Source organism: Nannobrachium achirus (genome assembly GCF_963921795.1).
Source record: "Nannobrachium achirus genome assembly, chromosome: 9".
Lineage (NCBI taxonomy): Eukaryota > Metazoa > Chordata > Actinopteri > Myctophiformes > Myctophidae > Nannobrachium > Nannobrachium achirus.
The window spans coordinates 21,278,506-21,409,886 of NC_137818.1; the positions used below are offsets into that span (position 1 = coordinate 21,278,506).

At 42.7% G+C, this 131,381-nt stretch overlaps 5 protein-coding genes across 7 annotated transcripts; 1 reads left to right on the forward strand and 4 right to left on the reverse strand.

Annotated features, from left to right (window-relative positions):
• Positions 1 to 5,070: 5,070 nt before the first annotated feature.
• On the reverse strand, positions 5,071 to 16,205 carry usp21 (ubiquitin specific peptidase 21; the record flags this gene model as incomplete). Its single annotated transcript, XM_080732617.1, has 11 exons — positions 5,071 to 5,167; positions 5,865 to 5,979; positions 6,756 to 6,863; positions 7,578 to 7,656; positions 8,398 to 8,585; positions 9,034 to 9,098; positions 9,224 to 9,343; positions 11,853 to 11,967; positions 12,616 to 12,733; positions 12,852 to 12,908; positions 16,044 to 16,205. The coding sequence occupies 11 exons, from the start codon at positions 16,203 to 16,205 to the stop codon at positions 5,071 to 5,073; spliced, it is 1,224 nt and encodes a 407-aa protein (XP_080588743.1).
• A 2,843-nt stretch (positions 16,206 to 19,048) lies between these two features.
• Positions 19,049 to 41,008, reverse strand: arhgef3l (Rho guanine nucleotide exchange factor (GEF) 3, like). 2 transcript variants are annotated; one of them, XM_080733276.1, is made up of 13 exons: positions 40,901 to 41,008; positions 40,576 to 40,618; positions 40,374 to 40,424; positions 39,061 to 39,114; positions 37,126 to 37,233; positions 36,301 to 36,468; positions 31,147 to 31,209; positions 30,466 to 30,562; positions 29,414 to 29,490; positions 28,093 to 28,350; positions 26,819 to 26,989; positions 24,949 to 25,141; positions 19,049 to 19,437 (listed from the first exon to the last, which is right to left on the reverse strand). In XM_080733276.1, the coding sequence occupies exons 1-13, from the start codon at positions 40,960 to 40,962 to the stop codon at positions 19,196 to 19,198; spliced, it is 1,587 nt and encodes a 528-aa protein (XP_080589402.1). In that variant the 5' UTR covers positions 40,963 to 41,008; the 3' UTR covers positions 19,049 to 19,195. The 2 variants fall into 2 exon arrangements, with proteins under 2 accessions (XP_080589402.1, XP_080589403.1); XM_080733277.1 differs by lacking the exon at positions 40,374 to 40,424.
• On the forward strand, positions 22,401 to 23,846 carry LOC308291754 (F-box/WD repeat-containing protein 12-like; the record flags this gene model as incomplete). Its single annotated transcript, XM_080733882.1, has 1 exon — positions 22,401 to 23,846. One exon carries the CDS (start codon positions 22,401 to 22,403, stop codon positions 23,844 to 23,846), a length of 1,446 nt encoding a protein of 481 aa, XP_080590008.1.
• Positions 41,009 to 43,043: 2,035 nt separating the features above from the next.
• Positions 43,044 to 74,830, reverse strand: uba1 (ubiquitin-like modifier activating enzyme 1). Of its 2 annotated transcripts, none has more exons than XM_080733675.1 (26): positions 74,569 to 74,830; positions 67,464 to 67,580; positions 66,933 to 66,991; positions 66,309 to 66,477; positions 63,437 to 63,571; positions 63,237 to 63,343; positions 59,275 to 59,365; positions 59,020 to 59,152; positions 58,836 to 58,933; positions 58,570 to 58,716; positions 58,210 to 58,386; positions 56,915 to 57,019; positions 56,737 to 56,817; positions 56,191 to 56,343; positions 53,898 to 54,063; positions 52,218 to 52,414; positions 51,772 to 51,836; positions 50,648 to 50,843; positions 50,374 to 50,448; positions 50,071 to 50,260; positions 47,850 to 47,938; positions 45,804 to 45,896; positions 45,522 to 45,713; positions 44,270 to 44,371; positions 43,864 to 43,964; positions 43,044 to 43,224 (listed from the first exon to the last, which is right to left on the reverse strand). In XM_080733675.1, exons 2-26 carry the CDS (start codon positions 67,578 to 67,580, stop codon positions 43,089 to 43,091), a joined length of 3,174 nt encoding a protein of 1,057 aa, XP_080589801.1. In that variant the 5' UTR covers positions 74,569 to 74,830; the 3' UTR covers positions 43,044 to 43,088. The 2 variants fall into 2 exon arrangements, with proteins under 2 accessions (XP_080589801.1, XP_080589800.1); XM_080733674.1 differs by lacking the exon at positions 74,569 to 74,830 and adding an exon at positions 69,220 to 69,428.
• Positions 74,831 to 78,306: 3,476 nt separating this feature from the next.
• Positions 78,307 to 103,746, reverse strand: camkvl (CaM kinase-like vesicle-associated, like; the record flags this gene model as incomplete). The annotated part of the gene is made up of 11 exons (XM_080732618.1): positions 103,643 to 103,746; positions 95,097 to 95,228; positions 93,759 to 93,833; positions 90,044 to 90,182; positions 87,400 to 87,520; positions 85,823 to 85,898; positions 84,218 to 84,354; positions 83,652 to 83,730; positions 82,966 to 83,053; positions 79,725 to 79,836; positions 78,307 to 79,331 (listed from the first exon to the last, which is right to left on the reverse strand). The coding sequence occupies exons 1-11, from the start codon at positions 103,735 to 103,737 to the stop codon at positions 78,307 to 78,309; spliced, it is 2,079 nt and encodes a 692-aa protein (XP_080588744.1). The 5' UTR covers positions 103,738 to 103,746.
• Positions 103,747 to 131,381: the final 27,635 nt, after the last annotated feature.

Genomic DNA, 131,381 nt, shown 5'->3' on the forward strand with positions numbered 1-131,381 from the left:
AGATAATTTTCCGTTCCATTGTCAGGGGGAAAAATGTACCTTATTGTCAGTAACACACACAAAGTGCTGTAGCTTTTGGCGCCCTCTACTGTCTACTGTTGGCAATGGTCTCTAGTCTGGATTCAGCAAATGTTTCACTGTCTCACTGTAATAATAATAGCATTTTTAAGGAGCTGGTTGACAAAGTATGGCCCATTTCCACTGGGCCAGATAAACAGATAAAACATAGTTGTCTCCATTCAAGTTGATGGTAAGATACAGATACAAATATCTGTCACAGTGCCAGATATTTTTTATCTGGCCCCGGAATGGGCCTTTGGTCTTGCTGGAAGACAGAAACAAACACTTGCTGGTCCTCCTGGCCCTTGCCTACTATCCCTGTCTAGGCAAATGTTATTTTTATGGTTTTATTTGTATACATTGGTATGGCCTGCATGCTGGCCAACAGTGTGTGTGTGTGTGTGTGTGTGTGTGTGTGTGTGTGTGTGTGTGTGTGTGTGTGTGTGTGTGTGTGTGTGTGTGTGTGTGTGTGTGTGTGTGCGTGTGTGCGTGCGTGCGTGCGTGCGTGCGTGTGTATATGCTTCATATCAGTAGACTCAATCTCCTACTATTACAGTTGTTGTATCATATGAGTACAGGAGGCTATTCTGTAAGCAGGTGTCACATTCTGAAAATAGCTGATCTACAAGGTCACAGTTATTTTAGGCATGCAGCTAAGTATAAATCAGGCATTACGACGTGTGCTCAAACATTTTAGTAGAATAAAAGAACTATAGATTTAGTCACCTAAAATCTTATTAGGCTATATTTACTCGACTAGTCAAAACATTTCAGATGACTAAAATGTGACTTAAAAGTCCTTAAATTGTTAATTTAGAAAAATGCAGATACCCCCTATACACTTAAACTTTACGTTGGTTTGTTTACTGTTGAGTGAGAAAACAATGTTAATCATCTGGGGACCTCCCCAAAATAATTTGGGCCCCCCTCCCGGGGGTCCCGACCCACAGGTTGAGAACCACTGGTCTCTAGACTACCCACAGTGTACATTGTGTACAGTCCCGCAAGCAGACAGAGGTCACTGTCATCATCCTCACACAGTGTACATTCTATCTGCCTCGCTAAGCAGCAGTACTGCACACATAGTGAAACTGAGAAACATGACCACAGATTTTATGTCCCATCTCTCTCTTGGGAGAGGATTGGCCAGTACATTGTTTAAGCAGGTGTACGGCTGTATGCTTGTTGATGAGAGATCCTAAATGCTAGACCGTTTTTAGCTATACGACAACAGCTAAAATATCCATTCTACAGGCCAGCTATTTGAGCTCTTGTGGAAGACTTTTGAAATCATCCATTATATAATTCTGACTAGGAATATTTAATGATTTATATTGCCTCTGTCGGGTGGAAACCTCAAACTGTACTTTATGTCCAAAACATACTTTTCAGGATTCAAATTCAAAAGTGTCAAAAGTAACAGATCTACTTGTGGATGTGCTACTTTTGATGCTTTTGTGTGATGCGTTAAGTAGGCCGGTAATTTACAGGGGGAAAAAAACACAAAAAGTTGGAATATGGAGATAAGAGGTTTCTGTCCAAAAGCAACCATTATCTGAAATGTAATTCTGATGAGTGAAAATGACTGAGGATCAGTTAATTATGACTTATGAATCTTTATGATTATTTTCTAGTAAAGAAAAAAAAAAGATCATTATTGAATGTGGAAATTACAACATGTACAGCAAATTCATTCCTAACCATTCATGAATAATTAACTATCCTTCATGATAGTGGGCCTAGTGGTCCAGGCACATACCACATACAGGTATATAGGCTAATGCCAGTGGCAGGTTCGAACCCCGATACCGATGACCTTTGCTGCCAGTCACTCCCCATCTCTCTTTCTCCCTGTTTCCGGTCCCATCTTCAATGTAATACTATCAATAAAAGGCAGAAAAGCTAAAAGAATATCTTTTTAAAAAAAAACAAGAAAAAGATTGTCTTCATTGACCATTTCATATACACTATAGGCTCACAATACTGTATTCACAAATTGTATTTATTTGCATATACACAAATTATTATGATGTTTTTTTTGTGCAACACCATTCACTAAGATTATCAAAATATAAATATGAAAATAAAACATCTTGTAGATAATTACCAAATAATACAGGAAAAGACAAATTAGCAAAACGTATTTCCACAATTTCAATTACCGTATAGTCTTATTAAATAATTTGACATTTACGATCAGATAACCCAAACAAAATACGCTTCTACTTGAAGCATCAGGGTAGAGTTCGTCTTTCTGTATGAATGCCATGTGAAATTTCAGGTTTACTGTGTCTAATATGGTGAGCAATTAACCAAACATAAATTAATGAATTCATATTAGAAGGATATCAAAACCAATATTTAGAACCGACTTAACCTTTCTCACGTGGGTTAGTCGAATAATTGAATAAGCAGGATTGTTTTCCTTTTTCGTGTATACCGACAAATCGATTATGATTGATTATTTAGTTTTCATGATCGACTACATACATTCGTCAAATTAAACCCCTTAAGCCCTGTGTTATACTTCGATGTATAATGGTGGCGTGCAAAAATAGCCAAAGCAGATCACAACGTATCGCGATGCGTTGCGAGCTTCTTCTAGATAATCGTAATCGCGGCAAAAGTTAGAAATAATCCTGATATTGATCTGACGTCATGTCACCCAGCCTTAGTGCCTAATGATATTTGTCTATTGTTATCAAGTAGGGGTGTAACAATACATTTTAATAGCGATTCGATACATATCACGATACATGGTTACGATACGATACATGGACGATATTGGTTCATTCATGGCGATACGATACGATTCGATTCAATGATTTAAAATCGATTTAGTAACTATTTAGAAAGATATTAAATCTGTGTGAAAGATGTGGATAGTGCAGGTTTTTAAGGGAAACATGTTTTATTATGGATATAAATCAGTAAACACAGTGATTATCAGCCAAATACATGGACATTGTATATTGACAAATCTGCACCTTGACATGAACCCAGAGATTACATTTATCGATTTATCACATTTATCGATAGACCAGTGTAGCTATATGGAAAGGAAAAGTAATTAAACCGCTCCTTTTCATTTGTTCTTCTTAAAAATGCTAAATACAATGCAAGTAGATAGTATCGATACAATCGATTCTTTGCACTGCCGATTCGATACGATACAAAATCAAACGATACGATTCGATTTTAGCTGTTTTCATTTCGATCTACTTCGATTTTTTAGGTTAAAAACGATATTTCGATGCAGTTACTATATCGTTACACCCCTATTATCAAGCATGCAATGCACTTTGAATTACCTTGTTGAAATGTGTTATACAGTACAAATATACTTGCCTTGCTTTGATTTTCAAATTCAGTGCCCTGCATATACAGTATCACCAGTGGTGGAAAGTTACTAAGTAAGTACAGTACTTACTGTACAGTTTTGAGGTATTTTGAATTTACTGGAGTTCTTTCAAATTTTCAGTACTTTTACTTCTACTCCACTACATCTCAGAGGCAAATAATATACTTTTACCCCACTACAACTTACCAATACTTTGTAGATTTTTATTATTAATACAAAACACACTAACCACTAAAGACGTATATATTTCGGCCATTTGAAAATACCTGATCTACAAGCTCACAATGCGTTGTGAAGAAGCGCATTGTGAGCTTGTAGATCGGCTATTATCAAAATAATTTTCATACATTTTGAACTTGTGAAACAGGATATTCTGCACAATGAACTTAAAGTACTTAAAGTATATTTTGACTCCAATACTTTTATACTTTTACTCAGTAGTATTTCTACATTGCAGTATTGCTACTTTTCCACCACTGTATATTACCACGACAAAGGATTGGGCCACAAGCTCTTTTCAGGGCTTTGTCTTCTTTATCAGTGTCAAAATGTTCCCTTTTTTCTTTTTTCCTACATTTTTATCCCACGATTTTGTAACCCATATTTCACCCAGTGCCAATTGCCTAAGCTGTAATCCTGGGCACTACCTTCCCTCTGCCAACCTGGGGAGGGCCCCGAACTGAGCTCATGTGTCCTTCAGTGCATGAGGAGTGATCACGCCACTTCTCATCATCTGACAGGGGGGAGCTTCCCCGGTAGGACGTAGCATGTGGAAGGAACACGTTATTCCAACCAGTTCCTTTCCCCTCCATCAGGCGCCCCGGCTGGCCAGGGGAAGGCAGTATAGAGACCAGGATTACTGCATATTTTTTTGTGAGGGTACCTACTGTAACCTAGGAGACACAGGGAGAACATGCAAACTCCACGCAGAAAGGCCCTTTCGCCAATCCCACCTAGGGTAGGGGCACTGATGACACGGAGGAGAGAACACGCGCCCACAGCGTCCCCAGTGGGAATCGAACCCAGGACCTTGTAGCTGTGAGGCGACAAGCGCCACCATGCCCCCTACTGTATATTTTCCCTTTTTTTTTGTTCTTGTTTGTTCAGTTGGTTTCCTTGCCTATTTCGGCATTTTAATCTATGTATTTATTGATGCTGTACTGTACACAGGGAAGCACAAATTATGACGATGCTGTCTTTGATGGGAATGTTATTTTCATCCAACATAGCCTTTCCGTTTAGTGCTGCTCAGAGTCGGGACTGTTTTGGTATTTGTTTTTGTATGTCAGAAAAGTTCATAAAAATACTGTACTGTGTGTACACAAAAAAACTGTGTCTACATTTTCTCCTTTCTTTCACTCCAAAAGGCAGAGGCAACTTGGTGCCCTCATCAAAAAAGATGTCCACGCGTCCCCATCATTTCCGCTCAGAGTTGCCCTTCACTTCATTGCTCTCTTAAAAGCCGGACAGAGCTTCAGAACGCTTAAAGCCACTCAGTGAGTCACAGCTGTGTACGAGAGGATCAGAGAGACGCCATACAGCTACAGCATAAACTGTTGCCTATTGGATTTATAGACTGGTAAAGGTAAAGCTGTTGGGGATTGGCTGCTTGTTGGAGGTGATGTCACATTGTAGTCCAGTGTGAGGTTTTATTTCCTGGTGCTGGTGGTGGTGCTGTTGCTGCGCTGGTAGAAGAGCACGTAGGCCTGGTTGGTGTGGAGTTGGTTCTCTGAGACCGCAGTCACACTGTGGAGGGACCAGGAGGGGAGGATGGGAGGGAGAGTGCAGGGAGAGGGGGGTACTTAGTTAAAATTTATTGTTTATTGAATGGATCCCCATTAGCTGACACCGGGGCGACAGCTAGTCTTCCTGGGGTCCATATAAGATGCATACAAATATAAAAACATGAAAATTAATTACAAAATATTATACTAAAATGATTAAATACAAAGTAACATTGTAAACTATACAACATAAGATCAAGATTCCTGTTATGTGATCAGCTGCGACAACTGTGCCTTCAAAACTATCTTGAGTGATATTTATTTTGTGTGAAATCTGAATCAATAGTTCTCAAACATTTTCATGCCAATGACCCCTAAATAGTCTTGCGTAGCCAGACTATTCCACACAATCTCCGATTCCTATAAAGAGGAACTACACCTCCCGAAATCCGAGAGAGGAGGCGAACATGTGCCAACCTGTTCGTCCATTACTGAAAATACATTTAATTACTTAATTACATTTAGTTTATTGGGAGCGCTTGTAACGCGTTTCGGCCTCAGCCTTCCTCAGAGCAGATGTCTAGCTGAGCACCCATTGCCTAAACACAACAGGCGTCCAGTGGAAGCACACCTGCTTTTTTCCCTTATCTTGCTTGATCATTTTCAGAGCGTCCAGAGCGTGGGAGGCAACACGCGAGACCAGAGAGCAAAACCCTCACCTGGAGTCATTGTAGAAGCACCAGCCATCGTCCTCCAGACAGAACGCTGTGTAGTGGCCCTGGTTCACCGTCCCAGAATGGTTGCATATGGCGTACAGGTCGTACAGGATGGGGCCTGGGACGACAAATGGAACAACATTTCTTTGCTTAAAGGGATATTTCACTTTGGGTCATTTCATCATATACTCAGGCTTTTTGGATCACCCCAGGTTTTAAGTTGCTTGATTCAGTATTTAGATATTTGATATTCATTTTAGAAGACACACCCCCTTCCTATATAAACCCATTGTAACTTAAAGGAGTAGTTCACCCCCAAAATGACTTTATTTCTATTTATTAGTCACGCCATGGAGACTAGAGTTCAATAATATTTATTAGTTTTTTGTCGCATTCCTAAGACAAAAATGTGATAACAATAAATGTACCCCCATTCGTTCCGGATGGGGACCCATTTCGAAACGGGTCCCCATATGGGGGTACATTTATTTACTCGAATCAAATTTTTGTCTTAGGAATGTGACAAAAAACAAAAAATATTATTGAACTCTATTCTCCATGGCATGAGTAATTAATTGAAAAAAGTCATTTTGGGGGTGAACTACTCCTTTAACTCCATTTTAACCATGATAAATATCCAACCATCCTTGGTTCCGGTGACTCATACGTAGTGCCCTCCTAATCAGTGATAGCATAGGGCTGCGTTTTTTAGATCTACCATTTTCTTTTTCTTTTCTAGGTCAGTCATTTTCAAATACCCTGTTATAGGTTTAAAATGCCAATTAGTCGCTTCTTTTGGGCTTGGTTTGCATAGACCTGGTTGCTTATTTCTCTGGCAAAATCTGGTTACGCTGTTGGAGTATGGAGAAAAAGACTAGAGTTGTGTAAACTTACCACAGTCCACTGGTCCGTACGGGCCCAGGTCCAGGCTGGTGAGAGGGAAGGAAACACACACCGTGCTTTTACTGATGGACCACCGAGACATGGAGAAGCGGTTCAGATCTGACCCCACTGTTAAGGCTTCATCTGTACCAGTGATCATTTCAATTCAAAGGAGCTTTATTGGCACGAGATTCATTTAATCGAAAACTATGACCAAACATGTTTGTCCACTACCGTTTTTCACTGACGAGAACTAATAGAAAACTAAATCAAATCTAAGCTATGATGACTAAAACTATGACCAAATATACTGGAGAAGAGAGCCAGTAGAAGTAAAAGATAAGTCATTTTATGTTTGGTTGCGCTCGGGTGATGCCCTCTGAAAACAGCAGGCTTTCAGAGGGCATCACAGGCTCACAACGGCCGCAGTGCGCCGTGTTGTGAGCCTGTAGACCGGCTATTTTCAGTATGTAACCAAGTTTAAAATCAGCCATCAAGGCCTGCCAAAACACATTTTTAGTCGACTAAATCAACTGCAGATTTAATCGACTAGAACCTTACCATATTTAGTCGATTGAAACTAGACTAAAACAAAAACTTTTCAGATGACTAAAATATGACCAAAACTAAATAAAATGTCATTCAAAAGTCTAAGACAAAAACTAAATCAAGTCTTGTTGTCAAAATCAACACTGATCTCTGTATGTCATCATGGTGTTCAAGATCACCATCATCATCCGTCATCATTAACATCACTGAGACAGCGTCTGTCAAGATGCCATGGATCAGTGCTTGTCAATCAGGTGAACTGTTAAGCGTTGCTGAGAAGGATACGAATGACGATGACCTGAGGAAACCTCTGGATGGACAGTCTCTTGGTGCACTGTGTTTTCCTCCTACACCTCTCACACATCTGGAGCACGCACACACACGCACGCACGCACACACACACACACACACACACACACACACACACACACACACACACACACACACACACACACACACACACACACACACACACACACACACACACACACACACACACACACACACACACACACACACACACACACACACACACACACACACAAAACGTACACGGTAAAATCTGGTTAAAAAGTGGCCAAGTTGTACTGCCTGAAGCTCATACTGTAAGTGCATTGTGTAAAACACTCTCAGTGTGTCGAATGGATACATTAACACCAATGATGCAGTATTATATTGTGTGTTGGAGGAGAATGTCAGGCAGGAGACATCATACACTCTCTGGTATAGATGTTTGAGATTAACGAGAATATCACTTTAACATGATGTATGGACCCGTAAGGCTACATTTGTTAGAGTTAAGGAGTTCCTCGCAAATAAAACATTTGAGAACTAGTACATACATATTCTGAAGAAAACCTGGAGTAATTGGGTCTTATGATCAAAATAAGAACGAACGTTATAGTGGTGTGTAAAACAGAAAATCTAAAATTTGCCACGGACAAGACCAAGTCTTGTCCTTCCCACACATGTGTCCGCGTACAGACATATTGGTTGTGCGTCAACCTCCCTTGTTACAGTCTTGCCGCACAAACATTTGGCCGCTTGTACCTGAGTGTGAGTGTGTGATGACCACCTCCCTCTCTCTGCGCGCCCCGATACTCACGGGCGAGTTCTCCTTGTCCAGCTTCTCTTCCTGAGAGAAAAGGTCCAGGCAGTCCCTGAGCGTGACCCCCGACCCAGAGCCCCTCTTGGGGAGGGGCAGCGACAGGTCGCAGAACACGTCGAACGTGGTGGAGTAGTGCGAACACACCGAACAGTGCAGCGAGCTGCGCAGCTGCCCCGAGAACAGGTCTGATGGGGAGAGGAGGAGGAGAAAGGGATTGATAGCAAGAATTACATCGTTACTGAAACCTTGTATGTCCATGTTCCAAATGTGTATGTTTTTAGTAGAGCCCCGCTTCATCATACAAGACTGTCGCACAAGACAAGCACAAGACAAGCACACAACGCCTCGCGGTGCGAGGCGTTGAAATCATTTTTAGAATGACAAACACAAAATGAAAGGTTTTGGACATACAGGGTTTCCACCCGACAACGACGGAATACAAAATAAAATGACGTGTCGTCTCATGTCGGGTGGAAACCTCATATGTCCCAAAACTGTTACTCTTCAGGATTCAAATAAAAACATTTCAAAATTAACAGATCTACAAGCATGTGGATCTGCTACTTTTGATGCACTGTAGTTACGATCAAGTTTATTTCCCCCAACAGCAAAGGTGTTTTTGTCTCTCCTCACCGACTATTCTGCTGTCGTCCCTCTCGAGGTGCCTCTTCCACATCGCAGAGGCCTCTTCTGCAATCCTGAGAGTCACAGAGAGATAGAAATTAATAATTCATACGCTTTGGAACGCAACAAAAATGTTCGCTGTGTGTGAATACATGCACGTCTCATGAATAAATAAATGAATAGCATGTGAAACGCGAACCTGATTTTGGCGTATTTCTGTTCTTTCTCTATGGCGGGCCGTCTGGTGTACGCTCGTCGGTTGATTTCGGTGTGCAGCCTGTCCAGCAGGAACCTGAGGAACTCCTGAGCATCCTGCTGACTGGGAGACACACAGCTGACAATGTACCTCTAATGCAGTGGTTCTCAACCTGTGGGTCGGGGCTAAGGCCGGGCGATATTAGGAAAACCTTCAATATTCGATAACGTTGGTGAATACCTCGATATCGATATTACTCACGATATAGTAAAAACAATTGCATTATATCGTTTTTAATGTTTTTCCGCTTTAGGTCCACTGCCTGCCTAACCCAGATAATAAATAGCATATCCATGCATGCACATTGCACAGAACGCATAGAATAAAGAAATGAAATGCCTTATTTCCATTTTCCAACAATGGTTTTATTCAAATAACCACACCTGGTTACAGATGGACAGCTGTTTTGCATGTGCTACGTGCATGCACAGTGTGTCTGTTAATTAATTTGAACAAAAAGAGGCAATGTCCGCACACGTTAAAATGCTCACCCGTCTTTTCTCAAGTTCAAGTTCGAACTTGAACTTGAGAAAGCCCTGTTGGGCGAAACGTTGTTTGGTTATTAATAAAGAAAAGACGGGTGAGCATTTTAACGTGTGCGGACATTGCCTCTTTTTGTTCATTATAGTTTACTTTTGGATCCGGCACCGTAAAAACGTCTGGGGATGTGCATATCCTTCACCTTTTGCCTGTTAATTAATTTGACACATACACCAATACCTCATTTCAAGCAATGTTGACACCTCGATGAAGGTACATTTTCGATATTTGCCCGTCCTTATAATGGGGCCCATTTGTGGGTCGCGACTCGAGTAAAATTCCATGAATAAAAAAATAAATAATTAGGAATTTGCGCGGCATGAACTGACGCGCTATGACCTTGTTGTCGATCTGCTATTTTTGAATAGCCAAAGTATAAAATATGGTTACAATGATTGTGACGCTATTCGCTATATTAACTACAGTAATTTCGCTGGGGACCCACTTGTGAATTGTCTTGTTTGCTAAAATGTGCTATACTGTATAAATACACTTTGCTTGTGTGTGTAACTTAATTTGTTGCAATTAATTGAAACTTTGTTACAGTGAAGATTTTGTTGTGATCTCTTAAATTTTTAGTTTCATGTGTTATCATTATCTGTGCATGTTTGATGCCTGCGATGCAGCTATAAATAGGCCATATTTTGTAAAGGCATCTGGAAACCACTGAACTAGGACATTCATCACTGTCAGTTATACACATCTTATGTCTTAATTCTAACGTATTGTGTTTTTTCATCAATCAACGCCCTACTTGATCACACTACAGTGTCACACAAAAGCATAAAAAATTGCAGATCCACAAGCTCGAAACACGGCGCAAAGACCTATGATTACGAGCCAAAGAACCACTTTTAGTGCTATTTAGCACCATTTGTTTTTAGAGTGTACTAATATTTGAGTACGGACCAAATGCCAAATAGACAGTATTTGGGCAACCAAAGACTAATCTAATCTGCTTGATAAAAAATCACACCCGTGTGAAGTGGAGCTGTGTGTGTGTGTGTGTGTGTGTGTGTGTGTGTGTGTGTGTGTGTAGATCATGTGTACCGATTTTTGTGACATTTGAAGAAAATATGTAGGAAAAGGAGCAAAAAGTGTGTTTTGGAGAAAATTCAAGATGGCGGAAAATCTATCCTGGCGCAAATGGGCGTGGCCTATATGGGGAGATGCGTCTTGACCCAAGGAATCCAGGGAAAAAAGAATTTTAATTTTCCGATCTACGGTTCAAGAGTTACGGGGCAAAACGTAAAGTGGGCCGTTATAGCGCCACCATGAGGCCGAGTGATGTAATTATTTTTCGATTCATTCTTAAAATCATTATGAATCTCCTCTCCGAGGTTTGAAACTGTAGCTCCTATGGTTTACGAGAGAAAAATACTTGAAAGTGATTTCTTGCATTGTCCCATTATAAGTCAATGGGGACAATTAAGCGTCGTTTTTTGCCGATTACGTCGGCATGGTAAGGCGGATCGGAACGAAAGGTAATAGAACACCATTCCCGGCCGAGCCGCACATTTTGATGTATATATTGCGCGAGTGGCGTAAATGGTGCGGCACTAGTTACGCGCCGAAGTCAGGCTACATACAGACACACAGACAGACACACACACACACAGACACACAGACCCACACAGCCACCTATAGGGAGCTGCACACAGCTCCAAAAGAATTACCGGTATACAATATGTTCAACTGAATACAATAAACTTGATTACACAAACATTGTCGTTGCACAGCTATACAGACCTGCTGTCATCAGTTAATGCCCACAGCCCTACCCAGTGGTCTAGCATGCATATCGTCACTGTCAGGCAGAAACCTTGTATCTCCAAGTTCCAAATTTGTATGTTTTTTTCGTAAAGTAGAGCCTGTCGCACGAGACTAGTGAAAACAGCAGATCTACAAGCATGTGTGCTTGTAGATCGGCTAGTTTCACTAGTTTAAATCATTTTTAGAATGATAAACACAAAAGGAACGGTTTTGGATATACAAGGTTTCCACCCGACAATGACAAAATCTTCCATCCCACCTGTAGCCACTGAAACAAGGCACTGCTTCTTTGAAGGTAGTGTAGAAATGTCGAGGGTTGACCACCGTGTCTTCACCGTTCACGTCCCAAAGGCCTGCCAGCACCTTAGAGAAGGCTGCACACAGGGACACAAGGACACTGTTATTAAGTCTGGTCTGGAGGAGAAAAGGTTACTGACACAGCAACGGAGGGGAGGAGAGGAGAGCATTGTGAGTTGTGACGCATTATGAGCTTGTAGGTGAGCTATCTTTTCATTGACGTGAAAGGACGCATTGTGAGCTTGTATATCAGCTATGTTTGATTTTTTTTTAATCCTTTAATCAAATCCCCTTTTTTATTATTTAGAATTGAGGTATTTGACACCTTTTGACAAAATATCAGAACTTGGTGGGTTTAGGAGTTAAGACAGTGGTTCTCAAAGCTGTCTCAAAGGATGTTCCAGAGGGGGGTTCCCAGCAAAAGTAGTTAATATAGCGTAACAGTCCTTTCAACCACTGTATCTGTTTTTATTTGGGATATTCACAAATAGCACATCTACAAGCTCAGAGCTTGTACACCTGCTGTTTTTGAAAGTTTTTGAAAAATATGTTCCTTTCTAGGGGCTCCCTGACACGAAAACATTTTCAGATGGGGGGTCTGCGGCCAAACACATATGAATTCATGTGTCCTTGACTTGGTTTGAGAACCACTGGGGAAGGACTCTCCGAAATCGTGATTGAACCCCACATAACCGGCATGGCTCGGGGCTCTAGAGGTCACGTACCTTCCATGAGCTTTGCGTCCTCTTTGGAGTATTTCTCCTGTCTGTAGGACTTGAGGAGGCAGTAGTCTCGTAAGCCTTGCGTGTGAGACAAACACTGGACAACTGCATTCAGGAAACACTGAGACAGGCACATGGAAAAGAGCTGTGTAAATGCATGTAATAAAGTGCTATTTTGCCGCTATTTTGTGAACAACCCAGAGGATTGGCTTGTTGAGCCACCCCCCCAAAACACTTACTGTGTTTCCAATGTTTCTAAGGCCAACTCTTCCATTTCCTAAGTTGAGTTGCTCTTTCTGTAAGGTAGAAAAGACACGGAAGCTACTGAATACATGTATTTCACCCTTTAACCTTTAAAAGGGGGGGGGGGGGGGGGGGCTACAGGGGGGCCGCCAAATGTTTGTGTTATAGGCACTTTTTCCCCCCTTTTTATTACGTTAACCACTTGAACCCTAGCATCCCTTTTCTGAGGGGAACGTTCCCCCGAAAATAGCTACAGCTCACAAGGCATCGTTGTGAGCTTGTAGAATGGCTATTTTGGCAAAAAGATTTGGTGTAGAGGGGGAAAAAGACCAAGTACAGAGCCAAAGATCAAGATGTTTAGTAAGGGTTGAGGGTAGTTTAAAGGGCCAGTTCACCTCTGGGACAACCAGATCTTATTACAATACTGTTATTGTTGTTTGGGACATGATCAATACAATCCTAAGTAATTCTTTGTGTTCGGTCTGTGTTTTGGGATATTTTAGTATTTCAGAATGAATGATGATGCATTTTGCATCATATGATGCAGCATGATGAGTCATATGATGCAAAATGCATCATCATTCATTCTGAAATACTAAAATATCTCAAAACACAGACCGAACACAAAAAATAACTCAGGATTGTGTTGATCTTGTCCCACACTACAATAAAATAAGATCTGGTTGTCCCAGAGGTGAATTGGCCCTTTAAGTGGTTAAATATCTCACACACACACACACACACACACACACACACACACACACACACACACACACACACACACACACACACACACACACACACACACACACACACACACACACTAAAATAAGAAATTAATTTACACAACGCTGATGATAGTGCTGTCTATGAAACTATCTATGAAATCAATGGAAAAAAAGTTGAATATGAATATATTTCATATAGTTATGTAGTGCAGCTCCATCGCTCTCTCTCTCTCTCTTGGCCTGACGTTGAAGACCCTCCTGCTCTAAAAGCAGTCAGTTCACTCGCCGTGTTTGACTTCTGTTCCTGCTTTGCTGCTCTTGATAAGAGTACAGCCTGCATCGTGGCTTTTTGACCCTTTTATCTGAACCCTGTTCCTGTACAATGTAATTCTGCCTGTCCTTGATCACCACACACCATGCCTTTGTGTGCGCGCGTGCACGTGTGTGTGTGTGTGTGTGTGTGTGTGTGTGTGTGTGTGTGTGTGTGTGTGTGTACACGCGCAGAGATGCTAGGACAGATTTAGCCTACTTATCTCGTTAGAATAGTCGCGGATGCTAAAAGGAGGCCAGCCTCAATCAGTCATCCTATTAGCAGTGCTGACAAGGGCCTGAACACGTGTGTGTTGATTGAAGTGTGTATAGCATGTGTACTGAGAGGTAATTACTTTACACAAATCAGAGAAAGTGCGAACGGGCACACGCGTGCATGTGTGTCTGTGTGTGTGTGTTGCTGCATTTAAGCCTCATACAGTCATACAGCTGCACAACAACCATTGACTGTGTATTGTATTGAACTCTGTGATTCTCTGGTTTAGTGGTTCTCAATCTGTGGCGGGGGGGGGGGGGGTGTCCCCAAATGATTTTGAGGGGTCCCCAGATGACTTGCTTAATGTGCAACATAGTTTGCACATTAAGGGCGAGGGTCCCTAGTTCAAATGTGATTATTTATTTATTTATTCATGAGGTTTCAAACATTTTTTTGTGTGATGTATTTATATTATTTATAGTGTCTGACATCTTGTACATAAGTATTATTTGTATGTTTTCTCTTACCTGTTTTTATGTTGGCGACTACGGATGAAAAGTTGCATATTTTACTAAATCCTATGTATTTAACAATAAACAAATACATTAAATCAATAAATATAAATGTAATAAATCAAATGTGTATTAATGTCTTGCAAATGATTTGGGGGCCCAATACCATTACAGGGAATTGCTGGTTTCCGACATTTTGCTGGGGACCCCCTTGAGGACCCCTGAGGGGGGACCCCAGAACCCCATTTTGAGAACCACTGCTCTAGTTGCAAAAACATTTGAGGAGTGATTCCTATTTTTCCATATTGTCCTTTGACATTGCATTATTGCGACCGTAGGTTGCAGATTAGTATGTGAACGGTCCCAGCTTGTCCGTATGTATGTATGTATGTATCTCTGTCACGCCTGACACTGTGGTTCTATGGGGTTGTCGCTCTGACATCATGTTCTGACGTCACTGTGATGTCAGAGGAACCACTCTAACAGAATGGGTTTGCAGCTCTGACATCATGCTCTGGCTTCACTGTGATGTCACACTAACAGAATACCTTTTATGCCCATACATGGAGTTCCCTGATGTCATCAATATTAAGCCCATATCTAACAGGACTTCATATGGGAATGCCCATATATGGAGGCCACATCGGGCACATACCACACTAACAGAATCCATATATGTCCAAGACAGATGGCCAAGACAGTGTGTGGCTGGTTCTACAGACAGGGATCTCCATGTATGAGCATAAAAGGGTATGATGTCAGATGTCATAGCGACTCAGACCTATCTACCCGACTCCCTTCCCAGTCAAAGTTCAGAATTTCAATGAATGTAGAATTGTGTGCAGGATGTAATTTGTTGCAAATTAGATGACTTCATTTAATTGACTTTAAAATAAAAATCCTCCCTCTCACGTGCCAGTGATCACCCTCCCTGTACCAATGTTGGCACCCATGCCTAAGGTTGCCTACCCCTGGTCTAAAGCTTTTGAAAATAGCCGGCTATTTTCAAAAAGCCAAAGTTTAAATAGGGCTGAAGTGGTTAAAGTATATTTTGAAATAATAATCAAAATATAGAAAAGTAACTTCTAACGATTTCAAATAATTGTAGTAGAGTAAAATTACTATCTGTCTCTGAGATGTAGTGGAGTATACGTAAAAGTATTGAAAATTGGAAATACTCCGGTGAAAAAAAAAAAACTCAAAATGTATCCTAAGTACAGTACTTGAGTAAATGTACTTAGTTACTTTACACCACCGCTTCTAAGAAACAAAAACATGCACACGTGCATAAACGGTCACCTAACCCCCATCCCCGCCCACACTCACACACACACACACACGCGCACGCACGCACGCACGCACGCACGCACGTGCGCGGACACACACACACACACACACACGCACACACACACACACACACACCTCCTTGTCAGCGACCAGCAGCAAGCCCATGAGGGAGGTGTAGAGGACGGACTGGGAGATGTCGGCCGTCTCCCTTTGGAGGCCGTTCTGGGAGACCAGCGTTCGACACAGGGCCTGACAGGAGCCCTGGTCCACGCTCACGTCGCTGGTGGCTCCGGGCATGGTTCTCTTAAACAGTCTGGACCCTATAGTCAGCTTAGTACAAGTGGTAGGACTGACGCACACAGCCACAAGCAGCAGCCTCGCTTCTGGGGTTGAGATGCTGCTGCTGCTGCTGCTGCTGCGTCCTCCTCCTTTTAGTGCTGGGACCTGCAGGGTTGAAGTGCAGCAGACCAAGCAGGACTATTGTCTTAAAATAGAGAGTCACCTTTTGAATGATGTTGCTGTCTGGGTAGAAACCAGCTATTGAGTGCATCTCTCCACTCCGACATGTCTCCTTTCCGACATGTCTCCATTCCGACACTATCCCTATCTCTAACCCTAACCCTAAACTTAACCTCTATGGAAGTGTCGCCACTCCGACAATAAGAAGTAAATTTCGGAGTGGCGACATGTCGGAATGGAGAGCGACACCCCCAGCTATTATATGTTTTGACTTTTTGTGTTTGCTTTTTATCCTGTATACCCGGCCTACTTGATCTTACTACTGAGTGCCACACAAAAGCATCAAATGTCAAAAGTAGTCAGATCCGCAAGCCTGAAATGTGGTGCGAAGCGGTGCGTTTTGAGCTTGTCGATCTGCTTTTGCTACTTTTGAATTTGAACTCTGAAAAGTAACAGTTTTGGACATAAGAGGTTTCCACCAGACAGAGACGATGATCGATAAACAGTTGGAAACCCTCCCTATGTTCTTTATTTTAAGACTTTTCTATTTCCTGTCAAGCACATTGAACTGAACTTGTCCGAATTGTGCTGTATGTATAAAGCTTGATTGATGTCTTTTCGTACCAGTAGGATAATTCATGGTCAACTAAATAGTTAAAAGTGTAGCCCTCTAATCTGTGACTATTAATTAGTGTCTTCAATGGACATTCTTAGTTTAATTTGATGCATCCCGGCAGTCACTTCTCTCATGTGAATATTATAATCATAAAAGTAATAATAATAATGTCAATTTCCATTATTGAGATATATCGGCCTATTCGTCATTGTCATTAAAGTCTGATGCCTTAAACACCTCACAATCACACAAAACCTATATCAAAATGATATTAATTTTCACAATTTTAGGTCTTAATGTTCCAAAGGCTAACAACATCCATATCTACAAGCACACAAGCAAGGCAGATCTACAAGCTCAAGTGAGGCGCGGTGAGCTTTGTAGATCTGTTGTTATCGTGTGCGACGCTGTCATATTGCCTCTGTCAAAAGTATCAGATCTACAAGTTCAAAACGCATCGCTTCGCTCCACATTTCAAGCTTATGGATCTGCTACTTCTGATGCTTTTGCGTGGCGGTGTAGTGTGATTCTGCCTGACGCTCAGTGACGATAAATAAGGCATAAACATTGACAAAGGAGCCACATGTCAACAAAAGGCTGTCATGTTCCTTTAAGAGCACTTCTTTCAGAAGACATTTCTGCCAGACCTTACTTACACTAAGCCTTGTAAATGAGAATGAGTACAACTGACCTGAAATACCCTGGCCAGGGTCACTTATGTTACGCAACATGACAATGTCAAAAACACGCCAAAGATACACACAATTCAACAACCAGACACTTGCTCATTGCCATGTCATTGATCTAGCTACTCTTCCCCTTTCTAAGCGTCATATCGGTAAACAATCCACAATCCTTCAAACTAGTTAGATGTGTATGTACTGTAATGCTGCATAAAGCATAATATACATAGCAGTATTAGCTCACAGTGACACACACAGAGGGAGAGAGACAGAGCTTCGCACTCACCTGATCAGCTGGTCACTTTATCTGTGGACAAAGTGTCCCACCAAACTGTTCCCATCACCTGCTGAGCTGTTAAAAATGCATAAGGGGACGGCTACTGTTTCACTTGATGTCTGTAGGCTACCTCTGTAAGTCTACCTCGCTCTCCCTGCCCTCTCCCTGGTGTCAGCGAGAGGGAGGGAGGGGGAGAGAGAGAGAGAGAGAGAGAGAGAGAGAGAGAGAGAGAGAGAGAGAGGGAGGGAGAGAGAGAGAGAGTGAGGTGGGGAAGGAGGGAGAGAGATAGAGGGAGGGAGAGAGCTAATCTGCTAATCTTTTGTGTCTAGATTGCGCTGCCTATTCTTAGCCATATATTTCCCTTCCTTTGCAAAGAGAGTGTCATTTGACTTGAAAGTGTCAGTTTATTTAAAAAAACAAACAATAGAAAATAACAATAACAGGCTACTGCATACACTTTATGAGGTACATGATTCACATTCAGCTAATACTGTTTCCAATCTGTGCAGTATCCAATGCCACAGATTGTGTGTGACGGTCTATACAAAAAAAAAGAAAGAAAAAGAGATAGACAATTAATTTAGTCTTTCTGGGCAAATGTACTTGTCCACTTCACAGTCTTTCTGTGTAAACCAGGGGTTCTCAAAAAGTAGGGGTCCAGCAGGGGGTTCCTTGAGGGGGTTCCAAACGGACCCTTTCACATGTCTGTAACTCTTATAGAGTGTGCGCCAAAAAAAGAAACAAAACCAAAACGGAACCGCACTCTCTCAGAGCCAAGGGGGGTCCTTGAAATGAAAAGTTTTCGAGAATCAACAATAGGCTATGCACAGCAGCCATATTGGAAATAAATCGGGCCTCTTCCTTAATTCCTTCACAGGTCTTAACTATTATACTAATGAAGGCTCGGTTCCATTCTGCTCAAACTGAATGACATTGTGCATGTTGGCTCACTGGAACTATACGCCAGTGGGTCTCAAAGTGTCCTTGAGGCGGTTCCAAATAGCCCTGTATGGGTCTGTAACTCTGAGAGTGTACAAATGGAACCAAATGGACCAGTACGGGTCCATTTGGTTCCATTTGTACACTCTCAGAGTAATGGCGGTGCATGAAATCGAAATGTGTGAGAACCACTCTGCTACACCAAATGGAACAGGCACTTCATTTGAATACACCTGTGAAGGACGTACGGAAGTAAGGCCCAATTTCTTCCCAACATGGCCGCTGTGCATACATAGAAGCCTATCGGGTAGAGTCAGCGATTGGTGTGCTCTGTCATTTCTGTGTCCGAGCAGCCGAGGCTGAGGTGGGCTATGTGGATGAGGTCAGAGTTCTGCTGCTGCTGCTGGCCGGTCTGAGCGCCCTTGTCCCGGGACTGCACGATGGCCTGGCGCACACACGTGACCCACTGCTGCTTGTTGAAGGAGTCGTTGGCCTGCAAGCTGTGCGACTGGGCTTTGGAGCGCCCTCTGCTGCTCACGCGGAAACAGTTCCTGACTGCATGCACAGGGGTTACCACCGGGATGGGAGAGGTGGAGGCAGAAGGAGAGAGAGAGAGAGAAGTGGGAAAATTAAGTAGAAGGACAAAAAACCACAGGACAAAAATCCACTCGTCCTAGACAATTCGCCCTCCTGGCCCCCAAACAGTGGAATAAACTCCCTGTTGCACTAGAGACTCACTCCCTAGCTTCTGCCGTGGCCTGAAGACTAACCCCTTCAGAGTACTCCACCATAGTCCATAGCACTTACCATAGCACCCGCCTACTCCCAATGACCATACATGAAAGCATTCTTAGGTTTTATAACGTTTTTTACTGATTAGGTGCTTGGTCTACCTACGTTATTTTTTCTAGAATGATATTTCTATGCAATTGATTTATTGATGTTGATGTATTGTTGTATTACCGTGCTTCTTGTATTGATGTATGTATAACCTTCGCTCTGGATTAAGAGCGTCATCAATATTATGCTCTGGATAAACTGTAAACTGTTAACTGTAAGGATGATGTTCAGCTCCTGATTACAAAGTCCTAGTAGGCATGTAACGATTTATCTTAAATCAATTAAAATTGATTCAAACTGGTGACAGTTTAAATCAAACTACCGGTAATAACAAATGTATCGCGAGACAAACAGCAGAGGGCACAATTGAGAAAAGACAAAAAAATTAATACTGGATCTTTGTAAGAGGATTGAGAAAACCATGAGGCATTTGCTACCGTATTGAAAAGTGGTTAGCGAAAACACAGTATTGTAAAAAGTAAAAGAGAAGAAAATAATGGATTTGTGTAAGAGAAATAATAATAAAGAAAAATATGTAATTTGTCGGGAAAATGAATTTGTGTTTAAAAAAATCCTATCATGAATCTAGTATTGTGATTCAAATCGTATTGTGACTGTGAGATGAGTGAATCGTTACATGCCTATAAAGTCCCGAATGAGTTATAGCGCCAATGTTTTATTTTTTGCTTTAGTAAGATCAGTGGTTCTCAAAGGTTTTCATGTCAATTTAATGACCCCCAAATTGACCCCCATCTGAAACAACAGAGGTCTAACAACTGCAATTGAACCGGAGAACGTTGCAGTAATAAGCCCCCCCCCCCCCCCCCCCCCCCCCCCCACACACACACATACTAGCCGGTCAGTACACGCCAAGCAGCAAAAATATCAATGTACTACTACTGTATGTCATGAGCCATACAGATCTCTCCCCAGCAATCAGTGACGACTCGATTCATGGGTTGCATTTGTAGTCCTAAACGGCCATGTTGAGGACCAACACAGGTTTTTCAAAATGTGTCTGATTGGCATAGAACTTATGCCAATCAGAACACCTGTGTTGGTCCTCAACATGGCTGGTGTAGGACTACAAATGCAACCCATGGGACCAGATAAAGTCAAACCATGACTAGTCGGATCTGGCCTAGAATATCACCTGATTTCAACCAGCATAAATCCTGCCCACAAAAACGGACATCCTGGATTAATCAGAGAGGGTCCGATTGAGGCCAGATAAATAACTATAACTAATCAGATATGTCCCAGAATATAACCTTACATTCTCATATTTCAACTAACATTACAAACAATAACAATAATCCTATAGTCCATATGACGTCCTGGTAAGGACGTCAAGATCATCCCCGTATGGGCTGTGATCTGGCCTAGTTTTGAACGTCACCGGAGGACGGTATCATAACGTCATCATGACGTCATTTGGCTTGCAGGGCCAGGTCATCTGGGTTCTAGGGCTGTCACGATATGACATTTTACATGACGATTAATTGTCACTCAAATAATTGCGATTAACGATTTAATTGTGTTTTTGTCGTTGATAATTACATTTCTGTTTGGCTTTTAGGCTTTGAAGTTGCACGTGGCAGATAAGACACATGACCTAAATATACAAAGAAATAATGGACATATTTGACAACTTTCTACTTAAAAAACTAGACCAGGTCAACCTGGTTGTGCCAGACCCCCTGTCTGTCATCATCATTTATGACATCATGCCTTTTGTAGGCATGTCATCATCATGTCATCATCATATATACCCTTTATATAGAAAACCCGGACCGACATTTGCTTATGTAGGCCTACCCATTTCATGGGTCTGGCAATAACATTGATAGTGGAAATAGCCGATCTACAAGCTCACAACGCGTTGCGATGCGACGCGTTGTGAGCTTGTAGATCAGCTATTTCCACTATTTCTGACATTTTTCAACATTCACGATTATGACGATATGACAAAATAATTGCCATAATGTCTAATAATCACGATTAGACGATTATGTAATAATTGTGACAGCCCTAACGGTATCATAACGTCATCATGGCGTCATTTGGCTTGCAAGGTCAGGTCATCTGGGTTCAGGTCTGCTTTCTGTCCCCAGAATTTGAGCTAGGCGTAGCAGCGTTCAGTTTTCATGCACCGTGTATCTGGAAGTCTTAGTTATTTTCAGTGGTGGTGTAAAGTAACTTAAGTGCATGTGCTCAAGTAGCACTTTGCCCTAGCCTCGACGACCTTGCAGGCTTATGCAAAGGCTAAAATGTCATCAGATAGCATGTTATGTAGACTGATGCCAGGTCATTGTTAACCTGGAATCCTATAGTGAGTATAACGTAGTTTCAATGTACTGATTCGATATTTTTGGTTATTGCAAAAAAGGTTTCGTAGGTCGCATTTAGTATGAAAACCTGCAGATCATGTGCCTGCGTGCGAGTAGCCTCGTAAACCAGACTGGGAGGAGTCAGTTTACTAGGCGTGCGTGCGTGCGTGCGTACGTGCGTGCGTGCGTGCGTGCGTCGTGTGCGTGCGTGCGTCACGCCTCATGTCGCGCTCCATATATGGCCAAGATCCCTGATGTCATCAATATAAGTACCAAACATGCTGGTTGGTTAGTTATTATCCTCCACGCCCTGCTTGTGTCGGTTGTATTAATTACTGACTTTGCAATATGGACTGTGAGGTTCCATATTTAAGCAATGATTGCCTCATCCACATTTTCACGTTCTTAAACGTGGAGGATTTGATCAACGCCTCACGTGTCTGTAAGGATTGGCATGAAGCTGCACAGACCCCTTGGCTATGGAGGAGGATGGGCCTCCAGTGCTGGGGCTTCTGCAACGTGGCCGTGGTGGACAGCAAACACAGCAGGGACGCGTGGAAGAGGTACTACCTGCGGCGCTCCCACCTGGAGAGCAAGATGACGCAGGGCAGGGCCGGCTGCGACTACACCTGCAAAGGCCTGAGGGGTCACACGGGCAGAGTGGTCGGCTTAGTGTACCTGGAGAAGAACACGCCCACCGCTACAGAACCCTGGAGCTTCCAGAGCACTGTCTGCAGTGCCTCTACGGACGGGACCGTGAGAGCTTGGGATGTGAAGAACGGGGTGGAGTTGTGGCGCAGTGCCCCGCAGAGTCCTCTGACAAGTATCGTCGGTGACAGGGAGCATGGACTAGTGATTACATCCGACTCCTCAGGGCTCATCAAGAGCTGGCAGGCTCAGACAGGAGTGGAAGTGGCGTCCTACCCCACCGGCACCGAGTCTCCACACTGCACATTGCTACCATACACTATCAAAGACAGACGCTTTCTCTTCGTAGGCACCGCGCAAGGATCACTACTCACTCTGACTGGTCCCGAGTGGTCCAAAACGTCCAGTCTAGTGGTGTGCGACTCTTTCTGGGTCAACGTCCTGCTCGTATCTCCCGACAAGAAATGGATCTTGGCAGGAACCAAAGACAATCACAATCTGAGTCCAAAGGTGATCTCTGTTGCCAGTTTGATCGATCCGTCTGCGGAGGAAGATCCTCTGAGCCAGAGTCTGCCGGTCGCAGGGTTCTGCTCAGCCGTCTTTATGCCCTCCCAGCCTGCTAGACTGGCCGTCATCCACCAGGAGGCACGCTCGGGTCCCGGAGCCCTCACAGTGCTGGACGTCACCATGATGACGTCCAGAAACAAGTCAGAGATCAAGGTGGTGCAGGACGGGCCTTCCTCCTGCCTGATGTCCAACAAATCTGCACACAACGTCCTTCTGGAGGCCAAGGACGGCGACACGCTGGTGATGGCGGATCACCAAGAAGTCTGGATCCGTTTTCTGAAGCACGACGCCAGCGTGAAATTCCTGGCTGCCAAAGTTTCGTCCATATCTGTGGATGGCTTCCGTGTGGTGGCTGCGTGTCGGGACCTTTCTTTGAGAGTGTACACATGGACAAAAGACCAGCACCGAGAGGATGGGCGTCACTCCCTCACCCTGAAGAGCCGATATCACTTACTGGGAGGTTCTCACACCATGTCCAGGGGCTTCAGTCACGTGGCCTGTGACTACTCCAGCATCGTGGCCGTAGCAGAAGGCCACGACGGGAAAGATGTCCTGAAAGCTTACTCTTTCACCTCCTAAAGGCACATTGTGAAACACAATGGCACTACTGACATTACTTGCGCCAGCAGAGCGTGCAAGTACTGCGTTTGGCAGTGTATGTATGTACGTAGGTAGCTGTGCGTGTTTTATGCCCATTTATGGAGATCCCTGATGTCATCAATATTAAGCAAATCAGGGACCAGCATTTCTGGCAACATCATTAACAGCCAATGAGGCTACATTCCTGGTCATGCCAGCGGTGATGTCAGCAGAGTTTGCTATATAAGAGCATTTCTGGTAATGTCCTGTAAAGGCCAGCAGAGCGCACCTCATGGCGTGCGCTGCTGGTGCACAAGTAGTACTTGTGCACAAGGCACAAGTTGGCACCGGGACAGAGTGAAGTTCTAGTTTGCACTGCATTTGTTTTTTTATTCAAGCAGACCTTTGCCTATTTGTAAAGTATAGAGTAAAGTTCTATTGTTGGTGAAAATAATCTGACCTAACTCACAGTTTACACAAACATGCGTTCTGTGCTGAGGGCTCGCTTTCTATGCGCCGTTAAATCTTGTATCTTATGTATCTGATATTCACGCGTCCTCCTCACAAAGGATTGTTCATGTTTTATTTTCCAATTATTATTATTATTATTATTATTAAAATAATCTTTCATGAATTAAAAATAAATCGATTGATTTTTCAAAGCAGTTTTACATGAATAAATCCAAGAAAACCCCCCCCCCCAAAAATAAGCACAGGTTGAGAACCGCAGAGAACCAATTCGCCCTTTGTCAGCCTTCTGATTGGTCCCTGACTGACCAACCAGCAGGCTCTTTCTGCCTTGTCCCGCCCTGGTTCCGCCTTTTTTATGTCGAATTTGCTAAAACATAATTTTTGGAGAAATAAAAACATTTTAAAACATGACGAGTCACTATACTGCACCTGAGAGGCTCCTTTTTTACTGACACCAAGTTTAAAATTAGAATTGAATACACAAAATAACAATAAGAAGCAACTGAATTTCAATGGTAGTGGATGGAGAGAAAGGACTTTTGTCCAACCAAGACACAGCAACCAATGGGTGCGAAGAGGGGCAGGACAACAGGCGGGACTTGACAAAGGGTCAATTCTAACTGTGCCTCACCTTTATCGTTGCCCCCGGTGAAGGCCCCCCTGAAGGAGCCTCCGCCGCTGGCCTCTCCGTCAGGGATGTCCTCCAGGTGCAGCAGGGCGTTGGGCAGAGGCTGCCGGTACACCTGGTACACCTGGCCGCCCTCCTTGTCCTCTCCCGGCCTGGTCAGCACCAGAGCCAGCTCGAACAGGAACACATGCAGCCGCTAGGCAGGCAGGGAGGGACACGCCGTGCACACAGAGGGAGAAAAAAGGAAAGAAGGAAAGAAAAAGAAGAAGCTATATTTAGAATTGTGCATTTCACCCCTGCAAGCCAAATGACGTCATGATGACGTTATGATAACGGCCTCCGGTGACTCCGGTGATGTTCAGAACTAGGCTTGGGGATGATCTTGACGTAATTACCAGAACGTCATATGGACTATAGGATTATTGTTATTGTTTGTAATGTTAGTTGAAATATGAGCATAAGGTTATATTCTGGGACATATCTGATTAGTTATAGTTATTTATCTGGCCTCAATCGGACCCGCTCTGATTAATCCAGGATGTCCGTTTTCGTGGGCAGGATTTATGTTGGTTGAAACCAGGTGATATTCTAGGCCAGATCCGACTAGTTATGCTTTGACTTGATCTGGCCCCAATCGAGACGTCACTGATGCCTGATTATGGATCCCACTGGGAAAGATGGATGGAAACGGCATAGAGCGCTCGTTTTCAGTTATTGTCCACGACATTGCAAGCGGCGCGAAGGCCAGCAGACCTTGGTCCTGCTCTTCGCGCCCGAGCGCCGCAGTTACGAAGCCGTGGTGAATGCAATCGTTCTATTTACGGCACGATAAACGCAATGATAATTGGGTTTTGGTGCACCTCGCGCGGTCCAAGTGACTACAACGGAGCGCTCCCTACGTCCGGTTCAGCCAATCACAAGCTTAAAAAATGAGTCCGGGGTGTGGTTATCCATCTTTCCCAGTGGGATCCATAATCACGCGTCACTGATTGGTCCAGGTCCTGACCATGCTTGCTGGGACTGTATTCCACTGTTTCCCAAACACTGGGTCAGGGAACCATTTGGTAGGGTCTCTGACACATTTTTATGGGTCCCTTTATTTTTGTTTCCTATGTTTTGTTTCTTATTATTATTTCAAAACCTTTTAAAAAAGCATTCCCAAAAAAGCATGAGATTTTCATGAATAAACAACAAATTCAAATGATTTTCAACAAAAAAATAAAAATTGAAGAAATTCCATAAATTAGAAAAGAAATGTTTAATCCCAGTGAATCCTTGTACCCAGGGCCCAGAATTTGGTGCAACACCCCTGGGTGTATGTATTTCAGGAGAGAGAGGCGACTGCGGTTTTCCCGGTGAACCTGAGCGCAAGGTGGGGGCTCAGAGTGTGGGGAACACACACCACTGACTATTGCCGATGATGGAGAGTTTATATAGCCCTATGTATTGAGAGGAACTCTTGCCGATTTCGTAAGATTCTCGTCGCCAATTGAAAGATAAGTTATTTGGGGCCATGATGATATTCCTCTTCTTCCCACTACTAGACTACCGGTAATAAGAATTTATATTGTCTGTGTTATTGTTTATAACCACAATTAGTCACGTGTGGCAAGATCGCGGTTCTACTAGTTTTATAGTAGGTTAGTGTAGGCTTAGATTAGAAGCATTTTCAGAAGATAATTGAATGTTTTCCATTTAATGATTTCCTTTATCGTCATCTTGCGCTTATGCACGCAACTGTTTTCGCCAGGTTTTAAGGTCTTATTTTAGTTTCTCATAAGCTCGCGACCCTCCTTGCCCATCGGCCCCCACCGTTGCACTTAGGTTCACCGGGAAAACCGTGGTCGCGCGAGAGAGAGAGAAGTGCAGCTACCTGTCCCTTGCTGTTCTTCAGTTCTCCATGGCAGTAGATGAAGCGAGACGTCTGGATCTCAGGCAGCCTCTGGCTCTCCTCCAGGTAGGACAGACCCTGCCTGTAGAACTGACACTCCGCCTCGCCCGTCTTCCTGTCCACCTCTGACACAATTTCATGGATCAGATCCAACTGCAACCACACAACACAACACACAATGTAGTTCTTCTCAAACTTTTACATTTCAAGGTCTCCCCTTAACTGTGACAGTGTACGGGTCTATTTGGTTCCAATTGTATGCTGTTAGAGTTACAGACTTGTATGGGTCAATTTAGACCTCCATAAAGGAACCCACAAAGTCCCGGGAATCCACTTTAGAACCACTGATGTAGTGGGTGCAAAGATTGATGACCTAACAGGCTTATGCAAAGGCAAATCTTTAATTTAGATAGCATTTTGTATATAGACCGATGCCAAGCCACTTTCGACCGGTAACCTATCGTACATTGAGCTATAGTGTGTATAGCTTTGATGTACAGATTATTGGTGTTTTGATTTTATAGTTTTTATTGAATAGTTTCTTGGTCTACCTACGTTTTTAGTTTACTACTTCTATGTATTTGATGTGTTACCTTGTGCTGTCCTTGCTTATTGTAAGTCGCTCTGGATAAAGAGTGTCTGCTAAATGCCTTGTAAATTGCAAATCGACGTTAATCTCTCTCAAATAATCAATTTGAATAAAATAATCGATTTCGAGGGTTTCGTGTCACACAAATCTAACAGATCTACGAGCTCACAATGCATCATATGAGCGCAATGCGTTGTGAGCAAGTACATTTTGTCAGGAGATATTTTCTAATGTGGCTCCCCTGCCGTAACCCCTGCTAGGGTTACAGCATGGACAGGGATGTGGTGGCCATTGGGAAAAGCGGGAGAACTCCTGAACGGCCGGTTCATTCCCGGCCGTTCCAGGCGTTGTGTGCTTTGTTTTCACTAGTTTAAATCATTTTTAAAATGATAAATACAAAACAAACGGTTTTGGACATACAAGGTTTCCACCTGACAACGACGAAATATAACTCATGTAATTGGCCCACTGGCTTGTCACTTGTCAAATGGCAAATCTTTGAGTAGCAGCAGTGCTATAGAGAGAGATCTCTCTCTATAGCACGCAATGAGGGCCTCTACAACTCTTTTTCCCGGGCTGAATCAGGGGCCCAGCATGTCCCTGAGCATGGGTGTGTGTGTGAGAGAGAGAGGAAGAGAGAGAGAGAGAGATATAGTTCATAACTGACAGCGTCGGGCAGGGTGTCCTCATCGGGGTGGTCCGGCGGGGTGCACTTCTGGATCTCTTTGAGCAGCAGGGGGTATTTGACCAGGCGGCTCCGCGGGAGGTCCAGGAAGTTCCACAGGTCCAGCTTCCTGCTGAAGGACGACTCCTGGCACAGGCGCAGGAAGTGCTCCACCCGCTTGTCGTGCTTCTTCTGGTCCAGCAGCGCCTTGGCCCCCACCTGATTGCAGCAGTAGGTGACGTAGGCCTCCAGGCACGGGAACTGGAGCGGAATGGAGAGCACGATGATGGATGGAGAGAGAGAGAAAGCCAAGGATGTCTTTTAGATCAATGGTCCCCAAAATAATCATATTTTAACTGGGGACCCCCCCCCCCACCCTGACAAGCACTAAGAGTTGAAGCATTACATATTGTATGACATGGTTCTATTGTGAAAATAGCAGATCTACATGCTCACAACGCCTCGCATTGCGAGGCGTTCTGAGCATGTACTGTAGATCGGCTATTTCCACAATGTTTGCCTCTAATATTTGACAGCCATTGATCTAAAAGACAAAAGGTTTTCACTGTCCCAGTGGACTACTTACTGTATGTGCCATAGTGTCATCAGTGTTATACATTATCAGAGGAAAACCAATTACTTAATTACATTCAGTAATTGCGTATTATGATAAAAATAAGAACATTATAATGTTATGTAAAAACAAAATAAAAAAATTGTCCGTGTATGGACATATTCATGACCCCTGCATACTGTAGTGCCGGGGTTATTGCGACACCTGTGCAAGTGCACTGACCATGGTGTTCAGGTTTGGGTATCAAGCATTGGCTGGGTGAAACAGGCGCTCTCCCTCCCCTCAGTGTTCATTTAACTCTGAGACTGTACAAAACGGAACTCACTTCAAGGAAAAGGTTCGCTCTACCCGTTGCCGGATTGTTGAGGTTCTTGGGTGCGAAATTCGAGTAATAATACGTATGAAGAGAAGTAGAAACCGCACTCACTTGAGTCAATAAGTCTTTTTTAATAAAGAAGCCGCAGCAGCAGTAGTCAACAACTGTACAAAATGGAACACACACACACACACACACACACACACACACACACACACACACACACACACACACACACACACACACACACACACACACACACACACACACACACACACACACACACACACACACACACACACACACACACAGGAAATGGAAAGAGGTTCGGTCGTCTACTTCCTCTCCCGCGTGTCACCCAGTTCACATAAAACACACCACAGGCACAGACACACAGGAAGTGGAAAGAGGTTCACTTGTGTACTTCCTCTCACCCAGTTTATCAGCGTGTTCCCCACCTCTCCCACCGTCTTCTCCGATCCTCTCAGCTTCTCAAGGCGAGCCAGGAGGTCTGTGCACGAACGGGGAAGCAAATTAATGCACAGTACAAAAGATAATAATCCATCTCTCAAAAAAAAAGAGCTAACCTAACCCTGAATGACCATAATAGCTCAATTTGGAACCAGAGTGTTCCAAATTGACCTGAGAGTGTAAAAACCTAAGGGTGTATGTACACTCTCGGTCTGTAACTCTGAGAGTGTACAGAGTTAAAGACCATTGCAAATGGGGTCCTTGCGAATAAAAACATTTGAGAACCACCAGTGCTATTTGGACTCCTGATGTGCCATAGTGTCATCATAGTACTGTAAATCAGTGTCATACATATTCTGCAGAAAACCTGGAGACTGATATTCAGCAATTGGCTCTCATGATCAAAATAAGAACATTGTAATCGTGTGTAAAGAAAATAAAAAATAAAACATGTGCAAGGGACAAGACCAAGTCTTTGCCACGGACACATTGTCTGTGTACGGACATGTTGATGAACCCTGACAGACACATCCTCCATGCTGCTGAATTACAGCTCTCAATTATTACACGAGTGAATCATTGTAGGCTTAGTCATTCCACAGAATGATGAGTCATTTTAACAAGAGTTTCATTTATTAGATTAGGGTCCGGGAAGTTGCTTGCTTCCACATTGCGGTGTGTTTTTCTACCCTTTTTGGCCACTGTATTGTTCTCATTGTGATTAGGCGTTTCAAATAAGGATGTTGCTTACAATGAATGCACAATTCTTATGAAATTAGTTTTTACTTGCATGTAGTTATGTTTCTTGTTGGTGATTTAAAAATGTTCTTGCAACCTGGCGTTCCAATTTTGATACTGTAAAAAATAGCACAAATACCAGATCTACAAGCTCACAACACGTTGCAATGCCATTGTGTTGTGTGCTTGTATTTTCACAATTAGTCCGAAAAAACCTAACTGGCAACACTGATACGGAGCGAGTTGGAATAGTGTCCTGCAGAGAGTTGTACAGTACCTTCGTGGAGGGGTATGAGACTGTCCAGAGTTCCAAAGATATGACCCAGCTCACTTTCTGTCAGGATGTCCAGCTTTAACATGGGCTCATAGTACACCTGGACAGCACGCACACGCGCGCACACACACACACACACACACACACACACACACACACACACACACACACACACACACACACACACACACACACACACACACACACACACACACACACACACACACACACACACACACACACACACACACACACACACACACACACACACACACAGAGAGTAGAAGAACATTTCAGTTTGCTTCATGCTTTTATGTTTTTATTTAGTAACCAGTTTATAGTTGCCGGTTTGTTATTTTAACGTTTTGTTGTGTTGTATCGTCTCTGTCGGGTGGAAACCTCATATGTTCAAAACTGTTACTCTTTAGGTTTTGAATAAAAAATGAAAATAAGCGGATCTACAAGCGTTTTGAGCTTGTGGATCTGCTACTTTTGATGTTTTGATGTAATTTGTATAAGCCCTTTTTTGGGATTCTTCGTCTTTTGTGTTGTATTTTAATTGTGACAAATAAATCAAATCAAAGTAGACGAGGCACCGAGCAGATGAGAGAAACTGCATAAGCAGGGTTTGTTCCTTGACAGAAGTAAAATAGAGCAAATGAATCTGTGAATGAATGCAAGTACCTTCTTTACCAGGCTGAGGTCTTCAATCAGTTGCCTCTCTCCCTGAGTTAGCTCATAGATGATCTGCAGGGAAGCAGACACATTGTAACACTTAACTTCCCACATTCACAATTCCCACTCACAACAAACCGCACGCATGCACAGATACACAAAAGTCACTTCTCTGGATAAAAATGTGACATTTCAAATTTTCAACTTTTTTGAGGTACTTTTACTTAACAGAAGTATTTCTAATTTTCAAATACTTGTACTTCTACTCCACTACATCTCAGAGGCAAATATTGTACCTATATTATAAATATTGTCCCTTTTGTACGATTATTTGACTTCAGTAACTAACTTTAGTTACTACTGTAGTTATTTTGTATACTTGAATTATTATTACAGAACATACATTAAATAGATGGAATAAATAGATGTTTCAAAGACTGACCTCCAGTGACATTCCTAGGGTGGGGTTTTTGGGCTATTTGTCGCTGTGAGCACTTTCACTTCTCACGCTTTTGCACTGACTGACACTTTTTTGATTGGCATTGCACTGATAATTATTATTTGTTTCATGGCAGGATATGGTGACAGCACTGACTGTATTGGACACTTTATTTACTAGTAAGACGCCTCAGGGCCATGTCTTGGCCATCTGGCCAGTGATGTATATCGGACCAGTTACCTATACAGTATATGGAGACCCTGGTACCCATATATGGAGATCCATGTACTGTATATGGAGATATGCTGTGAGACCCCAAACATGCTTACTCAGTTATTCGAAATCCTATGACGTATATCACATCTGACATCATACATACAATCCCTTTTATGCCCATGCATGGAGATCCCTCTGAACCAGCCACACAGGTATGGGCTGTCTTCCTCCATATATGGGCATTCCCACATAAAGTGTTAGATATGGGCTTAATATTGATGACATCAGGGATCTCCATATATGGGCATAAAAGGAATTCTGTTAGAGTGGTTCCCATGACATCATAACATCCATCCATCCATCTTCAACCGCTTATCCGGAATTGGGTTGCAGGGGTAACAGTTCCAACTGAGACTTCCAGATTTCCTTATCCCGAGCAACTTCCTCCACTCCCTCAGGGAGTATACCGAGGTGTTCCCAAGCCAGTTTGGAGATATAATCCTTTCATCTGGTCTTTGGTCTGCCAGGGGGTCTCCTCCCAGTGGGACGTGCATCGAGGGCCTTCCTAGGAAGGTGCTCTGTGGCATCCGTACTAGATGCCCGAACCACCTAAGCTGACTCCTTTCCAAGTGTAGGAGTAGCGGTTCAATCCCTTTTATGCCCATACTTGGAGATCCCTGTCTGAACTAGCCCCATATAGAACCTCACCCGTCGCTGCATACTGTTGTGCTCCGAGACGAGGTCCTATAAAGGTATCCCCGTGGGGGGGGCGAACGCCTCCAACGTTGAGGTAGAAAACACTCTTCCCGAAATTGTATCCACAAAGTAAAGGTAGTTCCGAGCTCCCAGACTGTGATAACCTAAACAGGGTCAATAAAACATGAACCAGGGCACGAAACAACCCCTTAAAATCGCTAGTTTTGTCAGCCGGTAATGTTTACAAGCCTGGAAGTTGCCGCCGGAATGGTAGCATTAGCGGCCCCTCTGGTCGAATGTCTGTTCGAATGCAGCGACGGTTGGGGCTACGTTCGACCAGAGGGGCCGCTAATGCTACCATTCCGGCTGCAACTTCCAGGCTTGTAAACATTACCGGCTGACAAAACTAGCGATTTTAAGGGGTTGTTTCGTGCCCTGGTTCATGTTTTATTGACCCTGGTTAGGTTATCACAGTCTGGGAGCTCGGAACTACCGTTACTTTGTGGATACAATTTCGGGAAGAGTGTTTTCTACCTCAACGTTGGAGGCGTTCGCCCCCCCCCCCCCCCCCCCCACGGGGAAACCTTTATAGGACCTCGTCTCGGAGCACAACAGTATGCAGCGACGGGTGAGGTTCTATATGGGGCTATGTCTGAACCAGCCACACAGATATGGGCTGTCTTCCTCCATATATGGGCATTCCCAATTTTCCCATTTGAAGTCCTGTTAGATTATGGGCTTAAAGGAGTAGTTCACCACTTTTCAACCTGTCTTCATTTAATAGGTCCTCACTAATGTTCATAATAAAATAGCACAATTTTTTTCTATTCAGTCTGGGTCTCATAGGAGAGCTGTCAAATCCTTCTACCGGTGACATCATCGTTTGAAAATAATAATAAAAAAAAAAAGATTTTTATTATCACGAGAACAATGGCTTCCACTTTAACATTGCAACTTTTTCAGGAATAGAAAGCCTGCAGTTTCTATTAGCTTGCATTTCCCATTGATGATGTCACCGGTAGAAGGATTTGACCCACCCACAGCTCTCCTATGAGACCCAAACTGAGTAGAAAAAATCAAACCTCGGTTCGAAGTTAAGCGGTGAACTTTTATTCTATGTGTTCTAGAGTTATGAACTCTGTGATCTATACATGATCTATACAGTTATGGACTCTGTGATCTATTCATTCTTTATATATTCTGAATTCTACATTCTTTATATATTCTGAATGAATATATATAAAGAATGGAGGGCCGAATTATCATGTGAAGCTTGACCAATCCTCAAAGTATCCAATCATCAGACCGGGAGGGACACTACACACATATTCTGGACGTACAGGACAGATAAAACCTGTTCATTCTGAACTGAAATGGCCATATATGGACATGGGACACACATTTTGCTTTTTGAAAAAGCCTATTCATTCTGGACTGATATTTTGAACGTACGGGACAGATAAAACCTGTTCATTCTGGACTGAAATGACCATATATGGACATGAGGTGACATACATTTTGTTTTTGAAAAAGCCTGTTCATTCTGGACTGAAATGACTGAAATTGTGATATCTTATCATGAACATTAGTGAGGACCTATTATATGAAGATAGATTGAAAAGTGGTGGAGTGCCCCTTTAATGTTGATTGCAGGGATAGGTTGAAAAGTGGTGGAGTGCCCCTTTAATGTTGATTACAGGGATCAGGGATCTCCATATATATCCATCTATCTATCCATCTATCCATCTATCTATTTTATACATATGATACCTTGTGGGTCATTTTTTTTGTATATTTGAATCCCAATACTTTTGTACGTTAACTCAAGTTAATTTTGATTACCGAACCTTTTCTTTTAACAGTACCTTTACTCAAGTACAGAACTCGAGTACTTTTTCCACACGTACTGCCCACACACATGCTCTCTTTAACAGTGAGTTTTCTCAGCTGATTGCTTCAAACAGGAAGAGAGGCTTCTAGTGCCAGCTCACATCCTCTTTCACAACCTCCTGCAGAGAGTTGCTTCAGAGAAGTGAAGACAACAGGAGGCATTGCTGCTGGCCACACCCACCAAGCACCCACCAAGCACCCATATCTAGTTCAGTGGGTTAAGTCAGCAACCTTAAAACCAACGCTGTGACTGCTTTACTTTGTATACAAACCCAATAACCCATACATGAGCTCTCACAGTTAATCAAACTATTGGATTTAATCAATAAAAAAAGGAATGGGTAGAATCTTTTTTTTTTTTAATACTTCAAGGGATAGGAGTCAACGTATGAGAAAAGCAAAAAAGAATCTTGCATACTATCTTCACTTACAGTAAAACAAAGTTTAATGCAGATACTGTACATTTCGGTTATCAGCTTCATAAGTTGTACCTGATAAAGGTCAGAGCGACCGAAATGTTGTATCTCTTTTAATTATTATTATTTTTTTTCAAATGTGGGTCCATGACCAAATACATATCAATTTGGGGATCCTTGATATGAAACTGTTTCAGAAACACTGTTCTAGTGGTTCTCAACATTTTTAGCTCAAGACCCAAAAGGTGCGCATGGGTTGGCGCAGTGGTTAAGCCCCTACCCACCACCACAGATTGTATTCATGAAATACTTTTGAAAATATTTGAATTGTTTATAATTGATGAAAGGTTGTGACTACTTTGTGACAACTTTTTTAAATCTTACTTACTAAAAAAGAGATATTTACTTGCGAAAAATTGGTCCGATACCTGACCCACTGTTTTGGAAACAGTGTTCTAGATGTGGTGGACAAGTACTTTAACCTGTGCACCGACGGAGCGCAATGGTGGAAAAATAACTCACATTTTATACTTAAAGGCCCGCTGACACGTCCCAAAATTATAATAGTATGATAAAGTAGGTCATGTGGTCTCTCTGAAAACGGTCTGAAATAGTCTGAAACTCATGTCAAAGTATAATCTGCCCCTTGACCCCAACAACAGCTGACCAGTACAGTACGTAGTCTAAGTACAGTCAATTCATTTGATTATTAGCTTATAATTGCGCATTCCCACAATGACATCATAAAAATATTAACTCATATTTTAAGATGACTTTTTAAAGTGACAGTACCCCTTTAAGTAAAAGTAACAAAAGTATAGGCATCAAAATATACTTAAAGTACCAAAAGTAAAAGTACTCATCATTATGCATAAGGTCCCTTTTAACAAGTGGAATGGAATTTCACAAGTATACAATGTATAGAAATTGCTTGAAAAGAGCCGATCTACAAGATTGTAGATGTGCCATTTTCAAATTGTCAAATAATAATAATAATAACCAAAATTTACAAAGTAACTAGCAACTACGTTTTCCAATAATTATAGTGGCGTAGAAGTAAAATTATTGAAAATATGAAGTACTCCTGTATAGTAAAAATACCTCAAAATTCTACTTAAAGGGGAATACCACTCATTTTCAACATTGAACTGTGTCATTTATATTTTTAATATACCTTAAACAGTTGTGTGGAAATAAGAAAAAAGTCCCCCCTTCAGTATTACCGTACCTAGAACTGGAGGATTGATTGTGGGGTCATGTGATCAGTGACATCATGAAGATGTACTCTTTGGCTTCAAAATATACTTAATGATGTCACTGATGACCCGATGAACCCACAATCAATCCTCCAGTTCTAGGCAACACTCAAGGGATACCTTCTTCTTATTTCCACACAACTCTAAGGTATATTAAAGACATAGTTCAAAGTTGAAAATGAGTGGTATTCCACTTTAAGAACAGTTACTTTACACCACTGCGTGAAGGCTGTGAATGTGTGTGCTGTACCTCCTGGCGTTTGATCTCCTTGGCGGTGAAGTCGTGACTCCCCACCGTGTCGCTCCAGCACTGGCTCATCTGGTTGTTGCGTCGCCGTGGAAACGACGAGGCCTTCCCGCGAGAGCGCAACGGAGCTGGGGGCAAAGGTCGTGCTTCCGTACGAAAGCTGATGGAGCGCTGCAATGGTGGAGGAAAGACGCACACACACACAGGGAATTAATTTATGTTATGCTGTACAGTGCGGTATGATTGATGCCTGATTTACACTGTAGTTAGTTGTGTGCTGAACATAGCGATCTACAAGCTCGCAGCCAGTGTTGACGCATTGTGAGCTTGTAGAGCAGCAAGTCAAGTGGTCCTCGACCTGTGGGTCGGGATCCAACATGAGTTCGGGGGGTCCCCAGATGACAGTAAAGTGCCAAATTGAGGACTTTGATGGCCTTTTTAATACTTAAAGTAAAAAAAAAAGAAGAAAAAAATACCATTACTGCATCATAATTAATCAACAAACTATACTATAAAAATTGTCAAACATTGGCCAAATTGTCAAATAATATAAGAAAGAAGCATTGCACTGCAAGGCATTGTGAGCTTGTATTGTAGATGTCCCATTTTCACCAATAATTATTTGTGGAAGCGAGTCAAACTAAATGTAATGCCTCAAATTCCAAGTGCTTGTCAGATAAAACGTGTTTATTTTGGGGAGGTCACGGTCTGAAAACGACTGTTACAAGTCAAGTGTGTGCATGTGCGTGTGTGCGCGCGCGTGCGTGCGTGTGTGTGTGTGTGTGTGTGTGTGTGCGTGTGCGCGCGTGTGCATGCATGTGTTTTTACCGAGATGGACTGTCCAAAGCGTTTCAGGACTGGGGTCTTGGGCTGGGTTATGAGCCCCGTCATGCTGTTGGACTTCACCACTGGCTTAACCCTTTTGTTGCTGGGCTCCTAGAAAGACACCAAACATTCAACAACAGTCAGTCTGCTGACTGACAAGCTGACTGCTCCTAGCTAAACTAAAATAAAACAAATTTTAGGTCTGGTGAGGGTGCACATCGTTAGCCTCTTGCATAATTGCCTATACCAGGGGTTCCCAAACTTTTTGGGCTCAGGGCACCCCTATACATATTTTTTTCATCCGAGGCACCCCTAAATTATATGCACAATGTTCACTCCCAGCACCTTATATTTATGGCATATTTTAGCGATTATGTTGCGAGGAAAATGTTGAGATAATAGCCATTTTGGTTAGAACTGAATGAAAATAACTTTGTACTTTGTTTAAAATTATACTAAATATATTTTTTAAGTGTCCAAATAAATTCCAAATATTATCAAATTATCTCGAGGCACCCCTGGACTGCCATGACAGCACACCACCAGGGTGCCCCGTCACCCAAATTTGAAAACCCCTGGCCTATACAATACTAATAGGTTTTTAGGAAAGAAGAAACAAAAAAGCACTATCTGCCTGAGTCATCTAGGTCACTTTTTCCCCAAACAATGGGTCTAGGTGACATAGGCAATCATGACTGAAAGACTCATTTGTCTTTATATACGCCTAACGCTACTCTCCTAACACTGCTGATTCATCCTGCCTTGTTGCCTATGTCCTAGCCTATCAGAATGCTTGTTACATTCAAAACTAATTCCTGTCAAAAGGTTGACTTGAAATCTCTCAAGTCATTTTGGAATGTAACAATCATTCTGATGAGGCTGATGACATAGGCAATAAGGCACAATGAAGCAGCAGTGTTAGGAGAGTAGAGTTTTAGGCAGACATGTCAATTTGGCCAGTTTTGCTACTGTATGAGGCTAACAATGTGTTCTCTATGGGCCTGGTCTTTGTAACAAATGGCCTATGACCTGAGATCTGTGGAAACTGTGTGTGTGGTGTTGCATTATGTGGTAATAATATGGTATCATTTGTTTGTTTGTATAGGGGGAGGGGGGTCACTTAAACTCATTTAACCTCTTAAACCCAATGCGCCGCGTTGTGTGCTCATAGATCAGCCATTTTCTACAAACGTACGTTTATCCATTTTTACCCATTATAACATGCCCAGGAACAGGGATGCTAGGTGTCATGTGGTTAATGCTGTAACCATGTGCATGATGTGGATGAGAGGGTATTTAGAGAAACATACTTCCCAAAGATTACACACACCCAAAGTGAGTTTGAAAACATGACCAACGACAAAAAACTCCTACTCATCATACCTGCTCCCTCCTACTCATATACTGGGAGAAATACAACAATGTGCGAACACAGCAGCAAGATTTGTGATCTGTTGCGATAAAAGAAGGCCAGAGAATGGAATACAACCACCCTACCCTAGGACTACAGACCAATAATTTACATCTAGACCTGCCGCACATACAGTATAAACAGACTTGCTACCTTTAATATATATAACGACACAATGTGACATACTGTAGCTGAGCTCTGTTTACACAATGCTCCAACTGTATATGCTGTATGTTCCCCATTTTCAAGTTTTCATTATATTTTGACACTTGCTTTGGCAATGTAAACATGTTTTCTCATGCCAATTAAGCTCCTATGAATTGAATTGTATTTTTTGCCACACTAGCATATTATGCTACTAATGTTGTATTTTAGTTAATGTGAAGCAAATGGGGGTACATCAGATACATATTCACATATGATATTGTGTATACCACCTAAAATGTTAATACAAGAGTTTTAGAAACCCAAACAAAGGTATGTATAATATACATCTTCAAAAATGCTATTAGATGCGAGTATCTCACCTCTGAGTCCTTCATCATGATCATGTCTTCATCATCTTGGTCCTCCTCTTCATCCTGATAACAACATAAACAGTCACTAACAATAATGACTTCACACACATACTGTACACACACACACACACGCACACACGCACACAGCTGTTCTATAAACCCTCCACTGTGTGTGTGCGTGCATGGGAGCAATTAAATGCCTTGGTTGGACTAGAAAGTGTCTGAATGCTTTTAAATCAATAAACTGTGTTGTTGACTAAAGACTGTGTGTGTAATTTCCTATATGGAAAGCAAGGCATGATGTTTGTGAATGATGGCAGATGATCAGGAAAGAGGACAGAAAGATGTCAAAGAAGGAGAGGAAGTGCTGCAGGGTGCAGAGCTCTCAGTTCCTGTGTGAGCCCTTCAAAGAGCCAGAGGAGGTGGGGTGTGAAGCGTGTGTCTGTGTATTACAATACAAGATGTCTGCCCCATTGCCACACTAACCACATCAGCAGCCCAAGTGTCCCTTTACCAAGGGGACACTTCACCATAACAACAGAAATAGATCTGTGATGCAATAGTTGAAACAGTTGTAAATCCACCATCCAAGGAAGTAGTAGAAATCTTCACTTTCGATGTGGAATGTTGGAAACATGTGCAAAACAAATTATACAGGGAGACTGAAGAATGAAGAATACTGCAAAAGTTGTATGAAGAAGCATTAGCCTTGACCCACGACTGTCAGATTTTTTTTTTTTTAATTCTAACTTTGACTTTTGTGAGTCTTTGTCAAAGACTTGTCAGAGAAAATGTCAGAATCGTTCAAATCCATCTCTTGCAGTCTTGGTGCAAGGCTAAAGAAGCATTTACTAGAGTTGTTCTGTTCTTGAATAAAGGAAGAGACCTTTAGTGAGTGCACTACAGAGCACTTTTCAGCTTTGCACTCGGCACTGTGGTAATGAAGGTAAGGTTGACTAACTTCCGTTAGCTACAGCAGTGGTTCTCAACCTGTGGGTCGTGATTTTTGGTGGGACAGCGAAATGACAATTTAAGGACCTTTTAAAGAAAATAAAATAAAAAGAGACTTACTGTGTCAATAGTAATCAACAAACTATACCTCAAAAGCTGTAAAAATGCAATTCGACAAGTCCTACTATTCTATTTTGTGTGCTAAATCAGGGTGGAGGGTCCCCACTACATATATGATTACTTTAGGGGTTCGCAGCCTGAAAGGTTTGAGAACCACTGAGCCAGAGAGATAGAGAAATGAAGATTGAGGCACTAGAGATGGGGGTGAGAGCACAGAACATACAGCCTCTCTCACAGACAGTATTACCCACCTCTGTGATTCTGTTTACATGGTCAGGGCCTGGCTCCTGCTTTCTCTTCTTCTATAGACAGACATGAGTGTGAAAATGAATTGATGAGCAGTGAGCACATCACTGCTAGACTTGCTTAATTCTAGCAAAGGCAAAGCTTTGCTAGAATTAAGCAAAAGCGGGGGAAAAGGGGAGATGGAGAAATTCAGATAGAGGGACTTACCCCAGCATGGTCATAGCTCTCAGGGTCTCTTGGCCTCGCAGACCTAATGAACCGCAACGACCACAGACGAGGAGCAGAAGACAGTCAATGCACATTTTTGATGAGAAAGATCTAAAAGGACAGCATGCAAACTTCCACCAGGACGATGACACAAAAAATAAACTGTTTGCTTTACGTGACCAACACACCAGCCTGCAGTATTATGCACCAGCTTAAAAAAGGTCGTATTGTCATTTTTAATCACCAAAGACAAACAATCGTTAATCTGTGTCAACTCAGAGTAGTATTTATCTCATAATAAACTTAAAGACCAGCAGCATCATACCAGGAAGAAGTGCATGCGTTTCCAGTCTCCTCTATCTCCATCTTCTGTCGTTTGTTGGTCATCAATGCATTCTCACAGAACAAGGACTCTCCTCAAAATGGAATTGGCCAAAAAAAAAAAAAAAAAAAGATATCCCTCTTACTGGTTTTGCAGTCACCTGTGGACATGTATGGCTGTTCATAGAGCCAGAGCTCTCAGTGCGCTCCTCTCCCCTCTCGCTCTTCCTCGTTCTCTCAGATTCAACCACATCCTTTAAGGGCTGTATTTCTTCACGTATGCACACTGCTCATTTCACAGGACGGAAAAAGAGCTGAACCTGCTCAATCTGTACACCGAAGCGGTGAAAGCTGGGTTAAACGTACAGTACAGAGGCACAAACCAAAGAAACTGCCTGCTTTGTGTGAGACAAGAGGAAGTGAAAGTAATAATTGTTAACGTAGACTTGAACAGGAAAACGGTCACAATGAAAAGCCCATTCAATAATTGCATAGTTAAATTTACAATACTGCGTTTGCCTTTGAGGCAAAACCACAATGACAGGCAACTTAATTCTAATTTGTAAAAATAAAGCCTTATGATCGGGACTTTTGATGACAAGTTTGGTGGCGAAGACGTTTTGCTGATTCAGGGGCTCGATGCTTCCCGGATATCTGACGCTTAAGATGAAACTGTAAGCAGGTCAGGCTGGGAAATGACGTGCACATCATTTCCACTCACAGCTTGTTCATTTCAAAATGTTTAATACGCTGCACTGTTTTCCAAACTGTGGGGCGGGACACATCATGGGCCAATTTTTATGAGTAAATATCCCTTTTTTACGTTTTCCTACATTAAAATTATTATTTTATACACACACACAAAGATTTTTAAAAATCAAGTATTTCATAAATACAATTTAAATAAATGAATTATTTCCATAAAGTTTAAGAAGTTGTGAAAATAACATATGGCCACGTTGTGAGCTTGTAGCCATTTTCACTAGTTTGGGTCCCGGGCAAAGGACTGATCTACTGAATTAACCAAACACAGGCAAAACAAAAGAATGCAATAAAGACAAACTCACGATGGAACTTTTACACGTTTATTCACTAAGTGCTCCCATTTCAAGATACAACTCTGAACTGTTATGTCATTTGGAGTTAAAGTAGAAAGAAGACAGTTTATGAACTACACGTTTTTTGTATGCGACATGTGCCACAATTCTGTCCCCAAATAAAATAGAAAATAAACAAATAACAAATGAAAAAAATAAGAGGAGTATAAGTGAAAACTCAAGTCATGTGTGCAAGTCCCCACAAACCCCCTGAGCCACAAGAAGAAGTGCCAGATGAGGAATTGGGCCACAGGGAGTGATGACAAAACAGGGCAGCACTACCAACAGGGTGGGTGGGTGGGGATGGGGGGCACACTCAGGCTGAGCTCCTCGCCTGGAGAACCGATAAAGGGATTATTTTACAGTTTAGGATAGGGGCCGCTCGGGAAACATTTTGTCCCTTGAACTTGAACTGCAAATGTTGGTGTCTCAGAGACAGAATTGAATGCAATTTTTTTTGGGTGGGGGGAGGGGCTTGGGAAATTTGGATTGCTCAACATATTTTCTCTTAAGGTATTTTGCGAATTACTGACTGAATTAGTATGTCATGAACTTGAAGGGGGGGGGGGGAGATTAATGTGGTGGTGTGAGGTCTAGAGGGGCAAGTAGAGAGGTGATAGAGCACGTTGATAAAAGCCCCCCTCTGTCCACAGGGCCAAAAGCTAGTGAGATAGGGTGAGGAGGTTGGAAAGACAGCAGCTGCTGGCCTATGGATCACAGGGGAGAGGCAGACACTAAGGCTTCCATTTAAACTTGAGTAGATGTTCAGATACAGATGATGAAAATCAAGAGGCCCAGTATACATGCACACTCCCCCCCCCCCCTCCTTTTGTCCACGGCCTGTCCCCCCGCCCCCCTTTATATACATAACAGGCATCTTCAAGTCAGCTTCAACTGGGGCTATTTACAATCAGGCACAGGGTTACGTAAAACTCGGAACTCAAACGCAAACATGAACCACAGGCCTCAGAAAAATGATTGATCCCAAACACAGCTGACCTGGATGTATAACCCCCCCCCCACCCCCAAACCCACCCCATGTACCCCCAATCCCTTCGTCTCTCCCGGGTGTGTGCGGGTTCAGTGTAGGAGGCCTCAGCGGATGGTGTATCTGACGTAGGGCACTTCCACGTCTTCATCTGTGAGGTCGTTGCAGCACAGCTCGAACACCAGGGCTTTCACGTGTTTACCCAGCTTCTTTTTGGACACCTTGGTCACAATCTCGGTCATCCTGCAGGGACAACATGACAGGGACCCGGTTAAGAAGCAATCAAGGCAATAATATACCCAGTTTCAAACGTTTTTTCTTTTTTGCTAAAGGGTCTTTTGATCGATGTAGAAAATCAGGTCTGGTTAACAGAAGCCTAAGAGCAAGGGTCTTCAATGTTCTGCAGGCCAAGGCTGAGAGAAAGATTAAGCACGGACCCCCACTGGATTCATGTTAAATATGTTTTCAGAAATTTAACCACTTAAACCCTCAATACTTTGTAAACTTGACCTCTGGCTCGGTAATTGAAATAACTAATCTACAAGCTTGTGACACGTGAGCTTGTAGATAGTCTTATTTTCAGCGAATGTCCCCCCCCCCCCCAGTATTGGGATGCGAGTATTCAGGTGGTTTATGTAAAAAATATCACAGTGTTGAAGACCCCTGCCTAACGCTTCTCACGTGCGTCAGTGTGTAGAATTTACAGCGCGTATGAAAAGATCCAATATATATCAATGATATCGGCTACACCAGGCTCACGGATAGCGTGAGCTCCGGATACGCAGTATTTTCACTCATCACTTTTGCGAGTGACTTATCACTGTCTAATAACATAATACAGTAAGCTTAAGCACACTGTGTATGTGTGTTCACTTTACTTACGGTAGCTCCAGTCTCTCTTTGAGTTTGGACGCAGGCATGAAGAAGGAGTAGAGCATGGACACTCCCTGAGAAAGCATGGTGATCTCCAACTTATGCTCGTTCTGACGAGAGAGAAAGAAAATGTAACATGTTATTGTTGGGTGAACCGCCACAACAGGGGGAAAGTGGTGAGATGGGTACAGTAAGTATCAATTAATTGATTTGTATTTTAATGTCTCGCCCCAAACCCCTCACAAGATTCATACTTCTAAAATAGCCGATCTACAAGCTACGTATGCAACGTATGATCGCATCCGTGTCAGATTGTGAGCTTGTAGGTTGGTTATTTTCTATGCTTTAGAACACCGTTGTGAAACGAAGCACAATTATAAGACACCAACAATATAATGATCGTTACAACCAGTACCTTGAAATAGTCGAGGAACTGTTTGAGAGTCATCTCTTCACCACTGGGCTGCAGTCCCTTGACCTCGAAGCGATCCCACAATGTCCAGTCAATCTCGTAGTACTGCAGACAGGGAGAGGGAGAGTGGCCGTGTTGAGACACATGACAGCGTCACATCAGTTAAATGAAAAAATAAATAACTCACTGCATTTTTCATTGCCTCAAACAGCACGCGTTTGCTTCACAGTAATCGTCTCGCAGAGATTTTAATTTATCGTGAAATTGTCCTCCATTATACACTAGAATTAATTAGCTTTTGTTGGGCTGAAAATTCAGTACCACTTAAAGTAAACCCTCTATACTAGATACAACAAACCTACAGAGCGCATTCAATTTCACTCTACACAACTCGATTTGCCGAAAATTGCAATCTTCAAGCTCACAACAGGTTTCAATGTGTTGTGAGCTTGTAGTTCGGCTTTTTTTTTTTTTTTTACACTTTTCTTTTTACATTTTTTATCTCATGATTTTGTAAACCATATTTCATCCTGGGTGCTACCTTTCCTCTGCCAACCTGGGGAGGGCCCAGAACTGAGCTCATGCTTCCTTCAGTACATGAGTGAGCAGGCCGCTTCTTATAACCTGACAGGGGGTAGTTTCCCCGATAGGACGTAGCGCGTGGAAGGAACACGTTATTCCAACCAGTTACTTTCCTCTCCATCAGGCGCCCCGGCTGGCCAGGGGATTACTGATTACTGCATGCTTTTGTGAGGGTATCTACCCTAGGGAACATGGGGAGAACAAGCAAACGCCACACAGAAAGACCCTCTCACCAACCCCGCCTAGTGTATGGGTGCTGATTAGGCGGAGGAGCACACGCCCCTAGCGGGAATGGAACCCATGACCTTCTAGCTGTGAGGCGACAGCGCTACCGATTGCACTACCGTGCCCCCCTTAAAGAATATTTTGATTGACCATTGATCGCAATTATTTTTTACCACAATAATCGTGACATGTAATTTTCAAATTATTCCATCCCTATTCAAAATACTAAAATCCAGAGTATGTACTGTATATACCAGTCTCCTCAGCACACACTGATGCAATCAGCGTGAGAAGTCGAGTTCAACTCACTTGCACCCAAGCAACAATGCCTGGTGCATCAGTATTAGCATGGCGAAATCGTCATCGGAGTTCACACCACTGGACAACTACAGCTAGCTGAAACCATTAAAAGGACACCATCTTTTTTTTCCAGCTAAGCTATACATACCTTGTGGCTGGGAGCAGCAATGGGCTCGGAGAAGGCAAAGAAAGGGAGTGCCAGGTTCATGAAGCCATTCTTGAAGCTCTCTATCTTCTTGTGTCCCTGCACAATCTTGATGAGCTCCAGACACACCAGGCCCACCACAGCGGCTGTGGTGGTGGCGATGGCAGGGATGATCTTGCCGGCGATCAGTTTGCTCTGAACAGTAAACACACAGAAGAAACGATATGAGCACAGAACCCACTTCGACCCGTGGAGTGTCACATCAAGAGTCTAATCTGCTCTCACCTTGTGCCTGTCGGCAGGGGGAATGTCGTAGTTCTCCGCCCTCGAGTTGGACGCCGCCACGATGAAGTCCATGTGGAAGTTGCTGTCATCATCCTGGAACACACGCACACACAAACATCAATATAGAGTCACGGCACAGACAGGTGATTTATTAACACATTAAGACCTGAGGCCAATTTTAAAAATGTCTTCCAAATCCTAACAGCTTTCTGAAAAACGTATGTATCTATATCAGTGGTGCTCAAAGTTTTTCATGTCAGTGAAAAGTCCCCACTCCTTGGGGCATTCTTTGTTAGGGATGCGGTATCGGTACTCGCGGTATCGGTACTCGCGCCGATACAACCCTATTTTGCTGTACTCGTACTCGCCCGATACTTCTGCCGGCAGCGGCCGATACCGAACAGGGGCGTCACAAGGGGGAGAAAAGTGGGACTGGGTTACTGGGGCTCAAGGTGAAAGCCAGGGCCTTAATTATTTTATACTTTTGCTATTGAAAAATAGCAGATATGCAAGCTCACAGTGCCGCACTGCAAGCTTGCAGATCTGCTATTTTTTAAATACCCCATGAAGAACATTCATGGGGGGCCAGCAGTGAATCCTTGTACCCAGGGCCCAGAATTTGGTGCGACACCCTTGGTGCACGCTGAGCGGAGTGAACGCTGGCATTCAGCGGCAGCAGGCTGTCTGTCTGTCTTTCTGCAGCTTCAACATGAGTAGGCCTACATTGAGTGATTTAGCAGCATCATTCATCATTCATTAATCTTAAAACTTGCTACGATGCAAAGTTTGTCTGAGTGCTTTGCCTTAGATGGAGAATTCAAATCCAAAAAAGGCGACTGGATGTGAATCACTCACTCATTACCTCGGCAGCTCGGCTCGAGCCTGTTGCATCAGTGTGATCCGCTCATCTGAAGAATAATCCATTTTGAGTGAGATTTTGAGAACATGGAGAAAGTAGTCTCAGTCATAAGTTGGCTGCGAATGCCATAAATAATGGTTTAAAGTAGGCCTAACAGTGATGAGAGATGAGCGAGATGAGAGATGTCGCTTAACGAGGAGTCCTGTCAGTCCAGCTGCGCTGCTGTGCGCTGTGCTGGGGAGTTAATTGGTACTTGCCCTAGTTTTACGTCTTTCACTGGTGATGTAATCAATTATTTTGGAGCAGATTCCAATAGTATAAACATTATTAAAAGGCTTTCATATACTCTTGATATCTTTTTCAAATGAGGTTTAGCCTAATAGATTGAAATGTGCTAGATTTTGGCTATTTTCTGCTTGTTAATGTCAATAAATAAATGCATCAATTAATTTTCGGTTATCCCAATAGGTTTCAAAATTGTCGTGTACATGTCAGTGAAATTAGTCGCTAGGAACATCCCTAATTTTAAGATTTGTGAGGATGACAACACATTGTTTTGTATTATTAATTGTACTCGTATCGGTACTCGGTATCGGCGAGTACTCACAATGAAGTACTTGTACTCGTACTCGGTCAGCAAAAAAGTGGTATCGGGACATCCCTATTCTTTGTCACATTATGTATCACATAGGTGAAATTCATCTTCTGCATTTTTACCGCTTCTATAACTAGGAGCAGTGAGCAGCCCTAGTCCCCACTCCTTGGGGCATTCTGTCATCACATTATGTATCACATAGCTGAAATTCATCTTCTGCATTTTTACTGCTTCTATAACTAGGAGCAGTCAGCAGCCATTGGGGTTCTACGGCGCTCTGGGACCAATTAAGGGTTAAGAGTCTTGCTCAGGGAGGACACACATCGACATTGCTGGCCTGGAATCGTACCTGGGACAACCAGGGGCTCTGGATCCCCAAGCGGACTTACTAACCATTCAGCTATGGTCACGGCCCCCCAAAATTACATACATTTGACCGCAGACACCCGATCTCAAAACATTTTGTTCCAGGGACCTCCAGATTAAAAGATTCGAATTAAAAATGTTTGCTTTAAAATAATAACTTGTAGAGTGGCACAGGGATGCGGCTTCAGAAGTTGTCTAGCTTGAATAAGGACAAGAGGTGGTGTACCTTCTCAAAGTCGATGGAGGTGAACTTGAACGTTGAGGAATTCTCGATGTTTGGGAGAATAGTCTTCAACTCCTCGAGTCGGGAGTCGTCTGCAAACAAAATGCAGACCAGCGGTCAGTTAATGTGAAAACAATCAAATATGCAGCCCTGCTAACCTGACAACACATGCTAAATATTCCCAAATACTGACATGTTACAGCTGGAGTTTCCATATACCAACAGAATGTCTACTTGTATTTGCCCCTGGCATTTGAATGATGAAACATCTGTTGTGGCTCTAATATGTCTATGCAAACTAAAAGCATAAAGACGATTTGTTTTAGTGCAGAAAGCTTTATCAAACTTTGTTTTAAATACACATTTATCTACACCTAAAAGGTGCACAACACAAACAAATTAAAACAACAATCTCAGGGGTGATGCCTGGATAAAGTGTTGACCACATAATCTTCTCTACTCTTTCAATAAAGCCAAAGCTACCATAGTGATCTCAATTCATGGTTGTAAATCGCAAAAGGCTTCAATTAAGACCCATGTCGTTTCAATTGGGAAACTTTAAAAGGCCTCAAACAGCACGTTTGCATTCCAATTGCTATTTAAAATACAAAAATCCAGAATATGTGCAGCATATGCCAAGTCTCCTCAGCACACACTGATGCAATCAGCGTGAGAAGTCGAGTTCAACTCACTTGCACCCAAGCAAGACAGCCTGGTGCATCAGTATTAGCATGGCGAAATCATCATCGGAGTTCACACCACTGGACAACTACAGTTAACATGGATTGTGATTTTTAAAGCAATACTGCCTATTTCCATGTATTGAATACACTGCATGTATATTCAATATATGGAAATAGACATTCATATAATCATTTATATCAGTGGTTTTCAACCAGCCGTCCTTGAGGACATTCCAAGTGGTCCCCCAGCTAAATGATGACAATTTGGAACCAAATGGACCCTTATAGATCTTTAACTCATTCACTATCATTGACGAGATCTGACAGATTATAGTTTTATCGCCATTTAATTGAGTCCTCGCTCTTGTCCCGCCTCTGAACACCCTATCCGGTTCCCACTAGGCATATTTCCGTATCCGGAGATTTTGATCTACATCCGGATCAATGTTGTTGACGTCCACAAAGGGTCCATTATCTTTTTGCAGTAAACAACCCATATTCAAACGAGCCTTGCAATGGAATGGATTATCACTGTTACTTAGTTTTTCGGCCAGTGTTAACTCATTCAGAGCCCCAGACATTAACGGATTATAATGTCCAAAGTGCCTCCTTCAGGTCCCATTCACTTGCGTTGTCTTATTTTGAAGGCCAGAAGTCCACCGCGCAATCACTTCCGGTCTGACGTCATCGGATCGTGCGCTGGAACCGATCCGTGTCCACGTGGAGTTGTGTAATGGCCGACCGGGAGCTTTTATAACTGTGTAACATAAGCGAGCATCTGCCTCCATCCTAGCTTCTAAAGTGTAGTTTTGACATAATGGACATTAAAGATGAGATCCCCCATCCACCTCAATGTTATGGATGGGACTATTTTGTGCTCGTGGAGCCGTGATGATGCGAAATCAGCGACGGATTTCGTCTCCGGACCGCCGGCGATTCTTCTCGGTAATGTACTCGCCGTTACAGTAATCTATTACTTTTCCCGAGATATCCCGTGAATGGCACTACAGATACTCGAGTACATTTCGCGAGACATCTCGCGAATGGCACTAGATGAGTTAAAAGAGATGCTCCTGTACACGGTCGACACAGTTTGGACATCATATAAGACACAGTGGCTCCGTGGACGCCTGCAGATGATCAAAAATACAGTAAGAACCTAGTAGTAGGGGCTTATAAAATGAATTTAATCCTGGCAGGGAATGAGTTAACTCTTGAGTGTAAAGTGAAACCAAATGGAACCGTTCATTTTACTCTCAAGAGTTAAATGATTTATTATTTAACTATAGTTATTTGTTGATCAACATTTGCCTATTATCTCTCCTATCTTTCACATCAATACAGCATGGAATTGTGGACAAAATCTTATCCAATGATAACAAAATCTTCCAAGTTTTAGATCTGAGAGGCTAAATGTCATCAAGTAGTGGTGCCGCGTGGCTCTAATGGAAACTATATAATGGTCCTTGAAATGAAAGGTTGAAAACCACTGATTTATTTTAAAGTTTGGATTTGGACAAAATATATCCGAGTTCTCTTACCGACGGATGCGCTAGTGCTCTGCAGCTCTTGATCGGAGACGTGGATTTTAACACCGGAGCGAGGGATGAAGGTCGGCACGGTAAGCTCCTCTAGGATCTTGGCCACGGCTGCACGGTCGGTGCTGCCGGGCATACCGTATGTCTGGGCGAACAGGTTGGCTCCTGCCATTACGTAGTCCATGTGTAGCTCCTGCACAAAAACAATGGAAATACTTCCAACAGTCAGGAACACACAAGCGAAATGAATAGCTGGTGAGGAAAATACGAACTAAAAACAGACAGTTGGTGAGCCCCTCAACTCACATTGCTAGTGCTGAATTCTAGGTGATGAGGACATCTCTTTGGACCAGACCAGAAGGGGGCGCCAGAGCTGGTGAGCTGAAAGACCAGAAAACTAGTGTTATTTTCCATTGAGCCAGTAGAGAAAATTACATATACAAAGACTGCAAAATCCTTAATTTCACTTTTTGAGAGTAAAGATGGACCACTATGAAATTATTATTTTTTTACCTACAAAGAGGATTTGGACATGGAAGGTTTTGCTGGGTAGTAAGGTCACATCTTTAAAAAAGTATACCTGATCTGGAGGGAAGTTGTGTAGTAGTTGGCGGATGTTGTTGCTGTATTGGCACTGCCAGTGGTTGCGTGCCCAGGCTACACAGTCGGCCCAGCTGTGGGGGCAGTCTGTGACCAGGCTCTTGTACACGGCTTCCAGCACTTCCAAAGGCTGAGCTCCAGGTAGTTTAAGCGTGCGCTCCATGAACTTGGGATCTCTGTTAAGAGCAATGAGACGATGTATACCAGGCAATTAACAAATTTGGATAGAGGCACGTTCAAAACGAAGTAGCCTAGTTATGCATTGTTACAGCCCAATAAGGAGGATATTCCTTTTAGGGTGGCTTTGGAAAGTTTTGTTATAAAGAAAGAAGACAGAGTCTAATTATAGCGTGGCTTCCCTGTGCAATCTGGAGCTATGGATAGCAAGTGTATAGTTTGTGAACAAAGCAACCCATGTTGTGCCAACATGAGCTTTAGCAGTGTGAGGTGATTCATTGGTGTAGCAGTATCAACAGAGCTGTGGGGTTCAATGTGATTGATCTGCTTTTGTGGTGACTGATTGGTGTAGAATCATCAGATGAGCTGTGTAGTTAATGAGATTGGGCTACTTTTGGGGGGACCTGTATACATACAATCACAGATCAATCCTGTTCTGGACAGCTGGCCCCATCTAGAACAGTCGAACACTACTGAATGGTTGGAACGATGCATTCATACTGAAATGGTTACAGATAGGATTTCACATTGACTCTTTCGGGTGTGACAATATATACCCATCTAAATGTTATAGTAACTCTTGAAAAGTTTACGAGTAATATTAAAGTGTCAATACTTCTACTAGAACAGGATATTTTAATTCTTCCTTGATGGTTCGGCCGTGCAGAATCAAATCATTTTCTGCACATTAATGTGATAAATTAAAATTAAATTTTCACTCAATGTGATTAATGAACATTTTATCAGTCAATCAGTGAATCATACAATCATACAAAAAGCAATCCTTTTTTTTACTAGTACACAAAATGTTAACAATGCTGAACATTTCTATTGGTTTTGATTATTCAATGAATACATGCATTTCAGGTTTTATTCAGTTTAAGCAGTTGTCCTGGTATAAAAGTAATAAATGTGCTGTGGACTCACGATAGGTATTGCATGGCATTTTCTGTTGGCTGCTTGAATAGGCCTTCGAACTCATCACGGGCCCACTGAACAGATGGGGAGAGAGAGTCAAACAGGTTAATTATTCACTCATTGGTTCAAAATGGTCTGCAATCTGCAGTAGGTTAGCACTTAATACTTTCTCTACGAGCACGCCCTAACCTGCAGTGCATCTCATGCATTTGAGTGACAATCTGATGATCTACAGTGTAAGTCGTACAGCATGCATTAGGACAGTGGTTATGTATCACTTTATTGTATCACTCCAATACCGAGGTAAGACTAACTTTGTTCCTTGCCCTCCTTCTGAAAACCCTCCTCCCTGTAACAAGTAGTGTAAAGCTGTGTGTAGTCCGCTTAGGTGGCTAGCATGGAAAGTTTGTGAACCCTTGCATTAGGAGGACAGTGTCCGTTATAGGCTGCTTTACCTGCAGTGTGTGTTCAATGGCGTTGGGGAAGTTCTTGAGGGTGCAGATGGGGATGGACTTCTCTGGGGGATCTTGGCTGGAGCTGTAGGACTCTGTGAGGAAGGGGATGACCACCTGCACGTTGCCCTTGGTTCCTAGAGTGCCAGACTCCAGCAGGGGCTTTCGGTAGTACACACATCGGCGGTCCATATACATACCTACACATTAGGGGGAGATATAATCAACATTAATAATCGAATAATCAACACAATATTTAAAAATGATGTTTTAGTAATATCGATCCTGCTGTTCTACATACTGCCAACGAGGTGATGAAATTACAGATTGGCGGCTTAAACCTTTGCCTTTATGAAATCCGAAACCATTAGGGTATTTTTCTACCTATAAGCTTGCAATGTGCATTGAGGCTTTAATAGATGGGCTATTTTAGCTGCGAAACATGCTTCCATAGAAGAGATGCTGGCTTCCAAATGACTGGAATAAGTAGTGGTGACTGAGAAATGTAATTTATGTAAACATCTCAAACACTCCTGTCTGTATTAGTATTCAATGTACTGTGTGCATTCAATTCAAGCTCCCCGTTGAATGAACACTACTGGCTTTGGTGACCCATGCATGGCCTTTGGTGCTAGTTTCCACTTACACACACGCACAAGTTCTCCCAAAATCTAATGAGCCGATTCCCATGAGCTGAGCACATTTGCTGTGCACGGTGAATGACCCCATGATGATGCCTCTAGCACTACCCTCAGGCCAAAATGCCAAATTTGCACACAAGTAGGCAGATTGCAAGATCGAACACAACTGATTCTGTTGACCCCATGGCCTTCCCTCAAGCATCTCCTTCAGTGATTATACAAGATATACCCGCCACACCCACCACCAATAATTACTTTCCATTTTTAGCACCATTAGCAAGACCACAAGGCTCTAGAGATGGAAATGTTGGGTCTGGTTGGGTGTCAAGGCGTAGCACAGCCTCTAGGGGCCGCTCTGACATTTTATCTGCTGAATAAACATTACGTTTTTTCAATATGTCTGATATCAGATACCTTGGTGAGGATTATTACCTCATTTCACCACTTACACCCTATATACGTTGTTGTAGGTCAATTAGGCTTGGGCAATTGGAGTAATATATTGTCAAGAGTACAATTGTCAGTTGTTTTTATTGGGCGATTGTTTTGGCAGATTGGTAATTTTACTTTCAAACTGCACCCACATCAAGGGCACATAGGGGTACTTTATAGTCTCAACAGACTGAACTTTGCTTCATCTCCTCTCATGTGATCTTAGCCTACTCCTGAAAACTGATATGTTTTACAATTCTTAGTTATATAAACAAGTTTTGTTCAACAAGAGAGGGTGATGAGAAGTTCACACCATGCAAGCATCTGTGTTTCATCTTTGTAACTGACAGCTGGGGAGTCCCCAAGGGTATAGGGAGATGCCCTTGTGTGCATTGCTTTTCTCACGCAAATAACTGTTATTTGGGCTGAAGGTCGCCCAGGCGCCAATATGAATATTTTGCTCCAACGTCAATAGCAAAAGTAACTTATCTACAAGCTCACAGCATGGAGCAACACATTGTGAGCATGTAGTGCTTTTGAGAGGTTTTTGACAAATGCTAGTCTATTTCCCCTATTATGACAGAGCATAAAACAACTTTGGGTGACTTACGTGCGTCAACGTTGTCCAGCGCATTGGCCACGCCGTCAAGGCTCTCGAAGAAGTCATCGTCGTAGACCCTCTCGGTGTCGGGGCCCACCCTGTTCTGATGACCTGTGATTTTTACTGATGGGTTCATCTGCTTCACTGCTGCTGCTGCCGTCTCGCTCTTCATTTTCTGAAGACACACAGGAACACAAAAATCACCTCAATAACCACATCTCCATCTCTGGTCAGAAGCAAATATCAGACAGCGTTACAGTTATGTTTTTCGTGATGACTAACGCTGTCTGATAACTTGGAAAACTTTAAATGTTCTACTTTTGTAGAATATATGCCAATATGTAATAAAAGTATGCATTCTTCCCATATGTACTGTAGACTTGGGTTTCAAAAATATACAATTCTGAAATTACTGTTAAGAACTAACTTATTAGCCAACAATAGTTTGTCTTTAATCCCTAATAACTGCAAATACACGAACTGACCCCCCCCCCCCCACACTTATTTATGCTTACAAATCAAAGCTATCATAGTTTCATTTACATTATAGAACAACAATCACAACTATTTCCACCAGTACCATCTTAGACAAAAAGTAAAGCTTCCTTTGCCATTAGATCTATCACTTTTTTACTTGCTGGCAATCGCTCTAGTCTAGTTTAACGCGGACAGTCTATGCTGGCAGATGACGTCTGTCGTCATGACGTCAACAAATTCGGTGCGACGCCTCCACTCTGATTGATAAGGGAAATTCTACACTTCCTACAAAAGTGATTTTAACGCGATCGTCCAGGCTTTATTTTTCTACCGATCGCCAAATAAAGGCTGGGTTTCCGAGGCTAATGGCTCTCCCAATTTAAACATTTAGGAGCACCAGCAAAATTGTAGGATCCCCCACCAAAATGTAAGGAGCAACAATATGTAATCAAATGTTGCATTAACAAAAAAGAAAAAAAACATATCAGTGTTGACTACAAGCCACACATTCTGACAGTATTAAAATGCATGGTAAGCCACCCCTTGGGCCTCATGCAATATCCTGCGGCCAAGATATAATGTACTGTCCCTCATCCATCACTTCACTGAGACAAACATCTCCAGTGGAGGACCTCTACACTGGTTCTAATCACATCTTCACCCATGTTTTTGTATTTGTAGTGTATGAGGGTGCTACATCCATATGGCATATGAGCACATCAATCAGGTTTGCAGTTGTCAAACAGTACATCTTTCAATAAGCTACATATAAATTCCGACTTTTCCAACAGTTTCAAAATTCATTTGCTGAAATATACTAGCCACGGATTCTATTATGACTCGTCTCCGCCTAGCGATGACAGTGAGGCACGCACACATACACACCCAGTAGTAGCTTGGCTCTGCCTTCTCATTTAGTGAGAGACATTTTCAATCTCTACATTTATTATCAACTTGAAAATACTGTATATGCATGTCATTTCTGACACACTGTGATATGGCGCAAGAATGTCTCATATCACTCAGCAACAGCCCACTCCGATGTGTCAATGGTGAAGAAACTACAAGCTAGCACTGTAGCACCAAGAGCTACAGCCAGCTCAGAAGGGAACGCACGTCCGCTTTATTGGATGGCAGAGGAAGGAGTTTTGGCTCCCTCAATGTACCATGTTGGTCGCACCACAGTTATTATTTGCACCAAAGCAATTAATTACAAAATCACAAATGCACCAAATTATATTTTTGGCTCGCACAGATTAGATTTCATGCGCATATGCGAACAAAACGTTTGCAATTTCGAGCCCTGAAACATACCCTCTCATACACCTTTCATTTCATGAAACATGAGACACCACAAGTCATGAATACCATCGGCTTTTGTTCCTACTGCTAGCTGTACCAAGACATCTTTCACACATCAGCAACTCTAAGTGCACTTTGAAGCTTATCTCAACACATTAAATCCATATGCATCGACCCATCACATTCAATCATTTACAACTTGTTTGCCCTTTCCCCTTCATCTAGCAGCAAGCAGAGTGATATTACAGGGTATCTGCACCTATCAGCAATTTAAATGCAAGACTTTGCATTTAATATAAATGTGAGGCCAAAAGAAGTGTGTAGATTGTTCGGTGAATAGATTTAGCGTAGACAATATAAATTCACAAAAACATAGATGTCATCCATGGATTTGCACTAAGTGTATGGGGTTTAATTTATCATTAAAAAAGCACCACCAACAAAAAAAAGTCCATAACACTTTAAGACGTTTGAAGCAAGAATGTAAGACTTTAAGGATCCACAATAACCCTGTATTACTAACCGTGACATCCCATGGTCTGAAGAGGAACTGTCTGTTGAGGTTGGACTTCTCTATGGTGTCCATGTCCGTCACAATGACCTCGCCATCCCCAGCAGCAAGCCCAATCATGGCAAAGTTTTTCAAAAGCTCGCAGCCAATGGCACCGGCCCCAACCTGACAAGGTCAATAAGGTTACACAATGAGCAGGGTATATCCATGCAGGGATGCAATAGATAATCGAACCGATTATATATACAACATAAAATACATTTTCTAAATTAGGTAAAATAGACTCATCTAAATCAATTAAATTAGTAGATTATATTAAATTAGATTTCTTTTCTATAACAAATATTTTAAAGAATGTTCCATTTGCAATGCTGTGAGGGAACTTGGGGAAGCAATATTCAATTTGCTATATTCAAGAGAACAACCTAAATCCTAATCTACGTTGTTCTCAGCAGATTATCTTTAGGCTTTAGAAGGGGGGGAAAAAATGCCAAAGATGAATTCTCCCCAGCAACAGAACACCAGTAAAGGTGTCTACAGCGCGATTGGCTGACTCACCAGGAAGTAGCGCTGTTTGGCAAGGGCATCCTGCAGCTTGGACCCAAACACTGCAATCTGTCCATCGTAACGACAGTTCCTCTGGACGGGGGAAAAGAAATTTAGAGCCATCATTCATCACCAATAATAAATGCATTAGTTATTAGTCTGTGTATTGTGTGCTTATGTAAGCACTTACAGGAGCGCAATCCTCCTCTGTGAGCACAGGGTCTTCTTCAGCCAGGCACTCCAAGGCATCATAGTACAGCCACTGCACCATTGGGTGGAACTTTCCTGTGCACGCCTAAAGGAGTACCAGGACATGGCGAAAATGTAATTAAGAAACAATATATGCAGAAATCTTAACCCTGCATGAAGAATGCATATGAAACTGAACCTCTCAGTGTAATCAATAGAAAGATGACTTTGCATTGATGAAAACAGTTTAATCAACAAAAAAAGTGACTTTTCATTGATAAAACCAGGTAGGATTAACAGAGTTTTCACGCCATTCATCTTTTTAAAGTTGTTTTTACGGATAACTTTACTTTTTAGGATGACAAAACACACCAGTGTTTCTCATGCCTTAGTGCTCTTTCCATATCTGAGAAGAGACCTTGAAAAATGAAAGAGTTCCTGTTCTATGAAAGAGCTTGTTTTTCTCTGCTTGAAACGAAAGAGCTCCAGATCAAATGTTTTTCCCCCCCTTCACTTTTTAATTAAGTAAACATCCTCCAAGTGCAACATTCAAGGCCTGCACAAAATGAATACACAAGTATTTCTGTGTGCACCTGTAACATTTGATTGCATATGCGGTTGTATCAGTGAGTAATGTAGTTATAAAGTAACATTTCCAATACAAATTGTCTGTCTGTCTGTCTGTCTGTCTGTCTGTCTGTCTGTCTGTCTGTCTGTCTGTCTGTCACAGCGTTTCTCCTCAGTGGCTGGAGCAATTGATCTGAAATCGCATCACCATCAGCATATGAACACACCTGACATAACTGTGAAGCCCGTTTTTTCACTTTCACAAATCGTATGCTGTATATTAGCATTTTAATGGTGTATCTATATCTATTTAGCTTACAGTACCTTTTGTGACCACACATGTTAAGGGAGGGGCGCTGTTGTTCAGGCCATGCACAATCACACACAAACCCACCCACACACACACACACACGGGGGGGTGGGGGGGTGGTGGTGGTGGTGGTCCAAAAATCATGCAGATCAGTACACAGTATCTCTGTAGCCGTTAAATGGAACGGGTATTTCTTACATTGATGCTCCTACATATTAGCATGCAAGCACCAGTTAAAGTTACTTTCCATCCCTCATATACTGTGTGCACAGTGCACATCCCATAACCCACACACTGCACATCATTTCGGAGCTCATATCTTTGAACGGGTAAGGGCTAGTTCTCTCCTTATTTTAGATACGTAATCCATTACATCTAGGTCTGGTGATTTAACAGCATGATAATTCCGCTTACTGTACCTTCATAACCTCCTGTGCGGCCAGTCCACCAATGAAAGCGTTGACTGGTGCCAGGTCGCCAGCAGAGACATAGGCAAATTTCTTGATGAGAGCTTCATCCAGCTGCTCCACTTTAGCCGACCCCGTCTGGGCAGAGTTCACATCCTTAGCCAATGCCACAATCTCATCACCGTCAGCCTGGAATACAAGATAACAGGTCAGCAGTCAGCACATGAAAATGTTCACTTAATGCTTATTCGATGCATTGCGTTCAATGCATTGTATATCATGCATTAGTATTTATTATTACACTATACCTTTCAAACATTTACTGACATAAGTAATCTTAACTTCATATTCCAAATAGAAAACGTCAGTTACCTGGTTCCAGGGCTTAGGGAGGCGGTCGTTTTTCTTCTGGAAGGCGTGAAGAGCTTGGAAGGCCACGTGCAGCTGTCCTGGACGTTCAAACTTGGCAAAGTCTGTCAATGTGAACTCTGGCTCAGCCATGGAGGATGTGAGTGATTTCTGCACAGGTAGACATAGAACGCAGCAAAGTGAGAAATGGCAGGGTCGTCGACTCGGCATCAACTTGTCACATCTGTGACCTTGCAGTCGCTTGACGCAGTAAAATGGGAGCCACTTACGAAAGCTATCTTTTTGGGCATCTTGACCTGAGACACAATCCCCCCTCGTACATAATCAGAAAATCCAGTTGTGTCGCAGATACTGAAAGTGTAGGGACCTGAGTAAAGACGAAAGGCATGTTAAAACACAATAACCTCAAAATCCATCCAATGTGTTAACATCCTACGTGGAAATGTGTCTTACCTAGAGCCTTGATTTCAACGGGCTTGCAGCTGTTTAGCTCCGTCATACCCTGAACTTCAGTGAAAGAGACGTGGTCTCCACTCTCAAACCCGTGACGAGCTTCATCCAGACATGTCACAACACCAGCAGCATCCTGGAGAAACGGTGTGACCAAACAGCTTTGCATGTCAGTCTTCATGAATAATTGATGAAACTTGACAGTAGCTAGGGTTTTGTTCATGCCCTGTGTCAGGGTGCTCAAACACATTGACTAACCTTGGTGACCATAGAGATCATGGCACTCATAGGCTGCTCTCCGTTGGAGTCGATAACCACCATCTCCTCACCAAAGTCACAGAACAACTGGCTACAAAACAAAGCAGACATAAGCCAATATTAGAAACTCAGAGACAAATGATGTAAATTAACCCGTGGATAATTAATTAACACACCAAGGTGCCACAGAGGGACACAGGATGGCACCTATAACATAAGGGTTTCCATTTCTTTTTACAGAAATACCATGACTGATTATTTTATGCATTTAATATGAATCTCAGCTGCAATTATAATTGTAACAAACTGGCTACAAAAAATGACCTGAAAAGTAAGACAACTAATGACAAGCTAGTACCTAGTAATCCACTCTGTCAAATCCCGCCCCATTTTGCTCTTGTTACTAAGTGGGACGAAAGGGCCAGGGCAGATTGTTTTTATAATGGAAGTGGATGGGGGGGGGCGGGGGATATTTTTCTTAGCCTCATTATTGCTATTTAAAGTACCAAAAGAAAAACATCTACGTGATATTAATACAAAGGGAACACAAAAGTACAATAGTTACATTGCAAAACAGGGGGTTTCCCCCGAAAATACATGTTTTAATTAGTTTAATCCCAGTGGGACAGAAAAACCAGGGCAGATTGTTTTTATATTGGAAATGAATGGGAAATAAGATTTTTCATAGCCTCATTATTGCTATTTAAAGTACCAATAGAAAAACATCTACGTGATATAAATAAAGAGGGAACAAAAAAGTACAGTAGTTACATTGCAAAACAGGGGTTTTCCCCTGAAATTTTATGTTTTAATTAGTTTAATCCTCTGAAACAGGCAGACAACCGAGAGATAGAGAGAAAGCCCAGTGCATCTTGGGTAGGAAGTTGTGGAATTATAGTCTGGCTGTCAACATAACATGTATTTTAATTGTAATTCTGCCCATTTAAAATATATTGCCCAATCAAATCTCTTAGTTACATCAGACTGGTTCATGTGAACCAGTCTGTTGAAGCTTATTCATTATACAAACGGTGAATTGTACGTAGCTTGTTCGTAAGTATGCATCTCTGTCTACAACGCCTGACCCGGTGGTTCTATGGGTTTGTCGCTCTGACATCTGTCACTGATGTCAGGGGAACCACTCTTAACAGAATGGGTTTGCGCTCTGACATCACGCTCTGGCTTCACTGTGATGTCACACTAACAGAATCCCCTTTTATGCCCATATATGGAGTTCCCTGATGTTATCAATATTAAGCCCATATCTAACTAGAGGTGCACCGATACCGATATTGGATCGGTATCGGCCGCCGATATGAAGGTAATTAATGTTAATTAATTATATCGGATATCGACACAACGTCGCCGATCCAAGCCCCGATATAAATAATAATAAGAATAATAAATATACAACATAATCACGCAATTGTAAGCCCATGAGGCCATGACCAAATGTTTTTAGCATATAATTATTAAATAAACATCCCAAAATCTTCTTATGGATCAAACTTCTTTTTTTGTCGCTCCTCCACCCTTGTCTTAACGAGACACGGCTTCGCTGCAGGCTGCACAGCAGGCACGTGCACAGACTGCACACAGACATCAAAGGGGGCTTGAGCCCCTGCCCTTTTATCCGTCTGTAAAAATTGCCCTCTTCAGACCATGAATGCATTTTTTTTTACTATGGTAAAAGAAATGCAAATGTCCCCTTTCCATACCATAACTCCATTCAAGAGAATTGTCCACCAAAATGCCTTTTTAGAAATGTCAGCCCCTGCCTCTCTTTACATTCTCTGCACTCCCTGCTGCAGCCTGCACAGCAAGATGCTCTGGTCCTACTTATTATAACTCTATGCCTGACACTCAGTAAACATTAGCAGCCTACCGAATACAGATGGTGCTGATTACCTTTACATACAAGGATATATTCCATAATCCTGTGTCATTGTCGTCTCAAAAAAAGATGAAGGAGAAAGAAAAAAAGCATCGCGTGTCACCAGGCTTTCCTGCGTCCAGACGGTCAGAAGGAGTTTTACTTTCACTTTCATAGATAGAATGCAACAGCATTGCTGCTGTTGCAACTGCAAGCTATACAGAAAAAGCCATCCTATGAATGTCTCTTTATTTTAGCCAGTTTCAAAGGAGAATCACCTCCCGTTTCTCTGTTGTTGAAAGTCAGTTCACTTTGCTTGATGTCGTCGTGAGTCTCCACACGCTGGATTAATTAATGCATGTCCAGGTGAAGCTCGTTAAAAGTCGTTATAGTCTCCTCCGATAGTTTCACAAAGTACATTAAGCAACAGAAATGTATTAAGTCCCTATACAGAGGTTTTACCCATGGGTTTTACAAGCCATAACAACCGGAGCAGGGGCATGAGGTAATAATTTTGCCCTTAAATATTTGAAAGGACCAGACTAGAGAGTCAGACTAGGGGTAAATGTCTCACCTTGGAAATGCAACCTTATTTATTTGAGCTTTTAAGACAATCCTTTTGCATTAAGATACGATTTTGCTTGTTAAAACAATATTCATTCAATAATAATATTATTAACAATAATATTTGAAATAAATCATCTGAAATGTAGCCTACACATAATTTAAAAATAAAGGTTTTGCTATAATCATGCAGCTCTAACAGTGACACAGACATAGCAGCAATGGCACAACATTATGGAAACATACAGTAGTATATTACTTAAAGTGAATGATCAGCTGGCATCAATATTATATCCATAATTAGACTGGTTTATTTGAAGAATTTATATATAAAAAGAGTTGCCATTGCATTTTGCACTCAGTTGCACTGAATGCACTCTGTTATTTGAACTGAAGCTATCCTACAATTAATAAATGGCTTAAAGGTGAAGCTTTTTTTGCTATGTAGCCTACTGTAAATATCGGGTATCGTATCGGTTATCGGGAAATAGCCAAATTAATATATCGGATCGGATCGGAACAGAAAAAAACGGATCGGTGCACCTCTATATCTAACAGGACTTCATATGGGAATGCCCATATATGGAGGCCACATACCACAGGTCTGGTTATACAGACCGGGATCTCCATGTATGGGCATAACAGGGTATGATGTCAGATGTCAGACATAACGAATAACTGAGTAAGCATGTTTGGGTTCTCTCAGGACAAATCATATTTCAAATTCCAAAACAAAGTATTCTCACAGAATAGGAAAACGTTTTGAGTACTGCCAGCGCGAAAAGACACGAGTCTTCTGGTACGGACGGTGTGTATAGGCCTCGACATAGAAGTTTGACTTTGTCTTTCTTGTTCATCGATCTGCCCCCTCAGCAAATCATATGGTTGGTTTGTGTCTCGATTGTGGGTGGGGCCTTCATTCATTCTGGTCATTCAATACTACACTGTGACCATTGAGCCTTAATTACACAAGTATACACTTCAGCCGACAGGGTGTCTCCCAGCGGTCTATACTTGGTCCCTTTCATTTCCCCCCTCTATACAAAAAACAAACAAATAAGCTAAATGTTCAACTATTGTGACATGCATAGGGAGGCTAGAGTTCATACTGCTCTGATGCCCCAGATGAACCCTTTTGAGAAGAGCTGTTGAACCAGTTCAAGCCTGCAAGGATATCCTCACATACCTCCATCAATCCCTCAGATTAAGCCTATGAAATGAGCACGATTTACAGGCAGGAAATATCCTTCTGGTGTACATTGGCAACCCAAATAGCTAGCATGGCTACAAAAAGGTGGCATTTGTTTCAAGGTATATGTGGGGTAGTTTGCGGTTACTGGGTTGTTTTGTTTTCACAATAGAATGGCACCAATTACCGTAGCTCTATTGTTTGTTGTAATCGGCTACTGTCAGAACTACTGTCGCTCTGATTGAATCGTGTTTTGGACATGTACACCAGTGGTCCTCAACAGTGGAAAATGATTTAGCGGTTTAGCGACTAAATGACACATTTTAAGACTCTTACCCAAACAGTCCCCGTGTGTCTGCGATGACCAACTTGACTCCTTTGTTGTGGCAAAGTTCACCTAAATGGTGCTGCTCCTCCAGAGTGGAGTTGGTCAGCACTACCACCTAGAGCACAGGACGAAAGTAAACTAATGTCAATTCACGAGTTTTCATCCACACGCTGAATTGGATTAAAAAGTGCTGGTAGCAAACATATACCTGGAACTGAGTGAGGTAGTCCTCTGTGAGTGCTCCGGTGTAGGCTGCCACGGGGACATAGCTGTTGAGTTCAGCCAGACGAGTCTGACTCACCTCTGCCCTGTTCTTACCCAGGTCCTCTTCCCGCAGGTAGAACTGGCAACAAACAAGCAAAACAACATTTTAGGGATGCACAATATTGAACTGTTGGTCGACATTTGATTACCGATTAATTGCATGGGCAAACGAACCAGCACTGCAATAAAGGCTTCCAATAGGGTTTACCTTAAACCCAAATGCTGGCTTTAAAAGTACAATGCATTCTTTTACATTACGGTTTATTAGGCCTACTGATGCAAATATTAGTTCAAGCAGTGTGTGTGTGTGTGTGTGTGTGTGTGTGTGTGTGTGTGTGTGTGTGTGTGTGTGTGTGTGTGTGTGTGTGTGTGTGTGTGTGTAGTTTTTGCAACTTGTTGACCCTTTTCAAAGCTTCCCCAGAAAACACTGATTGAATCTGCAGCCATCATCACAAAAGGCTTTATTCACTTCACATTTAAACAAATATTCTAAAAGAATATGGGCTAAACAGATCGATTATTCTCAGGGCTTGACAAGTACATATCCCATTCACTTGTCCAGGCACAAAAGTCACTGCCCTCTCCACTCAACAGTCCATAGTATGCATACAGCACAAAGCTGCTAGGAGCATCACAGAAAAAGTGAAACCAAGAGCCACTTGTCCAACGGACAAGTACATTTTGAATGAACTTGTCCATAAAGATTTATTAGTTGTCCCGGACAACAGGACAAGCCTTAATGTCATGTCCTGATTCTAATTGGTTTGATACAGTATTTTTAGGTTGATATTGCCTATATCGATATGACCTCTAAATCATGCCCCTCTCCAACATACAGCTTGTCTCAAAAAATTGTAATATTTGTCAAAAAGCATTGGAAGCAGCAGATGCCATAGCATCCCAAATCCTCACTGACTGCGAAGATTTCACGCTGGACTTCAAGCAACTCTGACTTCAGAAGCTTCACATTTCTCTTATTGTTTTTGTTGAGATGTCAGCCATTAAAACAAAAAAAATGTTTTGAATATTTCACTGCATGCGCAATGTATAGAGTAGCACGCCACCGTTCCCATGTGTTGCTGCGTTGTGTATTGTCTATATGCTCTGCTTGCCTCTCCAGCAATGACCATTCTGTTGCTGGCTATTGGCTACGTAACTCGATCAACTATAATTGACTAAGGATGAATTTACTGCAGCACAATATATAGGGGAACAAAGTTGTTTCCCCATTAGTCAAAGTGAGAGCCGAGAGGATCGAGAGCACACGCTCAAAAGTCAAAACGTATCAAACAAACCTCTGTGGAATCAAAGGCACGGTGGCATGTGTGAATGTGATCGTGGATTACAATATTCATCAAGGTGAAAACACAATTGTCTCTTATCCCATTTAGGCCTAACCTATAGAATAGGGCTAAATCAGAAATTAGCCTGCAAAACAAATATGTTGCTACATACTGTACATGTACTGTAAGCCCCTCCCAAACAGCAAAATGTGTTCCCGGCCTGAATGGGTTATTGTAGGATACTACAGCTAACATCTCGCCTATACAGCGGTGGTATAACAGCGTAGGTTTTTTCGGGTCCATAAAGAAATGGGTGCCTCAAGTCGGCTCCACTCAAATCTCTGAACTAATTTCAGGGGTCCAATTTTAGGGCTTGCCAAAAAACAACAACTCATAATAAGGGGTCATGATATAAAACCCTTTCAGAATCAGAACCCCTGTAATAAACCGAAGAGGGGTGTGTGTGTGTGTGTCTATAAGACAATAAGTACTCTTCGTTCCAGCCAGTATTAACCAATACACAAGTGCAAAATCTTGATTTGGTGCCCCCCTCCCTGCAACTATTATTCATTGTTATGCTAAAGAAAAACGACAAGTGAGACTGGATATATGACTGTAATCATGTATAATGATTTTTTCTATGGGACCTGTGCCAAAGTGCATATGGAGCTGGGGTGAGGTTCAGAACTACTTTTAGTTGCATCAGGTGAAGATTTAATACAGCGTAACCGTTTCTAATACACTGAATACAGTAGGCCAATCTGTTCCTCCATTTAGTAGATTGGGGGCAAATGGAACAAGCAAAACTCACACACAAAAAGGGTGTTATGCCAAATTCACACTGAAAAAAATCCGACTCACAAGCTCCAATGTGTCGTGGATGTGAGCTTGTGGATCGGCTATTTTCAGCTCACGACACCATCGTAGTCTTAACAGGACATGGTCATTTGTTTTCCACTGCAATGTTGTCCAATAAGCCTTCTCTTCACTACCATTCTATGCCCCTAGCACGGGCTACCCAGTACACACACTGCTAAATCTAGGTCAGTCATGGTCAGTAAGGGAGGGGCTTGATGCTGCCCTATTGTTATATGGCTACAACTGAATGAGTAATAATACCATTATATTGACCTTTCAGTTTCATGTATCCAAAAGAAATAATCAAATCATGTGGATCCACATGGGAATGTCATACGACCGATGTGGATCTCAGACTTCGTGTGTACAGGACGCCAGTAATTGATGACATCAGTCGGTTATGGAATATGTAATGACTCCAAATTTGGGCAAGGTTTCCTTCCCCATCGGCGGCTCATTTTTGTGTGCAATAATGTGTGTGGGGTGGGGAATAGTGGAGGTACTTCTGTGGCCTACTGGCAGTGTGCTCAAGACATTTGGCATTTGTCGTTTGCGAGCTTAGCTCTGGACAGATGGCTATGCTCCTGCAGAGCCACTCCATAAAAACTAGCCAGACGACAATTAAATGTAACAATCATATCCAATTGACTAAAGGTGTGCTGCGAACAAACTCACCTGTGAGGAGAGGTCTCTCCACTCCGTGACACCAGTGTCGTGCACAGTGACACTTTTGACTCCAGCCAGGATGACATTCTTAGCGATCTCCACTCCAAGGCCTCTCATGCCAGACACGAGGACATTGGAGTTCTGCATGCGCTTCATAGCAGCATGGCCCAGCACATAACTGCAGGACAACAAAGCGCCATTATCATCATAGGTGGTCAATGCATTGACAAAACAAAATGTCTAATTATATTTATTAAAAAGGTAGGGTAAGTGATATATTTGTGTTCAAATAAATGTTCAAATAGCACTATATTCTGATAGTACTCATTGATTGCTTTAGTGTTACTTGAGTTTAAGTAGTCTCCTCGTGTCTCCTGCTCTTTAGTAAACAGAAAGTACATTCTGTAAAAGAACTTTCACAGAATACAGCTTAATCAAGAAATTGGAAGTGATAAATGGGTACTCTTCTGATTTGTTGGAACATTTTCAACCCACCTGAAAATGTATTTTCTGTTTATTAAATATCTGGAGAGACAGGGAGGCCTCCGTTACGGACCCCTGGGGGAACCCCCAATCAACAAAACATATATATGGTTCAAGAGGCTGCTTGATGAGGATTATGATGAGACTTACAGTTGTCTGGAGTACAGGCCTTCATCGATCTCAGCATCATTGCCATTCTTAGCCATGCCCTGGAGAGAAAAAAGGCACACGACAGTTTACTGTATGTTGCATGTTTTGCCAGTACCAAATGGTGTGTGCCCATGTTTGAGTAGGGATGGGACAATTTTTGTGACCAAAATAATTGCGATTTACAATATTGTGACAATCAAAATAAACAACAACATAAAAAAATCGAACAAGGTCTCAATGCGTAGCATTGCGAGATTGTAGAACGTCTATTTTTGGCAAAGAGATTTGGTATCAAGTACATTCTTTACAGGTCCATTTGACCAAATATAGAGGGTTTAAGTGGTACCGGATATGCGGCTCAGCAAAGGTGAATTGATCCTAGTTTGTTTATGACGGAGGAATCTCTGTAAAACAATTATTGCGAGCGCTTTTTTATCACGATAAACGATATTTGTCCCAACCCTAAGTGTGACCCCTTACGTTGGCAGGTGTGGGACAGTTCTGTTCCGACAGGTGTGTGTGTGTACTTACGTTTGCAGGTGTGTGGGACAGTTCAGTTCTGACAGAGTTAGAGGAGGAGCAATGGGATCCCGTCTTCGTCTCTGTTCCTGACAAGCGACGCTTCTTGGACAGCGGCGAGCTGGACATCTGCAAACAAAAGCACACACACACAACACGTTACGGAACATACATTTTATTTCCCTATCAAATAATTTATTAACTGGCGGCTAACAGTCCAACATTGATTTGAGAGTTCCCATTACGGTGTCATTTACATTCGACCAGTAATGAGGTTATTAAGAAAAATAATTAATTTCAGTGCCTTTAACAAAAAGGACATTATGTACAAAAAGAGACAACAGTTGGTGATGGTTTTCAATAGCGCGATCATGTAACATATTTTACATGGTAGGGCAACTATAAAAGTGGGATACAAAGGTAGTATTTATGATTTCATCTTTATGATGGGTATCCAAGCTAAATGCTATCCAATCCCCTTTCATGTTGGGGAGGAAAGAAAGGATTTCTAGTTTAGGGTAGCAGCTGGGCTGGCTGCCTGCCAAGCAAAAAAATCTGGTAGAAAACGAACAGAGCTCTGGGAAGAGACATGAATAGCAGCATTATCAGCTCTTTTCATACTCTGAGACAGAGGTGGCTTGTTTATGTACCGGTATTGTTTATTATTATGTAGGGACCGCCCACCTTGTTTCAACAAAAGAGCTGAATCATTAGAACTTCACTGCGGTAGTGCAGGGTGCAACACTTTAACAATGACTCGCAGGTGTAGAGAAGCAAGGGCCACGCCATCATTCACAAGTGGCTACGAAAGAACATGCGTTCATTTGTAGCATTATAACACAAACATCTCCAGTGCACTGCGAGAGTTGCTGTTAAATGGCTTCAGACAAGTTACTTTGAGACCTGAAACAGGCCGCATATTGAAATAATTGATTCTCCACAGACGGCCAAGAAGACAAACCAGAATTTCCGCATCCAATGCGGCTCCCTGCTGCGTGCCCAAAGTGAAACTTCTGGCTAAGGACCAACCTTAACATTTTATTATGCAAAATCAGAGATATACCAGGTGGGGGGATTTTATTAAAGTTTACAGCTTAAGAAAATTAGAACAAGAGAAAAAAAGATATTCACGGCTAGCAGATTGTGATCCGATTTATTACTAGTAGCCACCAAAGCGAAAATGAAGGCATCGAGAATGATACAGCAAAGCTCCCTGAGGTTTCGGATTACGCCCCGTTCGCTTTATTTTTCCCCATCTGAAGATATTAATTATTATTAGCTCATTTGCCAATGTTCACCCTTTTCCAATTAAAGGCGATGTCCTTATAAAAAAAATAGCACTACGAGGATAAGTAAGTGGTGTTCACCGCTAATTATCACATTTTGGCTTGTGATCATTCTCCGACACGGTGGTTAACATGAATAACTTAGCAGCAAGAAAACACCGGAGGACTTCCCAGCCGGGATCCACTCTAGCGGACTGGGACTAGGCCTTTCCACCCCAGTGCGGAACACAAGTTCACGGTCTCGCTAGCTGCTTTTGTAGGTATAGCAACCTGCTCTCCTCCTGTCGCTGACAATAGCTACATTTTAATAGCTAACACACGGGCGTACGAGACCGCATGGGCGTTTTTTTAGCCGTTTTAATAACACCTGACACGACATGGGAGAGAAAAGAAACACGAGAACTTTATTGTTAAGCAGCCATTTCTCGCCGAATGAAAGACTAGCAGTGCACTCGTGCCCCCATTGATTCGTCTTGTCTTACCAATAATCCTTCTCTGTCCCTTCTCAAAGCAAACCGCTCCTCTTCCTTCAGATGTCCGGGGTGTCAACAATAACGATGCTTGGATTCAGCCGGTTTACAAAAAAAAGAAACGCAATGCGGGGTTGGTTAAAGGATTCCTGGGCTATAATGTCGAGTCACTATGTCGTTTTTTTCTGCTGAAGAGTCCAATGTTAATCGCGTTGCTGGCTTTGCGACTGCAGACGGGAACAAAACCAAAATGGCAGATGGGGCTGAAGGGGCGGAGAGGGGCCGTGACGCATGGGCTGGAGTGTTCGACAGAGGGAGAGAGGGTTGGTTGGCTGCGAGGAGAGCACGCCGCCCGGCTCTCCTGTACGCACGGTACATGAACCCAGGGATTAGACAGTGACGTGTTCGCGACTGCGGAAGTGCTTTAGAATAGAATTCACTGTTTTCCCAAACAGTGGATTTGTGGGTCACATATCAATTTTTATGAGTCACAACTCAAGAAAAAAATCCCTATATTTAAATAAATATATAATTTTCAAATGATTAATATATATATATTACAAATGGTTTTATACATTTTATAACAATTTAAGAATTTCCAGAAATAGAAAATTATATAATAAGTAATAGTGAAAATAGACGATCTACAAGCTCAATGCGGCGCGAAGCCGGGTCCAGGGCAAATGTCTAATTTCTCTTATGGGTTTGGAGCTAAAAAGTTTGGGAACCACTGCTTTAGATCATTGCTAGCCCTAGATTGTCTGTGATCTTACAAATAACACTGTCATTTTCCAAATACACAGCCATAGATCGGTCTGTGGCATTGAGCAGATAATCTGTGCCCCAATAATTAATTCCTCAGACTAGGAGACAGATATTGTCCTCTAGTTTCATATCCCTTTGAAAGTTCTGGCAGAAAGCGTGTGTTTAGTCAAATATCTCCACTTTTCCACAAGCTTCACACGGATGATGTTCAGTCCGGGGCAAGGGGCCCCGGAATGAGTGTTGGACTGAATATATCAAAACTTCCTTTGGGAAGCACAAACATTTGGGGCACACAATTGACCGGTCGCTATGCCCCTCCTAAAGCCGTCCTTGTCCAATGCCAAGTTAGCAACAGGTTACTAACGCAGCTGACTTGGCAAGCTGCCATGGCGGCGCGCATCGGTGTACCGCGAGTCTGGCTGCTAGATAGAGATGGGATTTATGGTTCTTTGAAGTGAGCCGGAACTCTGAGATCCGTTCCTTTCAAAGAGCCGTTCAAAAGACTGTCTCATTTTAGTTACGGTTACTTTGTAGATTTTGATTATGATTGCAAATCACTTCCACCCAAATAGGCCTAAACATTTTGGCCATTGGATACATTTCTGGCATTTGAAAATAGGTGATCTAAGCTCACAATGTGCCACGTTGCGATGAATTGTGAGCTTGTAGATCGGCTATTTGCAAATGATTTTTCTACATTTTACTCATTGGAAAACCTGTGAAACAGGACATTCTGCATAATGAGTACGTTCTAATATTGGTACTTTAAGTACATTTTGATACCAATACTATTTTACTTTTACTCAAGTAGGGGCCTACATTAATAACATTCCAAACTTGATTGCAGTATTGATATGTTTACCTAAGAAAAGAAATTTAGCACTTTTCCCACCACTGTTCATTAGAAAGGAAAGGCTCCCCCGCTCCCTACTGTGAACCGAATCATATCGTTCATTTCAAAGAGCCGTTCAAAAGACTCGATTCGTTCGCGAACTTCCCACCCACTCGCTTCCGTGTCACAAACACTGAAACAAAAACAGAACGGATTGCACTGACCTACACAAACCCACGGGAATAATTTAGGAGCACTTAATGAGAAAATATAACTGGTAATACTTGTGTACTGTATGTTAATCTGACTTTTAGTATAGGCTATTGTTTTCTTCCTGGACGTGCGTTTGTGGCAGGTTTAACATGGGATTTTGACAGCTGGCTTCTCCTCTACACGCCGCCATGGCAGCTTGCCAAGGCACCCGCCTTAGTAACCTGTCGCTAACGTGGCATTGGGCAAGCACGGGTTTAGGAGGGGCATAGCGACCGGTCAATTGGCAGGTGGTGTGATGAATTACCCCATGCCAATCCCAAAGCACCTGTCAACTGTGTGCCCATTCTGCCCAAAACATTGTGCTTCCCAAACACACGTGTGTTCTCAAAGGAAGTTCTCATATGTTCAGTCCAGCAGTCATTTCAGGTCCGGGCCCGTCACTGACAGAGCATGTTGTCCGTGTGAATCTTGTGGAAAAGTGGAGATATTTGACTAAACACACATTTTCTGCCAGAACTTTCAAAGGGAAATGAAACTAGAGGACAATATCTGTCTCCAAGTCTAAGGAATTAATTATTGGGTACTTTTTTTTTTCTTATTCAAGTAGTGCACACCACTTTATTGCCGCGCAGATTATCTGCTCAACACCACGGAATAGGACTGATCTATGGTGTTATTTGTAAGATCACAGACATTCTATGACTAGATCATTGTCAAGCACCCCCACACTGATGCCTGAAGAAGGTCGACCCTCTGATTTTGCAGTTTTGAGTGTGCGGAGACTCCCTTTACTTTTATTTATTTCTCACAAAAGTGTATTACACACACACCTCCATCTAACCTGACTTTCGCCAGATAGTTGCAGCAGTGCGTAACGCTCTGCCTTACATCTGGGCTCTCTCGGGCAGACTCGATGTAAGGGGCGGGCCATTTTTTGAATTTCTGTAGCAGGTGATTGGATGTGGCCGTTTCTATCACAGTCTGGGAGTGCCAACTCCAACCACTCATATTGGCCTGTCTGCATGACGTTGCACCCAGAATCCGCCTCCTGGGTTTCCACGTGGTCTGCAATCAGACTCTATTGGCTCAGAGCCGCTCAGAGCCCGCCCATAGCTGCCGCTGATTGGTCCGGCCCGGGACTTTACGAGTGTTATCAACTCTGGCCGAGCAAGCCCAGATGGTAAAAGCAGAGCGTTATATACGCAATGCTGCCACCATCTGGCGAAAGTCAGGTTAACCTTCATCTATATCTATATATTATACAAACACACACTATATTTGTCCGTGACCAGACAGTGGTACCCTTGCGTATCAAGGAGAGTGGAGGGAAGCTATCTATACCTATGTAAGATTTACAAGCTCATAACTCATTACAGCACATTGAGCTTGTAATGTATTTTCAAGTAATAGGTTTAAAGTGAACTGAACTGAAGCTGAATTAACATTTTACCAGGGACCCCCTGGCAACACCTCAAGGACCCCTGCCCGGGGTCCTCAGAAACCACCTTGTGAACAACTGCTTTAACCGTGAAACTCCACCATTATCACAATGATAAAGTGTACGTCAATTTGTCGAAAAATGTTAAAAAGAAGAAAAAATGCTGATCTACAACCCTTTGCATTATGACTTAGTATTCTGTTTATTTTGGGGGGGGGGGGGATGTGTGTAAAAGAGCTTGAGTGATCAAAGCCAGGAATATACAACACTTATTCCATCTAATAGGGGATGTTCATAATTCCAGATCATTATTTTGTAATATCAATTTCCCAGATCGAATCATGTCACAAAGTATAGCATATTAATGTCAGGGCCCCGTGGAAGCACAGGCTTCCCACACTTCCGACAGTGTGTGACGTCACTAATCTACCCTTGGTGGTGTCTTTAGGTACTGCTAATGTACATCCCGCCCTGTCAGATGTGCCTGCCAGGTCGTTCCTGTACAATGAGCCGTAGTAAGTCCAACAATAAACGAGGAGAACGATTTTACATACTTGTCTTTAACACAATTAACCAAGTGGAATACAACACGTGCATTATGAAGCTCAGAGCAGGACCCTGAAAGGAACATTTTTGCTATGGTTAGAGAAAACACCATTCTCTTCCAAGATGACCGGTTGATGCAAATTACGAAAGAATTGGAGCGGTAATTTGTAGCATCTTTGTTCCAAAGGAACAGATTAGTTTAGTCGTGGTACACCAATCATTAGCAGTGCATATGGGTCCCAGAGAAAATTACAAGGATGCAGCAAGTTGCCGAAACAATAAATGCGTGCTGTGTTGTTCAATTGCGTGCGTGCTTTTCCTCAAGACGTTATTATCATTCCTAACACGAATTAAGCATGACAAACACCTGCGATTATAGATTGAATCAATGAATGAAACAGTGAAACGGTGATGGTGCACACAATGGGTAAAGTCACGCACGTTGGAGGCAGGTTACGCAAGCAGCTTGCAGATAGCCGGGGATGAATGATGCTGAGCCTGTGGTGGTGGTCCCACAGTCAGTCAGTCCCTCTAGGGGTTAGGGGGTGAGCAGCATTCCTAGCTCCCAGCACAGAGGAGGAGGAGGGTTGGGGGAGGGGGTGTCTGACATGACAAAGCCAGGCCGAAGAAAAGTGGGCCGCCAGCTTATTCTCGGATGCACACATGTAGAAGCCATGGGATGGGGAGATGGGATGGGAACCCCCCCACAATCTAGCTATTCAATGAAAACCCTTCAGAACAATGCCAGATGGATAAAATACACTGGTGACGTGGGTTGGTTGGTTGACGAGTTAATTAACGCACCAGTAGGACAATGACCTTAATGACCAGTTAATGATACTGTATTTTTGGGGGGCAACGGCGAGTTGGAAATAGTCAAGTGGTTATTTAATATTGCCACTGTAGCGCCTGGCCCCTACGATGCCCTGGCCCCTGTTGTGTCTGTGGAATGTTGGGGAGAGCTACACGTTAGCTCAACGTTAATACCAATGGAAACAACGTTAGCTAGTTAACGCAGTCCCTAATCTATTGTGCACCATCACATAACCAAAGGCGACCGTTAAGTGACAGCGGCTTGCTGGCTAACGTTAGCATAAGACAGAAAGAGGGGGGCTGGCTGGCTTGCTTGCTGGCTGGTGCAGCAGCACTGCTGGCTAACGTTAGCAGAGGAGAAAAGAACGAGCCAGGATATTTGAGACTATAATAAACGACTGCGTAGTGTGCGGCTAGCTTGCAAAGCTATCGGTCTGTTCCAACCAACCTAACGACTTGTTCTCCCCCACTGGCGCTCTGTTAGCCAACTAGCTAACGGTAGCCAACTAGCTGTAGCTAATACAAAAAGGCTTCATTTATATTATACACTTAGTTGCACGAACCTGTCCCCGAGATAACAAAAGGGACACATATTTTGTTAATAAACTAAACAAACGTGCGTATCGGTTGAGAAACGTGTCGTTTTGTTTTAAGTCGAGCAACATGCCAGAGCTGCTGAAGTATAAATTCCACTAAACGTATTCTTCAACCCAGACAGTTAACGGTAGCTAACGCAAAGTGTGCATAAACTTACCACATCCGATATTACTCGGCCTGATCTGTAGTACCAAAAAAAGAAAAAAATAGCGAACTTGTCCCCTAAAAACAAGAAACCTGACAAGTCAAAACTTGACAACGCGACACGTGAAGTTGGTGCCAAGGAACTTAAGTCGGTGGTGGTGTGTCAGGAGGAAGGGTGGCGGGATGTGATCTGCTGTGTGCTCTGTCCGGGGTTAAGACTTTCTTCTCTCCGCTCGGAGCTGGACGGTTGCCTGGCCGGCTGTTTCCAGCAGCGCGTCTCCTCACGCTCACTAGTTCTGTTCAAAGCAAAGCAGCAACATGTGCACGGCGTGGGCGCGACTACCAGCCCCGCACCGAGGGGTTTACAAACCCCAAGAAATGTGGCTTTCCGTCTCAGAATGTAGATTGTTGTACTTATGTTGTTTTGACTTGTTTTGGTGTGTCGTAATGGTGCGTTTACTTCTCTTGACTACGTGGTTTCAACGATGTGTTGCGTTTCAAAGAGATGGAATATTTATTCACCCCTCCGTATGCTTGCATGACAATGGACTGGCCACATGTCACGCAGGGCCACATGGGATATGTAGGCATAACCGGGAACTTGGAAGAAGTGTATTTTGATTGATTGATTGGAGAATTTATTAGAATGTTGCATAGGAAAAAGTACAGTTTCAAATCACTGGTACAAGGTCAACTAAAAGGAGATCCTAGTAAGCTTTTCGGCTTATTTACACAAGAACCATTGTATCTGATATAATAAATTACTTTGTCAAGGCCTAGGCCAGGGGGTCGGCAACCCAAAATGTTGAAAGAGCCATATTGGACCAAAGAAACTAAGACAAATCTGTCTGGAGCCGCAAAAAATGATAAAAGCCTTATATATTGTCGTTGTCGGGTGGAAACCTTGTATGTCCAAAACTACGTTTTGTATTTATCATTTACAAAATGAACTAAACTAGTGAAAAAGTAGTTTTCACTACTTTTGTGCGTCAGTCTTGTATGATGAAGCAGGACTTTACTTAAAAACATACAAATTTGAAACTTGGAGATACAAGGTTTCTGCCCGACAGTGACAATATATTAAAAGTCTATATTAGCTATATTAGCCTACTGTCAAAATGACTAAGTAGGCTACAAATACATAATGAGCATTACATTTAATATTTATAATAGATATTTTTACAGCATTGGAAAGCCTTAAGAATGTTTGTGTCATGTTTGTCCTCCTACAGAAACCATTAAAACAAAAAATATATATTTTTTCCCTTAATACATTTTTGAAAAAGCTCCAGCTCCACATCAAGCTTCTTGTACTGCCACGATGGTCTGTGTACTTGAATTTGAGATGGACGTCCGTTTGAATCCTGTTAAAAAGCATATCCACAAAGCAACAGCTTCAAAACATTTTTCTTTTATTGAAAGAGTTGCAGACAGAGCACTAAACACAGATACATAAGATTAACAGAGGACTTATTGAAGAGGAAAAACAGAGAACCTGTTTACATAGATCCAAAACAGAAAGGAATTCATAGACAATACTGTTTTTAAAACACTTGTAAGAGGAAAATATAGAAATACTGCAGACAGTATACATCCCACAAGCCCAGTTAAGGATACCAATTAAATGAATTAATTAATCAAAACAAAATAAACATTCTGGGTAGGGTTTTTATGATAGGTAGGAATAAGATGAGTAAATATATATATTTTAAATAGAAGCTGTATAGCAGCAGTAGAGCTTCTCACAAGACTGGAGTGGCAATGCAGTACTTTTAAATATACTGTACAATAAATGTTAAATATACTGTACACTAAAAGGGATGGTACTGCAGGACCTTCTCTTAATAAATTCATTTTTATTCATAGACTCATATGTCTGTAGTCTAGTAGTGACTGAATGCATCAGTCATAATTACACAGTGCCACAAAGGTTTTGAGTAGCTACATAATTAAAAACAACAATAATGTATGATGTGGAGGCAGGGCTCATTGCCATGCTGGCCTGCGAGAGACATTTTTAGTCAAAATGATATTTTTGCCATGGACATACAAATGAGCGAACAATAATGTTACCAGAAACACACAAAGAGCCAGTCCTAAATGTAATAGCGCGGTGGTTCTCAAAATGGGTCGAGAGGAACCTGTGGGGGTTACTTGAAGTTGGTCCAAATGGACCATTACAGGTCTGTAACTCTTGAGTGTGTGTCTGTAACTCTTGAGTGTGTGTACAAATGGAATCAAATGGACGAATACCAGAAGAGGCGCCGGAAAGAAACTCGCCTGGGCTTATTTGTTATTTTCCATTGAGACCCTTAATATCCTTATATAACTCTGTAAACTCTGCCTAAACGGTCAAACCTAACCTTATTCCTAACCTTAACCTCAGTAAAACAGTGCCAAAACCTAACCCTATTCCTAATCTTAACCTCAGAAAGATATGCGTAATCCTAAAGTTATTTCTAACCTTATTCTCAGTAAAACAAATAAAAATCTCTGTGAGTTTCTTTACGGCGACTTTACCAGTTACCAAATGGACCCTTATGGGGTCCTTGAAAATAGAAATGTTTGAGAACCACTGTGCTAGTGGCTCCTATTGTGTCTCCTATGTCCTCATGTGTGTAATCAATGGGTCTCATGATCAAAATGAGAACATACTAATGTTATGTAAAACAAACTCCAAAATCTGCCACAGACAAGGACAAGTTTCACCACGGATACATTTGTCCACGTACGGTCATTATATTGATGAACCCTGTGTGGAGGAGGTGCTGCTTTGAGATATGTAAAGGGTTGTGGGTACATGACTAAGAGCGAGGAATAATATATTCATTTGTATGTATTTACAGCCTGTATAGGTGGTAATGATAATCTGCAGTGCTGCATAAAATAATATTATGCCATTAACACCTCATAATGCTGTGGAATTTTACATTTACGAAAGCATGCTCAGTGCTTCGACTCCCGCAAGTGTAGGTCATGTGATATTAGCCCATTAAAACTGTGAAAGCATCTGTGTAACCACTTAAACCATTATTTTATACTTTGGCTATTCAAGAATAGCAGATACAAGCTCGGAGCTCAGAGCTTGAAGATCTGCTATTTTTGAAAAATCTGGAACATTTGTGCAAATCTTTGAATATATTTTCACAACGAAATCTTTAACTCAAATATTTGCTTCTGTCGGTTGCTGGAACAAAATATTTTGAGATGGAGGTCCGTGGCCAAATACATACAGTATCATTTTGGGTGTCCTTGACATGCCATTTTTTACATAAATTCAGATTTACAAGACATTTGTAGAAGTCTTAATGGGTTAATCTCAGGGTTCGTGGATGTCCACTCAAGCCATGCAGATTAAAAACACTGCAGACTTAATGCTTGCGACACAGTAGACCAGGTTCCACCACCCTCCAGTCAAGAGACTATTGGAATGTACTGTATGCATGACTAAACAGACTATAAATGCCAGGCTCAACATGAACACAAACAAAACCAAAACAACAGCGTTGCTTCCCTTTTAGTTTTTGTCAAACACGGCACACGGGTCAGCGAGTGACATATGAGACATTTCCTGGTGAGGCAGTGTCCTTAAAGTATCACATGAAGGGTGTTGTATACTTAGTCGCGTGCAAGTGCCTTGCGCTGGAAATAGCAGACCTACAAGCTAACTGTGAGCTTCTAGATCTGCCATTTCTGACGCGCGACACACGGCACGCAGCCAAGCACAACATCAGTTGTTCCGAGATGTTCTTCACAGCCCTCTACCCATCCCTGTTCTGGGAGAGTGGCTGGAAGGAGCAGTCCCCCTCTGTCCCTCCCTGTCCCCGTCCTCCTGGTCTCGTGTGCCCTGGCCTGGGGGCTGTGTGGGCGGGGAGGGTGGGGGGTAAGATGGAGGAGGGATGGTGAGGTGAGGGAGAGAAGGCAGTGGGGGTCTGGGAGAAGTAGGAAGAGGTGGTGGAGTGGTGGACAGAGTAGCGGCGGAAGGGTGGTGCGAGGAGCGTGCGCGGGAGGTGGTGGGCGAGGCGTGCGCGCTCAGCACGCGCTGTGTCTCCACGGGACAGTCACTGATTTGCTCCAGCAGCGAGGGCATGTCTCCCTCGATCTTCTCCAGCACGGCGGCCATTTGCTTCTCAATCTGCTCGATCACACTGTCCATTTGCCAATCGCTTGTGGTGCTGCCGGCCCCCAGCCCTCCCACTCCCATGGCTCCATGGTCAAAGCCAGTCCCATACATGCCCATCCCACCTCCGCTCGCATACAGGGAGCTGTACGGAGTTCCGTACCCAGCTGCCAGCCCCAGCCCTACAGAGCCAACATCTGGGTTGTACGGGGTAGCATTTCGGCCCAAGCTAGCAGAGCTGCCTATTGTGTAACTCACCTGTCCTGTTGTGGCACCTCCCCTGGCTGTGCTACTACTAAACTCAGCACTATATCTGTCTGTTCCCCTGGCATGCCTATCCCTTCTGACTATGGGGCTAGCATCACTCTTTAACATCACCTCGAGTCCTGCGTCCGGACCGCCACCACCAGCCCCCACTCCTCCTGATGCTACAGAAACCCCAACAGGCCTCTCTGCCACTGCTTCTGGAAGCTGGGTTTGGCACCAGCTTCCGTCGCTCTCATCCTTCTCCTTTCCCTGTGTGGCTGGCCTCTTCTCGGATGGAGGCACAGCAGAATTAGCTGGGCCATGGGGGGTTGCAGCCATCTTACGTCTGCTACTGGTGTCAGGGGTGGTGGCTGTGTGTTTATTTTCAACATTAGGGGCTGAGGAGGGTTCTGGGACACCGGGAGGATCAGAGCTCACTAGTGGAGTTTGTGTGGATTCTGTTACAGATGTAGTTTGACCCATTCTTCTGGTTCCATCACCTGCAGCTTTATTTGCCCCATACATATTAGGCTCCACTTCTGCAGGCTTTGGGGCTACATTCACTGGGCTAGGCTGAGATGGAGGCTCCTTAATATCTGTAGGTGAAAGCCCTACCGACAGACGCACCTCCTCATACCTCAATCTCACCTCCTCCTCTCTTCTCATCACGACTCCCATATCGCGCTCCTCCTCCTGATCTATATCTGCCGGCCTATTTTCCACAGTAACCTCTAAGGACACATCACTCAACGTCCCCTCTCCTTCACTGTCTCGCGTACGTCCCTGAGTCTGAGCACCTGTACCTTGAGCCTCATCCACTCCTCCCCCATCACCCCTCTGTGCCTCCGCTGAACTTTCAGCGAATGACTCTGGGTTCTTCAGGCGCTGCAAGAAGTTGGTGACACGGATTGCTTTCTGAAAGAAGAGACAGACAGACAGACCGACAGAGAGTGAGAGACAGACAAAGAGAGAGACAGAGGAGGGTAAAGAAAGTGAGAAGTGTACAATTGTGTCCATAAACACAAACAATTTGGATATTGGTTGTTTATGACCAAGCATCATTTATTTATAAGCTCTGAAGTCAAGCACATTACTAAGAGCCCGTCAAGCCACCATGATTAGGCATCATCATATTAAGCACTGATCAGTAGTGAAGTGAACACTATGGAGACACTAGTGCTTACTATGTACTTCCAGGAGCCTACATTATGTCAAGATATGTGCTGGTTTCAAACAACCCATTCTTCCCACAGCTAGCCCTTGATGGTTTGTTGATCGGTCAGGATAGATGAACATATGGATTCAAATCAGAGGGGATGTTCCATCGTGTTCAGCTTTATCCGACACCTCTCAATCTACAAACACTTAAGGTGCAGGGAAGCGAGTGACCTCAAAAAGTTGTTTCTTAGACCAGCGGTCACTGATTCTCTGGAAGTGGAAAGCCATTTGGACACAGATATATATATATCACTGGTAACCAGTGGTGTAAAGTAGCTAAATACATTTACTCAAGTACTGTACTTACTGTACAACTATGAGGTATTTTCTCCCCAATTTCCAATACTTTTACATCTACTCCACCACTGCATCTCAGAGACAAATATTGTACTTCTATTCCACCTCAATTATTTGAAGACTTTAGTTACTAGTTACTTTGAACATTTGATTATTATTACAAAACATATATTCAAACTTTGGCTATTTGAAAATAGCAAATCTACAAGCTCACAATGCGTCGACGCATTGTGAGCTTGTAGACTTTTACTAAAGTAAACTTTGAATTCCGGACTTTCACTTGCAACAGAGCATTTCTATATTCCAGTATTGATACTTTTACTTAAGTACATAGTACAACATGTAGGTACTTTTCCCACCACTGCTGGGAACAGCATTTCTTAACTGGGTAGCTTCTGCGTGGCTCCAAGTACGACTAGAATGTGACACTGAGACACAGTATGGGGCGGTGAGCCGGGAATCACTTTCAGAGGAATGACACAGGGCTGAATAGTCCCATCACTGCATGTCAATAGTCCACAGTGGCTTCCTTCTGTTCCTTCCCTTTTATGCGTCTCCTTAACCACACCAAGCTTTGTATAAACGAGACAGAGTAGACAATATTCTTTTGTTGCGGCCAAACGCCCAGTATAAAAGTTTAGTGTCGATAAGGAAGAGGAAAGGAGTAGAGGGCCCACTTTGAACATCTGAGTCGTATCCAGTGAAGAAAAGAGTGGGGCAGAGAGCGGATGGAATTCTTCTGGGACAGGCTGAGCGACAGTGGGCAGGACCAGAGCTTATGGGCAGCAGCCTCACCAATCTGACATGATCGACACATCTCTATGGCACAGTTTGTCTTTTTTCTTTTTGGTGGATTAGTGCAGTGCTTCTCAAAAGTGGGGTCCGGGGACCCCCAGGGATCCTTGCAGGGGTTCCAGCCAGGTGGTCCCCCAGCAAAATCATTTAATAGCCAATTTACAAGCTCACAACTTGTCACGATGCAACATGTTGTGAGCCTGCTAATCTGCAAAATGTATTTCTTTTTTTCTTATCTTGAAAATAAATAAATCATATTTCGAAACATTTTAACAACACAAATCTTGTATGGGAGTGTGTGGCACAAAATATTTTCAGATGAGAGTCCTCGGGCCAAATACATACAGTGCTAATTCGGGGGTCCTTGTTTGAGAACCACTGGATTAGTGAATTAGGATTTAGCTGATTAGTGTGTACTGTTGTTGATTGGTACCCAGTGGGGCTTATAAATGACCTGCAACAACACGCTTGATGCTAGAGAGGCCAATCATCCACGATAAAGATGTTTCTGTACTGTGTCATGCCAGACAGAGCGTGAGTCTGTACCCAAAACTCCGACCCCCTCCACTCTCTCTCACAGTGGAGCTACAATACCTTCAACTCCTGGGAACCACATGGAGGGAGAGAGAGAGAGGGTTAATAATAGCTGTTATTCACGTTGTTACATCAGAACTATTAGCGTGACCTTATCTTCACTCTCAGTCATCACCCTCTCTCCCTTCTCGTGATCAACATCAGCATTAACATCATTACCCACTAATAGCACTGAAGGATGCATCGGACGTGTCAAAAGCCCTTGTGAGTTCCAAAGACGGTAAGTCACAAAGATACCTGTCCTGAACCATCCGAGTCAGAAGAACAGCGCAGTCTATTCTGTTATCGTTACAAATAAAACTACACAATCATGAATTGTGATTAATTGAATACATAGGTATACATACAATACAATACAAGTCTGCATGACCTTTTTGTGTTATGCTTTTAGATCAAATGTCTGACTGTACCTCATGCTGTTTACATTCCCTGTCTAATAAAGTATTCAATCAATCAATCAATCAATCAATCAATCAATCAATCAATCAATCAATCATCATTTGTGATCATTTGGAGTATAACTAGCACAATTACGCTCTGCACCATCATACAGAGTAAAATCCTCAGTGTTAAATGTAGCTCAGAGAATAACAGGGGTCTTCAACGTTTTCCGGCCACGGACCCCTTAGCTGAGACTGTTTTTCAGATTTAATAGAGAGCACTATAATTGTGTAGTGTTATGTTGTATTCATGTTAATGTGTTCAGACAGTTAACCACTTAAACTACGTACTCTAAATACCTTTTCCCCCCATGCACCAAACCTCTTTGCCGAAAATAGCTGTTCTACAAGCTCACAACAACACCTCGCCGTTGTGAGCTTGTAGATTTGCTATTTTTGGCTAATGTCCTCTCAGAATAGGGATAGCCTACTACGGTTCAAGTGGTTCATGTAAAAAAAAGAAAAGAAAAAGGTTCTATCACACAAAGATTTGGCAGCCCCCCTGTAGTAACTCTAAGGGCCCCCTATGGGTCCCGGACACCCTGTTGAAGACCCCTGGAGTATACAAACGCAACAATATGGACCCGTATGGGTCCATGTGGTTACATTTTGTACACACAGAGGTAAATTAACACAGGATTCTACATTGTATTGTCTGTATTTGTCGTTACCATCAGATAATGATAGAGAGAGTTCTTACCCGCCACTTGGCCTTGGCAAAGTTCTTCTCAAATTGGGCACACACGCCATCCTTTAGGTTCTTCTCTGACGCCCCGTTACCTGCAATCCTTACACACACAGCACAAATACACCAGTAAGACTCCCTAATCGGGAGATAAGCGACCGTCAGGTCGCATACACACACTTCAGAAGGCAATGGTAGCCAATCAAGAGGGAATATGGGAAATGGGATCCATGTTGATGACAGGACTTTAGAGATACTGTGTACCGCTTGATTTTATGGCAAAATCTGTAAGAGCAGTGTCCAAAAATGTGTTTTGCAAGAATCGGCCGCATGGTTGGCGCTAGAAGAGGGCCATGTGAGAAATGAGAGGTGGTTTGGCAGCCAAGGAGTGTGTGTGCAAAGTTTGGCATGGCTCGGGGCAACAGTGGCGGAGATATGAGTAGGGCAAAAGTGTGACGTGGCGTGTGACAGACAGACTGACAGACTAACAGCGGTTAGGTGGAGGTTTTGATAGTAACTGCGACCTGACAGTCGCAATAAAAGCATACAAAAGTGAGTGTGTCCTGAAAACATAAGTGCTTGCGCACGTGTGTGTGTGTGCGTGTGTGTGCGCGTGTGTGTGTGTGTGTGTGTGTGTGTGTGTGTGTGTGTGTGTGTGTGTGTGTGTGTGTGTGTTTGTGTGTGTGTGCATGCGTGCTTACCACTCATGCCACAGTGCATCTTGTGCCGTGATTCGCAGCATCTGATCCACTTCCATCAGTCGACAAACAAGCTCCTTGGCTGCAAGAGGACGAGCAGCAAAGATCATAAACGAATGAATGCACTTAACTTGTCAAGATTTATTTTTGGCATTTCATGCTCCGTTTCTGATAAGAGAGTATGGTAAATAGACAGGAAACATCAACAAACTGAAGCCCAATTTATACTTAATTTATATTGTAGGGTGGTGTTGTGTGCAAAAATACAATAACTAAATCCAAGATCTACAAGCTCTACCGACAGCTCAGAAAGTGTACAAATGGAACCGAATCCATTCGGTTCCATTTGAACACTCTCAAGAGTTAAATTAACACTGTGGATTTCACAGTGAAGATAGATTGAGGTCCCAGAGATGAAATAAAGAAATAAGTATCATGCAGGGGCTTTTGGTGGGTAAACCACCGCTCAGTTCACACGGGTGTGATTTTTCCAAGTGAATTGGACTCTGGTTGGTCATTCAACAATCACAGCAAAGTCTTTGTTGCCCTCTAGTGGTTTAAATGTGTACCTGCAGGTGAGATATCATCCCAGTATGGAGAATCAAACTCGTACTCGCCAGCAACAATACGACAGAAGATGATGCGATTGTGGAGGTCTGTATTCTCTTCTTCTGTCTCGTCGTAAAAAGGGGGGTTCCCCGATAGGCTGAAGGAAGAGAATTTATAATAAGACATGTGAATGTCACCTAAAATGCTACCTAAACAATCTACTGTCTGAATGTGTGTTCCACAAGACTGCCCTTTACATATCATCTATGAACAATATTTCTTCATTCAGAATGAAATTATTCAGATCAGAGATGCCAACTGAAGTGTTTACATGGACGCTATAAAAGTAATCCTCGCTTAAACGCTTCAAAGAATTTCATCGAAATAAATCTTTTGAACATGCACAAAGTGGTTGTGTCAATTTTCTTGATGGACCCACACCGTGTGCGTGCCCACACTTGTCTATTTGCGTTTCTGCTGTCCTTTCTAATTAAGCAAATGTCCGAATGACACACGCGATGGGTCATTCGTGAAATGATGCACGTTAATGGACAGGTAGCCCCATAGAGAACCTCACCATCTGCTGTAGATCTGTTGTGCTCTGAGATGAGGTCCTAGGAAATTGTAAGCCCGTTGCGGAGGGATTCATCCTTTTTACGACATCGTATCCAAATAGTAAAGGTAGTTCCGCGCTCCCAGAGTATGATTTTCCGAACACCGGCACATAAAAAGTTTACGTCGGGTTTGGGAAAACAGTTTAAATCGCTTATTTAGTCAGCCTGTGCCATGTTGTCCCATTCAACCCAGAACTCACCCAGCGGCAGTTGCCAGTACTGTTCCCTATTCTGCTACAATTGGAAGGGAGCAGTACTGGCACCTCCCGCCGGGGGCTTTTCCTGGTTGAATGAGAATAAATAAGCGATTTAAACCGTTTTCCCAACCCAGGCGAAAACTGTTTATGTGCCGGTGTTCGGAAAATCATACTCTGGGAGCGTGGAACTACCTTTACTTTTTGGAAATGATGTTGCGAAAAGGGTGATCCCCTCCGCCGTGGAGGAATTTCTCTGCAAAGGGCATACAATTTCCTAGGACCTCATCTCGGCGCACAACAGATCTACAGCGGAGGGTGAGGTTCTAGATGGGGTAATTGACAGGTATAATCCCAGAGGATCCTCTGTCTTGGTCACCTCGAGGTGAACAAGACGCACTCCATTTATTATGTGAATTGTGAATGTATGTATGACTGGACAAAGCTGTGCTATGCTGCTATATTATTGTAATACTTTCATTTGACACCATTAACAAACATGCAATGATGCACAAAAATTATGAAGTAATACCAACTAGAGAGAAATGGCCAGAATAAGAGTTAATACGCTGATAGTTTCCAGGTGATATGAATAAATATCAAAAGGTTATACCACCCTTCTCAACCAGAATAAATCTTCCTTTGTGCACTACTTGATTAGAAAGTGTATTCTGATTTTGAAAACTTATGCCAAATTTGCTTGGTATTTGCTTTCTCAAGAGAAACAAACTGAGTCCGGTTTCAACTATGACAGAAGTATGTGTTTTTCCTGCGAGATTAGATGTTGTTTGTGTGGCAATGTTTGATGAAGACTTACAGTATGAACATTATGACGCCCACAGCCCAGCAGTCCACAGGACGGCCATATCGATGTCGAGCCACTACCTCAGGAGCTAGATGGGATAGATGGGAAGTAGATAGATAAAGAAAGAAGGATGGATACTAGATGGATACCAACTAACTAATCGATTTAGTCGACTATAAGAATGGAATCAGAATTATATTTATTTTGATTTGTCGATAGATAAAATATAAAATATAATACAAATAATATTATTCTATTAATCGTAAAAAGCATTCAATAGAATACTCTCAGGTAAGGAGAGGTGGCCTCCACCATTGGTCTGTCTGTGAATGCAGTTGGTTGACTGCTATATAGATGCATCAGCAGGAGGGAGGGTGAACTGATTGAAAATCTGGGCTCTCCATTTGCAGACGATTAAAGCACATTCTTCATTCCAGCCTGCATGCCTCTTCCTCTTTCCTTTTCCCCCTGCCTGTCAGCATCTCAGCCCATTTGCTTATTTATTTGCTTAATCATGATGTGACACAGGGTTATTAAGAACTGTCTGGACACAGAAACACTCTGTTACAAGTTAAAGTCCACTAATCAAAATGTACTTGGGTAAAAGTACAAAAGTATTGGCAACGAAATATATATTTAAAGCACCAAAAGAAAAAGTACTCAATATGCAGAGTGTCCCATTTCACAAGGTGTCATGTCTAAAATATATTCAAATAGCCAACGTTTAAATAGGATGTGGTTAATGTTCAAATCTACAAAGTAACCAACCAGAAACTAAATTTCAAATAATTGTAGTGGAGTAAAAAATACAATGTTATCTGAGATGCAGTGGAGTGGAGTAGAAGTCAAAGTATTGAAAAGTGGAAATACAGTAAAGTAAGAGTAGCTTATAATGTACTTGAGTAAAGGCACTTAACTACTTTCCACCACTGGAGAAGAGCATTGTTCCTCTATCCCCACTCCTACAAGGTTATGTAAAGAAGGGACTCTACAATGTATGAAGGTAGATATGCTGTGTCGTGACCAAACTGGGGGTCCTTGAAATGAAAAAGGTCGCGAATCACTAATATATCAAATACTGTACCCTGCTGCCTTTATTTGTCCAAAGCACAGAGTTCTTGTAATAGTTCCTCTTTCATTTGAGGTTATAATTGATTGACAAAACTGATTTATGTCTGTATTCTTCTCGTTGTTGAGAAGGATGATGACGCACAACTCTTGCAAAAATGTATTTTTATAAAGGTACAGGAAACCAACGTTTCGACAATAGCCTTCCGCTGGGGTTTGACCTGAAACTAACCCTGCCGTGGTCAGCAGCTCAACACAGGTGTGCGCTCCCTCCGTTGTGTTTGCCTGTATTCTTTTCGTCAACAAATCTCTGACTCAGAATCACTTTCATTGTAACATCACAGATATAAAAGAGGTGGGTGAAAATATTGTTTTCAAAGAAAGTAACCTTGAAAGTAACCACCCAAGACAGACTGAAGCCCAAAGGCACTCTTGGCAAAGAAAAACAGTAGTAGAAGGCGTGAAAAAGGATATACAAGAGAGAGACATAAATATATATTTAGAGGGAGAGAGATGCCTACCAAGGTATTCTGGTGTTCCACAGGGCTCTGTGATGGAACCATTCTCAAACTTGGACAGGTAGAAGTCTCGCAGAACTACTTTCTTGTGGTTGTTTTCTGTGTAGTACATCAGGTTCTCTAGCTGCGTAGAATGAAAGACAGGTTCAATGATCTTCATACGGCGCACACACACACACACACACACACACACACACACACACACACACACACACACACACACACACACACACACACACACACACACACACACACACACACACACACACACACACACACACACACACAATTATACTTGTGGGGACATTTGGCCCTTAAAACTAAAGTAATACAAGTATACTCACACGCACACACCGCACACACAAATGCTTCCTGGAAAGCCTTCTGGTGAAGTACAGTTTGATCGATGTGTGCTGACCTTAATAATCAATGTCAGATGAGATGATGTCAAGCCGATGATCTTAACTGGCTTTTGAATGTCGGGTCTGTTTGACACAAGCAGACCAAGTGTCCTGTGGCTTATTGAGTAATATCAGATTAAATCAGTGTTATTCGCCAAGAATTTCGTTTCAGGCCTGATGGTGTATGGGAGTTGAATTGACCTGCTTATTTTATAGCTTATACTGTTTTGCTGCTGCTGTTTTTAAGGAGGAAATGTAACTGTATTGCAGGTAGTGTAGCTATTATCAACTATTAGCTAGCAATCTATGGTGTGGAGTGCATGGATGAAGGGACAAGGGGGCTGCAGCTGACTCCTGACAGGAATGCTAGTTAAGTTTGAAAAGTACAAGTTGAGTACAGTACCGGTAGGTCATCTAGCAGCAGTATTAGGAAAAAGAGAACCATTTTGTTCACAGGTCCTTTGTTCTGTTTGCATGTTGTTACTCTATTCACATGTACTGTATGTAATGTCTCTCTCTGTGTGTGTGTGTGTGTGTGTGTGTGTGTGTGTGTGTGTGTGTGTGTGTGTGTGTGTGTGTGTGTGTGTGTGTGTGTGTGTGTGTGGCCCATGTTCATTTTGAAGCAGAGCGGCACGCAGGCTCCACAAGCGCGAGTGATTTGTGATTTCTGCGTGAACGGACAGGCTGGTTGGTCGTTCGTGATGGCATTAGGAAACAGTCTGTAAAAAAGCCTATTTGCTTGGCCTGAGCCTGCACAGATTTAGAGGAAAAAACTGGATTTTAAATGTAATGTGCAGCTAGATTAACTGTTATACAGTAAATTATGTCATTACGCCTCCACAATTTAGCAGTGGTTCCTGTGTAAATAAGCCAAAAAGCTTACTAGGATCTCCTTTTAGTTGACCTTGTACCAGTGATTTGCACAGTCATGAAACTGTACTTTTTCCTATGCAAACTTCTAATACATTCTTCAATCAATCAATCAAAAAAGAAAAAAGTTTCCATCCAAACTGGTTAATCATTGAGACATTTGTGAAGTTCCAATTCCTACCAGAAGGGGGCGTCTGAAGCCATGAGAGACACCCCTCCACTCCAATAAAAGTGATAAAGATGGCTGAGGATTATGTCTTCTTGTGTGCGTGTGTGTGCGTGCGTGCCTGCGTGCGTGTGTGTGTGTTAGAGTAGACTGCAGTAAAACATACTCTGTTGTTAAAAGACACTAGAAACAGTCACTAAGGGAAGATTGTATTGCATATAATGTTTTGTCTCCACAGAGTCAGTTGACAAAACGTTGAAATGTACTTTCTGCTGTGAAACAAGCACCAAAATAATATATCACTTTTATATCATCTTCATGTGTTAATTGCACCCAAATGACTATTTTGGTTCTTCTACCTCTCGTCTGCCTGTTTTCCATAGCCATCATACACCCATGATGACACGTCATCTCACACGCACACGCACACGCACAGTCGCACACACACACACACACACACACACACACACACACACACACACACACACACACACACACACACACACACACACACACACACACACACACACACACACACACACACACACACACACTTTAAAATACAATACATGCCATTTCTAAACCATATCATACATAGACATTCATTTTTAGACTTCACATTTGTTTAGACTTTGACCAAAGTTAATAAAATGTTACGGAACTTAGCTGAAGAACGGAGTCATCGTTTGCCAAACGTAACCGCATGGTTAATTTGAATTTAGTTTGGGAAAACAATCTTTTTTTCATGGAATATCTTCGGCAAGACAACCCGTGCTTTAATGTAGCATGTCCTGAGTTGTAGTCAAAGGGCTAAACTTGGCTCTGTAAGATCCTTTAAACTAGCAGAGGAAATAAAACGGGAGAGAGAGAGGAAGCGAGCTGCCATTTAAACCCTCTTTAATTGGTGAAAGGTACTTATAATATACCGGTACGTACTTGATACAGTCTTTTTCTCTCTCTATCAAATGTCTTTACCAAAAAATAGCCGATCTACAAGCTCAGCTGAGCTTGTAGATCTGCTATTTTTTGGCAAATGTTCCGACCCAGGATAATGGATTTTGATTATCGTGATAATAACGAAAATCGCGATTTCTTTTGTTACAATAATCGTGATATGACATTTTCATATTGTCCCATCCCTAAGAGAGAGAGAGAGGGAGAGAGAGGGAGAGAGAGGGAGAGAGAGGGAAGTTTGAGACTTAATGCGTACCTTCAGGTTTCTGTGAACTATGTTGAGAGAGTGTAGGTAGGCCACAGCCTCCAGTACTTGTCTGATGACATTGGATGCATCTCTCTCTGTGTAATTCCCTTGGTCCAGTATCCAGTCAAATACATCTCCCCCTGTAGCGCTGTGTGTCCACACACAACCACGCACACGCACACACACACACACACACACACACACACACACACACACACACACACACACACACACACACACACACATACAGTTATTATTAAGCCTGCTTTATACTTAGAGGCTCCTTTAACAGCCTCCACAACCTCTATGTGTGTGCTGGTTCCCGTGCACCGAAAATAGCAGATCTAAAAAAGCAGAGCTTGCAGATCTGTTATTTGGTGCCGCGTGACTCTCGCAAGCAACTAAGTATCGCTCAAGCTTAATAGAGCTGAGAGCCCGTTGCACAGCACATGTACCGGCATATTAGATCCTATTAAACATTGAGTAATGCAATTATCAAAAACCACCGCACTTCACTGGTTTAATACCTTGTTTCACCAAGGCAATAAGCCTCTTCAGACCCAAAGATAGCCCTACCGAGCAATTTACAAATTAGGCTGCGGCTCATTCCTCTGAACGACTTGATTAACTTTGGGAAGACAGTGAGATATTGGTGTGATTATCATGTAGTGAGCGCGGGAGCAATATCACCTGCGCAACGGGCACGGGCCGCGAAGAAACCATTCCATGAACACAAACAGACAATTAAGACAAAAACAACAACGGACAGAGTCTCACACATGCACGCTTGCATTAACGTGAGCGCACACACATATTCCGCCAGCACTCACAGCTTCATCAAGCATTATCACTGCGTGGATTACAGCCGCACATATTGAAAAGTGTACTTATGCTCAGTGGTGGTAAGTAACTAAGTATATTTACTCATGTACTGTTAGTAGTTAAGTACAATTTTGAGGTTTGTGTAGTGATTAGTGCATATGCCCTTCATGCGGAAGGTTGAGTGGTTCAAACCCTGCCTCGGCCGACATCATCAAGGGGGAGAAGACGACAGCCACTTCATGGTCTTCACAAGAAATCTTGTGAAAAAAGAATTCGCCAACCAATCATCAAGGATGATGATACACGAAAGAAGAAAAAGAAGAAGGTTTTTTGTGCACTTTACTGGAGTATTTCCAATTTTCTTTTTTTTTATATACAGTATATATATATTTACATACATACTTTACTTCTACTCCACTACGAGGCAAATATTGTACTTTTACTTCACTACAATTAATTGACAATTTAAGGTGGCATTCACACAGGCACGTTTTATTGCGATTAAAACAAATCCTGTAGCGTATTGTCGGAAAATGCGCAACGTTTGTGTGGTTCCTGTGGAAATAAGCCTCGGCTTTCTAGGATCTCCTTTTAGTTGACCTTGTACCAGTGATTTGTACTGTCATGAAACTGTACTTTTTTCTATTGCAAACTTCTAATAAATTCTTCAATCAATCAATCAATGTGAAGACGCATGCGTATTCTATTTCGAATCAAAGAAACGAATGCAAATCCCCCAAAACACGGTGGTTTCGATTCGCTACAGCATACGGTTCACTGTTGGTGTGAATGCATCCGCTTCGAGTCCTGCTGGCCGCAGCTGGCTTTATTTTTTGATCACCCATTTCCGACCGCAGGTAAATAGGCTACCGCCTGCGCCGCAATTTTGAGGGGATAGGGTTAGGGTTGGATACATACATGTCCCGTGGACAAACGTGGACTAAACGATTCCTTGTTGCGGTTGACAAAGTGCAGTGTGAGCGCACTTGAGAAACACTACTCTAATAGAAGAGAGTGAACAAATGGAACCAAATAGAGTTGAAGAATTCACACAGAGGATTTGACTGTGTACTTTACACAGTGTTAGTCACAAGCTAGGCGGGCCAGGATCCATTGTCGGCATTGATCCAGCCCGGCCCTCTGTCGAGACTCTCTCTTATGGTGGATCAGAGCTTTAGCAGAAAGTGAGTAATGGGGAGTGGGACCCAGAGCAAATATCTCATCAAATCTAACGCCGGTTCTCCCCCGAGGGCGAGGCAGAGAACACACTGGTAATAGCAGGTCATATCGCACCCCAGGCCCTGGAGCTGAGCGTGTGTGAGTGTGAGCGCGTGTGTGCATGCGCGTGTGCGTGTGGTCGTTTAACTACACGTGTGGGGAGCAAAGTACTGCACTGGGATATTAAAGCCAGAAAATAAAATAGAAAACACTTGAACTTATAGGGACATTTTGAGGCCCCATGAGGACACAGTTTCATGTAATGCCATCTGGACAGAGATATAGAACGTTGACATGGAAAACATGTTGCTTTAGCAGGAGTTTTTAAGTATGAATAAGTAAGTATGGATGTATTTGGGAGATTCTATGTATGTTTGTTGTTTGTATTGTATGCAGTGGTGTAAAGTAACTATTTATTCAGGTATTTTTTACTTTACTAGAGTATTTTACAAATACTTTTACTTCTACTCCTCCACTACATCTCAGAGGTAAATAGTGTACTTTTACTCTACTACAATGATTAGAAAACTTTAGTTACTAGTTACTTTGTATATTTTCATTATTATTACAAAACGTATATTACCCATTTCAGCCCTATATACAGTACATTTCGGATTTGAAAAAAGACGATCTACTGAGCTTGTAGATCTACTATTTTAAAACGATCTTTATACATTTGCTATATTTTAAATGGGACATTCTGCATAATGAGTACTTTCTACATTTGGTACTTTAAGTACATTTGATACCAATACTTTTGTGCTTTTAGGGTGCCCTCACACCAAAGTACCTATGAGAGTGGAATCCGCGTTCCGCCAATGCATTTCAATGAGACTGAAGCGGTTTCATGCCAGTAGAGGATTTCTGCAAAAAAAGCTCCCTTATCATTGAAATGCATTGGCGGAACGCGGATTCCACTCTCATAGGTATTTTGGTGTGAGGGCACCCTTAGGCTGCACCCACACCGTCCAAAATACCTATGAGAGTGGATTCCACATTCCGCTATCACTGAGAATGGAATGGTTTAATGCCAGTAGAGGATTTCTGCAAAAAACACTCCATTCTCATTGAAATGCATTGGCGGAATAGGGAATCCACTCTCATAGGTACTTTGGTGTGCGTGCAGCCATACTCCAGTACATTTTGAATTCCAGACTTGTAACAGAGTATTTCTACATTGCAGTATTGACATTCATACTTCAGTACAAACTGTGAGTACTTTTCCCACCATTGATTGTATGCTAGAAAGGACCGTTTACTACCGTTTCTTCTGTGTTCCAACACTGTGAAACAAATATCCCTCATGGACAATAAGGTCTATTCTAAACTAGAAGGACCTTTGGAGCTGAGGTTACAGCTAGTAAAAGATTCTGCTTGGGGTCAGGGTTTGGATTAGGAATTTTGAAGATAGCTTTAGGGCTTTGGGTTATAGGCTTAGGGATAAAAATGCCCAAAGAAATTGTGGGGAAAAAGTGTCTTTGACATCCCGACACGGACACGCACGCACGCACGCACGCACGCACGCACGCACGCACGCACGCACGCACGCACACGTACACGCACACGCACACGCACACGCACACGCACACACACACACACACACACACACACACAGACACCCTGCATGCACGCACACATGCATTGGCCTATGCACACACAGATAAGTCTAAAAGAAATCACTCACAGTTCCTGGATTATGAAGTATTCTTTACGCGTCTCAAACGTATCGATAAGCTGGAGGATGTTTGGATGGTTCACCCTGAAACACAAAAATACACGCACGCACGCACGCACGCACGCACACACACACAATCAATGATTGCAAGCTTACTGGAGTGGATAGGGTTCACATTAAATTATGTATAAGGCTGTGATTAATTTCTCCAAGTTTTGGTCAGGTTAACATACTTTACTTGAATGGAAACAGTAGGATACATGTTTACATTTAAATGAACAGAATCATCTTCTAGATCAGGGGTTCTCAACCCTTTCAGGCCACGACTCCCTGAAAATAGTCATATTTGAACTGGGGACCCCGCCCACCCTGACAAGCACTTGGACAAGGACCCCCCTGGGGATCCCGACCTACAGGTCGAGAACCATTGTTCTCGATCTGCCTTGTCTCCCTTTCTCATATCGTTGCTGCTGGGTAGAAACCATGTACTGTATGTCCAAAACAGTTCCTTTTTTAATAATTATTTGCAACACTCTTGTACGACAAAGTAGGGCATTAAAGGAGTAGGTCATCCAAAAAAGTGTCTTGTTTTCTGTCAATTACACACCCCATGAAGCCTTGAATTCATCAAGATGTTTTTGTCGCATTCGTAAGCCAATAATGATGAGACTGATTCCACCGGTCATCAAATTATTAGCTTAAGAATGGGACAAAAACAATAATATGTTCAAGGGTTCATGGGGTGTGTACTTGATAGAGAACAAGTAACCTTTTTGTGTGAACTACTCCTTTAAAGGAGTAGTTCACCCCCAAAATGACTTTTTTTCTATTGATTACTCATGCCATGGAGAGTAGAGTTCAATAATATTTTTATTTTTTTGTCGCATTCCTAAGACAAAAATGTGATAACAATAAATTTACCCCCATTCGTTCAAAATTTTTAAAAATCAAAACCAAAAAATATTATTGAACTCTACTCTCCATGGCATGAGTAATCAATAGAAAAAAAGTCATTTTGGGGGTGAACTACACCTTTAAGAGAAACATAACAAAAATATGGAGACGGGACGTTTCTGCCCGACAACGAGTCACTGTCGGGCAGAATCCTCGTAAATCCAAGTTTCAAATGTGTATGTTTGTTTTTTTTCGTAAAGTAAAGCCCTGCTTCATCATACAAGACTGTCGCACAAAACTAGTGAAAATAGCCGATCTACAAGCACACGTGTGTTTTTGTAGATCGGCTATCTTCACTAGATTAAATCTTTTTTTAAATGATAAATTCATGCAAGGTTTCCACCCGACAACGACGACATGCATCCGTCTACAGTTGTGTGACTGCTTGCGTACATTTTCAGGATCATGATCTCGTTCTTGGCCGCCTTCCGGACTTTTCTGCCGTCTTTCTTCAGGAATTTCTTACAGACAAACACCTTGTCCGTCCGTCTGTCCTTGGCCAGGCACAGCTCGCAGAACTCCTTCCTGGAAAAATCAATCCACAGACATGGTTACATGGTACATGGTTACATAATGAAGCCGATAAGAATGCACGAAGATAAAGCATGGACCAGATGTTACCAGAGGAGGGACGCGGAGAAGCAGAAACACACAATTAATCTCCAATCATACTCATTCACATGTGAGCCTTGGTGAAGCTGGAAAGTTTTTTTTTTTTTTTTTTTATATATATAAAGATTTGTTTATGGGCTTTTCATGCCTTTATTTGATAGGATAGTAGACTGACAGGAAATGGGGAGAGAGATGGGGAATGACATGCGGCAAAGGTCATGTCCGGAACGGGAATCGAACCGGCGACGCCAGCAGGCATCATAGCCTAGTATGTGGTATGTGCCTTGACCACTAGGCCAGCAGGCGCCCCCAGGGCCCCTTAGTTGAGAGGGAGATGAAGCAGGGACCCCCACAACCTGTTCATAGATTCCATATAGTTTTGAAGATTTGTTTTTGGGGGGCTTTTATGCCTTTATTGATTGGACAGGAGACTGACAGGAAATGGGGGGAAGAGACGGGGAGAGACATGCGGCAAAGGTCGTCCGGATCAGCATCAAATCCTATTCTATGTGGCAATGCCTAAGTGGTATGCGCCCGGACCAGTAGGCCAGCGGGTGCCCAATCATCAGTGTATTGTGGATTCATGTGTTTTTAGATATTTAACCACTTGTACAGTCAGTACTTAATAAACTTGACCCTAGTTTCACTCTGTACTTAGTCTGCTCTTTTTCCCATTTACACTAAACCCCTTTGCCTACCCGATCTACAAGCTCACAACGCCTAGCGCTGCTTGTAGATCTGCTATTTTTAACTAAAGTTCTCGGGGGGGAAAAAAACCCTTGGTGGAAAGTAAATAAGTACATTTACTCAATTACCCATCGTGCATGTCCCATCGTGCATTGCGCAGAGGGTGTGCGGCAGCTTCCGGCGTCGCAGCCGAGTGTGATCTACAAGCTCACAACGCTTGCATCTGCGACGCGACGTGAGCTTGTATGTCAGCTGTTCTCCGGAAGTGTCCCACAGATAATGCTACAGTAAATTCTTGCGGAAACAGATGGATAGATTTTCTACATTTTAGACATACTGTATAACTTGTTGCCTGATGACCGAAACGTTGCCTCTCCTTCAATAAATGTGCTCCTGTACCCTGCAGTTCAGCAGTGTGTTGGCGAATCATTTTATTATAGACGTATAACTTGTGAAATGGGACATTCTGCATAACGAGTACTTTTACATTTGGTACTAAGCCAAAAGTTATACTTAAGGCTGCAAACACACCAAAGTACCTATGAGAGTGGAATCCGCGTTCGCCAAATGAATTTCAATGGGAAGGGGGCATTTCATGTCAGGATAGGATATCTGCGCACCTTGCGTTTATGCTAGAGCAAATAAATTCTCCACGCAGATTCTGGTTTTCAACCTCTGTCCAATCGGACAGAGGTTGTCCGATTGGACAGAGGTTGTCGAAGAATGTCGAAGGCAGAATGGGGAGGGTTCTGGAAGTGACTGACAGGCGCGTCACACAGACAGAATGCGCTCTCTGCGTTTTTAGTCAGCCACGCACAAAAAGAGTTTATCCGCTGGCGACCATACTTTGGTGTGTGTGCCCCCTAACAGAGTAAAAGAGTATTTCTACATTGCAGTATTGATACTTTTACTTGAGTAAAACACTGGAGTACTTTTTCCACCACAGCGTCTGAGAATATGACCCACTAAGTATATAATATTCAAATTAGTGAATCATGGGGCACAGGGGGCACCTTGAGGAAATGCGGTGAAATTATCTTTAATTGGATTGGAGTTGTTGGACCCAGAACAGCCCAGAACAATGACCCCCAGTAGAAAAATAAAGCAATACGATATTTACAGTAAATAACAATAACAATCAGATGTGGGGTGTGTTGTGCTTTCTGCTGGTCCAGCAGGCTCAAACTACAATTACAATTTAGGCATTTAGCGATGTACAATAAGCAAGAACAGCACAAGGTAATACATCACATGCATATAAATAGTAATCTGGGATCGTAGGCAAATCAAGAACCTATCATCGTCAATCAGAATAACAGTAGAATAACGGGTGTCAGTGTGCCATGTCAATCATTTTAATGACAAATATTTTGACATATTTTGATTGGCAGGAAGGACATTTTAGACCCAGAGCAATAATCTCCCCGACTCCCTCCCCAGTCAGAGTTCAGAGTTATAATAAATGTAGAATTTTGTGCAAGATGTAATTTGCTATAAATGAGCTAACTTCATTTAATTGACTAGGTTTAAAAAAATATATATATGACAAATATTTTGACATATTTTGATTGGCAGGACATTGTTATAACGATCATTAGACCCTGAGCAATAATCCACCTATCTCCCAGACTCCCTCAGAGTTTAGAGTTTTAATGAATGTAGAATTTTGTGCAAATGTAATTTGCGATAAATGATCTAACTTCATTCAATCTTTAAAAAAAGATTTGTTTTTAAAATAAAAATCCTCTCTCTCACAATTCTGCCAGTGTGCCGGCGATCACCCTCCCCTGTGGCAATGTTGGCACCCGTGCCTAAGGTTGCCTACCCCTGCGCCATAGGATGCCACGTCAGCAATGACCTGGCATCTGTCTACATAACATGCTATCTAAAAGACATTTTAGCCTTTGCATGAGCCTGCAAGGTCTTCGAGGCCAGGGCAAGTGCTATGTGCTAAGGTGGAGTCTGAAGAGGTGAGTCTTCAGATTATGGCGGAAGACTGGGAGTGAGTCTGCAGTTCTAAATGCAAAGGGGAGTTCATTAGAACATTTGGGAGCCAGAGCGGAGAAGAGGTTTTGGACATACAAAATTCCCCCCGAGGACAATGATAATTATCTTCATTTTCTTCACCAAGCAATAAAATATTACTAAGCTATAATGACTAAAACTATGACTGAATATATTGACAATTTTGTCAAAAAATTAAAATGTTCTAAAATGTCAGGGAGGGACTAGTGGAGAAGAGATCCAGTAGAACTAAAACATAGGTAATTTTATGTTTGGTTGCACACGGGTGTAGCGGTCTGAAAATAGCAGATCTACAAGCTCACTCAGTAGATCGTCTATTTTCGGCATGCAAGTGTAAAATCAGGCATTGCGACGGTATCAAGGCCTGCCAAAATACATTTTTGTAGACAAAATTCACTAAAATATTATGATACTTATGACTAACACATTAAGTTTTCAGATTACTAAAATTTGACTAAAACTGAATGTTTTTTTTTTTTTATTCAAAAGGCTATGACTAAACTAAATCAAAATGTGCAGTCAAAATGAACACTGCTGTAGGTTGAAGTGTGGTGAGAGTTTAGGAGCAGAATTATACACTTTATCTTTTGATGCTCATATCGATTCTGATCATCTGTCGCTCTCGATTAAAGCTGGCTTAGCATCAGATTGCTGTAATTGCTGTGCATTCGTGTGCTCTGAGATTTGTATTTGACATTGTGTTGAACTGTGTTCACACCCATAGCAAGATGCACTGACCTGTGTGTGTGTGCGTGCGTGCGTGCCCGTGCGCGCGTGTGTGTGTGTGTGTGTGTGTGTGTGTGTGTGTGTGTGTGTGTGTGTGTGTGTGTGCGTGTGTGTGTGTGTGTGCGTGCATGCGTGGGTACTTTGGTTAAGGTCTCACCTTCATACTGATGTATATAAGTTATATATTTATCTTTTATTGATTACTGACACTGGCAAAGGCGCTCCCTGTGTGTGTGTGTGTGTGTGTGTGCGTGCGTGCATGCGTGCTCGCGTGCGTGCGTGTGTGCGTGTGAGTGCCTGTGTATTTGGATATAATGACTAAGAAGGTGCAGGCATACTTGCATACATGTTTTGTGTCTTGCATTTGTACTGTTGGGTTGGTTGCTGGGTTCTGGATAATTGCTCGTTGAGTATGATGGTTGATACCTGGGTTGGTTTTGCTCACCTACAATATATATTAACTCTATATCTAGGCCTGTATCGATAATCTTTTTAAATAATGATATTGAAAAACATGCTTGAATCCATTTTGGGCTCAAGCGTGTCGTGTTTGGCAGAGACAGCACATATAGGTAAAATTACCAGCAATGTGCAGGTCGGTGCTTTCTTGTGGGTTTTTCATATTTTGAAACTCAGAAGTTTAATTCTACCCATGAGGGCAGATTCTGCCAATCGAATAGCAGAAATAATTGCTGCTTTTGAAATCAGAGCATGAAAAGGAGTTGTTAATAATTAAATACAATAAGGAACAACCTGCTCTGGAACTGGACAAACTGGCATTGATGTCTGCATCTGCTTTTAAGTGAGGTAACCAGATTTTGACGTTGCAAGTGCAGTAACTTGCGGTTGTTGCTCAAGTTGAACGGAAACGATGAAACGTACTTTTGTTTGAGGCGCGTGTGGCTGATTTAATAAGAAGCTGGACTGATGAGGAGCGAAACTTTCACACTGACTTTTAAATTACTTTACAGGAAAAGCACAAAGAGTTTCCTCGACTCTCTCCTGGGGACTGTGAAGAATACCAGATGGTAGAAAAGAATCTGCAGTAAGGGTGCCCACACACCAAAATACCTATGAGAGTTGAATCAATGCATTTCAATGAGAATTGAGCTTTTTTTTTTTGCAGAAATCATCTACTGGCATGAAACCGCTCCATTCTCATTGAAATGCATTGGCGGAATGCGGATTCCACTCTCATAGGTATTTTGGTGTGTGGGCTGGGCACCCTTAGGAAGGAATCCAAATGAATTGCTGAAGCATATTGCTAATGGTTCAGGGGGATTTGATCTCACATTTTAATCGCTGGTGCTCTTCATGTGTGAACGTTTTTGAAACGTTATGTGATCTGATTGCTCTGGAACAGTTAAACCAGCCTGTGTACTCTGCCTGATAACATCACAACATATTAAAACCCATTTAGGCCTAGAATTATTGAATGCTTTAACCAGTGAAAAATAGCAGATATACAAGCTCACAGCGCGGCACCGAGTGCCTCGCTGCGAGCTTGTAGATCTGCTATTTTTGAAAAAGTCGTGAAAATGTGTGCAAATCTTTGAATATGTATTTTCTAAGCGAAAGTTTGTAACTCAAATTTTGCTTCTGGGTGGATATTTTGAGATGGGGGTCTGTGGCCAAATAAATATCATTTTGGGGGTCCTTCACATGAAAAGGTTTGAGAACCATTGACATAGTAGTCTCTCAAGAACAGACTACCTGATCTCCAGTTAAGTGAAAAGGACCTTTTCTTTGACGATGGCTGGCCAGATTGCTGACATAGAAACATAGGTTTTTAAAAAAAAAACTTAGAAGGATTCAAAAGACACTTGTAGAATCGGGTCAAAATTCTAATTTTCACGATGAAAAAATAGCAGATCTACAAGCTCGCAGCGCGGCACCGAGTGCCGCGCTGTGAGCTTGTATATCTGCTATTTTACACAATAATGTGTCCCCGGGTACACAATAATGTGTACCCGTTCTAAATGGATTAATGAATCTGCAAGGGGGGGGGGGGGGGGGGGGGGGGGGGTGATGGCAGATAGATACCTGGGTTGGTGTGACTGCTCAGCTATAAATATACTGTAGGTGCTTATGAGCACTCAGTTTTTCACTGTTCCTCCTTGTTGAACAGTGGTGTAATGTAACTACTACCTCCTTGTTGAACAGTGGTGTAAAGTACCTAAGTACATTTATTCAAGTAAAACGTTGAGGTACTTTTACTTTACTGGAGGATTTCCAATTCTCAGTATTTTCTCTTCTATGCCACTACATCTCAGAGGCAAATATTACTTTTACATGCAATGCATGCAACACATTGTGAGCTTGTAGATCTGCTATTTTCAAAAGATCTTTATTTTATACATGTGAAAACTTGTGAAATGGGACGTTTATGCATAATGAGTACTTTCTACTTTTGGTACTTTACAGTACATTTCGATACACCGCGCAACACCCAAGCACAACTAAAGAAAAAATAACTTGTCTTTTAGATCTACTGGATCTCGTCTCCACTAGTCCCTCCCTAACATTTTAGTCTAGTATTTGTTGACTAAATCGTCAATATATTTAGATTTAGTTTTAGTCATCATAGCTTATCAGCGTCATCAGTGCACACGCCCTACTGTAGGTGGGGTTGGCGAATAGGGATGTTCCTAGCGACTAATTTCACTGACGTGTACACTACAATTTTGAAAACGAATATTCGACTATTCGAAAATTATTATTATTATTTTTTTATTGTAATTTCACACAGAAAATAGCCAAAACTGAGCACTTCGATCTATTAGGGCAAACCTCGTTTGAAAAAAGTATCAAGAGTATATAAAAGCCTTTTAAAATGTTATATAATATTGAAATCTTGCTCAAATTAATCAATTGCTCATTGCGTGAATCTAGGTCAGATCAATAATTAGCGCATCAGTCTCAGCTTGGTCGCTACAACAGCTGATGTCTGTCTGACTGGAGTCGCAATACTAACTGAGCAACAGCTCTGTTCTCTTCAAAGTTAGCTACATAATGGTATTCCATTCTCAGCCAATGTATGATTAAGCATTCTCCTTGGCTTGTTCTCACCTCAAAATATCGATTAATTCATGGACCGGATCACAGATGCAGCGTGCAGGCTATCCTACTCGAGGTAAAGAGTGATTCACATCCAGTATCTTTAAGATACACGTCGCTTAATTTCCATTAATTTACTCGCGCAGCGGACAGCCTGCTTGGTGTGTGGCTGTGTGCACTGCCATGCACACTCACTGCAGGTCAGTGCGACCACTGACCACTAGGGATGGGTATCGTCTGCGATACTTTTAATGGTATCGATCGGGTATCGGTTCACGTTCCATGCGCTACGTCCAACCGGGGAAGCTCCCCCCTGTCAGGTGAAAAGAAGCATCCTGCTCACTCCTCATGCACTGAAGGAAGCATGAGCTGAGTTCGGGGCTCTCCCCAGGTTGGCAGAGGGAGAGCAGCGGCAGCGCCCAGGATTACAGCTTAGGCAATTGGCACTCAGTGAAAAATGGGTTACAAAATCATGGGATAAAAATTATTTAGAATTGATTTTTATTTTTATCATAGCTTAGTTTAGTTTTTATTTAGATTTCGTCATTTTTCCTCATAGTTTTAGTCGACGAAATCAACACTGTTGTGGCGTGTACTGCATGCGCTTCATTAATTCTGTATGTATGTACCGGTATGTGTATTGGGTTTTATTAGAAACACAGAGCATGCAGAGATCTTTTAGCACCAGCTATTGGTGATACCATATGTTCTGTCATACGTGTGTGCGTGCGTGCGTGCGTGCGTGCGTGTGTGCGTGCGTGCGTGCGTGTACATAATGAAGTACTCAGAATAAGATCAGGGCTAGACTTCAGCTGGTGAAGCTGCAGGGATATTTTCACAGCTCTTAAAATATGTCGAACAGATTTCTTTTTCCTTCTCCGGCAAAAGACAGAATATTAAAACAGAATAAATTATACCGTTCCAAGACTATGATTCCTATATTTTAATGAAATAATGAATATATAATGAATGAATGAAATAAAAGATATATACAGTCAATTGCTTGGTTATAAATGAATCAAATAGAAGAGCCCATCTATTGGGTATGGGGGCTGGATAGCAGCCTCATTCTATTATCTCCTTCCTCCATTTGGTGAATGTGTGTCAAACACATAAAAATGATACGTTAAAGCAGGGGTCTTCCATGTTTTCAGGCCCCCTTAGTTGAGAGAGAGATGAAGCAGGGACCCCCACAACCTTTTCAGAGATTCCATATACCAGTAGTTTCATTGTTTGACAGCACGATCATCAGTGTATTTTGGATTCATGTCAATTTGTGTTTTCAGATATGTAACAACTTGAACCGTCAATACTTATTAAACCTGACCTTTCATTCTGTACTTTTTGCTCTTTTCCCCCTTCTTTTCCTAAGTTGTGTGCAAATCTTTGAATATATGTATTTTCAAAGCGAACGTTTGTAACTCAAATTTTGCTTCTGGGTGGTCCCTGGAACTGGGGGGTCCGTGGCCAAATAACCATTGACATAGTAGTCTCTCAAGAACAGAGCTCCAGTTAAGTGAAAAGGACCTTTTCTTTGACGATGGCTGGCCAGATTGCTGACATAGAAACATAGGGTTTTTCAAAAAGTCTTAGAAGGATTCAAAAGACACTTATAGAATCGGGTCAAAAAGTCTAATTTTCACGATTTTTCAAAAATAGCAGATCTACAAGCTCGCAGCGCGGCACTCGGTGCCGCGCTGTGAGCTTGTATATCTGCTATTTTTCAATAGTTAAAACATAAAATAATGATACACAATACAGTGTACCCGTTCTGAATGGTAACTGAAACACAAGGACCGAGTCCTGCTCGGCCAACAGTACAGTATACTTACGCCCGGAGGACCTGTCCGATCTCATACTTGTCGGTGATGTCGGATATGCTGTTGTACGTCCGCCCGTCTCGCAGGGCAAGGCACCCAAATGGCATGACGGCATCCACCTGTACCACAACACAGAGACACACAGCATGTCATGTGTGTAGTGCACTGTATACAGTTAGACCAGGTTCCCCATTTAGTTTTCCCCAAGGGCCGAATTATGTCTACTTGTCTAGGGTACCAAGCCGAGGGCCACAACATTGCAGGGGGCGACGGTGGCATTCCCGCTACTCCAGGGACAGTTCAGATATCATCGTTGTCGGGTGAAAATCTTGTATGTCCAAAACCGTTCGTTTTGCATTTATCATTTTAAAAATGATTTTAACTAGTGAAAATAGCCGATCTACAAGCGAGGCGTTGTGTGCTTGTAGATCGGCTGTTTTCACTACTTTTGTGCGATGGCCTTGCATGATGAAGCAGGGCTTTACTTTGCGAAAGAACGTACACATTTGGAGATACGAGGTTTCCACCCGACAACGACGATATACTAGTGTTGTTGCTGCTGTTATACCACCATTCTTACTGGGGTTGGTGGGGGCCCTACAGTAGCCCCCAACGGGCCACAAATGGCCCGCGGGCCACCTATTGGGGAACCCTGCAGTAGACCAGAGATTCTCAACCCGTGATGCAGGACCCCCAGGGGGTCCCCATTATTTTTGGGGGTCCCCAGGTGAGAGACAATTTAAGGAGCTTTTTAAAAGTAACGAAAAGGGAAAAAAAGACCATTACTGAATTACTATTCAGGGCGAATATTCTATTAAAATAGCAGATCTACAAGCTCACAACACGTCTCGCCACGACACATGCTGGGAAGAAAAGACAAAAAAACTAAAGGTGATCAATTATCCCCTTCATACTGAAGCTTCAAAGTTAGGAAAAATCTCATTCTGATCTATGTCAAGAATGAAGTGATTCAGGGTATGACACACCATACCCTGAAGAAGGCTACCTGCCTTCTGCCTGCTGCTGAAAAAATGTCCAGAATAAAATATTGTCTACAAAGACTTAGCGGTATGCCTGTGCACAAAGAATGACGTGATTATCTAGCTACTGTACAGTATATGAAGTGCACAGACAACATGTACAGTCCACTACTGCCAGGAGTCATGACTCATTCCCTACGTGAATCTTCAGGGTGACAGACACTCTGGTCGCAAGCCAGCTTTGTCAACAGAATACTAAGCCACCCGCTAAGCTCCGCTCTACGCCCGTTCCAAGTCAGTGAGTCAGCAAGGTCTGTCCATCGCCTTTATTTAGAATGGCATTGTGTCCCAAAAGCATCTGAACTCTATAACTACTAGATCTTGATAATAAACATGCTCATGAACCATGACTCTGTATTATTTTTAACAAGCAAGACTTTTGCACACCTACGAATCGATACTCGCCTAAGAGAAGGCCAAGGGCCAATGAACACAGAAGAAAAGCACACAGACTAAATTCTGAAAACAAAGTTTTAATGGCAAAAGTTTCGGGCTCGGAGAACTTCATCCAGCCAGTGTTCTTCCACAGACCTTCCTTGGGCAGGATACCTTGTCGATAATTATGGAGGTCTAATGAAGGTCTCCAGACTGAATCGTTGCGTTTCCCATTAAAACCTTTGTTTCTTTTTTGCAGCGTGTGGATGTGTTTGTTAGTCCTGTCTGCCAGGAAGCGTGTAAGAAAAAAATAAAGAAACTAGCTTGAGGCCATATTTCAACAAAGGCAAATAAAATCTTGAGATATTAAAAGGACTTGCATAATAAAAGTGCACTGGTTATAACTGGCTGGTAAAAGGCAATTCAAACCCATGCCATACTAATTAGGCTATAGGCAATACATCAAAGCAAGGTGATTGAATTGAGTGAGCTCGCGTTTCCTATCTGCAGATAAGTCACAGCCTTGATGTGTCTCCAGCTAACCCATCAGTCTGTCGACACAGCATGTGGTACTAGCAGGGGTGTCGCACCAAATTCTGGGCCCTGGGTACAAGGATTCACTGCGCCCCCCCCCCCCCCCCCCCCCCCATGAATGTTCTTCATAGGGGGAGGGGTTTAACCCATTTATACTGGGAACGCATTATTTCACATTATTTTGTGCTTTAACTATTGAAAAATAGCAGATATACAAGCTCACAGCTGCAAGCTTGTAGATCTGCTATTTTTGAAAATGTGTTAAAATATGTGCAAGTCTTTATTTATTAAATATTTTTGACTCGATTCTATAAATGTCTTCTAAGGTTTTTTGAAAAACCTACGTTTCTATGTCAGTGGTGCTCAAACTTTTTCATGTGAAGGACCCCCCAAAATGATATGTATTTGGCAACGGACCCCCATCTCAAAATATGTAGTTCCAGGGACCCCCCCCCCCCCCCAGACGCAAAATGTTAGTTACAAATGTTCGCTTTAAAAATACATATATTCAAAGATTTGCACAAATTTTCATGACTTTTCAAAAATAGCAGATCTACAAGCTTGCAGCGCGGCACTCAGTGCCGCGCTGTGAGCTTGTCTATCTGCTATTTTTCAATAGCTATAAAATAATATAAAAATATAAAATAGTATAAAATTATTAAGGCCCCTCCACCTTGGGCCCTAGTAACCCAGTCCCACTCCCCCCCCCCCCTTGTGACGCCCCTGCTCAGTAATACTGGCGCATGGGGAAATTCCAAGAAATTCCAAGTAACCTCAACAACCCAATTTTCCACTACTTACTTAGATTACTTACATTGAAATAAAGACTTGAATTAACGCTAACGATAATAATTGCACATGTTGACATTTGTACACTAGTTTGTTTCATTTTAATGTAAGCCTGTGGATTCCATTCATTTCAGTATGGTATGCAAATTACTTAAAACGCATGGACACTAGTGTCACCCTAGGGGGGGCGAACACTCAGCGAAAACAGCAGATCTACCGCACCAAAAAAAGCACCACAAATGACGACTATTTATAATATGGCCTAATATTCATCTCCAGAACAGTAGGGACGCTGTAGTGGCTAAACCAACTCATGCTACCTCCAAAAGTAGCTGACAAAACTCCAGCATCCAACAGGGATGCTGACACGCGTGAATCAAAACTGCATCCCGGTTCCAACAATGGACCAAGGGCGGAGCGCTTGTTTTCGGTGGAGATGACGGAGGCGCGCCGTCTCAGTCGACCATGAGCCACGTGAGACATCACCGAGCGAGCGGAAGCGAGCGAGTCGCCGTGTCGAGCGTTGCGACGGTCGCATGAGCAGACTCAGCGCCGTTACCGACTTATGTGCCGTTATGGACAGAATATACCGGTAGTAAATCTTCAGCCCCCCGACTTTACTCCGTGCGGTCCAGGCGAACACAACGGAGCGTTCCCTACCTCCGGTTCAGCCAATCACAAGTTTCCACTGCTGGAATCGGGATGCTGTTTTGATACACGCTGCTGACATCCACTGTTCTGAATAGTAATTCAGTAATCAATACAGCATCTCAGCGCAGTCCCCAGGCAGTGCTCAACCATACTCTTTTATCACTACTATCTACTGTTGTAGGTCCCATTTCCTATATAGACACCACCATTCCCCCGGGTGTCACTCTTCCAACTGGATACTTCAATTACCTGCTCCCACAGGAACCATTCACCTTGATGGTTCTTTTAGACATAAAGACTTCCTTCCGGAGATGATCCTACGCTACATCTTTGTCTCTACGGCCTAATGGGACAGCCCGGGAGATCCTCTACGGCCTAATGGGACAGCCCGGGAGACCTTCTTGGGATTATGTCAGAGTCATCAAATTGAACTCGAGACTCAAAAGTCAGCAACACTTTATCACCCGAGGCGACATGCAAAGAATCTGTTCTGGTTGAGGGGCTACATACTGTAACATACTGTAGGACAATAACACCAAGCATTGGAAATAACAATTTACCAGAGAAACAACTGTGCAAATGCGTCAAATCGACAAAGTGCAAGGCATGCACAGGACACGTTTGTGAGTGTGAGTGTGTGCGTGCCTCTGTGTGTGTGTGTGTGTGTGTGTGTGTGTGTGTGTGTGTGTGTGTGTGTGTGTGTGTGTGTGTGTGTGTGTGTGTGTGTGTGTGTGTGTGTGTGTGTGTGTGTGTGTGTGTGTGTGTGTGTGTGTGTGAGTGAGTGAGTGAGTGAGTGAGTGAGTGAGTGAGTGAGTGAGTGTGTGTGTGTGTGTGTGTGTGTGTGTGTGTGTGTGTGCATATACACAGATACTACACATACATATATACATATATATATATTTGCATATTTGTGTTTGTGCATTTGTGGATAGGTGAAAGTTTACGTCTGTGCATGTGTTATTTGCATGTATGCCTGTGTGTGTGTGTGCGTGTGTGTGTGTGTGTGTGTGTGTGTGTGTGTGTGTGTGTGTGTGTGTGTGTGTGCGTACGTGCGTGCGCACACGTTTGAGAACTGTTTAGATGACAGGACCAGCAGTGGTTGTGGCCTGTGTTGGAGGCAGGGTTGAACTGTGTAATCCTTATGCTGTCCCTAATCTCTAATCTGTCCCCCTAATCCTGAGAGCTGTGATTCATTCTGTGTTCATGTGGGTTCACACACACACACACACACAAACACATGCACGCACACATGCACGCACGCACACACACACACACACACACACACACACGCGCGCGTGTAATTGTGCACATGTGCATATTTTGCATATCGTCACTGTCGGGCAGAAACCTCGTATCCCTGCTTCATCATACGAGACTCTCGCAAAAAAACTAGTGAAAGTTGCAGATCTACAAGCAAAAAACGCCTCGCACCACGAGGCGTTGTGTGCTTGTAGATCAGCTATTTTCACAATTTTAAATCATTTTTTAAAATGATGAACACAAAAGGAACGGTTTTGGACAATGCAAGGTTTCCACCGGACAATTTGTGTGTGGATGGCGCAAGCTTAAGTGTGTGTGTGTGTGTGTGTGTGTGTGTGTGTGTGTGTGTGTGTGTGTGTGTGCGCGCGCGTGCATGCACGCGTGCACACGTGGGCGCGTGCGTGTGTGTGTGTGTGTGCCATGCCCTTGTAAGAGAGAGGGGAATTTGGTGTTGAAATGAAAAGTCCTAGATTTCCAGCGGGTTACGTAAGCACATCATGCTCGTAAGCGGGTCAGCGTGGTGGAGGTTGTGGCGGGGCGCTAACAGGCTACTTCTCTCCCTGCAGGGACAAGCAGGGACTGGCACAATTGGCCCGGAGACAGATGATGTTTCAGTAAATTGGGTATTTTCTTTATTTCGGTTCAAATGGGTGCCCGCATGCATGGACTGTACCCTTATTTTAGCCTTGTGTTTGTCTGTGTTGGTCTTCTTTTTCTGTCACCCCTGGTGATGTAACTGTACTATGCTCAAGCCCAAGTGTGATGCTGCAAAAAAATAAAAAATAAAATACCCAGACTCAAAAATGAACTTGGACCGAACCTGACATGCAGAGGGGAGATGGGAGATGGGAGATGATGCGAAAACGAGAGGGCCAGTGTTTTTTTTTTCTTAAATAAAAGTACCAATACCACAGTATAAAAATATAGATACAAAACACATGATGCAAAAACAATGACAAACATCAGGTATTTGGCAGAATTGACAGCACGTGTGTGTGAGCAGGGTTTGAGTTACCAGACTGACTTATCGTCACTGTCGGGCAGAAACCTTGTATCTCTAAGTTTCAAATTTGTACGGTTTTCGCAAAGCTTCTTCATCATACAAGGCCGTCGCACAAAAGTAGTGAAAACAGCCGATCTACAAGCACACAACGCCTCGCGGTGCGAGGCGTTGTGTGCTTGTAGATTGGCGGTCTTCACTAGTTTAAAAGTCACTAGTTTTTAAAATGATAAATACAAAACAACCGGTTTTGGACGTATACAAGGTTTCCACTCGACAACAATCTTATGCTATCAAACGCACTCTCCAAAGTCAGAACAGCAACAGTGAGTCAGCATGTGGGCAACAAGAACTAAATTCATGCATCTAGAATATTAACTGGATTACAGAGAGGAACAGCCAAAGACCTGGATTAAAGACAAACACATTAGAATGCAGAATCCAAAATCAGACGCTCTCAACATCACGATCTCTCACGAAGTATACTGGGAAAAGAAAATAATCAGCAAAAACTAATGCCACATGACTTGTGTCTGAGCACGTGCTGTGTGCCTGTGTGTCTCCTGTGTACATCCAGATCACGCTGTGCCGGAGAATGCACGGTAGTGGGTCACCAGATGGCCGCTTCTAACCCCATACCGTAGGGAAAAAAAAGAAAATGACCGTATAGTGACCTCAGGGTTTGATGGCTCGCACCTGTGTTCATAGGCGTCAGTTCAGAAGAAAGAAATAACTTGAGGGTGGCAAAAAAAAGTAATCATTTACCGATCCAGTAGCTTACAACGTGTCGTGATAATGATAATATATAATAATTAATGATGATTATACTAATTACATAATAATGACATGACCGAGATAGGGGCACCAAGTTGAAAATCGTTAATAAATGTATGCTTGCAGACAAGAGAACACGTGTCTATAACATGTGTGTCACATCACATGTCACACACATGTCGATGGATTGAGATGTACTCAGCGACAATATAAAATCTGATTAATCTGCAAAGGTGGAGAAAATATGCATACAATAACTGAATTTGACGTTAAATGTGAATGCTAGATTGCTGGCAATTGCCATACCATCTGCAGACAATTATTTGAAAACTTTAGGTACTAGTTACTTTGCAGATTACTATACCAGTAAGACTCCCTAATCGGGAGAAAAGCGACCGTCAGGTCGCATGTATACAGAAATTGGCCTGTAAGTCCGCTGTGCGTGATTTTTAGACAACATCTGTAGGAGCAGTGTCCATTAATGTTGTCCGCAAAAAGCAACCTCATGGTGGCGTAAAAAAAACATACATTAACCCCATTTAGGCCTAACCTATAGTTAGGCCTAATTCAGAAATTAGCCTACAAAAACAAATATGTTGCTACATACTGTACATGTACTGTAAGCCGAGGCCATACACTAAAATGTGTTCCCGGCCTGAATGGGTTGACAACTTAGGCCCTATACTTTGACAATTTGACAATAGCCGATCTACAAGTAGATCTGCTATGTTTGTTTATATATTTAAAACTTGTGAAATTGGACATTCTGTGTAATGAGAACTTAACATTTTGGTGGGGTGGTCACCCGGAGATGATAACAGTACCCCCTCCAACAGATGCGCACTTCATGTTTGTGAATAACTTGGCACCTCTCATCTCTGTGTTTTCCTCTCTCTGTGTTTCACATTTGCATATTTTGGATGCTCAAGTCAAAATACATCATGATCATTCTAGACATGCTATTACCGTACAACAACGCAAGCCAACCTGCCACTCGCTTTCTCTTGCTCATTTGAGAAATTTCTCCCAACACCTGCTGCTTACAAACAACTTTGTCTATGAATAGCCTACTACAGGATGCTCATTGTTCAGGTATGGAATGCTGCCACTTGCAAATTACAGTTTGGGTTTGAATAAGGCATTATTGTGATCTTTTGCACACCAGATTTCTTGGCACGGCAATCATGATGATTTGAGTTACGAGCATAATGTAGTCAATTCACTCTTGTTGAATAGGTTGTTTGGCTGATTATATAAACAAACAGGTTTGCCAGCAATGTTAGTTGCATTGTTAAACCCTATAGCGTAGTTTGTTGAAAAGGGAACTTTTGTTTATTCATTTACTTTTCACAAGAGTGTACAGTCTACTCCAGTAAGTAACTGTTGATCCAGCAAACAAAACTCAACCACAGTTAAATGTTTAAGACTTGTTGGTGATGCCTGGCCGGTACAGCCAGTCTTCTACTGGTGGCCACTGACCACGTTTACTTAGGTCATCAGATATTAGCCGAATGTGATATGCTGAGTTTGAAGTCATTCGGTTCAATGGTTCTCAAGATACGTGAAGGACGCATACACTCAAGCACACGCAAACACCCACACGTGCAGAGGTTTGTTTCATTTATATTTAGATTACGTGATGGGGATATGGGTAATCTTGAAATGAAACAGTGTTTCTCTCCTCCAAAGGTGAGGTCTGCAACATGTTTGTCTACCAGCTGTCAGTAATACATCGTTGTGGAACGAGAGGAAATGCAACCTCCAAAATGGCTGACCTTGTTGTTGACATTGGCCCCGCCAAAATCTTGTCGCTCCCAGTATACAACGACCACTCAGGGGATCTCTATGAGTGTGGATTTGGAATGACTGCCCTGTCAAATATCATCATGCCCCGCGCATCGACAGTAATTGACAGGCTGTGGTAGGTCAGGGGTACTTTGTTTACGGTGGCTAAAATGCAGCATCCTTCCTCAAAAGTTAATATTCCACTGCTGGTGGCAACAACAACAACAGACTAGAATCCAGAATACTAGCTTGTGAGAGCTGAATTCTGTAAGCGCTTGATTCCAAATGCTCAACTTTGGTCTAGACAGGTACAGCTAACAAGCTGTGTTATTTGTGCTCTAGCATCTAGCGTATCTTATCTTTGTAAGATGATAGATCTAGTGTGACAGTTTACCCTGCAGAGAGAAAAGCAGAGGCGTGGTAGCATGCTTGTTGCTTACCGCATCTTTAACTCTTCCGTGCTCCCAAAATGAGCTTGGCGCAGTCAAACTAGATCTGGGCTCAAAGTTAACTTTTTTACTTGGTAGCACCGGTGCTACTAGTTTAAAAATGTAGTAGCACCAGAAAATGTTTAGGAGAACCCAACAAAAGTTAAGGAGCACCAATATGCAATCGATGTACTTTCTGAGTTCTGACACACGGTGAAATTCACCCTTTGTCAGCCTTTGATTGGTCCCTGACTGACCAACCAGCAGGCTCTTTCTGCCTTGTCCCGCCCTGGTTCCACCTTTTTAAAAACATGCCCAGTCACCTGAAATGAGGCTCCTTTTGACTGAAACCAAGTTTAAAATGAGAATTGAATAAATAAAATAACAATAAGAAGCTACTGAATTTCAATGGTAGTGGATGGAGAGAAAGGACTTTTGTCCCACCAAGACAAAGCAACAAATGGGGCGGGAGAGAGGGGCGGGAAAAGGGGCGGGACTTGACAAAGGGTGAATTGGACATACCGGTAAAGGTCTAAAATGACGGTGCAGCAGTGCTCAGCAAGTGCTCCGACAGTTCAAGCCAAAACTATTAGCAGCATGAACAGCTACTGGTAGTGGCAGCAGGCTGGAGCTCAGCCTAATGAATGGATGTTAATGAGCGCTGGTTTTGGCTCACACCACGTGCCGTTTTGGTCGCACCACAGCAAAATTGTATTGACAGTCACACAGGTGCTCCCAAATATATGTTTACTCCTTGAGACTCCGCTGGTCATCAAATTATTGGCTCAGGAATACAACAAAACTTTGACTACTTTGTTGAGGACATTGTGTCATAGTGGTCTGCCATCCCCACTGTGATGCCAAAATACGTTTAGCATTTTACAGTAGGTGTAGGCTAAAATCAATGACAAATCTTCAATATAGGCGTTTAGAATAATCAATTTGCTTTTAATTGCTTTCAAATTAAAAAAGGAAAAATCCTTCCTAATCCCATTTTTCATTGATTTACGGACTTTGGATTTAACCACATCAACCCTTCCGGCCATATTCTGGGGTTTGCGAAAACAGCCAATCTACAAGCTCACAACGCATTGTTATGCATTGTGAGCTTGCAAGATACGGCTATTTTCGGCGAAGATATTAGGTGTAGGGAAAAAACACGGTAAAAACAGACACTCGAACGTGCGTCCGCACGCACGCACGCACGCGCGCGCGCGCACGCACGCACGCACACACACACACACACACACTTTATTCATGCACAGCCCTCACAAGCGTACGCATACAGTACACACACAGAGAGGTGAGAAGAAGGCATCTGAGCCAGATATCACAGTTTTAGGCCTACATCCTTGAGACTCACAGAGGGGGGAATTCTATTTATTGCTCGTGAGTGTCTGAGTTTGTTTGTTCACAGGATCTGAGTGTACTGTACTGTATGTTACAGCAAACAGAATAGAGCAGAATTGATTTTCACTAACCCCGTGGGGAGAAATTGTTAGATTTCAGATTAAGATATTTTACAGATGAATCTGCTGCCATGTGGTTTTCTCTATGTGTGCTATGTGTCAGTTTACTGCCACTTAACTTTCTGGCACCTTAACCAACGTATATATGGTAGTATCACATCTAGAATACATTAGCTGCTATGCTCACGCACCTTTACATCTTACCTCAGGTACTATGTGTAAATACAGTATGTAGATCATTTGTTTGTTTTCTTTGATTGCTCTCTCTTCCCCTTCCCTGTCAGTCACCCACTTGGCATGGCCGAGACTGTTTTGCACCATGTCCGTCCATCCGTCCGTCAATCCTGTGTGTGTGTGTGTGTGTGTGTGTGTGAGCAGCTAATATACAGCATCGTTGACCCATTCTATGTGAAACTGTGCAAACACACTCCCTGCATGCAGAGCAGAACCTCTGCCCCAAATCTTCCAGATCGGTCTGTTATAGCGCCACCAGGAGGTCGATATCACGCGAATCGGTTGCCTGGTTAATAAACCAGACCGAACACAACAACACCCCCTGGCGGTAGTGGTGTTGTAGTACGGTCTGGCACCGATCCATTGAGATTCTATTTCCTCAACCAGCTTCAAGGGTTGACCAATCCGGGTTGTATGCTTGGGGCACGTGGTTTCTGTAGGCTTGGGGCACGTGGTTTGGGGCAAACCCCAGAAATGAAAACTCTTCCTGAAATCCCAGACTCTCTTCCCAAAACGAAGTGTGTGATAGAGGCTGGCAACGCCAGGCAAGCGAATCGGTACACAGTATCTCAGTAGTCATATAATCAAGATGGATCTGTCAGATTTTTCATATTCTATCCTGATTGGTAACGACAACCTGACCTGGTGCATGGAGACCTGTGCTCAGAGGAGCACGTTTTCTAGTTTACTTCTGTAAACCTTTGATGTGACAAAGCTGATTCTAATTCCATGGTGTAAAGATAGCTTGAAATCAATAAGACAGGAGTGAACATTAGACAGTTCCTCACTCAGGCTACAGTCACGCCTAACTATGTTTCTGCCTATGTGGCTGGATTTTTGCAATGGTTTAATGGGAACGGAGCACACACGTTGCGTTTATACGTTCTATGCGCCAAGGCTCCTCAAGTAGAGAAAAGGGTATATTTGAAGCAGATAAAAACAGCTTGAGGTCGTTGCTGCTTTTCCCCCTTTGTCCAATCAGATGAGTCGAAGAAGGAACGTCCTGGCAACGGCAAGACAGAAGGCGCTGCAAGCTACGTTTTTTTATTCTGCGCTGGCTGTACAAAACAAGCAGCCACGCACAACCTGCATTTATATAAGCCTGCAACCAGTGTGCAGGTGTGACTGCAGCCCGTAGGTCTTGATCTGCATGGGACATTAGTAGAGCAGAATAATCAGCATATAAGAATATATCACACATGTGTCTGTCATGTTGTCAACATCTAAAACAACTAAAACGGGACGCACAATACGGAACTCCACATATAATATTTTTAGGATCAGACAGAACATCATTTATCTCAACCCTCTGTTGGCACCCCGACAGGTAGTATTTTTAAATGTCTGCCCGCAGGGCCTCAGGTTTTCTCAGTAACTGATTGTGGTTAACTGTGTCAAACGCTTTCGTAGGTGGAGCAGCACCATTCCGCATAGACTCTTTTCTAATCTGGTATGTTAAATAGGTGGTATTTTACACCCTGTGTGCACACAAAAACTATGTCTGTGTGTGCCCGTGTATGGGTTCGTGACACTGGCATGCAGATACAGTATGCCCAATGGAGGGTGCCCGGTGGCTTAGCCAGTTAGTGCACCGACCATATGCTCGCAGTGGGCACGAGGACCTGGGTTTGAATCTGACCGCTGGCTTTCCTCCCATGTCTCTCTTTGCCCTTGCATTCCTGTCTTTCTACACTGACCTACAGTACGTGAATTAAAGCATAAAAATTAGGAAGATGTACACGCTTTCGCTCATAAATTAGTTACGGCAACGTTGTTATCATCAACATAGCCATGTCAATTTGAATATGTGTCTCAGCTGTACTGTTGTGATGAGTTGAAGGTAGATGTGCGTGTAGTTTGGTACAGAGAACAGAACATGTTAGCCTCGGTAGAAGTGCTGCAATAGGGCTGTATAGAGCATGTGGTTGACTGCTGCCTGCATGGCGACTTCTGCCTGTGTGAGCATGAGATGACAGCCTTCACACGTGAGATTTGATGTGAACACTACAGTACATACATAATCACACACCTGGTGATCACAATGTACAGTCAGCACACACACACAAGCTTGTGGCTCTGCTATTTTTGGGTCATCATGAGTAAAATTAGACACACACAGCCACACACACACACACACACACACACACACACACACACACACACACACACACACACACACACACACACACACACACACACACACACACACACAGACACAGCCACCTGGATGAATGCAGGGCATGGGATCGAGGGGAACACGTGACATGTTACTTACTGTACTGTAGTGTACAGTATGTCGTGAGAGCTGTACTTGTATGACAGGATAACTACGCAGTGTATCTGTCCCCCATTAGTGCCTGACATGCTACTTGTGCATAATTTATACTCCGTTGTATGACGGTGTCACAAAGAATACGCCAGTGTTTCACAGATGAGCGTACGTGTACCCCTAGGGGTATGCAGAGGAACTTATTTCTCTTTTTTCAAACAATGCGGTACACGTACAAGCCCCCCCTCCCTCCCTCCACCCTCCCCACATACAAACCCACATAAAGGACAACACAGATAAGCCATTACAATCAAACATTAAATGACAGGTACATGTACAAAAAAAGAAACAGCAAGAAGAGACACATCTACTATATAGACATTAAGTGGCTTCAAGAAATAATAGATCTAGACTGAGAGTGTATTGTAGATACCAACTTATAACATCTCTGATACAGGTAGGGACAACATTTCCATATGATCCAAATAAGGTTGCCGAATCTTCAAAAAATGTGTGAGTGTCAAATCCATTTCTCAGAAGATAAGTCATCTTCTAAAGAGGAACACAACTATTCATTTCCAATGAGCATTGGGGAGTCAGACGTCCATGTTATTGCAATACATTTCCTAGCAACTCCAAGTGCCACCTCTATGAATTTAATGTTGTGTTTTCTTAGATTTGCACTGATACTTGTGAGATTGCCTAAGAGGCGACCAGCACAACTGTTGAATAGAAAGCAATATCTGCTGTTATGCCGTTTTATTCTGAACATCAAAACTAACTCTTTCACTCCTTTTCATATATCCTTTGAAGCTGCATGGGTTGTCATCCATTCATAGCTGTCGGGCAGAAATCTCCATATTTTTATCTCCATATTTAAACTTTTTAGTTGTTTTTCCCCCCATTACTTCATCTACAAGCTCACAACTATATAAGAAGTTGAATCCTATCCTAAGTGAATGTTTTGGACATACCGGTAATAAAGTTTTCACTTGACATCATGATTATGGTTTTATGTTGCACTTCTCCGGGCAAAAAGTTGTATTCGGGTAAACGGGATAATGGGATTCGGCGCCACGCCGGTGAAATACAAAGTATAAATCAGGCTGTAGCTTTATCGAGGCAGCTGCAGGTGATGAGCAGGTGCCCGATGGTTCTACACGTTTATGGGCTACCTTTATCTAGGTAGGGATCCCCAGGATCAGTGCACTTAAAAGCCGCCCCTTTCTCTCTCTCCGAGTCTTTCTCTCTCTCTCTCTCTCTCTCTCGCTCGCTCGCATTCCGATTCCTTTGACCGCTTCTGGTCCGTGGCGTGCATTGCTTTCATCCTCTCCTCTCTGCCCTTCTCACATCTTGTTTTACAGGGTTCCCAGGCTCCACAGGGCCAGAGGTCTAAGCCATGGCTACTCCTCTCTCAGACAGGAGTGGTTGACCCTCAGGGAGGCCAACGGAGAGACCAACTGCCAGACTAATGAGAGAAAGCAGACAGTTTAACAGTGTGCTCGCGCGCCACGCAGGCACACACGGCACACGCCCACGCGTGTGCACGCACACGGGGGTAATGATAATAAACGGGAGAGCAAAGAGGCAGTAATCATTATTTGTGTAACTTATTAGAGGTGGGAAATCCACCGGCGATGCTGTGCTACAGTATATTACCCCTCCGAGGGCCTTTGGAGTGTGAAAAATGACCTTCCGTGCCGCACGGTGGGTCTCTGCGCGCGCGGGAGGAAATGACCGGAAATGATATACAGGAGGGGAAAAAACCCACTAAACGCAGCTGGACAAAATGAAGAACAGTCAAAAGGAGGGGGTTTGATGTGTGTGAGTGCAGTGTGTGTGTGTGTGTGTGTGTGTGTGTGTGTGTGTTCATACAGTATGTGTGTGTTCATACATGTGTGTGTGTGTGTGTGTGTGTGTGTGTGTGTGTGTGTGTGTGTGTGTGTGTGTGTGTGTGTGTGTGTTCATACAGTATGTGTGTGTTCATACATGTGTGTGTGACAGTGTGTGCTCATGTGTACGTAACAGGACATGACAGTTGGGCCCTGGTCTTTTATCGATCAGCCCCTGAGACCTCCTGTGGTTTCCCTGTGACTAAACACGAAGAGACAGTAAAAATCTCAGGCTTCATTTAAACACACAAACCCTATAGCGATAACTATATCTGGGCATGTCATAATATACGATCTACAAGCTCACAAAGCTTCGGAAAGCGACACGTTGTGAGCTTGTAGATCGGCGTATTTCCGGCGAGAGATATCGAGGGGGGGAAAAGGAGAGAGCCTATAGTACAGACCCCTGGGGCACTCTGTTCAAAGAAGTATATATAGAGCTTATAGGACTTAAAGGGTTGACTTCAACAAGTATAACATACTGGTACAAGTATTTCAATGTAACGGGAGGAGTCGGCACCTCTGTGTTAAATTGGCTATTTGGCAATTTAACACAGAAAAAAAAATTGGCAAAATGTTAAAAAAGTAAGTAATGTAGACATGATTAGACATGCTTAAACATTCGACAATTAAGGTCTAATATTTCTCATTTTAGAGCATAAAAATAAATTAAAGGATAAAAAGAAGGTTGCTAATGATGTACCATGCAAGTTCATATCATGTATACTTTACAATACTTTTTGACAAACTTTTACATCTTCCATGGTGCCCACTCTTCTTGAATCCATTTCTACATGAAGACGGATGTTATTGTGACATGATGAGAAGCTCATGCGTGCGCTCGAGAGTGTGTGTGCGTGTGTGTGTGTGTGTGTGTGTGTGTGTGTGTGTGTGTGTGTGTGTGTGTGTGTGTGTGGGTTGGGCAAATAAGGCCTGGGTATAGACATTAATAGTGGACATGTGACAGTCTTGTTTGACCTTTGGTAAGTCTGCCAAATTCTGTGGAGGTTTAATTAATTTTCAATTTGTATTTCAAACCATTCAAGCATAAAAATGTCATCTCTGTAATAAAAATGACAAGCAAAGAATTAGATCAAGGTTAAAGCATTTCAATTTGGTATTAACTTACATTTAAATGTTAGTACAAAATGGAATACAAATGTCACACACAAAGACATAATAAACAAAATTTCCCACAGAAGACTCGTTTTGACATGAGCACATGAATAGTAGTGGAAAGTACATTTAAGTACTTAATTGAAGTACAATATTTAGGTACTTGAGTATGTAAATCTTTTAATACCTATAGTCCTATACTCCACCATCTCGAAGGCAAATATTGTACTTCTTAAAATAGCTGATCTACCATTTATTTTACTTTAATACACTGTAAGTATATTTTGAAGCCAATACTTTTACTCAAGTACAAATAATAATAATAAATACATGCCTGTTACTTGTCTTTTTTTTTAAGTACTTCTTCCACCATTGCGCTTGAGTGATTGACGGATGTGATGGTGACGCATGGGACCCCCAGGTCTTATGAGTCAGCAGAAAGATGAAAGAGGAGTGCATGAGGGACCATAAGAGGAAATAACGGTAGAGGAAATAAGAGAAAAAGAGAATGCAAAAGAGCGGGAGAGTTGAGTGGAGAACAAGCAGAGAAAAGAGATCAACTCCACAGAGAACAAAACAGAGTGAGAGAGAGCGAGAGACAATAAGACCAGGGTCTTCAACGTTTTCAGGCCAAGGACCTCAGTTGAGAGATAGATGAAGCAGGGACCCCTAAGTTGAGAGAGAGATGAAGCAGGGACCCCCACAACCTGTTCATAGATTCCATAGTTTCATTGTTTGACAGCACAATCATCAGTGTATTTTGGATTCATGTCAATTTGTGTTTTCAGATATTTAACCACTTGAACCGTCAATACTTAACACTTGGGGAGCCAAACGCGTTCAGGGACGAGTTATGGCCACTAGATGTCACCCTGCCACAGGAAGTTATATCGTCGAGGGACGAGTCAACAAATAGTTAACTTTTCGAGACCGCAGCTTCCCTTTGCATGCCCTGAATCCATTACGTCACCCAGCCAGGGCAGGAAGCCCCCTGTCTCTCCCCACACGGAAGGATTTTACATGGCTTTAGATTCTACTTTGAAACATAAGAACGGCTTTATCTGAGAATGAGGTAAAAACAGCCCCATGGAGGCAGAGAGCTGATTGTTTTCACGGCGACACTTTACCGCGAATTTACCGCGATTTTTTTACCGCGAGTTTCGCGAGCGTTTGTAAACAAATGGAGTACCTCCTCAATCTTCTCTGGACACGCACGTGCACACGCACGAAGCTTGCGGGGCTCATCAAAACATAACGTAAGTCAATGGTGGCACCAGCAACAGCTATAAATGTTATAAACCTTGGCCGCCCATGTGTTAATAAACTTGACCTTTCACTCTGTACTTAGTCTGCTCTTTTTCCCCTCTACACCAAACCTCTTTGCTGAAAATAGCCGATCTACTGTACAAGCTCACAACGCCTTGCAGTGCGAGGCGTTGTGAGCTTGTAGATCTGCTATTTTTGGCTAAAGTTCTCCGAATATGGACCCACGTAGGGTTAAAAGTGGCGAATATAAAAAAGGGAGGAAAAAAACCACTGTAGTAACTCTGAGGACCCCCTAGGGGTCCCGGGCCCCCTGTTGAAGACCTCTGCAATAAGAGACAGACATGCAGACAAGACAAGACAAGAAATGTCTCTCTAAGGTAGTAGACGGGCCAATATCTAACCTTGTGAAACCTTATTGAAGCTGTTAATATCAAGAGGAAAGACAGTGGACAGCATAGCATACTAAAACCATGCTCTCTCGAGATACCTGTGCACTCGCACAGACTCGGAAAAAATATTTTATGACGTCTCCCGTCGTCTAGACTAGAACAGGGATTGTTCTGTACCGTAATATGTGTCCCCAGTGAAGCCAGCCGGTCCGAGCTCACACTGCCTGCTACCGTCAACAAACAGCAGTGGCCACACTGCTTGGGGGAGATTTATTTTTTAATGCATTCTAATCCACACACGTGGCAATGGTTAACCCATTAAGACCCTGGCTGGAACGTTGCCGCGCTATGAGCTTGTACAGTAGATCTGCTATTTTTTTTTTGCAAATCTTTGAATATATATTTTTCAAAGCAAACTTTTGTAACTCAAATCTCTGCTTCTGGGGGTCCCTGGAACAACTTATTTTGAGATGGGGGCCCGCGGCCCAATTTTGGGGGTCCTTGACGTGAAAAAGTTTGAGAACCACTGATTTAGAAGACATTTATAGAATCGGTTCAATATATTCAAAGATTTATAGAAATATTCCCTATTTTTCAAAAATAGCAGATCTAAGGTACATGCTCGCAGTGTGGCACTCGGTGCCGCGCTGTGAGCTTGTAGATCTGCTATTTTTCAATAGCTAAAGCATAAAATAATGGTTAAAGCGGTTCATGATGCATATCCAATCTTAATGAGTTAAAATTGCTGTGCATCATGACGCACACAGAGAATATTGAAGGCATTATCTCTCCCTATAGGTTTCTCCTTCATAAAAGGATTACTGATTGGCTATTATTATACTCTACTGTACACTGCCAGATTCTGTTTGGCTCGTCGCCGGACATCATTGAAGCGTTTTCTTCCACAGTGAAAAGCTTTGCATATGGGAGCGGAGCCAGAGGCATTAAACACTTACTGTAAAACCCTAAAAGGCAAATTGTGCATTTATATCCTATAGGCTTCATCCTAAGCACTTTACTATCTGCACTACATTCACACCTTCACACACAGTGGTGGAAAAAGTACTCACGTTTGTTACTTACTGTAAGTATAAGTATCAATACTACAATGCAGAAATACTCCATTATAAGTAGAAGTATGGTATTCAGAATTTACTTGAGTAAAAGTATTGGCATCCAAATGTACTTAAAGTACCAAAAGTAAAAGTACTCATGAAGCAGAAATCTTACATTTCATGTTTTCAAAATGTATAAAATGATTCGAAAATAGCAGATCTACAAGCTTATAGATCGTCTATTTTCAAATAGCCGAAGTCTATATAGGGCTAATGTGGTTGTTAATTGAGACCGTCAGGGAGCAGTTTACTATGAAAACCTCCACCGTCCGTCCGTCCGTCCGTCCGTCCGTCCGTCCGTCCGTCCGTCCGTCCGTCCGTCCGTCCGTCCGTCCGTCGGTCACACGTCACACGTCACACCTTTGCCCTGCTCATATCTCCGCATCAGTATGACATCACACCACATGTGTACACAAACCTTTGTGTACGTTGCTGTGGCAACAGTCTGTTGTTGCTGGTCTCTTAGTGTACGTTAGCAACCACCTTAGCAACCATGGTTTTACCCTAGCAACCAACTGTTTACCCTAGCAACCAACTGTTTACCATAGCAACCATGTTTTTCTTACCCTAGCAACCAACTGTTTACCATAGCAACCAGATACGCAGAGCAGGGATCTCCATATATGGGCATAAACAGGTGACATCACACTGATGTCAGATACTCAGAGCAGGGATTTCTCCATAATATATGGGCATAAAAGGGATTCTGTTAGGGATCTCCATATATGGGCATAAAAGGGATTCTGTTAGGGATCTCCATATATGGGCATAAAAGGGATTCTGTTAGGGATCTCCATATATGGGCATAAAAGGGATTCTGTTAGGGATCTCCATATATGGGCATACAAGGGATTCTGTTAGGGATCTCCATATATGGGCATAAAAGGGATTCTGTTAGGGATCTCCATATATGGGCATAAAAGGGATTCTGTTAGGGATCTCCATTTATGGGCATAAAAGGGATTCTGTTAGGGATCTCCATATATGGGCATAAAAGGGATTCTGTTAGGGATCTCCATATATGGGCATAAAAGGGATTCTGTTAGCTGTTAGTGATCTCCATATATGGGCATAAAAGGGATGCTGTTAGGGATCTCCATATATGGGCATAAAAGGGATTCTGTTAGGGATCTCCATATATGGGCATGAAAGGGATTCTGTTAGGGATCTCCATATATGGGCATAAAAGGGATTGTATCCCAGATGATGCCCTGTTAGGAGATCCACACTAACAGAATCCATATATGGTCCTACCGACAGCTGCTATAAGCCAACCCTGGCGATAAGGTCTGAGTCGAAGAAATGCTTCTTTCCTGGCAAGAATTGCCCCTTTATACTGTAGGGCTCGTTTGTGTATTGTATGACATCACGCCACATCATCGGCTGAGGACTGTGTGATGTCATCATATCTCCATATATGGAGACATAAGTTGCTCATGCCCAAATATGGGCTGGTGAGGTCAGACTTAGTGTGATGCGTAGGTTATCTCCATATATGGAGATTCAACTTCAATGAGTAACCATGGCAAACTGTCAACTGCCCGTATGTCTTGATAATTGGTAAAACAAACCTTTGGCCTATTTGTGGAGATAAGCGACCAACGGTCGCTTATCTCCCGATTAGGGAGTCTTACTGGTGTATGTTTTGTTGCGACCATTAGGTCGCAAGTTACTATGAAAAGCTCCACCGGCTGTCTGTTACCGGCTGTCTGTCACGTCATGCCACGTCATGTCACATCACACTTTTGCCCCTACTCTTATCTCTGCCACCGTTGGCCCTATCGATGCCAAACTTTGCACACACACTCCTTGGATGGCAAATCACAACCTCCGCCCCTGATTTCTCACAAGGCCCTCTTCTAGCGCCACCATCAGGCGGATCTTTGCAAAACACATTTTTGGACCCTGCTCCTACAGATTTTGCACTAAAACCACACAAAAGCGGTACCTCTAAAGTCATGTCATCAACATGGATCTGTCCCATTTCCCATATTCCCTCCTGATTGGCTACGATTGCCTTCTAAAGTTTATGTATGCGACAAGACGATCGCTTATCTCTTAATTAGGAAGTCTTACTGGTAATAATATTTAAAATCTCCAAAGTAACTAGTAACTAAAGTTTTCAAATAAATATAGTGGAGTTAAAGTACAATATTTGGATCTGATGTAGTGGAGTAAAATGAAAGGTATTGGAAATGAAGATAGGACATTATTTGATTTCAAATTGAGACACATTTTTTTTGAACTTCCGAGCACCCGGACCCTTCCGCTTTCCTTTTTCTGATGTTGAAAGTTTTCTTAAAGTTAAACCTGCAATCTGCCTCTGCCAATCATTCATTGGTTTTCACAGTATTCAAGGTCACACACACACACTGCGCTCCAAACAGAACATGGTTACTTCTGGTTCTATGCAGAAATGGCGGCAGCGCTCTCTACAGGGGAGCGCTCAGGAAAACGGTCTATAATACCTGATGATTATGTTGTAGGGGGGAAAAAACACGGCACCCCATCTTTAAGTACCAAAAGTATATGTACTCATTTTGCGGAATACCATTTCACAAGTTCAAAATGTAATCTTCAGATAATAGCCGATCTATAAGCTCACAAAGAGCCGCATTACGATCCCTTGTGAGCATATAGATCTGCTATTTTCAAATGGCCAAAATATACATGTGGGTGAAGTGGTAGGTGTGTTATGTATTCACTCAAAAGTATCACACAAAGTAACTAGTAAATATATTCTTCATATAATCGTAGTGGAGTACATGTACGCTATGTTCTTCTGAGGTGTAGTGGCGTTAAAAATTGTATAAAGTACAGCACTTGAGTACATGTACTTTGTTACTTTACACCACTGCCTTCCAATCCTCACAATACAGCCCTCAGTCTTGTTATTTTTGGTAATTGACAGCATAGTGGCTCGCAGAACACTGGCTGCCAAGTGACTGCTGGGGTCAATATTATGCATGTATGATGTGAAAAACCTGTCGTATCCACATCCCCATTACATCTGACTCTGTGTATGAGTGGGGTCTTCTCTTCTCCGACCTCGTTATAAACACAAGTTTCATTACTGCTGACAAGAGCATGCTCTGACCTGTGTGTGTGTGTGTGTGTGTGTGTGTGTGTGTGTGTGTGTGTGTGTGTGTGTGTGTGCGTGCGTGCGTGCGTGCGTGCGTGCGTGCGTGCGTGCGTGCGTGGGTGCGTCTGCAAGGAGAGAGAGATATTTTTGTGCGAAACTGCTAGGCATAGAGAAACCAGAGAAAAACGTAATTAGGAAACAACTAATGAATTCTTTATAAAATACATGCTAAAATATGTTTTCCAGCTTGAGGGCTTCATACCAAAAGTGAAACAGACAAGCAGAAGAACATGAGCGGGTTTGTGTGATCTTTGGAGACGTCTATCTGGGTGCACCTCCGCCAACTACAGTGTGCTGAAAATAGCAATGGATGAGCGCATGCCCCGCTGTGCGCCGGTAGCCCCGGTCCAAACCAGGCGGGCAGCAGCCAGCGCAAATCATGGAGTCACGCATGCTAGTCTTCCAGTCTCGCCTATACTGAGACGTCTGGGATTCGGAACCGGAGGTCCAAAATTGAGGAACCGGTTTATCACACTGTCAGCACTGGTATGCAGACCTCAAGACATCTGCTATACAATTACAATACCGGTGGTTCACAAACATTTTCATTTCAAGGACCACCATAACTCTGAGATTGTACAAATGGAACGAAAAGGACCTTTAACCATTTGGAACCCCCTGACGTAACCCAGTGGGCCCCTGGACCTCAAAACCACAACAATAATATGTATGCAATACCGTATGTATGATTGAATTTGTGTTTGTCAAACATTATGAAGGCCAAGATGTTTCTAAATATGGGAATCGTTAAAGTGAATCGTTAAGGATCTTGAATCGTTAAAGTCTACAAGGATCCAAACCCAAGGAGGGAACATTTCACGTTTCTTCTTAATTCTGTCATTATTTAACTTTCATTAACTTTCAATCTGGACCAGTTGTCCCTATTTTGGGCATATAGAATAAAAAGTTTTGCCCCATTCTTTTCCCCTTAATGTGTCCATCTGTGTACCCTGACTTTGATTGACTCCCACGACGTCTCCCAGAGGAGTCGGGTTAGAACTAACTGAGATGTGTTAGTAGACACCTTTCTGAACATATCTTTTGAAGAAAGCCTTTGGGAGGCATTAAATACTACATTTATTTAGCAGATAGAACTGGAAACAGACAGAATCCAGATGGCATCGGCATTCAGCATTAACTACCTGCCCACGGCCTTGTCGACAAGTGTGATGCCAGTCTCCATTTGGCCAAATGGAAGTAGCGATCTTTATGAACTTGCGCTTTGCACTGCAGTACAAACTGCTTCACAGGAATAATGCTGTTGTAACTAAGATTTGTTGAAGAAAAGTTTTTTACATTTGCACAGACTATTAAACAACACACATTTCACACATTGCTTCACTTTGGTGTTTCCTGAAGGCAGTTGTACATTCTGTTGTGTGACATCGTGCTCGTAGCAGTGAGATTGAGATTTGATTGGTCTACTTTTGAGAGGACATACAAACATAAGTCATGTTTCCATAAACTTATTCGAATAGGGAAGCGAATTATCAGAAATGCGCATTAAACTGATGAAATGGGATTCTTGGGAGATCCTGCCTGGGTCCGTCTGACCGACTTGCTGTAAATACTTCCCGTGGGCTTGCACACAGTGCACAGAGGTGGGATGGGGCTGATTTTTTCAGACCGAATCCGAGACGTAAGCACTGCTGTGACTTGCTACACACTCATCCTGCAGCGTCGTGGATGCAAGCTGCTGTGAGCTTGCAGATCGGCCAATTTTCTTTTGGCACGCAACACAGTGTGATGACGAAGGGTCACTCTGTGTGTAACAACCGGTTTGTTTTGTTGGCTAACGCTATACAATGGACGTTAATTAAGCGGCGGGGGAAAGTGTTATAGGAGGACGATATGGACCAGAACGTCATAATTTATTCGCATTTATTGTCTGACCCGTTTCCATTCACAAATGCACATCTATCAGATAAACCACCAAACTCACTCACTCACACACTCACACACTCACGCTCTAACGCTCTAACGCTCACGCTTATCTACGTTTATCTATTCACTCGCTTCAGCAACTGATCCCAAAGTTCACATGGTATTGGCCATTAGCATTATACCAACGGTGACGGAGCCCGAATTTCATTTCTCCCAAATTAAAGCTGTTTATTAGCGTTTTCTTAGCCTGTTGTCAGGGTTACGGTCCGTTCCTCCAGGCCATGGGATCTGTAGCCCCACACACACACCCCTCTCTCTCACAGTTAGGAATGCTCTCTCTCTCTCTCTCTCTCTCTCTTCTCTCTCTCTCTCTCTCTCTCTCTCTCTCTCTCTCTCTCTCTCGCTTTTACCAGGTGCGTTTGATGTGTGTCTCATCTTCCAACGGGTATGAAAAAAAACTATGTGGAGCAAGCGCATTCATACTTCTATTCACCTAAAAATGATTTTAAACTAGAAGCAGTGCTCTTCCGAGCACAGGTCTCCACCAGGCCATGCGTCCTGGTGGTGCTACTGTATAATAGGCCAATGTAAAACGGCTGGAATATGTTCTTCACCTTAGACCTTTCATGGCAATCGGACACTGCATGCATGATTTGAGGCATTGTGTTCCAAAAATGTGTTTTACTAAAGTCTACCTGCTGGTGGCGCTATAAAAGGCCAACATGAAAAGGGTAGCATTTGTTCCTTGACATAGTGGGAACATGTGTGGCAAATTTCACGGTAATCGCAAGCTGCGTTGATTTGAAGCATTTTGTTCAAAAACTGAGCAATCCCGCAAACTTTGGAAGCCAATATTAGCCAATTAGGATGGAATATGAAATATCAGACGGATCGGACTTGATCACATGACTATGGAGATACTGTGTACCGATTTGCATGATTTTTGGATCAAATCTCAAGGAATAATAGGAAAAATTGTGTTTTACATAAGTCGGCCTCCTGGTGGCGCTATAAAAGGCTGATGTGAAAAATGCAGGGAAAGGGTTTTTCCTTGGCCTCTAGGGAGTGCGCTTACAAAGTTTGAAACTGATCGGTGGAGTTATAGATAAAACCACAAATCGGCCTGTTATAGCGCCACCATGAGGCTGCTTTCAAAAATTTGAAGTGGCATTTCTTCTTCGACCTAGTGGGAACGTGTGTGCGCGATTTCATGATAATTGCACTTTGCGTTTGGGATTTGAGGCATTTTGTTCCAAACGGCTCAATCCTACAAACTTTGGAAGCCAATCTTAGCCAATCAGGATGGAATATGAAAAATCGGACAGATCCGTGTCGATCACATGACTGTCGAGATACTGCCTACCGATTTGTAGGATTTTTGGACAAAATCTGTAAGAGTAGTGCACAGAAATGTGTCTTGCGAACATCGGCCACTAGGTGGCGCTAGAAAAGGCCCATTTGAAAAATTTAGGGCAGAGGTTCTAGATTGGCATCCAGGGAATGTGTGTGCTCACTTTGGCAGCGACCGGGCCAACGGCGACTGAGATTAGGTGCACACAAACTGTGAGGACGCACGGACGCACGGACGGACGGACGCACGCACGGACGGACGGAGGGGAAAACATACTCTCCCTCAGCCTTCGGCTGGTGGAGACAATTATTTGTATCCATCATAAATATACACTCCTCCATGAGCTGCTCCTTACATTATGATGCTCCCACATATTCTCACGCACGCACCAGCTACAGTAACTTTCCCCACAACCCACACTCTGCACATATTTTGGAGCACATATCTTCGAACGGGTAAGGTCTAGTTTAGTTTATTCGATAAAGTCTCAAAATCCACCTCCTCCAAGCGGATAAAAGTTTTTGCGGATAATGTTTCCATAAAAAGATTTATTCGCAAAACTCTTAATGCGCATTAAGAGGCTTTATGGAAACGCAGCTATAGACAGACCCATGGCTTGGCATTCAGCCAACAAAATGAAAACCGCAAAAATGTATCATTGAGCAAACAAAGTCCACGGTGCATTCTTAGCCCTGCTGATGGCTAGGGCTGGCCTGTCATGATCATGATATTTTAGTTGATGATTAATTGTCATACACAATTGCGATTAATGATTTAATTGTGTGTTTGGCATTATTTGTGCATTGGAACACTATAATTAAAAATGACATTTTGTTTGCCTTTTAAGCTCTGCAAAAAAATATTGCACAGGGCAGATAACCAAAATATAAAAAGCATATTACTGAAATATACAAAATAAAAAACGGTAACAATAATCAAAATGGACTATGAAGCGACAGGTTGCGCAAGTTATTATTATTTTTTTTAAAGATTTGTTTTTTGGCTTTTTGCCTTTATTTGATAGGATAGTAGGCTGACAGGAAATGGGGAGAGAGATGGGGAATGACATGTGGCAAAGGTCGTCCGAATCGGGAATCGAACCGGCGACGCCAGCAGGCATCATAGACTTGTATGTGGTATGCGCCTTGACCACTAGGCCAGCGGGCACCCCTCGCAAGTTATTTTCAATGGAAGCCAGCAACATAAAGCTACAAACCGATACTTTGTCGCTGTGTGATGATGAGCCACATCTATTTTTTTTAATGGCTAAACACACAGACGTACCAGGGGCGTCAATTGGGTATGACAGGGGTATGCAGCTGAATGCTCCACAGTGTTTATTTAAAACATAAAGTTAGACGACTTTTCGGCCATCAGCTGGCCTTCATCAGGTGGAAATCATTAGTCACTGTTATATGACACTTTGGGTGGCGGAAGTGGCACCGGAGGTATGTTGTTAAATTATATTAAAATAACTACAAATGCTAAATTTAACAAAATGGTCACTTTAACAAGGTATTATAATTATATTCTCCACACGTGTATTCTCCCCATCTTCACAAAATGGTATATTCCCAGGTTCTGCAGGTCAGCTGCACAGGTGCAATTCATTATTGTTAATTGTGGCACGTTTACTATTTTATGACAAGTTTAGCTGCACTTGAACAAACCCTAGAAACGGGGGAAAAATATAGAATGTACTTCTTTAAATAAATGTATCATGCATGCCTGTTGCTAAGGTATGGCAATATGATTGGTGTCTTGTAGACACCAGTCATGTTGCCATACCTTAGCTTTTTCTGAACTGACGCCACTGAGACGTACACTTCATGATGTCAACGCACACGTTGAACAACCCTTCACCAGCGACTTGGCGACAATAGGCTATCCTCTTCCCCCTGCTTGGCGTGCTCAGTGATACTTTTCTGCTGTGTTCACAGCGTTGGCTGAATGCCGAGCCGTCAAGAAATCAGGTCTGTCTGTAATGTAGCTGAATCCCTATGTACAGTACAGAATGTCCCCTCAAAAGTGGACCAATCAAATCACAGCTCCCTCGTCACAGAACAGACTGTACTACTCAGGGAGGTTTCAAGTGAAGCAGTGGCTGACAATATTAATATTGTCGAATCCGGAATCGGAGGAACCGATTCAACATTTTGAGGAGTGGGAATCGGTTCCATCACATTTGGAACTGTCACACTGTCAGAGCTGGTACTGTTCATGTCTATACAAATACAAGTTTACAATTACCATTTGTAAACTCTCAGTGTTACAGACTTTTAAGGGTCCATTTATTTGGAACCCCTATAGCAGGGGTCTTCAACAGTGGGTCCGGGTCGGGACCCCTAGGGGGTCCTTAGAATTACCCCAAGGACAGACCCCTAGTCACGACAGGGGGGCTGCCAATAGCCATATCTTTGTGTGATAGGAACCTTTTTTCTTTCTATTTTTACATGAACCATTTGAACCCTAGTATCCCTATTCTGAGGGGACATTAACCCGAAAATAGCATATCTATAGGCTCACAACGGCGAGGTGTTGTGAGCTTGTAGATCGTCTATTTTCGGCAAAGAGGTTTGGTGGGGAAAAAGGAAGTATTGAGTGAAAATGTACATTAACATGAATACAACATAACACTACACAATTATAGTACTGTCTATTAAATCTGAAAAACTAATTTTTTACAACCGTTAAGATCGGACTGTTAAGAGGGAATCGTTAACACAACTACTGCCTCTTAATCTGAAGGTTTGCTTGGTGCCTCGGTGCCACGCCGTTTCCTCCATAGGCCGCCGCTATTATTTTGAAGGGCCGGAAGGGGGTTGTTTTTGTTTTTTTGGATTATCACTTGACGGCAACGATTACGTCATCTAGTCACATGACAGTGTGAGCCCAGAAGAGAAACATGGCTGCGCCCAGCTTTTGTGTACAGTATGGAGAGTGGAGACCATCCTTTGTATAAGAATGTCCCTTTTGAGTAAATGAAGT

Excerpts from the sequence above, each read along its gene's own strand:
- arhgef3l (XM_080733276.1), bottom strand. The coding sequence starts at position 40,962 with ATGACCAACAAACGACAGAAGATGGAGATAGAGGAGACTGGAAACGCA. Across the intron at positions 40,425-40,575 it reads AGAGCTATGACCATGCTGGG|AAGAAGAGAAAGCAGGAGCC; the intron begins GTAAGTCCCTCT and ends GTCTGTCTATAG. Across the intron at positions 25,142-26,818 it reads TGAAGAACAGCAAGGGACAG|CGGCTGCATGTGTTCCTGTT; the intron begins GTAGCTGCACTT and ends CTGCCTGCCTAG.
- uba1 (XM_080733675.1), bottom strand. The coding sequence starts at position 67,580 with ATGTCCAGCTCGCCGCTGTCCAAGAAGCGTCGCTTGTCAGGAACAGAG. Across the intron at positions 63,344-63,436 it reads ACTACCTCACTCAGTTCCAG|GTGGTAGTGCTGACCAACTC; the intron begins GTATATGTTTGC and ends CCTGTGCTCTAG. Across the intron at positions 43,225-43,863 it reads AAAGAGAGACTGGAGCTACC|GATGACCGAGATTGTGACCA; the intron begins GTAAGTAAAGTG and ends TTGTCCCTGCAG.